General features: G+C 43.9%; 5 protein-coding genes and 1 long non-coding RNA gene across 10 annotated transcripts in view; 4 read left to right on the top strand and 2 right to left on the bottom strand.

The window, feature by feature from the left end:
- The window catches only part of mcrs1 (microspherule protein 1), a 25848-nt gene extending 6454 nt beyond the window's left edge, over window positions 1-19394 (bottom strand). The window contains exons 1-10 of one of the 3 annotated variants that reach the window (XM_033015602.1): window positions 19259-19394; window positions 15583-15664; window positions 14429-14568; window positions 11577-11727; window positions 8984-9122; window positions 7105-7248; window positions 3795-3904; window positions 1990-2098; window positions 899-1037; window positions 418-493 (exon numbers count right to left, since the gene is read on the bottom strand). In XM_033015602.1, coding sequence (XP_032871493.1) covers window positions 418-493; window positions 899-1037; window positions 1990-2098; window positions 3795-3904; window positions 7105-7248; window positions 8984-9122; window positions 11577-11727; window positions 14429-14492 — 932 coding nt within the window. In that variant the 5' untranslated portion in view covers window positions 14493-14568; window positions 15583-15664; window positions 19259-19394. Of the gene's footprint in view, window positions 1-417; window positions 494-898; window positions 1038-1989; window positions 2099-3794; window positions 3905-7104; window positions 7249-8983; window positions 9123-11576; window positions 11728-14428; window positions 14569-15582; window positions 15665-16119; window positions 16139-19258 lie in introns of those variants that run through there. The other 2 variants (XM_033015603.1, XM_033015604.1) reach the window with 2 other exon arrangements.
- A 116-nt stretch (window positions 19395-19510) lies between these two features.
- LOC116968777 lies at window positions 19511-31954 on the top strand. Its single transcript, XR_004410526.1, has 2 exons — window positions 19511-19573; window positions 31712-31954. It is a non-coding gene; the product is annotated as an uncharacterized LOC116968777 (long non-coding RNA).
- On the bottom strand, window positions 28707-54542 carry pmel (premelanosome protein). The gene is made up of 12 exons (XM_033015601.1): window positions 54401-54542; window positions 46085-46219; window positions 43689-43835; window positions 41684-41824; window positions 40695-40856; window positions 39238-39654; window positions 36140-36733; window positions 35059-35214; window positions 33371-33476; window positions 31718-31923; window positions 29611-29704; window positions 28707-29030 (listed from the first exon to the last, which is right to left on the bottom strand). The coding sequence occupies exons 1-12, from the start codon at window positions 54462-54464 to the stop codon at window positions 28868-28870; spliced, it is 2385 nt and encodes a 794-aa protein (XP_032871492.1). The 5' UTR covers window positions 54465-54542; the 3' UTR covers window positions 28707-28867.
- Window positions 54543-62471: 7929 nt separating this feature from the next.
- On the top strand, window positions 62472-89126 carry cdk2 (cyclin dependent kinase 2). 2 transcript variants are annotated; one of them, XM_033015606.1, is made up of 7 exons: window positions 62472-62747; window positions 64945-65022; window positions 66633-66753; window positions 76777-76947; window positions 77567-77668; window positions 85436-85639; window positions 86239-89126. In XM_033015606.1, the coding sequence occupies exons 1-7, from the start codon at window positions 62632-62634 to the stop codon at window positions 86341-86343; spliced, it is 897 nt and encodes a 298-aa protein (XP_032871497.1). In that variant the 5' UTR covers window positions 62472-62631; the 3' UTR covers window positions 86344-89126. The 2 variants fall into 2 exon arrangements, with proteins under 2 accessions (XP_032871497.1, XP_032871496.1); XM_033015605.1 differs by having other exon boundaries at window positions 77567-77683.
- A 6675-nt stretch (window positions 89127-95801) lies between these two features.
- Window positions 95802-120645, top strand: rab5b (RAB5B, member RAS oncogene family). 2 transcript variants are annotated; one of them, XM_033015706.1, is made up of 6 exons: window positions 95802-95928; window positions 100185-100443; window positions 103895-104046; window positions 105621-105743; window positions 106073-106166; window positions 120491-120645. In XM_033015706.1, exons 2-6 carry the CDS (start codon window positions 100281-100283, stop codon window positions 120523-120525), a joined length of 567 nt encoding a protein of 188 aa, XP_032871597.1. In that variant the 5' UTR covers window positions 95802-95928; window positions 100185-100280; the 3' UTR covers window positions 120526-120645. The 2 variants fall into 2 exon arrangements, with proteins under 2 accessions (XP_032871597.1, XP_032871596.1); XM_033015705.1 differs by lacking the exon at window positions 120491-120645 and adding an exon at window positions 108427-111749.
- A 159-nt stretch (window positions 120646-120804) lies between these two features.
- Window positions 120805-142414, top strand: LOC116968809 (leucine-rich repeat flightless-interacting protein 1-like). Its single transcript, XM_033015704.1, has 5 exons — window positions 120805-121130; window positions 132596-132682; window positions 135969-136139; window positions 137537-137626; window positions 139468-142414. The coding sequence occupies exons 1-5, from the start codon at window positions 121047-121049 to the stop codon at window positions 141304-141306; spliced, it is 2271 nt and encodes a 756-aa protein (XP_032871595.1). The 5' UTR covers window positions 120805-121046; the 3' UTR covers window positions 141307-142414.
- The last annotated feature ends 1388 nt before the right edge of the window (window positions 142415-143802 follow it).

Genomic DNA, 143802 nt, shown 5'->3' with positions numbered 1-143802 from the left:
GCTTACATTTGTCTTGACACCATGTTACTAAGCTCTCTATCTCCTTTCTGTGTTCTGTCTCATCACTGTTTGCGATCAAGGGTTATGGGGAGAAGGCAGGAGAATGGGGTTGAGAGGGAGAGATAGATCAGCCATGATTGTATGGCGGAGTGGACTTGACTTGATGGGCCGAATGGCCTCATTCTGCTCCTATCACTTATGAACTTATTCCTCATTTAAACCAGTGTCCAAATGCAAACCATTTTTTCCAACTGGGTTCAAAATTAAGTACTAGAAGTGCAAAGGTTACATCCTGCCTCAATAATATTTAATTTCTTCAAACGTTAAGGGGGAATATTGAGCAAAGAATTAAATAAAAGGACAATAAATATCACATTCATACATTGTTCAGTGCTATATAAAAACTCAAACCCTTACTTGAGCTTGCTGTCATCTATCATGTCTTCAGCATCAGAAAAGTTCAGAACTTGATCTCCTTTAGGTAATGGTTGGACTAAAAAATAAAATCAGTCAGGAAAGTAGCAGTCACCCAAATGTAAAATAAACAGTAACGGCAGATAATTATATTTAATGAACTGTAATATCCAAAAGTACTTGGGAAAGGCAAGTCCAGATATTATACAAAATAGCTGAGCTACCAAAGGAGTGACCACAGAGAAGTTTTAAGCAGGAGAGAGGTAACAAGGTCCATGCAACCATTCGAGAGCACAAGGTCGAAGCAGCCAATGACCCCGTGGCTGCAGATGGAAAGGGGGGCACTGTCTATACTTTCTTTAGCCCAGGGCAGTGAAGGACCTGTCTTATCAACAGATGGGTTCATCTAATATTGAGGGTATGCAAAAAGCAGCAGATTAATGGCTATTCCCACTTAACAACCAGATCGCCAATATGCTTTTACCTGTTTGATCTTCTAAGAGGTAGTACTGTTTCATTAGCTGCCAGTGAACTTGAAGGGATTTGGCAGTGCGTGACTGATAGAAAACATTTGGGTGTTTGTTTAGCAACTCCTGAAAAGTGTCCAGTGTGGGTTGACTGGTCTGTTGGCCAAACAGAAATAAAAGGAAAGGTAAACAATACAGCAGATAGATGTGCACATTTCAACAATGCAAATAGGTTCGGATTTTGTTGAAATGTATTATTACAACATTCATTGGTAGTTGAAAACTATTCCCCAAACTTCTTAAAGTGAAGAATTGCTGGAAACAGCCCCACCAACAATCCTTCAACAGCCGACCTAAAGCCAAGGTCTATTTGGAGCCAAGAGAATAGCAGACCACCCAGGTCTTAAGCATAAAAAGAGGGTATCATAAATTAAGCCCTGATCCAATGCCTGCCCACACACCCAGTACTTTACTGCGTAGAGCAGTGACAAACCATGATCGTGAATGTCTTTTCTTCACTGTTATGGTATAGAACAATAGTGCCCAACAGCTGTGATTGTTGTTCTTCACTAATTCAGCAGAACAGGTATGGAACCAGAACTGCTCCATGGGTTTGTGGCATGCTCTTTATCGTGTGCATTATTATGTATATAATATGCACTTTAACTCTCGAGTTGATAGTATTATTTTCCTCTACTGGCCCCACCCACCCCGGCCACTCCCTCTTCTCCCCTCTCCCATCGGGCAAAAGGTATAGAAGTGTGAAAACGCACACCTCCAGATTCAGGGACAGTTTCTTCCCAACTGTTGTCAGGCCAATGAATCATCCTACCACAACTAGAGAGCAGTACTGAACTACTATATTGGCGATCCCCAGACTATCTTTGATCGGACTTTACTGTCTTTACCCTGCACCAAACGTCATTCCCTTATCATGCATCTATACACTGTAAATGGCTCGATTGTAATCATGTATTGTCTTTCTGCTGACCGGCTAGCACGCAACAAAAGCCTTTTACTGTACTTCGGTACACGTGACAATTAAATAAACTAAACTCATTTAAAAAGATAGTTTAATCAGATTTCTGGAAATTTTTGCAAGGTTTACCGATCCAATCTTTGCCAACTGTTGCTCTTCTGCCTTGCTGTAGAGCGCCTTGGCCTGAATTGCTGCAATTGCTTCAGGGTGAAGCTGTCTCATTGCCTGACAAGCTAGTCTGAAAGAATAAACACCATTTAAGGCAAGTGGGTTAGAGTGAACTTTCAATTACAAGTCTCCTATTAGTCATTGTCAAGTACAGATACAAAGTGCTGGATTAACTCAGCAGGCAAGGCAGCATCTTTGGAGAACATAGACAGGCAACATTTTGGGTCAGGTCCCTTTTTCAGACTGTTCTTAGTCATGTGATAGAGAGAGTGGAAGGAGTTAAAGAGGCAGTTGTGAAATCCAGAAGCTATGCTGACATGGAGCAAAGCTCAAACAATTTGTACATATCTAAAGCGTACAATCACAATACAACCTTGAACTTTCTTATCCACATCATATTAGTTGCAGTCTAGTAATCTTTTGTTAGGTTCACATTAAATATAGGAGTTTCAATGCACAAAAAGTGATAATTTGCTTTTAGAAAATTGCACAAAATTGCCTGTATATGTAATTTTGATTGATGAAACCGTAATCTGTGGAATAGTAAATAGCTAGGATTACTGCTCGATTCACTATTTACTCCAAAAAAATCACTCCTTGTCTTTCATGAACGCAATGTCCAGATATTATAGAACGCTCATAAATTACAATTATACCAGAGGCAGATTTGATTTAAATGCAAGTTCAGAACTTTGTGGGGAAGGAGACTGAGTATCACAGAGGGGTGTCTGGACTTGGGCCCGTGCTCTGTTTCACCAATTGATCACAGCCCTGCCCACTCGCGAACACCTTCTGCCAGTACTGACTGAAAGCTAAATACAAGTCAGCAACTTACTTTATCATAAAAATTGTTTGGCACTAAGAGAAATAAGGAAGGAAAAAGAAAATGCCTCGACCACAAGGGGGGGGGGGGGGGGGGGGGGGGAATGAAAATGATCAAAGCCAAGTTTAAAAGGACCACAAGGCCAGAGCAATCATACATGTGCATCTAATGGTTGGAAGCTGGCTGCATTGAATACATCCAAGCCCATCTCACAAAGCTGCCACAACCTCAGAACAAATTGGCATTTCATTCAGGAAAGAATTCACACTAGTTTTCCACGTGATGGCCTTTTGACATCAAAGCAGAAAACGCGGAGCCTTGTTCCACATGCGTTGCTCCGGAGGTAGAAACTGGGTGCTAAAAAAATGAAACTGGGCCATTCTTCAACATCAACACCCCAAATATTAATGAGCAGAACAATCAGAATAATCAAGTAATAAAAGAAACAAAAATACATTCTTATACTTATGGCTTGAATTTTTCAGGTTTAACCAATTACAGTTGAAAAGGAAAGTACCCAAAGGCAAACTTGGGGGGGGGGGGGGGGGGGGAAATGTTATTGGTGACACAAACTAAACTATATGTTAACAGTGCAGAAATTACATTTTTGTCCATGTTGCTTTAAGAATGCACATAAACCACTGTGAACTCTGCTTGTTTGTTGGATGTGGCCATCAGTGGTGTTATAGCAGGGACTTGGTAGACAGTGGTAAATATTCAAAGCAAAATTTCTGAATGTGCATGTGATGACCATCAATTTCAATCCAGTTGTACTTTACAGAGACTGGAAGCTGATATTTCTCTTGACAAAAGGTTTCGATAAGAACTGTAAATTCCCTTTTTTTTAAAAAATATATAAATGAAAGCCCAAAAGAAATACTTTGAGCAAAAATGAAAATCAAAATGTGCAAGCCTCACTGCTCAACAGAATCATTTCACTTACTTGGATATAACAGGGTCATACAGGAGTGCATACCAACGTTCCTGGATCTCCCGTAACATGAAGTGGCAGCTGAACTTCACGCCGAGGTGCACTGCAGTCAAGTCATTTGTCTACAATTCAAAAATACAACATCAGACCCTTAAAGATTTGAAGTATTGAAATCTTTTATTGATAAGGACAATGAAAATTATAATATGGAGGATGTAGCTAATAGCTTTAATAATTTTTTTGTAAATGTTGGACCAGACCTGGCTAAACAAATTCCTGATCCAGGGACATCTGGAGAAACTCCTGAGAATTTATTGGAGAGAAATCCCTGCTCTATGTTTCTTATGGCAGTAGATGAAAAAGAACTGTTGGACATTGTTAAAACATATAAAAACAAAATGTCTACTGATTTCAACGACATTGACATGTCGTTAGTTAAGATGATCATTGAGGGGATTTCCAAACCTCTAACATTCATCTGTAATTTATCTTTCCAAACCGGTACTTTTCCAATCAAAATGAAAATAGCAAAAGTCATATCAATATACAAAACTGGGAACAAGCATCATTTCACAAACTACAGACCTGTTTCTTTACTCCCTCAATTCTCCAAAATACTAGAAAAAATGTTCAACAATAGACTAGACATATTTGTAGAAAAGCATAAACTAATCACTGAAAGTCAATATGGATTCAGATCAAACAGATCAACATCACTTGCAATAATAGAATCAATTGAAGATATCACAAACGCTATTGACAATAAACTATATGCAGCTGGGATATTTATTGATATAAAGAAAGCATTTGATACGATCAATCATGATATTTTATTAAAAAAATTAGAAAGGTATGGCATCAGAGGTCTAGTACTGAATTGGATTAAAAGCTATTTAAGTAACAGGCAACAGTTTGTGAAGCTGGGCAGCTACAGTTCTACATGTTTGGACATTGCTTGTGGTGTCCCCCAGGGGTCAGTGTTGGGTCCAAAACTATTCATCATGTATATAAACGATATTTGTAATGTGTCCAATGCCTTGAGGCTGGTCTTGTTTGCAGACGACACAAATATTTTTTGTTCTGGGGAGAATTTAAAACAACTACTGGATAAAATAACAAAAGAAATGGGCAAACTGAAAACATGGTTTGACAGGAACAAAATATCATTAAACTTGAGCAAAACCAAAATAATGTTATTTGGTAATTGCAGAACAAATACACAAGCAAATATAAAGATAAATGGGGTTGAAATTGAACGAGTTCATGAAAATAAATTTCTTGGGGTTATAATGGATGATAGAATCAGCTGGAAATCACACATTAAACATGTACAATCCAAACTGTCAAAAAGCATTTCTGTATTACACAAAGTTAAGCAGGTTCTGGATCACAAATCACTCCGCATTCTCTACTGTTCACTAATCTTACCCTATTTAAATTACTGTGCAGAAGTCTGGGGCAATAACTATAAAAGTTCGCTACATTCATTAACTATTCTGCAAAAAAGAGCAATACGTATTATTCACAATGTCAGGTATCTGGATCACACTAATCCATTATTCTTACAGTCAAAATTATTAAAATTAGCAGATTTGGTTGCATTTAAAACAGCACAGATAATGTTTAGGGCCAAAAATAAAAACCTACCTGGAAATATACAAAAATTATTCAATGAGCGAGTGGGGGGTTATAATTTAAAAAGAATATTTAATTTTAAGGTACAAAGAGTCCGCATGACCAGAAAAACTTTTTGTATTTCGGTCTGTGGAGTAGGATTGTGGAACAGTTTGAATGTGGAGTTAAAGCAATGTCCAAACATGAACCAGTTCAAAATGACATACAAAAAACTTTTTTACACAAGGTACAGGGATGAAGGGGCTGGTTGACAAACAGGGGTTGATGTTTATTTATTATTTTATTTATTATTTATTTATGATTTTTGGTTACTTCATACATATTACTTGTAAGTGTATATCAGCTGTATGTATATATATGTTTGTATGCATCTCTAAAAATTGTCTGGGGTATTATTATTATTAATTAATTAATTATTAAATATGGAAGAAGGGTTTAGGGAGAAGGGGTGAGATTAAATAAGTTATTCTTCTTCTCACTCCTTTTCGAGCTTGTAAAGAAAAAGTGTTGGACATTTAAATTTTGCTTTATGCTTTTCATTGCTTTACAAATATTGCCTGGAATGTCCAATGGTTTGACTATTTCGATTTTGTTGTTGTTATTTATTCCTATTTATGTCTTTACTTGTTCGGAACAAATAAACAAACAAATAAATAAATAAAGACAACAGCAATATTAACTGAAAATGTACTGTGTTAATACCACTGGACAGATGGTCAACATTACTTGCATATCTATCGCGGGAATTGTGGGAGGAATAATTAAGATGGGATCTTGAAATTTGAATTCAATTAGTTAAATACTCTATACCATGAAAATTCAGATTGTCATTAAAATCCATCTGCTTCACCACTGTACTGGAAGGAAGAGACTCTGCTGTCTAGCTAAACATGCACTTGTTTTTTTTTTAAACAAATAGCTGAGGGCATGGCAGTGAGACACCTCCTTGAAGTCTTGCAGTGCTGAGGGCAATGGTGCTTTCATCGTGCTCCTTGGTATAGAGTTCACAAAACTACTCTTCTGCTCACCAAAGAAAAATCACATACTTAGACCATAAATAATGTGGCTCACATTCATTCCTCCGTTCTGACATTCAAACTATACAAAAAGATCACTTTTGGTCTAAAAATACTCTAATTCCTCTGATCTGCCATTTGCACACCTCACCCCTCCATATCTCAAGACTCCCTCTCCTGACTCTCAGTGTGAAGATGGGTCTCGACCTGAAACGTCACCCATTCCTTCTCTCCAGAGATGCTGCCTGTCCCACTGAGTTTCTCCAGCATTTTGTGACCATCTTCGGTGCAAACCAGCATCTGCAGTTCCTTCCTACAGACATTAAATCCAATAGGTTAATTTCTTCCTTTATCCCTTCCCTTCTATTTTTGTTCGTCAATATCTTTAATTCCACACGTTGTCCCATTATTTCAATTCACCAAGACTTTTCAAAACTGAAAGCATTACTGCGGCACCACCTAGTGACAAGAACAGAGACCCACAAGCTGCAATTCTGTCTTTGTCCGGATTAAAGTTGACACTGTTGTAATAAAATAAATACCAAAGGTTGGAGCTGATTAAAGTAATTGTCTTATTGCATCATTTTTAAAAAAAAATTTAAATGTACAGCGTAGCTACTTTGATACCGTATTTGTGACACTTGAATCCCCCCCCATCTCTGAAACTTTACCTGCAAAACAGCATTTATTAGCAGCAAGTCGTCTGTTGGTTTCCATCGTCCAAGATCCTTTGTGACTTGTAGCGGCTGCTTGCTTTTCTTTAGTCGTTTGATGATGCTGCTGGGAGCTAATGGAACGGTGGTGGATTTTGATATCTGATTTTTTAAATAAAAAGAGCCATGCTAAATATGGGTCAGAAACTTCTACAACTAGCCCAGTGCTCAAATAATCAGTTCCCATGCAGAAAATCCTATCCAGAGGATTAAACTTTTCATCCAATTGGCAAGAAACAGATACACCGTAGTTGAAGAGTCTCAATTGGAATCAATAAGCACAGAAGATGTTGGATGTACTCAGCAGGTCAAGTACCATCTGTGAAGCGAGTAAGAGCTAATGTTTAAGGGCAACTAACTTCATGATGGAAGGCCATTGACCTCAAACATTAACAAAACATGATGCTGCAGGTACCCCGCAGGTCTTCTGTTTTGATTTAAAATTTCAAGTATTTTGTTTGTGTGTCAACAGGATATGAGAACTGTTATATGGAATAAAACAGTTTAAAAAAAAAAATCAGCACCTGGAAATACAACCGAACCATGGGACTTTTATTAGACCTGACAGCCAATGAGTTTAACGGCCTAAACAAAGTGTGGTGCTGCAAGGCTCAGTGCTGGGACCCCAGTTATTTACAATATATATTAATGGTTTAGACAAGGGAATTAAATGTAACATCTCCAAGTTTGCAGATGACACAAAGCTGGGTGGCAGGGTGAGTTGCGAGGAGAATGCTATGAGTCTGCAGGGTGACTTGGATAAGTTGGGTGAGTGGGCAGATGCAGTATAATGTGGATAAATGTGAGGTTATCCACTTTGTTGGCAAGAACAGGAAGGCAGATTATTATTTGATTGATGGCAGATTAGGAAAGGGGGAGGTGCAACGAGTTCCCCTTGTGACCCAATGGATTTTCTCCGGGTGCTCTGGCTTCCTCCCATCCAAAAGGCGTTCTGGTTGGTAGGTTAATTGGTCACTGTAAATTACCCCTACAATGTAGGCGAGTGGGAAAAACCAGTGGAGCTGATGAGAATGCAGGAGGAATAAAAATCGGATTTGCAGAGGATTAGTGTAAATGGGTGCTTGATGCTTCGAGTGGACATAGGCCTGCTTCCATGCTGCATGGAATGGCAATTCAAACATATCTCAAATCTGCAAACAACTCATTTGCATCACAAGGAGGAAGCTCCTGCATTATTTCACTGCTCGAGGATCCAGCATTGATTTCAGCATCAGCTTCCTTTAATTCATCAGTTAATATTTGATCGTTCACATGAGCAGTGAGCTCCAGGAAACATGATCAGCATTGTCAATTCATGGCTTGAAGAACAAGGTAGGGTTATAGCACGACTGAAGACTTTAACACAATGTCAAGTTCAGGGCATTGGTCACAGTTCCAAGTCCTTTTGACTTTTGTCATTTATCACTCTTCAACCACTGGCAGAAAGCAAATATAGAGCCAGCACGATTCAGCATATTGTCAATGCATTAGGAATAAAGTAGCTAAACAGAAATACCTAACAGAGAGCAAAACTTTCTATGTTTCTCTTACCCAAATGGATATAAGCATTCACTAACTAGAAAATAATTCCCTATCAACTACTTCTCTTCAACATAGATAAAAAAAATTAGATGATGGAAGTCTGAGATAAGAACCAAAAGTTAGTGGAAACAGAAAAGCATGCCAGGGCTATCGAAGGAAAAAAAAAAAAGAAAAAAAAGCAGGCCAATAAATATTTTATGACCAAACTTTAAACTTTCATTTTTTTGCACTTCCACATCTAAACAAACGTGCAGTATTTTCCCATCATTTTCGTGTGTTTATATTTAATACCTACTTTTTTCTTCTCATTGGATGATGGTTCACTGCCAGAGTACCGCGCAGGTTCCATCCCTGTTGGGCCCTTTGCCCGAGTGGAAGATTTAGCCAGGCTGCTTTCAACTAGCTCATCATCAAATTTCTTGCGTTTTATGGATCTGAAAAAGGGAACAATGCAAGAATCTTCTGTCGGTGGTGCGAAAGAAAGTGACAGAACAAAGAGGCAGTGTTGGAATTGGACGGCTGGCCTACTTGCTCCAGTTCGCAGAACTTCTGCTGATTCGGAGATTGAACTCAGAGCAAATATCAAAAGGAAGAAATTGCTCCCAGGTCTCTGTATGGGGACCCCAATGCTGCATTGGCAAAGCCCACTGTGCTTCAAGCCAGAAACAGGTGAAGGCAGCCAAAACTAAAGGTGCAAAAGCCTTCTCTTTGAGAGCTGCAAATGTGAAGTGGATTTGAGATTACCTCACGCCACTTCCTGAAGTGCGAGTTCACAGCACTAAACTGCTCAATCCATCGTTGACAAGGAGTAATAAGAAAAAGAACATTCACAGCGGTGAAGGTGCTCTTTCAAATTCGGGATTTAGAGTGGAAAGGCAGTGACGCCACATTCACTGAGGGCAGCAAGGGAACAATTTCCTGATTAAGCTACAACTTCTTTAACATTCTTGGTGCCAACACTGGAAAAATTAACAAACACATACTTCAATCCCTAGCAGTAACATCCCTTACCTTGAAGTGGAGATCTGGTCAAAATGTTATTTCTTATATAAACTATAAAGTTAAAGCATTAGCCCCCGCTCCCAATAGTTCATTTCACAAACCCACTTCACACAAAAATACCACCGGCGGATGACTTTACACTTCAGCAATCATCAGCATTCAACATCTACACACACACACACACACCCAGGGTAAGAGTTGTCTTTGTTCACTCCTGTGGATTTATCATTGGAAAAAAAAAATTGGATTGTGAACGCATTTGTATCGAGGTCATGAGCCTTGTGTCGAGTCCTTGCAGGAGCCCTACTCATCCGGATGTTGTTGTGTGTGACAGTGAAAAGCCCAGGTTCAATGTGGTTTCTACTGGCAGAATTGGCCTCCGACAGAGCACAGAGGATTCTACGCTTGGCCTATGTTACAGGAATAGGTGCGAAAGAGAAAAGTGCACCCATTCCAGATTGCTACTCTGCAACGCATACGAACAATGACTGAGAACAGGGCCAGGCTTTATGGTCACGCAGTCCAACAACACTCACTATCAAGTCTCACCCTTGAAGAACAGTTACTCGCGTGACAGAGGGCTGCTAACCGCCACTGAACCATTAGAAATAGCACGCTTGAGGCAGGGAAAAGTGTGGAAGAAATAAGAGAACAAAATAAGTGAGCAACCTTTAATTAGTTTTTTTTTTTACAAAAGTATGAAATGGCTTCCATTGATTACTAAAATAAGCCATAAAACTTGGACATTCATTAGTATTCCTTCCCTCAATGTGTACGACAATTCTGTGAAAGCCAAGACTTGGGTTTTAATGCACAACATCTATACTTGCTCAGTTTTTCTGTGCGGATGACTGAATGAGTGCTGAGCATCACTTAATATTACAAAACAGTGTGCGTTAAAACACCACCTTCAAAGTAGGTTAAATCACAAGTGGTGCAGCCAAGATGGTCTGGCGTGAGGTGCTCGAAGGCTTGAGCTACTGATGACAGAATGAGTTAGCACCAGCAAAAGGAAATACTGCAGAGGAAGGAATCCTTCCCACTCTTACTCGCCACAACCACCCCAGTCCCACAAGCAGCCTGGAAAGCTCATCGCCACCAATAAAGAGAGACCCACAGAGGAGGTTACTCAATAAGACAAGTCCAGCGAGGGGAGAAATTAAATAAAAACTCAGATAATCTCATCAAGTTGTCAAAACTCCATTCATGCATTAAAATACTGGGCAGGGAGAGGGAAGAACATCTAGCAACAAGCTATCAAACAGAGTGCTGAACAAATCTTCTGGAAGCTCTTCAAAAAAAATTCTCACTTATTAAATTCACCAATAACACTCAGTAGACATAGTTCAGGTGAACCTGGTAAATCTTGTATCATCCTGTAACTGTAGAGGCTCACTGGTTCATTAAGGATCCTAGTTTTATGGCAAATGGTCTGTCGCAGGCACCTCTGTAGTGTAAGCGAGGTACTGTCTACACTTCATTAGGTGCACACACCATCTCCCAAGGTGGCTTCACTTCCCTCCCATTGAGAGCCGATGTCCAACTTTAATTGGCAAAAATTAAATGGTCATCGCTGCCAGTACGAGCAAGCTTTTCTTGCCAAATTTCTCTGACAACCTGGAGGCGAGAGCACGTGCACAATCCTTTCATTTCCTTGGTGGCGCCAGTACTCAGTACTCCACCCCACAGAGTAAACAGAATGCAGAGCATCGGGTGAGAGTTGGAGAGGGGGGGTGGGGGTGGGGGGGGGGGGGGGGGGGGGGGGCAGGGGTAGCAACACATATTGTAGAACCGTTTCAAGTAGAAGTGGCACTGCAATATAAATCAAAGTGTAAAAGAGCTCGTGGGTTAGCTGAAGAGGCAGAGCATTTCCACCCCTGCGTTACCTGGATGAGCTCCTGCGTTTGGGAAGTAGGCTGAAGGCTTGAGTAGCGGTACGTTTCTGTGCCGAGGGGGACTGGTCCCCATCAGATCTCCCCACAGGCCCTGTCGACATAAGCCTTGTCCCAATAGTACCCAGTGTACACTGTTGCTCAGCTTCAAAAAGGAAAGAGAAAGCGTTGCTTATTATTTCATTTTTTAAAAAGGACGAGCTTTACCATCCACATGATCCAATATACAGCCAGGCAACATGTTTCCAGAAAAAAATTAATTACTCAGTATAAAGTGATGAGGCTACACAATGTCCATATTGTTCTAGAGTACACACCGTTATTTACACTTAGTGTATTCACGCTGTTAACTGTAGTGACTTTAGAGACGTTTGCTTTGCCAAACCTCGAGCCCACTACCCACCACCACCCCATCATCTCTCTAAAGCTGACCACTACTGGCGTACAGCTCAATGGGCACCACATGCCCATTGTTACCTTGCCCTTAGTGGCCTTTCTGTTGAGACTCATACACAAGCAAAGAATTAACTGTTTACTTGACTATGGGAAGAATGAGCTCAAAGAATTGTAATCAAACCAGATGGCTTCCCTCCAGCAGCAGGGATTACCGGAGAGCGATCAGGATGAAAATCCCAACCAGGTTTCCTTTCTCTAGCTAAGGGTGACAACGGTCGCACTTCCTCTGGCACCCAGTCCGACATCAGCAACCATAACTCAGAGCAGCAAGCAAATCTAGAGCCCACTCGTGGACTGGGCTTCATGAGAGGAGAGAGGCCAGAATGGATGACAGTAATGGCTCACTAGAAATTCCAAGAAACAGATATTGCATCAAATCTAGAAGTATGCATGAAGACAACCTTTGATTTTAATTAAACGTGGATCCAAAATGGAAGAAAATCTTCCCTAAATTTCACTTTTCAAATCATATTATGTGAAAAGGATACAATAGGAAGGTAATTAATATCATCCCATTATTCATTGCAAATCTCAAAAAGCCTAGTTAATTTTACAAAAGACTGTTGCTCCTCTTGTTGGTCATACCATTCCTACCAACTCCTCCACTTAAAAATTGCCACAATCCTTGAATAAATTAATTACTCACACAATTAAATACAATTTTCGATTGGAGTGCTGGCCAATGGATCCACATATGATCCTATGGTTAAAACTAGTTGCCCAGGTCAACCTCCATGCATTTCTAAGGTAAGTTTCTTCCCCTCTCCTACCCAGACTTCTCATAGTTCCTGATAGCACCAGAAACTATCATCACATTACGTTACAGGCAGAGAGTGGGTGATACGTCATTCCACACAAAACAGGAGCAGGCCCATTCAGACCCACAAATCTGCTCCATTGTTCACTAAGATATAGCTGATCCTGCACTTCCAGTCTACTCTCATACTCAATTCCCCATGCCCTTGGACTCCGTAGCATAACAAAAATGTTGAACTCGCCTTGGAATACATCCAATGATTTGAAAACTCACAATCCTCTCGAGCAGAAAATTCCACAGATTCACAACCCACAGAATGAAGACGTTTTCTCTCCAGCTCAAGGAAACAGCATTTACTCTGTCAAAACACTCTCAAGTTTTTATGATTAGATAAGACGGCCTCTTATTCTCAAATTTCAAAGAAGAGGTCCACTCTATACACGAGATAACCCACTCATCCCAGACTGCCTGTGAACGCGGGTCCTCTCAGGGAGCCGTGGATTGCAATCAACCCTCGCTTTTCATTTTTCTCCCAAATTCAAGAAATGCTGAGGACAGGTTTCTCACCTACCAATGCCCCCAGCTAACTCAGTTACAGAGGAGGGACCCATTATGCATAAAGGAACCTATTTGTTGTGCAAAAACAGCACACAACCAAGCGCTTAACCCTCAGGTTAGATTGTCATTTGATCAATTCATTTATCACACCTTGCAACTCTCATGTGCATGCAGTCACTGTGGAGATGGGAATGGGAGAAGAAATATAAATGTCAAGGCACTGGAGAAAATGCGGAAAAGACTTCTTGGAAATGGTACTAGACATAAGGGACTCGTATTGTTCTCCTTTGAACAAAAAAAGATTAAGAAGAGATTGGACAGGAATGAATAGCTGTGATCAAGTAAAACACAGAAACTGTTTCCAGTGGCAGAGGACACAGATTTGAGGCAATTAGTCAAAGAACCAGAAGTGAGGTGTGGAAATTATCTGTTACACAGCAAGTTGTGATCTGGAATATACTGTTTGAAAGGGTGGTGGAAACGGATTCAAAAGTGACTTAATAAAGAAAACTGAAAACTTGGTGTAAAAACTTAGGGACCGTGGCAAAGAGCAGGGGAGTGGGACTAATAAGTTGCTCATTCGAGGAACCGCCACAGGTACAAAGGCCTCTTTCAATTATGCTGGAAAAATATCCCTGCAGCATTAAAAGGATCACAGACCACTGAACTGAAGGAGCAAATGGCCAAAATAGTAACTAGTATAAGCTGCATCCAGAGTGTCCAAACTTACGAGTGTCCATGAACCACTTCAGTGCTCATGGAGTCTTGGGGGTTATGAACAAGGTTTAAATCCATGCTCCCAAAGAAATTGCAAATATCTCATGTTGCTAATAGCAATAGATATCAGTGTTCTGTTTCAGGATTTACCACCATATGACACGCATGTCAAAACTCTCTCTATCCAACTCTTAATAAGGCAATAAATTCTAACATGTCAAATCAGCAATGCAAGGAATGGATGAGATTACTAAGGTTTAGGGTTGAATATAGGTCATAGCTCAGACATCCTGAGCTTCATTAGTCTTTCTACAGGCTAATGAAGCATCCATCCCTGAAGCACTAGCGTGTACAATACCTTTATCTAAACTTCTTCCCTCCAGAAGACAACTAGTCTGACTAGCAGAGGAAGAATTACTCATTATCCGTGGCAGCCCGATACACTTGAATCACAGTTGGAAGCTTTCTCTGTGTCTCATTGACCAAGAGATTATGGATCTGCAAAATAAAATTCAAAAACAGAACTTAAAAATCAGTGATTCCGTTAAGTTCACATTCCCTTACTTTCTCTTCCATGTGGAGACTCGCCAAACTCCACTCCTTGTCCTGGACATGGTTTTTAAACAGAATCATAAAATGGTAACAGCACAGAAGGAGGCCATTTGGCAGATCAAGTCCATGCAGGGTCGAGTGCAATAATCCAGCCAGTCCCACTCCCCTACTTTATCCCCAGAGCCCTGCAGACATTTTCCTGCCAGGTACATGTTCAGTTTCCTTATGAACATTATGGTTGAACGCACCTCCACTACACACCTCCAACCCCTGGCATGGCATTCCTGTTTCACGATTGCTTCGCCATTCAGGTTTTGCTCAATTCGCTTCAGGTACTTCTCCTGAGACATACAGGTTTGTAGGTTAATTGGCTTGGTGTAAATGTAAAAATTATCCCTCGTGTGTGTAGGGTAGTGTTAATGTGCGGCGATCGCTGGTCGATGCTGACTCGGTGGGTGGAGGGCCTGTTTCCACGTTGTATCTCTAAACTAAACTTCTGTCAATAATTCTTATTGCTCAGCTCTCTGATTCTGGTTCCTTTAACCAATGGGAACAAGCTCTCTCTATTTACAGTAAATAGTTTAAAACTGCTTCATCTACGCTCAATTATATAGGCTTTGCTGGGGAACAGTTAGGTTGTGCCACATGCTAGACATCACCTTGCATCCCACAGTCAGTTCTTTTGCACCTTTTCAATCTACTACAGGCTATCAAATCCATTAATTACACTTTGGTAAAAATTAGTTTGCACAACTGAAGTCTTAACCTCAATTTAAACGCACATTTATGTACTTGTCAACCCCATCTCACCAGATTCATAGTCGATAAGTGGCCCCCAAAGAGAAACTGTACATTTTCTCTCTCCCCAATCACTTGCTGATTCACTAGTAGCATATTATTACAGAAAATTTGCTCACGTTGTTTAACATAATTGTTCTTTCAGAAACAGAAAGGCTTTACCTTATGAAGACAAGAAAATTCAGGGGAAGTCTTTTTGCTTTTTGTTTTTCTTGACTTGGCAGCTAGTTACTTGTTCTCCAATCTGCTCATTGTTCCCACACATATGCCAATAGCCAAGTTTGATGCAAACATAGAACAAAGGGAATAGTTCATATGAGCAAAAGTACTGGCACATGCTTATTAATTTTGCAACCAGATCTTTCATCCACTGTAATTTTGTGAAAAGACAAATTTGATTACAACACTAGATAACCACGTTAAACAAAAATTAAAATCCACATCTTGGGTGTTATTTTACCAGAATTATTTTTTTCGGGTAAGCATTTGCTTAGACGCAATGCTTCAACTAATGCTTGAATGTCTTGTGAAACCTTGTGCAAGGAGAATGAGACACTCATTTGCAATTTCTGCAATAGTGCAGGTTATCAAACTATGGAAAAAATTGTTTTAAAATGCAGCAAAGCTATTCTGATGCAAGACAAATAAGTTACGCTGCCTTTCATACTCATCAAAACAAACCCCATCCTGCCCACTCACCTGTAATCACCCCAACTCTGCCCAGTATCCACCAAAATGTGGTGCGATATAGATTCCTGGCCACCTGCCTTGACCAACAAGGTGAAACGGTGATAGGTTCAAAGGCCACTCCTGAACATCAGCACCTTGACCAAAATATGTGGCTTCAGTTTTCTCAATGCTTAGCTCGAAGAAATTGCAGTTCATTCAAGTTTAAGAGGCAGCCCGACATCCCAGAGTTAGCGGTAGTCAAGAGGGATGATGAAGAGATACACATGATCATTATACATGCAAAACCAGTTATGGAAGAAAAGGCAAGAATAATCCTTAGGCTGTAAGAGAAGCTATTGCACCGGACGTATGGGGCCTGATCAGATACGAGTGAGCAAAACCAAGCGAGGGCAGTTAGTGAGCTGTTGAAGAGCATGTGTGTTGGATAAAGAATGTTTTGTTGACTGTCTCAAAAGCTCCAGAAGACAAAATATCATGTCCTGCGATGGTCACAGAGAAATTCTGGTAACTTTGATCAACGCAATTTGAGTGACGTGGAACATGCAGAAACCCTATTAGAAGCAAACTGGTCTGTTGAAGTAAGATCTTGATTTAATGCAGCATCATTAAAAGTTCAGATTCCAGGAAAACAGCAGCATAATCGCAGATTGTTTGACAAACATTGAGACTACATGTTGCATGTAGTAGTGCATTTCCATGGACATGGAAAGCCCAGTGAATTATGTGGCATGGCCTTGTTATTTAGGAGAAAGTGCCATCGACATGAGCTAACAGCCAATCTTACTGAAAAATTCTTTCAGATGACAAAGCGGAAAACAATCAGCATCATTTTTAAACTTGTTAAAAAGTTGCACTCACTAAATTGACACCAGAGTCCAGAAACAGGCACTCTATGCTGAGCTCAGTTAGGAAGACTTATAGGGGGGTTGCACGTAAGGTCACTGGGTCATAGGGCTCGACGCACGGAGCCGCTAAATCCAACTGGAAGACATCCGTCACTTCCGGTATATGTTATTAATGCTAGAAACGTGTACTTTCCTACCTGTTAAAAAACGCCAAAATTTTGAATATTTGCGCTGAAACAAATTGTGGGAGTCGGGGTAAGTATGAGAGACATGTACCCAAATTTAGAATTCCAAACGTGAAGCGAAATGAAGGTATAGACAAGCAAGAACTGAAGGGACTACAGCAGCTAAAGTGCTTGGTAAACATTGAAAATATTGGGAATTATCGCGTTTGCTCACTGCATTTCATCAAGTAAGGCATTATTTGTGTTTTTTCTTGATTCCTTTGGTATCTAAAAAGTCTCAGAAGTGATAAATCTGGCTGTAAATTTTTCTTCAGATGCGTTTTCATTTTGTATGTAAAAACCCACGAGAACCATGGGCGATTTACAGCCAGATTTATCACTTCTGAAACTTTTTTAGATGCCAAAGGAATCAAGAAAAAACAAATAATGCCTTACTTGATGAAATGCAGTGAGCAAACGGCCAATGTTCGCTAAGCACTCTGGCTGTTGTTGTCCCCTTCAGCTCTCGTTTCTATCTACCGTCATTTCTCCTCACTTTTGGAATTCTGAAGTAGGCTAAATGTCTCACGCTTATCCCGATTTCCATAATTATTTACAGCGCAAAAATTGACAATTTCAGCGGGTTTTAACGGGCCCGCTACGCTGGAAACAATGGTAAGTGCCTACCTACAGTACATCGCGCGTAATCCATTTGGAGTAGCGTAGCAACAGTACGGGTCATGGGTCGTGACCCGACTGCCGTGAAACCTCCCTATAAGTGGAGAGGAAAAGGTTCAAGCCTCCTTGAAAAAGTATATAACATCCCCAACGACTCTCAGGAATCCCTGGCCCAGAACCACTAGATTGTGGAGGACCTCATAGGATAGTTTGGAGAACTGAATCCACAGATTGGGATCACATGGAAGCCCTGAAAACGCAGTGGGAGGCACACAATACCTAATCCCCAATCTACTTTGTTGCAGCCTTTGCACTTTTTATCTGCACTATGTGGTGTATGACTTGCCTGAACAACGTACATTAATATTGTCGCCTGTAACAAGAATAGTTTTTCATTGTATCTCTGTACACTTGATAATAATGCACCAACCACCCCATTAGGCACCCTCTGCCCACAGATGGGCCGAATGGCATAATTCTGCTCATATCACTTATGAAGAACACGGGTGGAAGCAAGGCATCCTGAATCCAGAGGGCTGCATGAGAAGCAGTAAACAAGTGAAAGAGGATAAAGAGGGTCAGTGATCCGCTCTGTCACAAAATGACATCAGACAGCATAAACGGCTTTAAGCTGACTTACTCCAGCATTTTGTTAAAGAAGGAACTGCAGATGTTGGAAAATCGAAGGTAGACAAAAAATGCTGGAGAAACTCAGCGGGTGCAGCAGCATCTATGGAGCGAAGATTTCCTTCGCTCCATAGATGCTGCTACTCCAGCGTTTTGTTCACTTTCAACGAGTTTAAGATAGCGATTTTGATCGGTTGTTCCCATAGCAGAGACAGAAACGTAATTTGGAGGGGAGCGAGGGAGGGATATTAACAAAAAGCTTCAGAAACACGGACACCAAGTCTGTATATTGACACATAACCACCATCACTGGTTGTCGCATACGTTAGGAGGGTCATGTGCAAGTCAGCCTGCACAACATGGGGTGGAACCCTCTCCAAGACAGACGTGAAGCTCACCGTTTGACCTGTTTTTACAAAATGTTAAATGGTCAGCTCGACATAGACTACAAGACCTACACCAAACCCAAACCCATTAGGAGCAGACGAGGGCATTCGATCCAATTTGAGATTCCAGCTACCAAGGCAATTCGTTCTTCCCCCGCCCGCACAATTAAAGCATGGAATAATCTTCACCCTACCATAGTTACCCAACCAGATGCAACTAAATTTAAAGTAGCCCTTTCTTCCCAAAAGCCCTTTCTGGCTTAAGTCCTCCCTCCACCACCTCCAGTTTAAATTCCATTTGGAATATTTTGGAGGAGCAAGAAACCTGGAAGCACCGAAGGCACAGACCGGACGCCCAACGCCAACCTCCATAAATCTCCCGAGGCAGCAGTTATATCCGCAAGGTATAACCTCGGCATAAAATAAACCCCCTCAGGGAAAAACGTACCTGCTATCGATAAAAACTCCAAATGTCTGACTATAATTCAGCACGAGCCTCCGCTGCTCCACACAGGCCCCGCCGAGCCACAACCACCGCCCGCCAACGCTTCCGGGTCACAGTGGCAAAGTTTTAAAAAAACTTAAAATAAAAACACACATCTTGCCCGTCTTAAATTCACGCAATCAGAAGGGAGTTTCGGTTTTTCTAATCATTTCAAAATGAACTAAAATATTCGTCTTCAAACAAAGTAATCATTTCCGGGTCATCAACCGAGGCGGACAACAAAGATCTTCAGGCGGGAAAGCTGCCCCTGGAGGGAATGTATGTTAAGTGCTTCGAAATGATTTTAGATCGATTTCACTAAGCGTTCAGATGCTTGATTCAGCATTCAAAGTATAGTTTGGCAGCATTTTTTTGTTATTCTAAAGTATCAGATTAGAAATGACTTGGTGGATCCATGGATAGGTGATGTTTCAGGTCGGGACCCTTCTAGTTTAAATGTGTTGGAAGGAACTGCAGATGCTGGTTTAAACTGAAGATAGACACAGAAAGCCGGAGTAACTCAGCGGGACAGGCAGCATCTCTGGAGAGAAGGAATGGGTGTCTATCTTCAATGGTTTAATTTGTGGGTTTGCTTCTGTTAGTAATACTGTTGCCAAAGATCCTCCGCTATAAGATCTTTGACTGTTGCTGTTGAGGTTTTAGGTCAAGTCTCGCTTCAGAAAATGGCTGACACTGACCGAGACTTACCGAAGGTGTCATTTTTTTCAATGCCCACTCGCTGGCTTGGTGGGTGTCAAAGGTAGTTGCATTTGTGGTTTATTGGACTTTTGCCATCACTCAATCTGCCTGGTTCTCTTGATTCCAACCCTGCCTCAGTTCAGGTTATCTGAAACCATCCATATGTTTATTAGCTCTGGAAAACCATCTGAACATACTCCTGGCTGGGATCCCTAAACCATAATCATAATCGTAATTTATTAGCCAAGTATGTTTTGCAACAGACGAGGAATTTGGTTTGCCACACAGTTATACCAAAAAAGCAACAAGACACACAACTACATAAAAATTTGACATAAACATCCACCACAGCGGCTCCTCCATATTCCCCACTGTGATGGAAGGCAATAAAGTCTTATCTTCTTTCCTCCTGCGGTCGAGGGAGTTGAACCATCCGCAATCGGGGCGGTTGGAGCTCCCGAAGCCGGTCCCTAACCAGGGACAGCGAGCTCCACGTTGTTAAAGCCCGCAGGCTCCCGCGGTTGGAGCTCCTGAAGTCGATCCCTGGCAAAGGGATTGCGAGCTCCACGATGGTAAGTCCGCAGGCTTCAAAGTCAAAGTCAATTTTAATCGTCACGTACACCCGAAGGTGCAGTGAAATGAATTTTCCAGCAGCGATACACTTAAAAAGAACACACAATACACAATAAAATTTAACACAAACATCCACCACAGCATTCTTCACTGGTGGAAGGCAGCAAAGTTCGACAAAGTCCGCGGTTGGAGCTACCGAGGTCCCAGCAAGAGGCCGCCAGCTCCACGATGTTAGGCTGCAGTGCAGACGGAGATACGACACAGAAAAAGTCGTATCTCCGTCGAGGAAAGAGATAAAAAAAGTTTCCCCCATCATCCCCCACATAACACAAAACTAAAGATAAACTAAAACATACGTTTTACAACAAAGTAAAAACACAAAGAAGGAAAAAAGACGAGACAGACCAGTGGCGAGGCAGCCTTCGTTCGGCGCCCCCTGGTGGTAAATCTATCCTCAATAAAACTTCAGTTGTCTAAACCTTTGTTATGTTCTAATTGATACCAAGTCCCATTCAAGAGCCAAGTGTGTTTAATTGTCATATTACCAACAACAGAACAATTCAATTCTTACTTGCAGCAGCCGATCGGGCCTTTAAACATAGTAAGAGAAAGTTAGATTTAGCTCGTAGAGCTAAGGGAATCAAGGGATATGGGGGAAAAAGCCGGAACGGGGTACTGATTTTGGATGATCAGCCATGATCCTATCGAATGTCGGTGCTGGCTCGAAGGGCCGAATGGCCTACTCCTGCACCTATTTTCTATGTTTCTATGTTACTCATAGATAACAATAATAAACAAAACAAAAAATCAATAAATGATAAACCCCAATATTAGTGCAAAAACCTTAGTCCTTAGTGCACAGGCAGTTCATAATTCATAGTGTTTGAAAGACTGGTGGTTTTAGGGAAGAAGCTGTTCCTAAACCTGGCGTCACTGTTTTCAGACGACTGAATCTTCTCCCCGATGGCATGTGAAATGAGAGCTTGGCCAAGTTGATGATTTTTGAGGTAGTGCCTCCTGTAAATCCCTTCAATGGTGGGGAGGTCAGTAGCTATGATGCGCCAGGCAGTGTTCAATCTCCTGTGTTCCTGGGCGTTTGAGTTGCCGAGTCCCCACTGTACACGCTGACAAACCTTGAGTCAATTTTAAGATTCTTCAATTCAATTCAATTCAATTCAATTCAATTCAACTTTATTGTCATTGCACAGATACAAGTATGGGTACAACGAAATGCAGTTTAGCGTCTGTTCGTAGTAATAGTGCAATATAGAAATAAAAATACAGAATAAGCAAACAATGTGGACGGAGAGACTGGAGAAATCTATCGGCGGGACTCCGAGTTCAGCAATGTGATAGTGTTGTTGTAGAAGCTGTTCCTCATCCTACTAGTACGAGACCTGAGGCTCCTGTACCGCCTCCCTGATGGGAGGAGGGCAAACAGTCCATGATTAGGGTGGGAGGGGTCCTTGATGATCTTCCCGGCCCATCTCAGACACCGTTTAAGGTGGAGGGCATCCATGGCAGGGAGCGGGGCACCGATGATGTACTGAGCGGTTTTCACCACCCGTTGCAGTGCCTTCCTGTCAGCTACGGTGCAACTGCTGTACCATACCGTGAAGCAGGTGGTCAGGATGCTTTCGATGGTACAGCGGTAAAAGTTGGTCAGGATCTGGGGGGACAGGTGAGCTTTCTTGAGCCTCCTCAGGAAGTAAAGGCGCTGCTGCGCCTTTTTGATCAGTTTGATCAGTATCCATAGTTTCTTCATGATATCATCCCTGCCTCTCTCGGTAATCTCCTCTATCCCTTTAACCTCTGATATCCACACCTTGCTTGCTCATTCCTAAATTTAAACCACATCACCATTAGCAGCCGTGCCTTGAGACGACTCTTTGCCAAGACACTAAGAGTTTGCAGCCTTTTGAAGGTGCCAGGTGATGTATCCATTAGAACAGGCGGGGTTTGGTTTAATGCTTCATCTTGTAGATGGCAATTGATAATGAAGCATTTTCTTTAGAGTGGCACAAAGCTGCCAGCATGGACAAAGTGCTCAAATCCAAGAGGGAGATGAGGATACAACATTTATGACTTAGGGAGCAGAGCAATGGCCTTCCTACTGATCTAAACTAACGGAATGGGTTGATGTAATAGACGTTTTAAATGAAACAGTACCTAAGCTGTCAATTGAGCTGTTTATCCGCAAGTCTGTTGGACACATTCTTAATATTTCAAGATAACTAAAAATACGGCTTGACTATCCCTGCAGAATCCTTGCTGGCTTCCTTTGTCCTTCTCTTTGTTCAAGTTCAAGTTCAAGTGAGTTTATTGTCGTGTGTCCCTGTATAGGACAATGAAATTCTTGCTTTGCTTAAGCACACAGAAAATAGTAGGCATTTACTACAAAACAGATAAATGTGTCCATATACCATGATATAAATATATACACACATGAATAAATAAACTGGTAAAGTGCAAATAACAGAAAGTGGTTATTAATAATCAGAGGTACACAAAATTGCTGGGGAAACTCAGCGGGTGCAGCAGCATCTATGGAGCTAAGGAAATAGGCGACGTTTCGGGCCGAAACCCTTCTTCAGACTGATGGGGGGTGGGGGGGGGAGAAAGAAGGAAAAGGTGAGGAGGAGGAGGAGCCCGAGGGCGGGCGGATGGGAGGGTGGGAGGAGACAGCTAGAGGGTTAAGGAAGGGGAGGAGACAGCAAGGGCTAGCAAAATTGGGAGAATTCAATGTTAATGCCATACGGACGCAAGGTCCCCAGACGGAATATGAGGTGCTGTTCCTCCAATTTCCGCTGTTGCTCACTCTGGCAATGGAGGAGACCCAGGACAGAGAGGTCGGATTGGGAATGGGAGGGGGAGTTGAAGTGCTGAGCCACCGGGAGTTCAGGTAGGTTATTGCGGACTGAGCGGAGGTGTTCGGCGAAACGATCGCCCAACCTACGCTTGGTCTCCCCGATGTAAATCAGCTGACATCTAGAGCAGCGGATGCAGTAGATGAGGTTGGAGGAGATACAGGTGAACCTTTGTCGCACCTGGAACGACTGCTTGGGTCCTTGAATGGAGTCGAGGGGGGAGGTGAAGGGACAGGTGTTGCATTTCTTGCGGTTGCAACGGAAAGTGCCCGGGGAGGGGGTGGTGCGGGAGGGAAGGGAAGAATTGACGAGGGAGTTGCGGAGGGAGCGGTCTTTGCGGAAGGCAGACATGGGGGGAGATGGGAAGATGTGGCGAGTGGTGGGGTCACGTTGGAGGTGGCGGAAATGGCGGAGGATTATGTGTTGTATTTGCCGGCTGGTGGGGTGAAAGGTGAGGACCAGAGGGACTCTGCCCTTGTTGCGAGTGCGGGGATGGGGAGAGAGAGCAGTGTTACGGGGTATGGATGAGACCCTGGTGTGAGCCTCATCTATGGTGGCGGAGGGGAATCCCCGTTCCCTGAAGAACGAGGACATTTCCGATGCCCTGGTATGGGGTTAAACTCTGATTATTAATCAGAGTTTTGTCCGAGCCAGGTTTAATAGCCTGATGGCTGTGGGGAAGTAGCTATTCCTGAACCTGGTTGTTGCAGTCTTCAGGCTCCTGTACCTTCTACCTGAAGGTAGCAGGGAGATGAGTGTGTGGCCAGGATGGTGTGGGTCTTTGTAAATTTGAGGTGATCTAATACTCTACTGCCCAACTCCGAACTCACACCAATCACCCGTGCTCCTGTGCTGATGACATGCCCTGCATCTCACCCACGTTTTCAAATCCCTCCATCATCCCTTTCCTCCTTATCCCTGTAATCTCATTAAGACCAACAACCCTAAACAATATCTGTAAACCTCTACAGATGCAGATGCTGGTTTACACTGATGATGGACACAAAATGCTGGAGTAACTCAGCGGGACAGGCAGTATCTCTGGAGAGAAGGAATGGGTGATGTTTCAGGTCGACACCCTAGTCTGAAGATGAGTCTTGACCCGAAATGTCACCCATTTCTTCTCTCCAGAAACGCTGCCTGTTCCACTGAGTTACTCCAGCATCTATCTGTAAACCTCTAATTCAGGCCTCCTGATTATTCCCAATTTCCTTTACTCCCTATTGATGAATTCAACTTGGGATGCCAGACTCCTAGGCTCTGGAAATTCCTCAACATTTCTACCTCTCTTTCCCTGCTTTAAAATGTTTTTTCACCTGCTCAATGCTGTCATTTTTTTCTTTGAAATTGCTCCTGTGAAGTGCCTTGGGGTATTTTGCCACCTTTAAAGGTGCCTACGAAATGAAAGAAAGAAAGTCCTAGTGTGTACGAAGGAACTGCAGATGCTGGTTTACACCGAAGATAGACATAAAATGCTGGAGTAACTCAGCGGGACAGGCAGTATCTCCGGAGAGAAGGAATGGGTGACGTTTCGGTACGAGACCCTTCTTCAGACTGAAATGTCACCCATTCCTTCTCTCCAGAGATGCTGCTGACCTGCTGAGTTACTCCAGCATTTTGTATCTGTCTTCGGAGAAAAGTCCTATTTTAGTTCTGAATAAAACATCTTTGCAAAACACTTTACCTCCCCCCTGGACTCCATCCAAGGACCTAGGCAGTCTTTCCAGGTGAGGCAGAGGTTCACCTGCACCTCCTCCAACCTCATCTATTGTATCCGCTGCTCTAGGTGTCAACTGCTCTACATCAGTGAGACCAGGCTCAGGCTTGGCGATCGCTTTGCCCAACACCTCCGCGCAGTCCGCATTAACCAACCTGATCTCCCGGTGGCTCAGCACTTCAACTCCCCATTCCAAATCCGACCTTTCTGTCCTGAGCCTCCTCCATGGCCAAAGTGAATCCCACCGCAAATTGGAGGAGCCGCACCTCATATTTTGCTTGGGTAGTTTACACCCCAGCGGTATGAACATTGACTTCTCCAATTTCAGGTAGTCCTTGCTTTCTCCCTCCTTCCCCTCCCCTTCCCAGCTCTCCCACAGCCCACTGTCTCCGCCTCTTCCTTCTTCCCCCTCCCCCCCACCCCCACATCAGTCTGAAGAAGGGTCTCGACCCGAAAAGTCACCTATTCCTTCGCCTCACCCGCTGAGATTCTCCAAAATTTTGCAAAAGAAAGGTAATTTTTTTAACAAAGAACTGAAAAAACGATAATGAATTCCCCTTTTTTCTCTCTTATCTGTTTAAAAAAAAATCTTTACTTCCTCATATTATACCATTCCCAATGGGTCTCAACCCGAAACGTCACCTATTCCTTTTTTCCAGAGATGCTGTCTGACCTGCAGAGTTACTCTGATTTTTGGTGCCTATCCCCGGAAATAATTCACTGGACTGCCTGCACTTGTTTGTCTTTGTTTTGACCACTAAGAGGTTTCCCAGTGAAAAAGCAACGGGCCTCCATTTGGAGACACGAGGAACTGCAGGATTTATGAAGGGAAAATCATGTGTGAAAATCATCTGTTGGAATTCTTTGAGCAAAGTAGTCTGAAATCTTGATCAAAACAAAAAGCGCTGGAGGAACTCAACCGGGTCAGGCAGCATCTGTGGAGGGAATGGACAGACGACATGTTGGGTTGGGAGCCTTTTTCAGTGTTCAAGTGAGTTTATTGTCATGTGTCCCTGTATAGGACAATGAAATTCTTGCTTTGCTTAAGCACACAGAAAATAGTAGGCATTTACTACAAAATAGATAAATGTGTCCATATACCATGATATAAATATATACACACATGAATAAATAAACTGGTAAAGTGCAAATAACAGAAAGTGGTTATTAATAATCAGAGTTTTGTCCGAGCCAGGTTTAATAGCCTGATGGCTGTGGGGAAGTAGCTATTCCTGAACCTGGTTGTTGCAGTCTTCAGGCTCCTGTACCTTCTACCTGAAGGTAGCAGGGAGATGAGTGTGTGGCCAGGATGGTGTGGGTCTTTGATGATACTGCCAGCCTTTTTGAGGCAGCGACTGCGATAAATCCCCTCGATGGAAGGAAGGTCAGAGCCGATGATGGACTGGGCAGTGTTTACTACTTTTTGTAGTCTTTTCCTCTCCAGGGCGCTCAAATTGCCGAACCAAGCCACGATGCAACCGGTCAGCATGCTCTCTACTGTGCACCTGTAGAAGTTAGAGAGAGTCTTCCTTGACAATCCGACTCTCCGTAATCTTCTCAGGAAGTAGAGGCGCTGATGAGCTTGTTGGAACAGAGAGATGGGGCCGGGTCTGAAGAAGGGTCTCGACCCAAAACGTTACCCATTCCTTCTCTCCAGAGATGCTGCCTGTCCCGCTGAATTAAGGGCCTGTCCCACTTGGGCGTCATTTGCGCGTCGCACAGATGGCGCGCAAAGAATTTGTACATCCCAAAATCCTGGGGCGCCGCGCGCGACCGCGTGCGTCGTGACACATAAATTATGTCGCGTAAATGACGCGCAAATGATGCCCAAGTGGGACAGGCCCTTTACTCCAACTTTTTGTGTCTGTCTTCTGGGGCCAGGCCAAAGTCTGCCAAGTGATAGGTGGATACAGGTGAGTGGGGGTTATATAGGCATTAATTTGGTATATTTTTAAACGCAGAACAGAAACTTGAGAGTAGACAAAAATGCTGGAGAAACTCTGAAGAAGGGTCTCGACCCGAAACGTCACCTAAGCCTTCGCTCCATAGATGCTGCCTCACCCGCTGAGTTTCTCCAGCATTTTTGTCTACCTTCGATTTTTCCAGCATCTGCAGTTCCTTCTCAAACAGAAACTTGAGAATCACTTTTCCATTTTGGGTTGATGTGCATTAAAGGATGTTATTTTTGCAACTGAAAATTCATTTCTTTAATCGCTATCCATTGCCTGTCCACTGCCACACAAATCAAACGTATTTTCGCAGTCGACCACAGTCAACGTAACTCTCTTCTCATACCTTCATAGCTTCCATTCTTTAAATTTAAGACCCCAGTTTTACGTCGAACTAAAAGAAAAGACAAAGTGCTGAAGTAACTTTGCAGGTCAGGCAGCATCCCTGGAGAACATGGATAGTTGACATTTTGGGTCGGGACCCATTTTCACATGACTTGCAAATAGACACTATGTTTCTTCACGGTAACTTGAACATGTAAGTAGATATCCCATCTCAAACATAGCGCGTCTGTCGATACAGGAATGTTTTCTCAGTCTAGATTTTTTTTATGCTTGTGGAGGGTTTGAATTCACAGCCTTCTGAATCGGAGTTGGGAATGCTACCAAGAAAGACAAATGGACATTTATTTTGCCAAATATCCTGAGCTTTCTCATGCTTATTGTGCGCCAGAATATTAATATATTTCTGAAAATATTGTTGCACAATAGAATAGAATTATTGCGGCAGTGAGAGAATTTGCTGCCTCCTAGTTGCCTTTGCAATGATTTAATTCTTGGCAGCCATGATGAGGAACCAAATGGAGGTCAATCAGTTGTGTTTACTCGCTGATAATGTCTGGATAGTCCATACAATGTTTGATGAAGTTGCAAAACTACAGCAAGGTGATTGTTTTGACTGACTTTGGTTTTCCTTATTGCAATGGAAAAAATATGTGTAGCACCAGTAGCAAAACAATTAGTTGATAATGTTAGAGCTCTTTCTGGGACAAGACATTATTTGATGTAACAGAAACACTCTGAACCCCTTCTTACCATGTAATAGTGTATGTCCTTTTGCCTTGTAGAATGAATACAAGTCTAGAGCAAAATAAAGGTATTCAAACGATATAAAGAGGTACTGGAAAAATAATTCCAATGTTGATAACATTTGTGTCAATTTTGCTGATCGATTTGTGTCATTTTTTGCTGAAAGGCCTTTTGTGACCTCAAAATATCCTAAAGGACGTTACCTTTTAAGTGTAGACACTGTTGTAACATAGCAAATCGGAGAGATAATTTGCGCAGAGCAAGCACCCAGAGCAACAACGTGAAAATTATGAAGTGATGTGAAATGAGTGATAAAAATTGGCCAAAATCACAGAAGCAACATCCCTACTCTTCTTCAAAATAGCGCCGCGGAAACCTCCAAACGCAATGCAAGCTTCCAATAAAGCAGCGCTGGATGGCCAACATAGGTGTTGCATGGTTCGTATTCTGACTTAGGCAAGAGTATTGTCCATTCAGCCGCAAGTGACATTCGCAAGATCAGGCAAGAGGAGGCAATGTGAAGGTCGCAAATAGCCGTGGCAGCTTTATTTTATTTTATTGTCACGGTGTTTATATCTTTTTCTCTCATGCATGGAAAGAAAAACACACAGGTGGAATGATGCTTGGATTACATTTTATTGGTTACATGTGTGGGCTTTATTAACCCGTGTGCATTGTCTTAGACGACACACCTGTGCAGCAGAGGGCTGTTCTCACCCACCCCACTCCGTTGTCGGCTGAACATATTTCTCAGGAAAATGTTCACCAAAGCTCTGTCTGGAATCAACTCGGAATTGACCCTGGAGCGATTCTGGTTCAGCGGAGCATATTCCTTGTACTTCCTGTTGAATGGGAGACAATTCAGTGAAGAGGATTTAAAATAGAAAGCGCCCACATCCAGCAACAGCGCGGGAGCAGAATAATCCGAACAGCCACTGGATGCAAACGCTATCCCATCCACAATTTAAAGGGGGGTACAGTTGCCAAATAATGATGAAGAATGTTTAACAAGTTTTCCGAAATGATTTAGCGAAATGATAAATAAGAAATTATTTTCTGAAATGATAACTAAGTATTTACACAATAAGCTGAGTAACTCAGCGAGTCAGGCAGCATCTCTGGAGAAAAGGAACAGGTGACGTTTCGGGTCGAGACCCTTTTTCTGACTGCTCCAGTCTGAAGAAGGGTCTCGACCCGAAATGCCACCTGTTCCTTTTCTCCAGAGATGCTGTCTGACTCGCTGAGTTACTCCGGCTTTTTTGTGTGTATCTTCTGGACAATCTCTTGCTCCCTCGTCTTTAATCTACAACGGAGCTTTCAGGTGGTTCTGCTTCGGGGTTCAGATGTCAGTAGGAAAAGCCAAATGCCCAATTATCCCTGAAGCAGCATGTGTCTTTCATGGTGCAGCATGTGAACACTCACCTGTAGATAATGGCCACAACTCCAATGATGCTAACACTGAGCAACATCCCAACCAGTACTAGTACCTCAGTGGTATTTGTCGTCCCACCTGCAGCTGAGAAAAGAGTTGTGTTAGTCACTCAAAATCACAGCAATTCACTTAATTTACTTGCAGAATATTGACGGCAATCTCCGAGCAAAAGTCAGAGTAGTAAATGTGTTGAAACAATCTAACATTGCATGCAGATAGACACAAAAAGCTGGCGTAACTCAGCGGGACAGGCAGCATCTCTGGAGAGAAGGAATGGGTGACGTTTCGGGTCTTCAGACTTCAACATTGTATGCAGTTCTGGCCACCACACAAAAGGAAGGATGTAAGAGCGCTGGAGAGGCTGCAGAGGAGATTCACCAGAATGTTGTCTGGGATGGCGTGCTTCAGTTATGAGGAGAGACTGGAGAGACTAGGCTGTTTGCCCTGGAGAAAAGGAGGTTAAGAAGGGATATCATTGCGGTCTAAAAATTATATAGATAGGGTAGACTGCAGAAAACGTTCCACAATATCAGGAGTTAATAAAACAAGAGGATATGGACACTCGGGTCGAGGGTCTGAAGAAGGGTCACGACCTGAAACATCAACCATTCCTTCCATCCAGAGATGCTGCCGGTCCCGCTGAGTTACTCGGCATTTTGTGTCTCTTCAGTGTAAACGAGCATCTGCAGCTCCATCATACAAGAGGATACAGATTTAAGGTAAGGGGTAAGAGATTTAGAGTGGATCTGAGGAGGACGTTTTTACACCCAGAGAGTGGTGAGCGCTTTGAATGCACCGGCTGAGAGACTGGTTGAAACAAAGTCACTGACAACATTTAAGATGTGTCTTTATTTGCAGTATTCTGTGCAGTTCTGGTTGCCCCATTACGAGAAGGCTGTGAAGATTTGGAAAGGGTGCTTAGGAGGTGTACCAGAATGATGTCTGCATTGGCGATATTAGCTGCAGGAAGAGGTTGGATTGTTTTGTCTGGGACATATGTATGCAGGCAGAGGGGTAAGGGGTAAGAATAAGAGGTAAGCCATTTAGAACGGAGACGAGGAAACACTTTTTCTCACAGAGAGTTGTGAGTCTGTGGAATTCTCTGCCTCAGAGGGCAGTGGAGGGCAGTTCTCTGGATGCTTTCAAGAGAGAGCTAGATAGGGCTCTTAAAGATAGCGGAGTCAGGGGATATGGGGAAAAGGCAGGAACGGGGGGGTACTGATTGGGGACGATCAGCTATGATCACATTGAATGGCGGTGCTGGCTCGAAGGGCCGAATGGCCTACTCCTTCACCTATTGTCTATTGACCTGATAAAAGTACATAAAGTACATAAAGAGATATTGACAGGTTAGACAGTCAGAACCTTTTTCGCAGGATGGAAAAATCAAATACTAGAGGGCATAGCATGAAGGTGAGATGGGCTAAGCTTAAAGACGATGTGCGGGGCAAGTTTTTTTACACAAGTGTTGCTGAGCACCTGGAGTGTGCTGCCCGGGCTGGTGGCGGAGGTAGATACGATCGTGGTGTTTAAGAGACTTATGGAAAGGGACATAGACATGCAAGGAATGGAGGGATATTGATTCTGTGCAGGCAGGTAAGAGTTGGACTTGGCATCATTTTCAGCACAGACATTGTGGACCGAAGGGTCTGTTCTTGTTCTAGAGCACTTGGTCTTGAGTGTGTGTGTGGAGCTTCACTGATAAGCTAACAATGAGATTAAGAAATATTAATAATAAAATTCCAGCGAGTTCTTATTCAGCTATTTTGGCCATTCGTCACTGGAACAAGTAAAGATTTTCTCTTGACTATATTGTTTAAGAAGGAACTGCAGATGCTGGAAAATCGAAGGTAGACAAAAATGCTGGAGAAACTCAGCGTGTGAGGCAGCATCTATGGAGCGAAGGAAATAGGCGACGTTTCGGGTCGAGACCCGAAACGTCGCCTATTTCCTTCGCTCCATAGATGCTGCCTCATCCACTGTGTTTATCCAGCATTTTTGTCTACCCTCTTGACTATATTAGTTCCATTCGCAGTGGAATGACAGCACAAACCAAGAATGCCGTTATATTCACTCATTTTGTTTGGACAGACTTACTTGGGTTCACGTTAACATGGGCGCTGGCAACAGCCAAGCTGACGGCATTGGTCATGGAAACATTTACACAATACGTTCCAGAGGAGTTGAAGAACTGGCGAAGGATAAGCTGGCATTCATCAGCAGGCACCACTTCACTGCAGTCAGTTTGCTGAGGATTTATACAGTCTGCATCCAAGACGACAGTACAAATCTCACTTGGAAAGCTGAAAAATAAATCACAATACTTAAAACTTGCATCTCACCATTGTGCAACAGTTCTTTCATCGTAATACAATGGAAGAGCCTGGACAGTTTTTAAGGCACCTGTTCATAAGTGATAGGAGCAGAATTAGGCTATTCGGCCCATCTAGTCTTCTCCGCCATTCAATCATGGCTGATCTATCTCTCCCTCCTAACCCCATTCTCCTTCCCTCTCCCCATAACCCTGGACACCCGTACTAATCAAGAATCTATCTCTGCCTATAAAATATCCATTGACTTGGCTTCCACAGCTATCCGTGGCAATTAATTCCACAGATTCATCACCCACTGACTGAAGAAATTCCTCCTCATCTCCTTCCTAAAGGAACATCCTTTAATTCTGAGGTTATGATCTCACTGGTCCTAGACTCTCCCACGAGTGGAAACATACTCTCCACATCCACTCTATCCAGGCCTTTCACTACCTGCTGCTCGGAGTTCTTGGCACGAAAGAGAAGTAAAAATAGTTTTGTTGAGAAAGACAAGATTTTCTCATCAAAACGCACATGTCCTTGGCCAGACCACAAGTGTTGAAATGTTACATTCCTTCAATATGTCCAAATGGAAATTCTGGCAAGTCGGGTACCAGACCAGTGGCATTTCAAACTGAATCAAGATTATTGTAATTATGGCCAATTATCTTACCAACTATGCTATTTAAATACCAAATTCAACAAATACTTATCCCTGATGTATAGACTAATTATTGTGCTTGATAGCTCCATTTCCCAGCCAGTCACAAGGTTGGCCTGCAACATTTTCTGGTAACAGAAAATGTTTCAGGCCAAGTCAGGTCAGGTGCGCAGTCGAGAGCATTCTGACTGACTGCATCGTGGCTTGGTTCGGCAACTTGAACGTCCAGGAGCGGAAAAGAATGCAGAAAGTTGTGACCACTGCCCAGTCCATCATCGGCTCTGACCTCCCCACCATCGAAGGGATCTATTGCAGTCGCTGCCTCAAAAAGGCAGCCAGCATCATCAACGACCCACACCATCCTGGCCACACACTCATCTCTCCATTGCCATCGGGAAGAAGGTACAGGAGCCTGAAATCTGGAACATCCAGGTTCAAGAACAGCTTCTTCCCCACAGCCATCAGGCTATTAAACACGACATCAAACAAGTGCTGAACAATAACAGCCTATTGCACTTTATCTGTTTATTTATTTGGTACATATATGGTCTATGGTATATAGACACACTGAACTTTTATCTCCTGTATTATGTTTACATTTTCTGTTGTGCTGCAGCAAGCAAGAATGTCATTGTCCTATCTGGGACACATGACAATAAAACTCTCTAGACTCTTGACTAATTATCTGTGCTGCTCATGCAAGCGGAACCGCGTCTCAAAACTGTTAATTTACATTAAATACGAAACGTGATGAGAATGCACCCGCACCATACATACCTTCCCTGACAGGTCACCGTGAAATCCACAGCATTTTGCTGCACCTCCGACACAGAACCTGGCACCACATTTGATATTTGCACAATTTCCACACTTTCGATGCTCTCTGAAAGAAACGAATAGGCAAGACGGACCCATCAATCCGGGAACAGCCCCATCTCAGCATCCTCTTCAATAACATCCCACAAATCCATTAGCAGAAAAGTAAAATAATTAAATTTATCTTGGTTGTAGCTTTGAGTAGTTCACATGTTGCACCACAAAATCACCAATAGGTGATAGGAAACTGGCTCCAACCTTAGTTTTAGCACCCTCTTCTGTGCACAAGTCTGGTGTACAGAATGCAAGCATGAGTGTGATTAAGCCATTCTCATTGCACCACTTTGGGCTGATCTGAAGTCTGACTTTTTTAATACATTGGGATTGGGGAATGGAAATCTAAAGTGCGCAAACTCCATTGATTTATTGGTATTTGCTTTATTGCATCGGTTCTACAGTCTACTACATAGTCTACTAATTTTCTGTTATATAGTCTATTACATTGTGGGTGACACAGTGGCGCAGCGGATGAGTTGTTGCCTTACAGCGCCAGAGACCCGGGTGCAAGCCTGACCACGGGTGCTGTCTGTACATAGTTTGTCATTCTCCCCGTGACCTGCGTGGGTTTTTTCCTGGGATCTCTGGTTTCCTCCCACACTCCAAAGACGTTCTGTAGGTTAATTGGCTTGGTAAAATTGTAAATTGTCCCTAGTGTGTGTGTGTGTAGAATAGTGTTAATGTGCGGGGATCGCTGGTCAGCACGGACCCGGTGGTTCGAAGGGCCTGTGTGCGCGTTGTATCTCTAAAGTAAACTAAATTACATAGGGGTTGGACAGGCTAGATGCAGGAAGATTGCTCCCGATGTTGGGGAAGTCCAGGACAAGGGGTCACAGCTTAAGGATAAGGGGGAAATCCTTTAAAACCGAGATGAGAATTTTCACACAGAGTGGTGAATCTCTGGAACTCCCTGCCACAGAGGGTAGTCGAGGCCAGTTCATTGGCTATATTTAAGAGGGAGTTAGATGTGGCCCTTGTGGCTAAGGGGATCAGAGGGTATGGAGAGAAGGCAGGTACGGGATACTGAGTTGGATGATCAGCCATGATCATATTGAATGGCGGTGCAGGCTCGATGGGCCAAATGGCCTACTCCTGCACCTAATTTCTATGTTTCTATAGTGTACTACACTGGTTCCTTCAATAAAAAAAAGCTCTAGGACTAGGCTTGTGGCAAGGAACTTTAATATCAAATTTTTTTTTTTTAAATAGTGTGCTGGTGCTGCATGGTATACAGAGTTAAGAGTTTTATCGGCCATTTTGTTGCTGACAAAAAAACTAGCAGTGCTTTGTTTGGAAAGACAACGTTTTCTGGACTTACAGAGACTCCGACAAAGGTCATTACCAGCCATTACAGCAAAAACATACTTTAAATTTTTTTTGGATCCTTCAAAGTAACACTTTGGTTTTGTTTTGAATTTAATAGCCTTGCAGTTTTGAAAGTTTGTAGATTTGTTTATCTGACTGCCGGTGGGGATATCACAAGTCCGCGAGCATTGCCACTTTCATTTCACTGCACATCTCGTATGTGTATGTGACGAATAAACTTGACTTGACTTGACTTGACTTGATATCTATTTCAAAGCCATACTCACGGATGGTGTTGATGGTGGTGATGAAGGTGCCGTAGCGGAAAAATAAGCAATTATCTGCCGGTTCCTGGAGAGCCTGTCGTTTCACCAGCACCAAGCCCTCGTCAGTGCCTGCGGCAGTTGGCTCACTCTCTTGAATCACCATCGTGGCAAGTTCAACTATAGATTCAAGAAAGTTCAGTTAGTGAGAAGGGTCTCCACCCCAAACGTCACCCATTCCTTCTCCTCAGAGATGCTGCCTGGCCTGCTGAGTTATGGGCCTGTCCCACTTACGCGACTTTTACGGCGACTGTCGGCACCCGTTATAGGTTGTTGCAGGTCGCCGAAAACTTTCAGCGTGTTGAAAATCCAGCGGCGACCAGAAAGACGCTACTACTCTTTGGGCGACTGAGGAGACGACTCACGGCCGTACAGGCGACATGTCGTGGGGTGAAGCCTGTATGGTCGTGAGTAGTCGCCCAAAGAGTCGTACCTTGTTCTGGTCGCCGCTGGATTTTTAACATGTTGTTCTGGTCGCCGCTGGATTTTCAACATAAGTGGGATAGGCCCATTACTCCAGCATTTTGTGTTTATCTTCGTAGTAAACCAAATGACATGGCCATTAAGTTCATGCATGTTTTGTTCATGCCATGATGTTGTGACCAAAGATTATCTTTGGTTGTGACCTTGTTGCTGAAGGAACTCAACAATATTGTTACAATGTATTTTAAGAATGGAACCCACGTAATTTCAGATCATGACATTTCTGTTTTCCCATTGAACAGCAATTAGACTAAATTAAAGGAAACAGTTTCACCAAAGTAGGTTTCAGCCAACATACTAGGAGTTGCAGATTTCTATAAAACATCTCTATATCGCCGTCTATCTCTCCCATTTCCCTTTCCCGTGACACTCAGTCTGAAGAAGGGTCTCAACCCCTCACCCATTCCTTCTCTCCAGAGATGCTGCCTGTCCCGTTGAGTTACTCCAGTATTTTGTGTCTACCCTTGCATCTGCAGCTCCTTTCTGCACATCTACAAAACAGCATTTCAGTGTTTTCAAATTTTTTTTTAAAGTCTCTAATAAATGCAAATAGAAAACCTACCGGTTGGTTGTTCCGAGGCAGTGTTTTCCACATTTATAGCTTCGCCGGTGGTGGAGGTTGCTGCAATGATAGCTTCATCCGAGATTGCTGCGTTTATGACTGCGTCAGTCGTTGCCGCGTTTATAGCTTGCTCTGACACTGTGCCTGCCTCATTTAAGACTTCATCAGTGACCAGGGTTGCTGCACTTGCAGCTTGTGCTGGGGCTGCAGTTGCCGCATTTATAGCTTCATCAGCGGAGGGGGTTGCTGCATTTAGAGCCGGTTCTGGGGCCGCAGTTGCCGCATTCATAGCTTCGTCAGTGGTGGGGTTTGCCGCATTTAGAGCCGGTTCTGAGGCCGCAGTTGCTGCATTTATAGCGTCACCAGTAGCAGAGCTTGCTGCAATTATAGCTGGTTCTGAAACAGCAAGGGCTGCATTTAAAGTTTCATCGGGGGCAAGAGGATTGATGGTGGAAGGAGGATTTGGAACAGGGCCCCCAGTGACAGAGGGAAATATGGTTGGATCCTGCTGAGATGCTGGTGCAGGGGAATCAGACACTGGAGAAGATACAGTTATAGGTTCAATGCTTGGTGGTTGAGAAGGAGCTGCATTTCCTATGGAAAAAAAAATTAAGATGCAGTTCTGAAGTCTTTGTCAGATGTACCAGACAAAAACCAAATGAATATCAAATTCATTTCTATCTTTTTACTTGAACAAGTGTACACTCATGCGCTAACATTCCATAACTTTATAAATGACCAGTCATTTGTTGCGATATTAAGAGCAAGAGATAAAGCTGCTGCCACCTATATTGAGCGCAGAACAGAATTTTCCACATTGCAGCGGTTTTAAACCAGTGAAATAATTGTACAGGTATTTCGACACATGAATGTCATTGATAAAGTTTAATTTGCTTTTATAGTATGCTACAGTACACATTTTGGTCTCCGCCTAGCAAATCTGTCCCAAAACTGGATCATGATAATCTTCAGACTGCGATGGTTTTATACAGAACCATCCATTTTAGCAAGCTCAGTCCTCAACTAAAAACAGAAAATGCTGGAAATAATCAGTAGGCCAGGCAGCGTCTGGGGAGGGAGAAACAGAGGTAATGTTTCACATTAATAACTTTTCTCTAGGACATTCCTGACTAAACGTCAGTATTCTGAAACCTTAAATCGGTTTCACCGTTCGCAGATGCTACCTGACCAGCTGGTTATTTTCTGTGTCTATTACTGATTTCCAGCCTCTGCAGTATTCTGCTTTTTGAACACTCTGTAATTAAGGTGCCACATGGACACTGAAGCAAGTGATTCATTTACGCTTTTTAAAAAAAGATGACAATGAAACAAAGGCAGATAAAATTTGATGAACCACATTCAAGTTTTCCTCCCACAATAATTTATTTATGATTATTGAAGACTCAAAGATATTAAGGTCTTTCTTCACCATCAAAAAAGCTGACTTGGATTTAAACAGTATAGGAGATTTAAAAAAAATGTTTCCATGTAACCTCCCTGAAGTACTTAGACACCATTGTCTTTTTGGAACACAGTTGCTACTTTAACCGCTGGTGGGCATTGAAATTTGACAAGCAATCGCTTCTGTTGACACTAATGCAACAGTACTCTATCAAACAATGTAACATATAACCTTTATTATTTTTAGCAGTAACAAGAATAAACTTGCTATTTGAAAAGACCTTTATTTTTGAAAAAAACCTGCGGGAAAAATAACTTTGTTATTGTGAATCTGGAACTCCCTGGTCCCTAACCCTCTTTCCCGCATTGACACAATTGTCTTTATGGTGCAATTTTCTATAACACGAGGTTTCTTAGAAACGCAACTATTGCTTTATTACAGAACTACCTGTATCCAGTTTCGGTTACCCAACATCACGAGATATAGCCAACCAGAAAGATGGCGAGTTAGATTTAAAACCCAGAAATGGGTTGCTTCTGCCAATATTGAATCTACTCCCTTCAGAAAGCATGTTTGAACAACACTCCTAGTTTTTGAAGAAAAGTATAACCAATAGAATGCTCCTAAATACTTCTTCATTCTATCCATCACCAAGACCGCCTACTTCCAACTCAGTCTCTGCCACTACTTCTGCTCAGCTACTCTAACTTATTTTATTTCATATACCGGTTTTTAGACTCAACTATGCCGCTGCACTCCAGGTCAACTTGCCATCTTTTATCTTCTGTAACCTTGAGCTTGTGCAAACTACTGCAGTCTTTTGGAAAACTCCTGCCAGAAAGTCCCTTTAACACATCAGTCGTGTACTCACTAGCTTATTTGACTCCCCTTTAAGCAACACCTCTGACGCATCTTTTCAAATCCATCCAAGGCTTTGCCCTTCAATAGACAATAGACAATAGGTGCAGGAGTAGGGCATTCGGCCCTTCGAGCCAGCACCGCCATTCAATGTGATCATGGCTGATCATCCCCAATCAGTACCCCGTTCCTGCCTTCTCCCCATATCTCCTGACTCCGCTATCTTTAAGAGCCCTATCTAGCTCTCTCTTGAAAGCATCCAGAGAACCGGCCTCCACCGCCCTCTGAGGCAGAGAATTCCACAGACTCACCACTCTCTGTGAGAAAAAGTGTTTCCTCGTCTCCGTTCTAACCGACCTTCCTGTCTCTGCATCTTGTTCCAGCCGAACAATCCACTCAGATCTGGCTCTGTGTTGCTCCAACTCTTCATCCCCAGTTTTAATATTTGAATCGGTCCATCCTCAGTAGGTGTGCCTTGAGATGCCAAGCCTCCAAGCCCACCAACCCTCCCCACCATTCTTTCTTTAAGGCACTTTTTAAAAACCTATCTCTTCGAGTCTAGACTATGACTTTTATCATCTGTTCCAATACCTACATACATGCTTTGCTTTCAAATTTTGATAATGCTTCTGTAACATTTTACTACCTTAAAGTTCCTTCTTAAATGAAAGCAGTTGTTAATGCTTTCTTCTTTTAAAAAATAAATCTGCACACTTTAGCACCATATGTTCGTTGCCCTTACGCTTTCCTCAGCTGCAACTTGCAAATATGTAAAGTAAAAATGTCGTGAATAATTTCTGCTTCAATCCCAGTGTTTATCATCCTGGGGTTTTCCTACCTGTAGAAACCTCCCCTTCAGTTGGCTGGCTAGATACAGGAGATACAGTCAGTTCAGAGGTGACAACAGGGAGAGCTGACGTAGAATCAAAGATCATAGTTGAGATCATCGGATTTGAACTCTCGGCTGTGGGATTGGCTGTGCTGCACACAGTCGATGGTATGGCGGCCTGTATGTCTACTTGCGGTTTGAAAACTCCTGTTGCGAGGTAGATGTGTGTCACTGTGTGGACCCGGGAGATGAGAATGCCACTGCCATCTCCAAAATCCCAAGTGAAGCTGACGTCAGCATTGTTTAAATATTGGCTTGGATCATGGAGTTTAATTCCAAATAGGATAGCCCGGTTCTGTATGAAGCTGGTGTCTGCATCATTGAGATCACTGATCTGGGAAATCTCAACGGAGAATGGAATCTGATCTGCACAGAAAAACACAAATTAAATTAGTGCAGGATTTCACTTGATTAAACACTGTTGAATTGTGCCGTTAAATTTCAATCCAGAAACACTTTTGTGCAACAACTTATCCAATTGTAGAGACCACTTTGACACGTAACTAGTGTGGAAGGAAAATCAATCCAGGGTGGCGCTACTGCCTCACAGCACCAGAGACCCGGGTTCGATCCCGACCATGGGTGCTGTCTGTACGGAGTTTGTACGTTCTCCCTGTGACCATGTGTGGGGTTTTAATAGCTTTTAATACCTATCTGAACCTTTTATAAAGCAAACATTTTGGGGGTACGGCCATAATTCCATGTCCATTCCTGTAATCTCTTGAATAGGTGCAGATGGGAGACCTTTGTCCATTCCTCGAATCCCTGTGGAGAAGGACTTCCAGAGTGCTGCTATCTACACAGTTGCAGGGTTTAGATCCAGCAACATCGATGAATTCTCCTACACATCGGCGAGACCAAGCGCAGGCTCGGCAATCGTTTTGCTGAACACCTCCGCTCAGTCCGCCTAAACCTACCTGATCTCCCGGTTGCTGAACACCTTAACTCCCCCTCCCATTCCCACACTGACCTTTCTGTCCTGGGCCTCCTCCACTGTCAGAGTGAGGCCCAGCACAGATTGGAGGAACAACACCTCATATTTCACTTGGGCAGCTTGCGCCCCAGCGGTACGAACATTGACGTCTCTAACTTCAACTAAATGGATACATGCAAAGCGAACATTCAACAATGAAGTATTGAAAAAAGACACAAAGTGCTGGAGTAACTCAGCGGATCAGGCAGCATCTCTGCAGAACATGGATAGGTGACATTTTGGATCGGAAATGTCACTTATCCACGTTTTCCAGGGAAGCTGTCTGACCTGCTGAGTTACTCTTACACTTTGTGTGGGTTTTTTTTAATAAACCAGCGTCTGCAGTTCCTTGTTTCTGCAATTGTTTTAAATATATCCGACAATAAACCACGCACATTGTCAAATAGCTTCACCGTCCGACGCTCTCACTTACCTGTGATTGTAAACCTCGAAGTGGCTTTTCCAATGGGAATAAATTTATCACGTCCGCGACAATGGTACACCGCTACCTCCATGGTAAAGGAACCCAATGGGATATCTGCTGTGTCGATAGTCAGCCGAGAGGTGGGACCATCCATCACCTGCCAATACTTGCCTGGAAGATAGGTCAAAACATGCCAATGCGTCAATTCCTTACGACGGGCCATGAATCATTTTCCCAACCATCAATTACAAAGATCTAGACCGGTTAATTCACCTCAGAACACCAGAACAAATTGCAATCTAAACATAGTTAGACACAAAAAGGCTGGAGTAACTCAGCGGGTCAGGCAGCATCTCTGGAGAAAAGGAATGGGTGACGTTTCGGGTCGAGACCCTTCTTCAGACTGAGAGTCTGGGCAAAGGGAAACGAGAGATATAGACAGTGATATAGAGAGATATAGAAGAAATTAATGAAAGAATGAAAGAAAGAAAGAAAGAAAGATGACAAAGGAAACTGGCCATTGTTCACTGTGGGCCGGGTGAAAACGAGTTACAGGCAATGAAACTCACCAGGATGACATTGAAACTAGTCCAATCTAAGCAGCCTGCTCTCAAAGTGCTGCAGTCTTTTCCCTGAAACTGAACATTTCCTTCAGAAACTACAGTGCTCTGAATTGCATATTGCATTTTATAAAGACTCCATCCATTTTATATCTGTGGATGTATCCAACAATTGATAGAACTTTTTTCCCCAGGATGGAAATACCATTTGCAAATTTCCTTTGTACAATTCTTTGTTTCATTTTATTAAATAGAAATTATGAAGCCACACAGTGACTAGCCTAGTAATTAAATAAAATGTCAGCAATAAATCATATAAGATCAGACCGCATGTACTGTACCATGCTGTGTTCAATGCCCATCCTTATGCTATGCAGTCACATTATGACATAGATGGGATCAGCTCTGAAGAAGCTAAATAAGTTGTGACGTGCATACCCAGTGCTTGCCACACAAAGATAAATTTGGATCCTTTCTTCCTCGAGATCCTGGGAAAGGGTTTCCCATCTGGAAACACCTCGTCTTCATACTGCATAGTATCATTTGGATATACTTGTTCTCCAGCATGTACGTGGGTGCCTATTGGATACGAACAGGCAAGTTTATCAACTTTACACCAAATACATCAGATGAACATTTATTTGATATATTCATAACTCTTTGTACTTTCGTGCTTCTGGCACTGTGAGGAATAGATAATAGACAAGACGTGCAGGAGTAGGCCATTCGGCCCTTCGAGCCATTCAATGTGATCATGACTGATCATCCACAATCAGTACCCTGTTCCTGCCTTCTCCCCATATCCCTTCTAAGAAATCATAGAAACAGAAAACAGGTGCAGGAGGAGGCCATTCGGCCCTTCGAGCCAGCACCGCCATTCATTGTGATCATGGCTGATCGTTCCCTATTAATAACCCGTGCCTGCCTTCTCCCGATATCCCTTGACTCCACTAGCCCCTAGAGCCCTATCTAACTCACTCTTAAATCTATGAAGTTAAGAGTTTTAAACACCTATAAAAATAATTTTGATGCCTATAATACAAAAATACCATATTGCTTTGGACTAAAATAAACGTGGTGCTGGACTACAAATTTGAATACACGAGGGGCTAAATGTTATGACTGTCCGGTGGGACAAGTATAGATGGGACATGTTGGTCGGTGTGGGCAGGTTGGGCCGAAGGGCCTATTTCCATGCTATATGACTCTATCCATGTGCCTATCCAAATGTCTTTTAAATGCCGCTGTCATATCTGCCTCCACCACCAATGCCAAGCACCCACCACTCTCAGTGTAAAAATAAAACCTACCCCGCACATCTCCTTTAAATGTTGCCCCTCTCACCTTCAAGCTCTGCCCTGTAGTCATTGACATTTCCACTCTGGGATAGACGTGCAACAAAGAGCTATAACAGTTATCCTGACTTTATTCTATATTCCTTCATACAATTACCTCACGAAAATATATCAGTTTGAATTTTAATTATCTCAGGAACTATTCCCAATTTCCACTGTGAATTACCTGAAAGTCCTTCCTGACTTTGCCTCTCGATTAATGTTATTGTTATGGTCCCAGTGTACGTGACAATCAAACATTCTTGAATCTTAAAATTCCTGACTGTTGACAATGGCTGAGTTCTAATTTGAAGGTTTGCCCCCTTGAGCTCCTCTCGATCTACTCTATCAAATCCTTTCATCGTCAATAACACCTCAGTTAGTTCACCCTTTAATCATTTCTGTTTGAGGGAATACAAATTGACCTCGTGATTTAGCTTTTTTTTTCCCCGCCTTGGTACCTCTGTCGTGAATTTGTGCTTTAATCTTACTTCCTACCAGCCCGCCCCCTTCTCCTTCCCAGCCACGCCAAGATAGTTTGCAATTAATCGCCATTGTGATCTGTGATTATTTTTGAAGGTTTGACTTTCCTGCATTTGCAGTCTTAGCCCTCAATCATTTGTACTTAAAGGAAAACAATTCTAGTCCTGGAACTATACAGCATAGAAACAGACCCTTCAGCCCATCTTGTCCATGCCGACCAAGTTGGCATTCTGGGCTAGTCCCATTCGCTTGCATTTGGTCCTTATCTCTCTAAACCCTTCTTATCCACATATCTGTCCGAATATTTTTTGAAAATAGTAATTTGTCCACTTCCACATCTTGCTCTGATTGAGGGAGTTGCTCCTGAGATTCCTCTTTAAATCTCTCCCATCTCACATTAAGCCGAGTTTTATAGTCCTCTACCTTGGAAAAAAGACTGAGAGTGTTCACTTTATCCATACCTCCCATGATTTTGTATACTTCCGTAAAGTCCTTGTAATTTAACCCTTTAAGTCCTGGTATTCTGAGCAGCCAAGTCATTCCGTATGCTGCCCAGGTTTGCATCGCTGCTGGCCACCCCAGTGTTATATTCTTTTGAGACAAAAGATGCCTACTTTTCAGCTTACCGTTCAGAGTACAGTTTTCAGCCCAGACAATTTTTCCGTCAAATCGAATAGTTTGATTCCTGGGGAATTTCAAGTTAATGTAGAAGGTTGATTTAGCGCCAGTTAAGGTGGGAGCGTCGTTGTTAACTTCAACTGAAATTGGTCCTCCTGTAAACAAGAACAACGTCTGATTGTGCATCGCTTAATCACACAAGTTAATTGTAGATGAACCAACAAATTGTCCACAGTTCCTGGCTCCCTAATCCAAAATGTATCACTGGTTCATAAACAGAATGGACATTGTCCCACTAGAGTCTTAATCTGCATGGAAGTATTAACCATACAGATGCGCCATAGAAAGCATTTTATCAGGATGCATCACAACTTGGTTTGGGAACAGCTCCATCCAGGACCGCAAGAAATTACAGCGAATTGTGGACGCAGCCCAGACCATCACACAACCCAACCTCCCTTCCATTTACTCTATTTACACCTCACGCTGCCTCGGCAAGGCCAGCAGCATAATGAAACAATGACGAGTTGCACCCTGGCAACTCCCTCTTCTCCCCTCTCCCATCGGGCAAAGGGTATAGAAGTGCGAAAGCACACACCACCAGATTCAGTGACAGTTTCTTCCCAGCTATAATCAGGCAACTGAATCATCCTACCACAACCAGAGAGCAGTGCTGAACTACTATCTACCTCATTGGTGACCCTCCGACTATCTTTGATCGGACTTTGCTGGCTTTACCTTGCACTAAATGTTATTCCCACATCTGTACACTGTCAATGGCTCGAATGTAATCATGTATTGTTTTTCCGCTGACTGGATAGCACGCAACAAAAGATTTTCACTGTCCTTTGGTACACGTGACAATAAACTCAACTGAACTGATCATTCATGGGTTATGTTCAACAATCAATTCCTAGAATACTTCAAAATAAACTTTATATTCTTTACATATTTGTAAATTAATTTAATCCTCTATCACTTCTTCAATATAAATAAATTGTGTCCACCATTTGCATAGATCCCCAAATTTACAAGAATTTGAAAGAATCATACACTCTCCAAACCCTGGCAACCCAGGGACATATTTATTTTTATGTTTGTGCTTCTTATTCATTGATTTTTCTTTTTTTTTTAAATTCTATACACCTGTAAGTTTGGAAGGGGCTTTCACTTAAGCTCATTAACGTTTAAATTCTACAGCAGAATACCAAGACATATCAGTGCAAGCAACCCAAAACACTGACAATAACTTGCCTTTATGCAACAAATTTAATTTTCTTAAATGTCCCAAATACTTTACAGGAGCTTTATCAAACAACATTTAACCTAGAACCTTTGGAATGAATGGCTAAGAAGCCTGCAGGCGGTCAGATGTCTAGAGAGGCAGGGAGGTTTAGTAGGGAAAAGATTCCAGAAGTTAGAGCTCAATAGCTGAAGCTATGGGGCGGGGTGAAGGTGCACGAGATGTCAACGTTGCAGGAATGCAGAGCTCTTGGAAGGTTTTTAGAGTTTAGAGATACAGCGCGGAAACAGGCCCTTCAGCCCACCGAGTCCGCGCCGACCAGCGATCCCCGCACATTAACACTATCCTACACACAATATGGACAGTTTACATTTTATACCAGGCCAATTAACCTACAAATCTGTACGTCTTTGGAGTGTGAGAGGAAACCGAAGATCTCTTGAGAGAAGGTACAAACCCCATACAGACAAGCACCCGTAGTCGGGATCGAACCGCGTCTCTGGCGCTGAAAGCGCTATATAGCAGCAACTCTACTGCTGCGCCACCGTGTCGCCCACGGTTCTAAGGCTGAAGGAGATGAGGGAGCTGGGAAGGAAGGCTGCCGAGAGGAAGATAGAGAAGGGAACAGGAGGGAGCAAAAAGGGATGGGAGAGTTCCATTAGCAAAGTTTGAGGGAATGAGGAATGGAAGAGCAGGCCACAACAGGAGATATACAATGGGAGAGGAGAATCCTGCTTTATATATTGGCTTTGGTACTATACCAGTGGGCTTGATTTAGGAAGAAATAATTTGTGAACATTTCTGTTTGCTGGCTAATTTCACCCAAACATCCTAAAACCACTGATTTCACTTCAGTTCATCTTTTGTTGTGTGCTCACCAGTCAGTGGAAAGACAACATACATGATTACAATCCAGCCATTCACAGTGTACAGATACAGGATAATGGGAATATTGTTTAATGCAAGGTAAAGTCCGATCAAAGATAGTCCGGTTTATATAATCAGCAGAACTCGAGTGAACCTGAAGTTTGAACATACTCAAACTCTAGGTCTGAAGAAGGGTCTCGACCCGAAACGTCGCCTATTTCCTTCGCTTCATAGATGCTGCCTCACCCGCTGAGTTTCTCCGGCATGTTTGTCTACCTAGGCTCATACTCTTACCTTTCCAACAGTCTTGCCACCTGGAGTCTCCAACCTTCCAAATGGGGTAAAGATCCGAATTCCAGGCCTTGGAGCCAGACGACCATCCCGGAGTCGAGTTCTCTTTGGTCCTTCTTTGTCCACCATTGGGAGACCCTGTCAACAGACCAAACCACGATGGTTTGTTATATTCAATGTATCTCTGCTTCAACAAGTTAACCAGGAAGAAAAAGGCTGAAGACAGACACAAAATGCTGGAGTAAAGCCCCTGTACCACTTAGGAGACAGCAATTTGTTCTTCCCCCGCACAATTAAAGCATGGAATAATCTCCACCCAACTATAGTTACCCAACCAGATGCAACTAAATTTAAAGTAGCTCTTTCTTCCCAATAACCCTTTCTGGCTTAAGCCCTCCCTTCACCACCTCCATTTTAAATTCCATTTGGAATATTTTGGAGGACCAAGAAACCAAGAACAAGAAGAACAAGACCTAAACAGCAACCTCTGGTGACCTTGCCCACCACCCAAAAAAAAAATCAAGGTCGAGGTGACCTGCAACTTCCTACCACCTCCCACGTATATGTTGAAAACCTTCCTCGACTATGAAGATAACCGGCTTCGACTAGACCTGCGACTAAAAAATGATCGATTTTTAAAACAGCAACCTATTTTTAGTCGAGGCCGGTTTTAAACATGATGAAAAAATAGCAGCAACCTAGATGAAGCCTCGACCACCGCGGAAACCACTTTCGACCATTAGGGAGAGTGACCAAAACCTCCGGTGACCTCATGGAAACCTTGGGTGGCGGGCAAGGTCACCAGAGGTTGCTGTTTAGGTCTCCTAAGTGGGACAGGGGCTTAACTCAGCAGGTCAGGCAGCATCTCTGGAGAAAAGGAGTAGGTGACGTTTCGGGTCGAGACCTTTCTTCAGGAAAAGGATGCTTTTTTTTTCTGGTAGTTGAAAAATAACAATGGTTGCTGACGATTGGGCATTTTGTGTACTACAAATCAATGTAAGAAGCTAAGAAAAACCTTTCTGGAATCTGACTACCTCCATTGCACAATCCAAACGTTACCAGCTTTTGATTAATTGACCTGACATATTTTGAGTAGAATTTGTTCTGTATTGGCAAAGGATTTTATTACTATATAAAGTCACTTCTGATCTTTCTCTGCTCTAAAAATCGTTTGTTCTCACGGATTTTGTGTTGAGGTTTTCTTTCTTTCTTTTGCCTGAAGAAACATCAGGCTATTTGAAGCATGTGATAAATTCCATCTCCATACATTGTGATGCAGTGAGATCCCTGGTGAGAACATCCACATCACATGCCTTCCAAATCTTCCAGTGATCTCGTTCATGTGACTGTCAGCTGAGGAGCCTAATTCCTGCCCGTTATAGAGGGGTTAACAAAGTCATCAGAGCAAATACTAATTGAATTTGTGTCCAATTTCCATGCAATTATGCCTTGTATTTACCTATACTTCACATTTTCAGGACACAACTTTCAGGAATAACATAATCAGACTATTATTCTCAAAAGTTGCAAACTCAAATTGTTTTCTGATTTTTCTTTGTTAAAAAAAACCACATAAATTGTTTGTCCTCTGCATTGCAAAACGGTTAGAACTCGTTATGGAGGGAATCTGGTATTAAACACCCACAGGTTACCAGGATAAGCTTATAAGAGGCATAGACATGCTGGGAAAATGATGCAAATACCATTGTTCCATGATTACCGTGAGCTTTCTCTCTCCCGCCCTCACCCCACATTGATGGGAGACATGCTGGAGAACCCTCAGGGTTATTCATGTTTTAGGCCAGCAGAAGTAGCTCATCACACTTCACCAACCTTCCTTCCTAGCTCCCCGTTCTTCTTCATACTTACAACCCTCCAAGAACTTTCTATTCCTGCACCCTTGACTTGTAATCACTGTGATAGTCACAATCAATCGAAGTTTCTCCTCAAAAGCTCTGTGTCAGTTTGACAGTGTGTGTGCCTTTAAAAACATTACACATATGAGGAAAAGCCAGTAACCATAGCGACAAGTTTGACATGGTTAGGCTTGTGCCAAGATCATCAACAGCCTCTAATGAAGCACTTATAAATGAAAAGTATTTTACGTGTGTTAAATTCTTGTTCTAGGTCACTTGATGAGAATTCATGCAGAATTCTGCACTCCAATCACAATCAATCACAATAACACTTTATTAGCCAGGTATGTTTCGCAACATACGAGGAATTTTTCATTTGCCAAGTCAGTCATACAAATAAAAAGCAACGGAACACACAAAACACATTTTAACATAAACAGTGGCGCAGTGGAAAAGTTGCTGCCTTAACCCCCTGTCCCACTTAGGAAACCTGAACGGAAACCTCTGGAGACTTTGTGCCCCACCCAAGGTTTCCGTGCGGTTCCCGGAGGTTTTTGTCAGTCTCCCTACCTGCTTCCACTACCTGCAACCCCCTGGGAACCGCACGGAAACCTTGGGTGGGGCGCAAAGTCTCCAGAGGTTTCCGTTCAGGTTTCCTAAGTGGGACAGGGGCATTACAGCGCCGGAGACCCAGGTTCAATCCTGACTACGGATTCTCCCTGTGATCGCGTGGGTTTTCTCCAGGCGCTCCGGTTTCCTCTCACACACCAAAGACGTGCAGGTTTGTATGTTAATTGGCTTTGATAAAAATTGTAAATTGTTCCTTGTGTGGAGGATAGTGTTAGTGCACGGGGATCGCTGATCGGCACGGAATCGGTGGGCCGAAGAGCCTGTTTCCGCGCTGTATCTCTAAACTAAACTAAAAAAAACTTAACTAAACTACAGAGTTGCCTCAATGCACAGATAACACTGAAAGCCAATGGTCTCAACAAAGGTCACGGTTTTTTACTTAATCGTATAAGCAAAGGATTATTCACACCCATTCCATCGGTACAGGTGAGAAGAAACTAAACTGAATTATACTGCATACATTGATTTTTCAGCTTTGGCTTCAGATCACAGGAGTATGTATCAATATCCATGAGTTTTGAGACATTGGTTTGAACTTGAGCAGATAGGATGTGTCTATAAACTTCAGAATTCATTATGCTACAACCATCAGCAGTTGTATCATCATTGTGAGCCAGTACCTTCAGCAGCCATACATGCCCAGGCCATAACACCCCCACCACTGTGTTTCACAGATTAGGTGGTATGCTTTGGATCTTGGGCAGTTCCTTCTCTCCTCCATACTTTGCTCTTACCATCACTATGATACAAGTTAATCTTCGTCTCATCTGTCCACGAGACCTTTTTCCAGAACTGTGGTTGCTCTTTTAAGTACTTCTTGGCAAACTGTAACAAGGCCATCCTATTTTTGCGGCTAACCAGTGGTTTGCATCTTGCAGTGTAGCCTCTGTATTTCTGTTCATGAAGTCTTCTGTGGACAGTGGTCATTGACAAATCCACACCTGACTCCTGAAGAGTCTTTCTGATCTGTCTGACAAGTGTTTGAGGATTTTTATTTCTGAAAGAGAGAATTCTTCTGCCATCAGCTGTGGAGGTCTTCCTTGGCCTGCCAGTCCCTTTGTGATTAGTAAGCTCACCAGTGTTCTCTTTCTTCTTAATGATGTTCCAAACAGTTGATTTTGGAAGCCTAATGTTTGGCTGATGTCTCTAACAGTTTTATTCTTGTTTCTCATAATGGCTTCATTGACTTTCATTGGCACAACTTTGGTCCTCATTTTGATAAACAGCAATAAATGTTTCTAAAGGTGATGGAAAGACTGGAGGAAAGACTAGGTGCTGAGAGCTCTCTTATACCTGCATTAAGGAGGCATTTAAACACACCTGAGCAATTACAAACGCCTGTGAAGCCATGTGTCCCAAACATTATGGTGCTCTGAAATAGGGGGGACTATGTATAAACACAGCTGTAATTTCTACATGGTGAAACCAAAATGTATAAAAATGGCCTTTAATAAAATCTGACAATGTGCACTTTAACCACATGTGATTACCGCTGAGTTACTCCAGTTTTTTGCACCTATACATATACACACGCACACACACACACACGTACACATAAAGAACAAACAAACAATAATAGTGCAATGATAACAATAATAGTCTGCATAGTTTAGAGCTTATTTGGAGGTTGTAGTGTTTAATAGCCTAATGGCTGTCGGGAAGAAGCTGTTCCTGAACCTGGACGTCACCGTTTTCAGGCTCCTGTACCTTCACACACACACACACACACACAGAGTGGTGAATCTGTGGAATTCTCTGCCACAGAAGGTAGTTGAGGCCAGTTCATTGGCTATATTTAAGAGGGAGTTAGATGTGGCCCTTGTGGCTAAAGGGATCAGGGGGTATGGAGAGAAGGCAGGTACAGGATACTGAGTTGGATGATCAGCCATGATCATATTGAATGGCGGTGTAGGCTCGAAGGGCCGAATGGCCTACTCCTGCACCTATTTTCTATGTTTCTATGTTTTCTTCCCGATGGCTGGGGTGAAATGAGTGTGTGGCCTCCACTCCAGCACAGGATGTAACAACAAAGTGGGCATGCCACCTGGTGTCCTTTGGGGCTAGAAGGTACAAAGAATAAAAGAGGCTGTTATCTAACCTCTCCTCTGCCCACAGGACATCGCAAATCGTTTCATCGCAAAGGAAACGGCTTCAAGCTGCTCTCACTGCTGTAACAGTGGTAAGCCCAACAGCCAATTTGCATACAGCAAGCTCCCACAAACAAATTGATGAATACATTTTGTCAAGATGCATTTGGTATGTTGCTATTCCTAAAATGGATTTAACTTCTACCTAGTTATGGCCTCAAGTCATTTTCATAAGTAGTCTTCAAGTACTTCTGCAGCCTCTTAATTCTACATTCGGAACATAAATCAATCTCTGATCAGATTGCTTGAAAGATAACAGTCACTCACCTCCATGCAAAATTTTGAATTCAAGAAGCTTTAAGAATGAGGAAGATAGTGGTGTTCAACTGGTTTCATACCAACTCAACACAAGTTTGATAGACACACAATGCTGGAGTAACTCAGCGGGACTGGCAAATCTCTGGAGAGAAGGAATGGGTGACGTTTCGGGTCGAGACTGAGGAGGGTCTCGACCCGAAACGTCACCCATTCCTTCTCTCCAGAGATGCTGCCTGTCCCGCTGAGTTACTCCAGCATTTTGTGTTTAACACAACATTAGTTAGTGGTGACAGTTATTGGTGGGCAGCCCAGCAGGTTAAAAGCTCAACAGCAGCAAGAGAGATCACAAAGCTCTCAGGTTGGTTCCTGGATCCACCTTTTTTTGCTGCAATATTGCTGTAACTTTAGAGGGAGCACACAAACAGGGACACATAAACGCAAAACGCATAAGCAGCCTTCAACACTTCATCTAACATGAGTTAGACAGACATAAAATGCTGGAATAACTCAGCAGGACACGCAGCATCTCTGGAGAGAAGGAATGGGTGACGTTTCAGGTCGAGACCCTTCTTCAGACCCGTGTCTATCTTTGGTGCACAGCAGCATCTGCAGTTCCTTCCTAAACGCAAGGCTGATATTGGTTTACTCTCAGGATTTCAAGTGTCTCCAAAGATAGGGAGATTACAAGCAATTTACTAAATCTGGAATTTCCTTCTCACTATATTCTTCGAGAATGTTCAGCACACTTCTGCACCTTATTAATATGCGCTGATGTTTGCTTGAGTCTGCACACACCTTTTTAATGTGATAATGGTATTTTCTGACTGTATCCAATTATCACCGCTCCTCGTTGGAACAATTTCCCACTTTGTTAAGATAAGACACAAAAAGCTGGAGTAACACAGCGGGACAGGCAGCATCTCTGGAGAGAAGGGACGGGTGACGTTTCCGCCCACTTTGTTCACTCTTAAAGTCTGCAGAAGTATTCTAAATTTGTAAGATAATTAATGGATAAACTTATGTATTTCAGGCCGGTGGCTTGTTCACTTGAGGCTTTAAAAATGTTGACTGCCTAAAGTTATATGGGACAAAGCCAGTCTCCTTGATGGCGATGGAAAGCAGGAGAGGACAAATGGTACGTAACTCAGCAAAAGGCCGAGAACAATGAGTGCAAAGATAATTGAGAATAGTCTGGGGGAAATAACATGTATGAGGAGAAAAAGGTGAAACTGGTCTGCCCTGTTTCGACTAATGCAATCAACTCGACGTGCACAAACGGAAGATCAAATAGAACAAGTTGTCCAACAACTTTAGGCTGTGCACGCCACACGGAAGAAGAAGGAGAGGAGGTGAAACAGCAGGAGAAAGCGAGAGAGAGAGGAAGAAAGAGATGGGCAAGGAGCATGAAGGAGGGAGGGCAAAAGGTGTGGGACTGAAAAGGGGCAGGAGCAGAGAACGGGAATGGAGGTAGAATAGCGAGGGATACAGAAGAAAGAGAATATTGGGGCAAGGCATGGCAGGAGTTAAAGGGGAGAGTGAAGAGGTGAGAAAAGGGGGGAAAAGTGGGCAGGCAGAACAAGGGGAGGGGGTCAATGGGGAACTGCGAGGAATCAGGAAAGGTGGGAGAGTTAATGAATAGAGCAAAAGTACGGGGAATTTAAGCGGGACCAATATAAAAGAGGGGAAGACAATAAAGAGAAAAAAAGAGCAGAGAGAGAGGGACCCAAATATGCAGATGCAGAGATATCTTTATTAATGTTGCTGTTGAAGTGGCAGCTGAGAACTGCATGAAATGCATTCAATGGCATTCACCTGAAACCCTGTAAACATGGACCGTAAACAACCTGGAGTTAACATTACCCACAGCAGGCTACCAGCACAGTGACATGAGGGAAGATTCATGCCTGTTCAATATTTAGGATGGAATATCAAATGTGTTTTTGATGTGTGTTTAACATTTCACTGTAGTTAGTAAACAGAAAGAATCATCTTTTATCTCCATTCCCCCGTGTCCTCCCCTTCTCCCCACAATCCCCAGAAGAAAAAGAAACAGTAATCTGCATCCTCTCACCCCGCAACACATTGAGTTGGTGTTGCAGTATTCTGAATTGCAGATTTTCCAGATCATCCTACAGTTTTGCCAAGGCGGGGGAGGAGTGCGATGATTAAGCCCAAGACAGCAAATACAACCTGTTAGATTTTAATATCAAGCTTTTTATTCAAAGTGAATTCTGTTTCTTGTCTCGTTACTTTCAAAATTCAGCCATTTTACACCTCAGGATTGTGTGACTCTATCTTGATAACTTACACCCTTCAGCAAAATCTACTTTCCGTGATGGTTGCACTTTTGGTCCAGGCATTGAGGGATTTGTTTTAACCAGTAATTTTGCTGATACACACAGACCCTGCTTTCTATTCTGGTTGAATAGCAACTAAGAATGTTTATCCAATTTAACCGAGAAACCGGCAGAAAGAGTGCGTACTCCTAAGGTTCAAAGGATCAAATTGACTTTATGTTTCCTAAGACATAGACTTCCCTTTCAAAGTAATTTATTCGCTGTAAAACACTTTGGGGGCACCCTGAAGTTGTGAAAGATGCCAGATAAAGAGTACTTTTTCTTTGTCACCAACTGATATTTTCAGTTTGAACTCAAATATAATTAGTTTTCTCATTGCTCTGCTGGATTCATTCTTTAGATCTTTAAGATTACCACTGTAATGCAGCCAGCAAATATATTCCTGTTAAATTGCAACAAAACCGAATGTTGGCTTGGACAGTTGGATGGTGAAAATCACTTTGTTAATGACTGTGGAAGAATCGTATACTTTGAGGCAGCATCTAGGCTTCCTGAAAGCTATATTTAGTTCCTAATATAAAGTCAAAATATCTGTGATCTGATCTGTAGTTAATTTTCACCAAAATAACTCAAGTGACTGCGACAGTGGCAGCTTTGAAACTAAATTTAAATACGGCACAGACCCGACACCTAAACGCTGTGAACATTTTCTCCTCGCCTCACACCTGCCAAAAGTCGAATGGAGATTATATAACAGGAAGGAGGAGAAAACCTTTAACAGAGAGAAAAAAAACATCATCAACCCATTCAACACTAAAAACATCCTTAAAACACCCAACATGTAGAGAATTAAATGTGTATTCCCACTCTGTAGAATATTAAATGTATATTCACCTTTTGGTAAAAAAAATGTTTTAATGAACCTTTCCAAGACTTTAAAAAAAAACAGATTGGAATTAGAGATGAAACCTAAAAAACAGATTTAATTCCAGCAAAGTGTAATTTCTATTTGCCAGAGGTGGTTTAAACAGCTAGCAATCTAAAGAGGAAAACAGCTTCTTATGGAAACTATAACACAGTTATATTAAATATCAATAAACGATAGTTGGATGTAAAACATGTTGAACTTACAGCCGGTAACTAAAGGAGCAGCACAAATGATAAACATCAAGACCAACTGCTGATTGATCCTCATCTTTTTCTTTATTTCTTCTTCCTTCCAACGATTCAGAGATGAAGAGAGCGCATCTTACAGACAAGCCACTTATAAATAAGTTGGAGTCGTCAAATGAATGCAAACCCAGCCTACTTGTGACATCAGTGAAGCAAACGGCAACAAACTTAACCTTTTGAGAGCTGCTGGATAAAGAGAAAAGCACTGAGCACTTAAATCCACACTCAGGTATGTTTGAGATGCCTATAAATAATCAAATTTCACCAAAATTCAACAGTGAACCTTCACAAAAAATATACAGCCTCTGTCATTCTAGTGACCAGCATATGTCTGTACATCTCTAAGTTCATAATATTATTTCCCACTTTGTCTTCTTGTGCATATGATTATTTCACTTTCCTGTTTCTCTCACTTTCTGTTCTTTTTTCTTCTTTCTTTTTGCTTCTGTTATCTTTTCAACCTGTTTCTTTCTCTCCCTCCCCCTAACTTTCTCTATCTCTGAGTTGGTATATCCATAGAATCATGATATGTTTGCATCACAGTAAGTTTACTTAGCTTTTTGTGTTAGTCCTGGCTGTTTGCTGCAAAATTAGTTCAGCTGTCCTCTTCTGGATAACGAGGGAAAAGATTGATCCAGTGGCAGCAATCAGGAGAGTGGTGATTGTGAGGAGATTGATCAGGAGAGGGGGAGTAATGGGTAGTATCAGAGAAGGACAGGCAGCATCTCTGGAGAGAAGGAATGGGTGACGTTTCGGGTCGAGACCCTTCATCAGACTAGGAACAGCATCTCATATTTCACTTCGGCTGCTTACAAACCAGTGGTATGAGAATTGATTTCTCTAACTGCAAGTAACTCCCTCTCTCTCCATCCCTCTCCCACCCAAGTCCCACCAGGTTCCCGTTCTCACCAGGCCTGTTTCCTTTATCATCGTTACTTTTTTTTTCATATCTTTCATTCATTTGTTCTAAACATCTCTCCATCACTGTCCTTATCTCTGGTTTCCCTCCCCCCTGCCTAGTCTGAAGAACGGTGTCTAACCGAAACGTCACCCTTCTCTCCAGAGATGCTGCTTGTCCCGCTGAGTTACTCCAGCATTTTGTGTCTATCTTTGGTTTAAACTAGCATCTGCAGTTCCTTCCTACGGTATCAGAGAAGATACAATTACATGTGGTGGTTATGGAATCGCTCGTAGACCAGACCAAGGCAGCCTTAATCCCTGAGGAAATTAGCGTATCTGATGGAACCACAATCTTGTAGTTTTTCATGGTCAGCATTACCAAGACTAATTCCAAATTATTAACTGAATTTAAATTCCACAGCTGTCATGGTGGGATTGTTGATCCAGGTCTCTGGATTACTACTTTAGTTCAGTTTAATTTATTGTCACGTGTACCGAGGTAAAGTGAAAAGCTTCTTGTTGCGTGCTATCCAGTCAGCAGAAAGACAATACATGATTACAATCGAGCCGTTTGCAGTGTACAGATGATAAGGGAATAACAAAATCACGTTTAGTGCAAGGTTAAACCAGCAAAGTCCGATCAAGGATAGTCTGAGGGTCACCAATGAGGTAGATAGTAGTTCAGCACTGCTCTCTGGTTGTGGTAGGATGATTCAGTTGCCTGATAACAGCTGGGAAGAAACTGTCCCTGAATCTTGAGGTGTGTGTTTTCACACTTCTATACCTTTTGCCTGATGGGAGAGGGGAGAAGAGGGAATGGCCGGGGTGTGACTCGTCCTTGATTATGCTGTTCGCCTTGCCGAGGCAACTTGAGGTATAAATGTAGTCAATAGAAGGGAGGTTGGTTTGTGTGATGGTCAGGGCTGCGACCACAATTGGCTGCAATTCCTTGCGGTCTTGCATGGAGCTGTTCCCAAACCAAGCTGTGATGCATCCCGATAAAATGCTTTCCATGGTGCATCTGTGGGTGTCGGTGAGAGTTGTAGGGGACATACCTAATCCTTCCAAGGAAGTAGAGGTGTTGGTGTGTCTTCTAGGTCGTTATATGGGTGCTCCAGGAGAAATTGTTGGTGATATTGACCCCTAGGAATTTGACGTTTTCAATCATCACCACCATGGTGATACACAATACACAATACAATTTATTTGTCACTTGAACCTCATAGAGGCTCAAATGAAATGTTGTTTCTGCAGTCATACACACATGAAAAAAAAGACCCAAGACACAACACAATTTACACAGACATCCATCACAGCGCATCTCCTCCTCGCTGTGATGGAAGGCAAAAAAACTTATCTCTCCCCTGCACTCCCCATTCCCCTCCCGATGTCAGAGTCAAAGCCCCCGGCGGGCGATGGCAATTGTCCCGCGGCCATTAAAGCCACGCCGGGTGATGCAAGGCCCTGCTCCGGGTCTTGTTGGAGCCCCCGGCGGGCGCTAGCAAAGTCCCGCAGCCGTTGAAGCCACGCCGGGCGATGATGTAAGGCCCCGCTCCAGGTCATCCTCGTCCCCGCTACTCGGGCGGGAGAAGTCGCCGTTGCAGAAGCCTCGAAAAGCGGTCTCCCACCAGGGACCCGCGGGCTCCCGATATTACTGTCTGCCAGACCTGCGGTAAGCCTCCGAATCTCCGGGGTCAGGTCGCAGCCGAGCGCCACCACAGCTCCACCCGCTCCGGACTCGGCCAGCTCCATGATGGTGAGTAGCTCCGCAGCTCCGTGACTGGAGCCCCAGGACGTTCCTGCTGGAGGCCGCTCCACGTTGCAGCCCCAACGACAACGGAGACCCGACAGGGAAAAGGTCGGGTTCTCCGTGCAGGGGAAAGATTTTAAAAGTTTCCCCCCCGCGCCCCCCCCCCACACACACACATACCCCATCAAAAAAATAATAAAAACTACATTAAAACGGGACAAAAAATAACAAAAAGACAAACGGACTGCAGAGGCCGCTGCGACGTGAGTCGCGCCGCCCACCGGAACTTGATCCCTGTGACAAAGAACTCCAAGGGTTCCTTGGGCTTGTTATTAGATGTGAAGATGGAAGGGACAGAGGAGGAGGTTTAAGAAAACGATTTTCAGCGGAAAAACGAAGCCAGAGGGTACAAGTACAGTCCATCCACACTGAGATCTGTTTCACAGCCACCGTGTGAGAGGAGTGTTTATTTTGAACATTGCAAAGAACATCTAGTCCTTGCACATTCAAGTACTTGCGATGTGTAAAATGCTGATTGCAGGCACTAACGCTTAGTGCCAGATTGTGAGACAGATTCACACCTGCTTGTGTTATTCAATTGTGTAAGAAGGAACTGCAGATGCCTTTGCCTAGGGTGTGGGGGGTGGGGGGGGGAACAGAGATAAAACCAAACATTTCCTTACAGCTAGTGAAGTAAAACTGCTGGGAAAGGCATCAGTGGTCTGCGGGCATGCATATTGTTATGGTGGGTGAATAATGAGAGTGGCCAGGAAGATGGCTGTAAACCAAACCTCGCAAATGCAGTTTCTGCACAAACCAGGATTGTGGATGGGGAGGAGAGAGAGAGATTCATACACGGCAGAATAGAAAGGAGGCACATGGGGAAGCCATTCAGCCCATCTGGCCTACTCCAGCATTCATTGCCATCGTGGCTAATCATTCACACTAATTCACAGGGCGGCACAGAGGCGTCGCTGGTAGAGTAGCTACCTTGCAGCGGCAGAGTCCCGGGTTCAATCCCGACCTACGGTGTTTCTGTTTGCACGTTCTCCCTGTGATTGTGACACGGGTGCTCCAGTTTTCTCCCACATCCCAAAGACGTGCGGGTTTGTAGGTTAATTGGCCTCTCCAAAATCCCCCCGATTGTGTAGAGAGTGGATGAGAACGTGGGATAACATAGAACTAGATTGAGCAGTTGAACGATGGTCGGCGTGGACTCGGTGGGCCGAAGGGCCTCTTTCCATGCTTTATTTCTAAACAAAACTTCACTATCCCGTTTCGACCTTCTCCTTGTATCCCACGATCTTTTTGACATGAATAAATAGATCTAGCCCCTTCTTGAACATATTTAATGACTTGGGCCCCACTGACTTCTCCAGCCTCAGACGGAAGACATTTCTCCTCATCTCAGTATCTTGAGGTTGTGACCCCTGGTTCTCGGCTTTCTTGGCCATTGGGAACATTCTCCCTGCATCTCGTCCGTAGAAATGAAAGCTTCAATATCAAGCTTTGAATCCTCTCAGAGGGGAGAAACTGAGCAGTGTGCACTCTGTGAAGCAAAAGCAGACAAAGGCCTGGCCAGATATTGGATTGGAGAGGAGTCCATGTGCAGTCTGGCTGCCTGGGGAAATGAATGGTACAAACAGCAGGCTGAATTCAATAAGGATCTCAGGTACATCACACGCACTTAACAAATGTAATGAACCTCAGATTGATGCTTCAGATCTCTTACTGCGGTTCTCCACCGATCGAATGATTCCTAGAGTTTTGTCTCTTCTGCTTAGGTGTTGGTCACTTATGCGTAAAGAAGGATTTGAATCTGTTTATAATTTGTCTACAATTGGGGCACATGGGTGGCACGGTTTCGCAGCAGTAGAGTTGCTGCCTTACAGCGTCAGAGACCCGGGTTCAATCCCAACTACGGGTGCTGTCTGTACAGAGTTTGTACGGTCTCCCCGTGACTTGCATGGGTTTTCTCCGGGGTCTTCGGTTTCCTCCCACACTCCAAAGACATACAGGTTTGTACGTTAATTGACTTGGTGTAAATGTAAATTGTCCCTAGTGTGTGTAGGATAGTGTTAGTGTGCGGGGATCGCTGGTCTGTGCGGACTCGGTGGGCCGAAAGGCCTGTTTCCACTATGTATCTGTAAACTAAACTAAATTAATTTCATAAGTTCATGTGATAGGAGCAGAATTAGGCCATTCGGCCCATCAAGTCTACTCCACCATTCAATCATGGCTGATCTATCTCTCCCTCTCCACCCCATTCTCCTGCCTGTATCTGGAATACACCCGCACTAATCAAGAATCTATTTATCTCTGCCTTAAAAATATCCATTAAATTGGCTTCCACAGCCTTCTGTGGCAATGAATTCCACAGATTCACCACCCTGTGTCACTTTGTTTTGCCCTCACACTAAATAATTTCCCAGGTTGGCTGTTTGCATGTGATCTGCTTCTATAAGATTGTACGTTAGATGTCTCGTCCCAAGGATGAAAAACCCAGGGGCTGTCTCATGACTTTTATCTGCACTGCCTTCAATGTCATCCCAGTGTCTCATGACTACAAGTGAACGCAGGATTCAACTCTTTCAGAGAATGGATGATTAAATTATGAAAGGAGTCATTGAAATCATAACTGGCCTCTTTTAAGAGAAGCACCAATGTGTTCCAAATTTTTTACAGAACTAATTCAAATAAAAACATCGCAAATTCCTCATGTTCTTCAGTCACAGAAAATTCTCAGCAGACCCCCTCATACTGAATAGAACACAGGATGGAATCTGGCTGAAGCAACCACAGAGATAGCATTATAGTAACCATCTTCTAGAAAGGCGACAAATCTGAATGCAGTACCACAGAGGGGTCTCCTTGCTGCCTCCCGTAAGGGGATATCATAGCTAAGGTCCTTCACGATGGACTACCTGGAGCATAATAATGAAATCAACGCAAGTGCCCTCACCCAGGACAACATCCCTGATATTGGGGTCCTGGTTGCATTCAGATGACCCAGCCATTCACTCCCCCAACACCAGACGCCCACAGCATACACATTGTTCCAAACTGTGTCACAGGAAAAGGTCACCAGGTAAAAAGAGGAAAAGATTCAAGGATCTGCCCAAAACTTATTTGAAATGTAACATTCCCACTGACTCATAAGTGATAGGGGTAGAATTATGCCACTCGGCCCATCAAGTCGACTCCGCCATTCAATTATGGCTGATCTATCTCTCCCTCTCAACCCCATCCTCCAGCCCTCTCCCCGTAACCTCTGACACCCGTACTAATCAAGAATCTATCTATCTCTGCCTTAAATATATCCACAGCTTTCTGTGGCAAATAATTCCACAGATTCACCACTCCTGGGAATCTCTGACCCATGACCACACAAAGGGGAGAAGGAGCATTCAGGATAGTATAGAGCACAATGGAAACTCTAACAGATTATCCCCACACCCCCTCAGCCACCTGCTGCCCCATCTCTTGAAAAGTGCTAGTCATACATTGGCCACAAGTCACCTCAGAACCCACAAAACCTGAGTGGAAGTAAGCCATCCTCCATCCCCAGGGGTGGCTGAAGGACAGATAAAATGAGATTACAGTACTGACCCATATGCATAAGTTATAGGATCAGAATTAGGCCATTCGGCCCATCAAGTCTACTCCGCCATTGCTGATCATGGCTGATCTATCACTCTTTAACCCCATTCTCCTGCCTTCTAACCATAACCCCTGAAACCTGTATTAATCAAATGATTATGATTTTTCCTGTTTGATTTACAATCCATAAGCATTGTTGATTAATGTTTTTCATTATAGAGTTACATGGCATGGAACTAAGCCCTTCGGCCTACCAAGTCTATGGTGACCATCAAGCACTCATTGATATTAAACCCATTTTATTCTCTTCACATTCCCATCAACTGTCCCCCACCCCCACATATTCAATGCCACTCATCCACATACTCGGGGCAATTTGCAGTGTCCAATTAACCTACCAACTGCACGTCTTTGGCAAGTGGGAGGAAACCGGAGCACCCGAGGGAAACCCACAGGGAGAACGTGCTGTTCCCGATGTTGGGGGAGTCCAGAACCAGGGGCCACAGTTTAAGAATAAGGAGTAAGCCATTTAGAACGGAGACGAGGAAACACTTTTTCTCACAGAGAGTGGTGAGTCTGTGGCTTTCTCTGCCTCAGACGGTGGAGGCCGGTTCTCTGGATGCTTTCAAGAGAGAGCTAGATAGGGCTCTTAAAAACAGCGGAGTCAGGGGATATGGCAGGAACGGGGTACTGATTTGGGATGATCAGCCATGATCACATTGAATGACAGTGCTGGCTCGAAGGGCCAAATGGCCCACTCCTGCACCTATTGTCTAACTCCATACAGACAGCACCCGTGTTCGGGAGTCACCGGAGCTGCAAGGAAACAGCTCCACTGGCCACACCCTTTTGTTTCGACTGGTTTAACACTGATTCCAGCAGATACCAAAACTAATGGGACGCCCATTATGCACGGTGCCTACAAAGCAATTCTATGCAATGTGGACACAAGGAATTACAGAAGCTGGTTTACAAAAATAATACACAAAGTGCTGGAGTAACTCAGCGGGTCAGGCAGCATCTGTGGAGAACATGGATAGGTGACGTTTCACAGAGTGCTGGAGTAACTCAGCGGGTCAGGCAGCATCTGTGGAGAACATGGATAGGTGACGTTTCACAGAGTGCTGGAGTAACTCAGCGGGTCAGGCAGCATCTGTGGAGAACATGGATAGGTGACGTTTCACAGAGTGCTGGAGTAACTCAGCGGGTCAGGCAGCATCTGTGGAGAACATGGATAGGTGACGTTTCACAGAGTGCTGGAGTAACTCAGCGGGTCAGGCAGCATCTGTGGAGAACAACGATAGGTGACGTTTCAGGTTGTGGCCCGAAGACGGTCACCTATCCATGAGTCTGAAGAAGGGTTTCGTCCCGAAACGTTGCCTATTTCCTTCGCTCCATAGATGCTGCTCCACCCGCTGAGTTTCTCCAGCATTTTTGTCTACCTTCGATTTTCCAGCATCTGCAGTTCCTTCTTAAACACCCATCCATGTTCTCTGGAGATGCTGCTTGGCCTGCTGAGTTACTCCAGCACTTTGTGTCTTTTTTCCCCCCCACATAATGTGGACTCATTTTGACTGCGTATTGCTTAGGTTTTCCAAATGTTTATTTCAATTGTTGGGTGCCAATACAGACTGACAGGCTTGTCGAGCTGACCTGGGGAGCATATTGCCCACCAGTCTCCCCCATTCGGGTGTAAAGCAGGTAAGTAAGGCTCCTTTAATAAGTTCTACGGTGACGCTTCCATCTAACATTGCCTGGTCCAATTGTGTAGAACGGGGGTGGAACTGAAAGAGCGCGGGAAAGGCAGTGTAATGGCGCGCCGCTAACGGTTGCGATACTGTCCGTTTTCAAGCCCGGCTGAAAGTTACCATCCGCCGCGCCGGAGACCCCTCCCCAAGATCAACTCGAGTGCAGGGGAGGGGGGGGAAACACCGAGAGGATGGACAACTTCCAGAAAGTGGAGAAAATAGGGGAAGGGACGTACGGGGTGGTTTACAAAGCGAAAAACAAAGACACGGGAGAAGTGGTGGCCCTGAAGAAAATCCGACTTGACACGTGAGTGATGCCGCCGGCTTGAAGTTGCGAGAAGAGCGATCGTTGCGGCCGGGATGTCCTAGTCCCGACACACACACACACACACACACACACCAAAGACTCAAACCGGCTTTTTTTTTGTATTTTGCTTGGAGCCGCCGCTATGTCTCCATGCAAACTTTATCCATGTCGAGGTCTGAAGAAGGGTCTCGACCCATTCCTTCTCTCCAGAGATGCTGCCTGTCCCGCTGAGTCACTCCAGCATTTTGTGTCTATCTTTGGTGTAAGTTGCCCAAGGATTGGATTCTACAAGTTTATTTGCCCTAACTTTCCTGAATAGCGAGTGTGTCGCTCGCTATTCAGGAAAGTTAGGGCAAATAAACTTGTAGAATTGTTTTAATTCCCCATTAGATTATATTAACGTGTCCTTACTATCATCTAATGGAGAAAATTAAAAAAAGGCCTGGGAGATACAGCAAATAATGGTCTTTTTTTCTCGAAACGAGACAGAGCCGTCTTATACAGTTTCCGCATGGCGTCATGACATTCTGTGTACTTCAAGTTGTTCTTGAGATTCAGTTTTGTGGGTCATGTGCCCAGTATTGGTCATGACTTGGTTTTTAATTTATGGCCCGTGTTCATCTCGCCTCGGGGTGATTCTAAGGGACGTCAGGATTAGCCAGAGGGACCCAGGCAAAAGATAGCCAGGGTCCCTGTTCAAGGCAAGACGACTTCCTTCAGTAGTTGGCTCTGATAGATAGTGATGTCTGTGGAGATCATCTCCTGCTGTCATGTTGACTCGTAGTTGGATCATCTCCTTTGGGCCTTGACAGTCCCTTGAGGTTGAGGATGACTTAGTCCCACTACATTTCTGAGGTCTGAAGAAGGGTCTCGGCCCATTCCTTCTCTCCAGAGATGCTGCCTGTCCCGCTGAGTCACTCTAGCATTTTGTGTCTATCTTTGGTGTAAACCAGCATCTGCAGTTCCTTCCTACAGGTTTTTGAGGTGACTGATGAGGCGAATGTGGGACCCGGACCTTCTGTTGGTCGTGTGATGGGAGGTGCCTGACAAACGGGCAGGTAGTTTGCCCTCTTCTGCAGGCCGTCCGTGTTCCCAATGCACCCCTCAATCTAAGCTGAACGCTGTTTCTCCATTGGGCTGTGAGGGGGGGGGGGGGGGGGGTTTTTTCACTCATAGAGTGGTGAGTGCCTGGAATACACTGCCTGAGAGAGCATAGGAGCAGAGTCACTGACAGCACTTCAGAAGTACTTAAATTGTCACGGCATTGCAGGCTATGAGACAAGTGCTGGAAGATGAGAGTAATACGGGTGGGTACCCACTGGTCAGTATGTACGTGGTAGGCCCAATGGCCTGTTTACCTGTTGTATTACTCTGAGCGATTGTGGGCCAGGGATTCTCAGAAGTCAGTGAGGATGTTGCACTTTAAAAAAAAAAAAAGAAAGCTTTAAGAATATCCTTGAACCTTTTCCTGATATTCTATTCCCATTAGAACGCTCAGAACAGAGTGTCTGTTCTGGGGGAAAAAGACACAAAGTGCCGGAGTAAGTCAACGGGTTAAGCATCATCTCTGGGCAGATGTGGATAGGTGACGATTTGGGTCTTGACTCTTTAGACTGATTGGGAATCTGTTCTGGGAATTTTTTTTGTTGAAGATTTAAATGACATTGACTGTGTACGAGAACAAACTGAGTCTGAAGAAGCGTCTCCACCGGAAACATCACCCATTCCTTCTCTCCAGAGATGCTGCCTGTTCCACTGAGTTGCTCCAGCATTTTGTATCTTTCTTCGGTTTAAACCAGCATCTGCAGTTCCTTCTTACACACTGAGTGTAATTAGGACCTGAACGCTGGGGGTGTTGGCCTAGGAAAGGATACTAATATTTGGAGAATAGACACAAAATGCTGGCGTAACTCAGCAGGATAAATTGTCCCCAGTGTGCAGGATAGTGCTGGTGTACAGATAGTGCTGGTCGGTGCAGACTAGGTGGGCCGAAGGGCCTGTTTCCGCACTCTATCTCTAAACTAAACTAAGCTTGCAAGTGATGTCCACGCTGTATTCTGTGAAGAAAGAACATTTAAGATGTAACAGTGCCTTATTGACATGTGGCGGGATTCCTTTATTTGAGTTGTTAAGAAAATTGATGCTTTGTTTCTCTTCTTTTCCTGACTAATAATCAGTAATCCACGCTGTCTTTCAGGGAAACAGAGGGTGTTCCAAGTACAGCAATACGAGAAATCTCCCTTCTCAAGGAACTGAACCATCCTAACATCGTCAAGTAAGGACATTTTATATTTAATGGAAGAATTCCTTTACATTTTCGGTTTACTCAAATGTTTGAGTCTTTCATGTTTAACACCTTTAAATATGCAGTGGTTGTTAGTTAGACTATTGATGGCAGCAATATTGCACACAGCAACATGGCTCGAGCAGAAGTGGTCCGTATTTGCGCAAACTGTCAATAAAGTTGTGTCCACTTGCGCAAACTGTCAATAAAGTTGTGTCCACTTGCGCAAACTGAGATTGCATTGGCAGCAGTGACGTGAATATTCGCGCAAAGCAAGGCTTGCACTGGCATCAGCGAGGCGTATGCACAAAGGGAGATCGCGATAGCAGCCGCACATTTGCGCAAACTAAGATTGGACTCTCCGCAATGTAGTTTAGTTTTGTTTTTAGTTTAGTAAAGAGATGCAGCATGGAAAGAGGCGTATCAGTCCACTGGGTCCACAGCGATCACCTGTTCACACTTGTTCTACGTTATATCACGTTCTCATCCGCTCCCTAAACACCGCCATTTTTATTGAGGCCCATTGGCTGACAAACTCGCATATCTTTCAGATGTGGGAGGAAACCGGAGCACCCGGAGGAAACCCACGCGGTCACAGGGAGAACGTGCAAACTCCACACGGGCAGCACCCGAGGTCGGGATCGAATCTGGTTCTCTGGCGCTGTGAGGCAGTGGCTCTACCAGCTGCGCCACTGTGCAGGCCATTTTGTGCAAACAAAGTTTGTACTGGCAGCGATGAGGTGTACCACACTTGTGCAATGATGGCTGTGTTGCCATGGAGAATTATGTTTGTAACTTTGAGATGAATATTGTTGGATCTGTTAGGATGGGATGGGTTTGGTGGGTGGTTCGTGGTGTTGCAGGACAGGTGTGGGCTTTGCCTTCTGTGAGTTCCCAATTCCCATTTTAAGTAGGTGAATAATGTGGGCAAAACCCTCAGTAGTTGAGTCCAGATGTGCACTGCGTAGTACACTGCTACATGCATTTACATGTCGAATGCATCAGGGATCTAGGAAAAGAAATCGGGTAAAGTGAAACCATGGGAAGATTTGCAACAAAGGGTGAAAATTGATTAAGAACTTCTGGCTATGCAGTGATGGTGAATAATCTATTGTGTAGGAAGGAACTGCAGATGCTGGTTTACAGATCTTGGTACAAATCGGGATCTGTGCAGTTTCTCGTTCCGACATTTAATCTATTGCGGTTGATTCAAGGTTCAGTACTTTTCACCACGTGGTTAAGAAACGTAAGTGCTCTGTGGTTGCAAAAGTTGAGCATTTGATCTTGGCCAACTTGCAACTTTCCAACTGGTATCATACTTTAGAGTAGACCATGCTGTTAAATCCCATCCACTTTCTATCGCTGTTGCAGCCCATGTCAGATTGCTTGCTAACCAAAAATCTTCCTGATCACATTTCAAAGGGTTAACTTCCGCCAGTGTGTGCTAACATGCGCAATTTTCAAGTACTTGAGTTGGCCCCGACACAATTAATGAGCAAGAGGTTTTTTCAGAAGAGAATTGGGAATGATGCTGGAAACCATGTCTAGATTACTAGTATTCCTCTTTTCCCCTCCATCCCTCCCCCACCCCGCTCCTTCAGGTTACTTGATGTCATTCACACGGAGAATAAGCTCTATTTGGTCTTTGAGTTTCTGCATCAGGATCTGAAGAAATTCATGGACGTCTCCTCGGTCACTGGGATCCCGTTGCCGCTCGTCAAGGTAAAATCACATTGGTTTCATGGAATGAAGTTTAAAAATTGACCAGAGCAAGAGCAAGCCGAATACTTGAAAGGTTTTCGTATCACAGCTCAGATTATTGTTTTGTCTGACAGCATTGTGGCTATATTTCTGATGCAAATTAAACTGCAGAAGTGTGGATGTCGTCGAGCGTGACCTTGGAGTGTCATCTTGGAGAGCTGCTTAAAGTGGATTCTCTGCCGTCTCAGAATGCCAAGCTTGTATTCTGCAGATGATCTTGGGCACGAGCTCCGTCGGGCTAATCCTGTGGTCAATGGTGAATTGCATCCATGGGGGGGCAGCCATGGCCAGTCGCGTGTGTGCTGCACTGGAGTGTCTCGGGGAGGAAGAGCCTGCATTTCCATCATGCATCCCACATTCTCAATGCATTACAAAGCTCTTTCTCGTTGTAGATCACCATTAGAAAACTATGCCGTGCAAGCAGGCATAGCGGCCCATGCGCGCAGAGCAAGGATGCACAAACAGCAATGAAATAATTGACCATTTACCCTCGTTTTGATGGCTTTTGTTGATGGCTAAGCAATAAGAAAACTAGAGACAACAGGAACTGCAGATGCTGGAATGTTGCAGAGAACACACACTGCTGGAGCTCAGCGGGTCAGGCAACATCTCTAGAGGGCATGGATAGGCGACGTTTCAGGTCTGAAGAAAGGTCCCGATCCTGAACATCACCTATCCATGTTCTCCAGAGATGCTGCCTGACCCGCTGAGTTACTCCAGCACTCTGTGTCCTTCAACTATAAAACTGTTTTGCTTAATATGGTGCCATGATATCTGTTGTATCTAGCTCAACCTTTCATCCAAAAGACATACTCCGGATTCTGATTTCCAAAATGATTTGTTAATATGGGTGGCGCAATATTTTGACACCAACAGTTTGCAGTACGGTTGAGAATATAAATCCTGATTTACAAATTGTGCGGCCTTTCCAGGTGCATGTATTGAGGTCCAGTGCTATTATGTACAGCTGGGTTGGTTTTCTTCAATGAGACATCTATGACTAATAGGGTCTCGATAAGACGGACACAGAGGATGGTTTCCACTTTTGGATGAATCTAGGTTCGGAAGGAATAGTTTCAGAATAAGGGGCTGCCCATTTCAGAGAGAGATGAGATGACGCAGAAACTGCAGGTGCTGGAACTGTGAGCAAAAACAAACTGCTGGAGAATCTCCTTGTCTCTGGAGGAACTCAGCAGGTCAGGCAGCATCTGTGGAGGGAAATGGACAGGCAATGTTTCGAGTTGGGACCCTTTAAGCTGTGGCCTTGGAATTCCGCTGTGCATATGGGATGAAAGACAATAGACAACAGACAATAGGTGCAGGAGTAGGCCATTTGGCCTTTTGAGCCATCACCGCCATTCAATGTGATCATGGCTGATCATCCCCAATCAGTATCCCGTTCCTACCTTCTCCCCATATCCCCTGACTCTGCTATTTTTAAGAGCCCTATCTAGCTCTCTCTTGAAAGCATCCAGAGAACCTTCCTCCACCGCCCTCTGAGGCAGAGGATTCCACAGACTCGCCACTCTCTGAGAAAAAGTGTTTCCTCGTCTCTGTTCTAAATGGCTTACCCCTTATTCTTAAAGGGTAGAGTTAAATAGGGTTTAAATCACAGCCTGTGCTGCTCGCATTGCAGTGATGGTAGAATATTTAACTTGGCAAATCCTCTAACCACACGTGTGTGAAGGAATGTGTGTAAAAGAATAGCAGAATTCAGGATTTTTTATTTTATTGTGTTAATGGCCCTTCATATTTTTGAGAAGATAGACACAAAAACTGGAGAAACTCAGCGGGACAGGCAGCATCTCTGGAGAGAAGGAATGGGTGATGTTTCAGGTCAAGACCCTTCTTTGAGATTTTCTAACAATTAGATTTTTATTCCAGGTTTCAAACAGCAGCCGGTTTTAGCCGTTCTGCTGGCACTTTTATTCAAACTTGTGATCTTGCAATCCACGCACAATCTGGAGTTTACCTCCCTGCCCATGTAACTCGAAACCAGCACCTTTGAAATATTGTGTGTTATTTTCTCTGATGGGGGTGTTTGGAACCAGGGAATATCATCTTACAATTAAGACCCAACCCATTTAGGAGTGAAACCAAGCAGCATTTCTTCACAAGAAAACATAATTGAAGCCCTCTCTGAAGGGCTGCTGGGAAGAATTGAAACTTTGAAGGTGAAAGTTAATCTTTTTTCTATGATTGAGGGTATCAGGGGATTACGGGGTTGCTGTGCAGATCACCTGTGGTCATATATTTATAACTTCCCAGTGAAAGGCCATTCAACCCATCGTACTGATGCCAGCGCCCAGGGAATTAACCCCGTTTCCCCTTATTTACCTCAACCGATGCAATCTATTCCACCCTGTTTAGTTTAGAGATACAGCGCGAAAACAGGCCCTTCGGCCCTCCACGTCCGCGCCGATCAGCGATCCCGCACACCGACACTAGTCCCACACACACTAGGGACAATTTGCAATCTTTACTGAAGCCAATTCACTGACAAACCTTTGGAGTGTGGGAGGAAACCGGAGCACCCGGAAAAACCCATGCAGGTCACGGGGAGAACGTACAAACTCCGTGCTGCCAAGCACCCATCGTCAGGATCGACCCTGGGTCCCTGGCGCTGCAAGGCAGCAACTCTACCGCTGCGCCATTGTGCTGCCCCTTGTTGCACCAAAATTTCCATATTTACCCACTTGTATCGACGAATTTCAGGCTTTTCGCTAATGTCACCCTTTTTGTAGCGATGTTACAGAACCTACCTTCAGCGGTGCTGCAGATCTGCCACTGGCTGTGTGTGCGACTAGTGCCTTTGAGGGGGGGGGGGGCGGGATTAAAATGCAGGTTTGTATCGCTTGTCGGAGAGGGATTTCCACAGGCTGCTAGTCAATGAAGAAAAATCGATCAGACCTCTGTTCCCATTTTAAATCACTGGACAATTTAATAGTTGGATTAAAGTAAAAGGCAACTTCGAACGCCGTCAACACCTTCAATGTCACAGATCGTAATATCAGGACAAAACAAAGGGTAAGTCGTGTATTTCACATATAATCTTGCTTCTTGGGGTGGCTTTAGTCTAATTTTACGATGCAAAAATGTTATTTAGTCCCCCAAACGATTCGGCCATGTCTTGCCTGCCGATATGGGGTTAAAATTCATGGCAACGTTCCAATCAATCGCATTCCAGAAACACCCACTCGCAAATTGATTAAGATTCTCATTTTTTCTGGACATGTCATAAGAGCATCTAAATCGTCTATATTTTGTGTAATTGTCTATCCATAATCAATATTTTTATACTAAATATCCACAACAGTTTTAGTCACATGTACTGCGCAAAAAATAATAATTTTGATTATATTGAGAGTGGATGTTTCTAGATTAATTTATGGGAATTAAACATTAAATTTCTTCCATTTGGCATATAAGTTCATGACAGTGAGATTTAAAAATCATGTTATATTGTGAATTCTTGTGTGAATGGGATTAGTTTGTTATTTGGATACTTAGGCTATTTAATTTTTTTTTTGACTTTTCTTAAGAAATGGATAGATGTTTTGATCTAGTAATTGAATTTAGATTAATTTAATTGATTAGATGAAACTGATGAATATTAATTTTTTGATGGATATTTACTATTTATTTTAGCGTTTAACTTTATCATTTCTATATTTTTTCTAAAACTGCAAATAATAACTTGTTTCTGTTAATGCTGTTCCGTGTTTTTTTCTTCTTTACATTTTAAACAGATGTCTCCAAAGAAGAAATGCAAAATTGTCAATTCAAATGCCCAGGAAAAGAGACTGATTTAGACAGCAATCGCAGAGATTATCTGAATTTGGATTACTCCAAATGTGATGATCTACAGGACATTCTTAATGGGAAAGTAGTGGGCAGAAAGGCATGTCATGCGTGGTTTGAAGAGCAACAACTTGTCGTTTACAATGCCAAAATTGAAAAGTTGTGGAAAAACAAGGTGTACAGAGTTGCTTATTGGTTACAATCTGAGGAGTATGACGATGCTACTGATTATGATATGCCAATGTACCAGCTAGCAACTGATCTTCTCCATAAAGACTTATTGCTAGAAATTGTAATTTATTTACCTATCTGTTAGGGACTTACAGGGGAGCGCAGGGGACTTCGGCCCCCTCTCCCAACTATCCTACTGGCTAATGTACAGTCCCTTGAAAACAAAGTGGAGGACTTAAGGGCAAGACTGCTTTATCAAAGGGAGCTGAGGGAATGCTCTGTTCTGTTTCACAGAGACATGGCTCACCCCCAGCTCCCCAGACTCAGCGGTCCAGCCTGAAGGGTTCTCCATCCACCGCATGGACCGTACCCTGGCATCTGGGAAAGGGAGAGGGGGGGGCGTCTGCCTCATGGTCAACTCTGCGTGGTGTTCCGACGTGGCAGTCCTGTCCAACTCCTGCTCTCCACACCTCGAACATCTGGCGGTGAAGTGCCGTCCCTTCTACCTCCCGAGAGAATTCACCTCCGTTATCCTGACCGCGGTCTACATCCCACCCCAGGCAGACGTCCGTCTGGCACTGGAGGAGCTGCACGCCGTGGTCAACAAACACCAGACGTCTTACCCCGAGGCATTTACCACCATTGCTGGGGACTTCAATAAGGCGAACCTCAAGAAATCACTCCCCAACTTCCACCAACATGTCTCCTGCTGCACCAGAGGACCTAACACCCTCGACCACTGCTACACCACCATCAAGAATGCCTATCGCTCTATCCCTCGCCCTCACTTCGGTAAGTCCGACCATACCGCGGTGCTGCTTCTTCCTGCCTACAAGCAGCAATTAAAGAGCGCACCCCCAGAAGTGAGGACAGCACAGAGCTGGTCGGGGGGGGCAGAAGAACAACTCCAGGACTGTTTGGAGTCTGTAGACTGGGCAATGTTCAAGGACTCGGCAACGGACTTGAACGAATATGCCACAGTCGTCACAGACTTCATAAAGAAATGTGTGGAGGACTGCATCCCTACAAAAACCTTCCGAGTGTTTCCCAATCAGAAACCTTGGATGAACTTTGAGATCCGCACTCTCCTGAAGTCCAGACACAGGGCATTCACATCCAATGATACTGTGGCCTACATGAAGACCAGATACGACCTTGGTAAGGCCATCAAAAAGGCCAAAAGGGACTTCTGCTCCAAACTGGAGGACGAGACAGATGTTCGGCAGCTGTGGCAGGGTCTGAATGCAATCACCTCCTACAAGGCAAAACCAGGAGGCAGCTCGAATGCCGGTGTAACATCACTCCCTGACGAGCTCAATGCGTTTTACGCACGCTTTGACAGGGAGAATACTGATGTGCCTTCCCGATCCCCCATTCGCTGTGATGGCATTTCAGTCTCAGTCACAGAGGCCGATGTCAGGAAATCCTTCAGAGGGGTGAACCCCCGAAAAGCACCTGGACCTGATGGTATACCCGGCCGTGTTCTAAAAACCTGTGCGGACCAACTGGCGGGAGTTTTTACGGACATTTTCAACCTCTCACTTCTGAGGTCTGAGGTCCCCACCTGCTTTAAAAGGGCATCAATTATACCGGTGCCCAAGAAGAGTAAGGTGACGTGCCTCAATGACTATCGACCAGTAGCACTAACGCCGGTGGTGATGAAGTGCTTTGAGAGGTTGATCATGGAGCAAATCAACTCCTACATCGACAAAAACCTGGACCCACTGCAGTTCGCATACCGCCACAACAGATCAACGGTGGATGCGATCTCGCTGGCACTCCACTCCGCACTGGACCACTTGGACAACAAAAACTCATATGTCAGGCTGTTATTCATTGATTACAGCTCGGCATTTAACACAATCATCCCCTCCAAACTGGTTACCAAACTCGCAGAACTGGGTCTCTGCGCATCCCTCTGCAACTGGATCCTCGACTTCCTCGTCCACAGACCACAGTCTGTTCGTATTGGTGGAAATGTGTCAGCCTCAATAACAATCAGCACGGGAGCACCTCAAGGCTGCGTGCTCAGCCCCCTGCTGTACTCACTCTATACCCATGACTGCATAGCGAACCACAGTGCGAACTCCATCATCAAGTTCGCTGACGACACCACTATTGTGGGGCGTATCACTGATGGGGATGAGTCAGAGTACAGAAGAGAGATCGAGCAACTGTCCATATGGTGCCAGCGCAATAACCTGGCCCTCAACACCAGCAAAACCAAGGAACTGGTTGTGGACTTTGGAAGGAGTAGGAGGGGGACCCACAGCCCCATTTATATCAACGGGTCGATGGTTGAAAGGGTCAAGAACTTCAAATTCCTGGGGGTGCACATCTCTGAAGATCTTTCCTGGTCCGAGAACACTAACGCAATTATCAAAAAAGCTCATCAGCGCCTCTACTTCCTGAGAAGATTACGGAGAGTCGGATTGTCAAGGAAGACTCTCTCTAACTTCTACAGGTGCACAGTCGAGAGCATGCTGACCGGTTGCATCGTGGCTTGGTTCGGAAATTTGAGCGCCCTGGAGAGGAAAAGACTACAAAAAGTAGTAAACACTGCCCAGTCCATCATCGGCTCTGACCTTCCTTCCATCGAGGGGATTTATCGCAGTCGCTGCCTCAAAAAGGCTGGCAGTATCATCAAAGACCCACACCATCCTGGCCACACACTCATCTCCCTGCTACCTTCAGGTAGAAGGTACAGGAGCCTGAAGACTGCAACAACCAGGTTCAGGAATAGCTACTTCCCCTCAGCCATCAGGCTATTAAACCTGGCTCGGACAAAACTCTGATTATTAGCAACCACTTTCTGTTATTTGCACTACCAGTTTATTTATTCATGTGTGTATATATTTATATCATGGTATATGGACACATTTATCTGTTTTGTAGTAAATGCCTACTATTTTCTGTGTGCTTAAGCAAAGCAAGAATTTCATTGTCCTATACAGGGACACATGACAATAAACTCACTTGAACTTGAACTAATACAATAATATTAAAGTTCTGATCTTGAGAATATCACATTTTTGAATTTTCAAGGCAGTCTGGGTGTTTATTACCATTTCCGTCACAACGGCCAATTTTGTAATTAGCTACAATTAGGTAACTAACTAATTATATGCTTTAATTTCAGGTCATCCAAGTAAGATGTTTTATATTTGTTTCAGAATGCTTCAATCTATAATAACTGAAAATGTCATTCAGTTCTCTTAATTTTTAAGGAGGTTATGGGCTTTTGACTGTCCTCGATCACAGCTTTTGTGTTAAGTCAATGGAAAAGCAATAGGGAACAAGATGCAAATTTCCGAGTATGAAAATGGCCATAACCTTTTTAATACTGAAGATATGAAAGTGAATTAGGTATCAAATTAAACTTTTTATGCTTTATCTGATGGAATAAATTGTAGACTTGATTTTTAAAATCTCAAAATGTTATAACATTGCTACTTTTTGTGTGTTTAACAATTGTTGTGGACTCGGAGGGCCAAATGGCCTGTTTTCATGCTGAACAATGCTGTGCTGTAGCATGGTTTCTTCCCAGAATTGCAGGGAATATTTAACCGATGGGAGAAGGACTACGTACTGGTCTCATACTGTGCTGATGTTACTGATTCACTGAGTGCCGTGTTTAAAGCTGCCTTCCATAGTCTCGCTAATTCTACACTTGTCATGGCTTACACCCTAAGCAAGATCTTCATCCCCTTTTGGAGGGATGGCCTTGCTCTTTGTCAAGATTCCAACCTGTTAACAGCTAAAGGAGAGGAATCTCAACATCCCTGTTGCTTCTCTGCGTCTGTTACGGGACTTCTGAGCCTGAAGAAGGGCCTCGACCTGAAACGTCACCAATTCCTTCTCTCCAGAGATGCTGCCTGACCCGCTGAGTTACTCCAGCTTTTTGTGTCTTATCTTCTGAGCTTTACAACTTTATTTAATTTTGAGCTCTGTGGGGAAACTTGAGTTTCTTGATCGCAGTGTTCTCTCTAAAGCTTCGAGTCTTGTTCCCAGCAGGGGCAGAATGTCAATGACACTGAGATGTCAGGAGACGTTGCTTTTAGAGCTTTTGCTTTTCCATTTTCAATTCTCATCGATCTTAACATGATGATGGGTGTGAGCTGTCTTGTTGCTGACCGGATAATCCAAACCCTCACTGTGTTGGCGGCGCGACTCACCCGTTGCAGCGGCCCCTACAGCCTGTCTGTCTTTTTTTATTTTTTGTCTAGTTAAATGTAGTGTTGGTGTTTTTTTTAATACTAGTTTTAAATGTGTATATGTGGGGGGCGGGGGGGGGGAGGGGGAAAGCGTTTAAAATCTCTTCCCTGTCCGGGAGACCCGACCTTTTCCCTGTCGGGTCTCCGTTGTCGTTGGGGCCTAGCACCGTGGAGCGGCCTCCAACCTGAACGACCCGGGGGCTCGGGAGACTGCGGAGCTGCGGACTACTCACCATCGTGGGGCTGGCCGGCCTCGGAGCGTGGGGAGCGGTGGTGACTCGCTGCTGCGACTCGACTCCTGGGGCTCGGAGGCTCCAGCAACGCAGCCGCAGGTCCGGTGGACTGGGACATCGGGAGCTCGCGGGTCCGGGGGGAGAGAGAGACCGCTTCCCGGAGCTCCCGCAACGCGACTTCTCCAGCCCGTGTCGCGGGGTTGGAACGACCCGGAGCGGGAACGTACATCGCCCGGCGCGGCTTCATGGCCGTGGGACATTCCAGCGCCCACCGGGGGCTCCAACTTTGTGACTTTTAGACCGGGAGCGGGGCCGTAAATCGCCCGGCACGGCCTAAATTGGCCGTGGGACTTATCATCGCCCGCCTGGGGCTTGGATATCGGGAGAGACATGGCGAACAGGGGAGAGAAAAGACTTTGCCTTCCATCACAGTGGGTCCTTTGTGATGGATGTTTGTGTGAATTAAATTGTGTGTATGTCTAGGAATTGTCTTTGCTAGTATGGCTGTGGAAACAGAATTTCGTTTGAGCCTCGCTGAGGCTCAAATGACAATAAATTGTATTGTATTGAAAGGCTGCCGGTGAAGTGTTGAAACTTTTAAGGTGATAATTAATCTTTTTTATTTCCCGATGAGTGAAGGTATCGGGATTATGGAGTTGCTGTGCAGACCACCTGTGGTCGTATACTTGCAACTTCACAGAGAAAGGGATTGACCTACATCCCCTTTGCCTCGACCGCTGCAATCTATTCCATTTCGTAGTTAGACAGAAAAAGCCGGAGTAACTCAGCGGGACGAGCAGCATCTAGAGAGAAGTAATGGGTGATATTTTGGATCGAGACCTTTCTTCAGACTGAGTTACTCCAGCTTTTTGTGTCTATCTTTGGTTTAAGCCAGCATCTGCAGTTCCTTCCTACATGTTCCATCCCGTACATGGTCTTTCATTCTGTTTTTGCCATTAACTTGCATTAAATAGTAATTTGCAGTGGCCAATGAACCGACTACCCCGTATGTCTTTGGGATATGGGAGGAAACCAGAGCACCCTGGAGGAAACCCACGCGGTCTTGGGGGGAGAGTTTTTATTCCACGCAAACAGCACCGGAAGTCGGGTTCAAACCCTGGAACTGAGGTGCAGCAGTTCCGAGACTGCTGTAGTCTAATAGAATAGTAAAGCGGAATCGGCTTGAGCGACTGAAAAGCCTCTCCCTGTGGAAGTTGTTGCGCCAAATCTTTCCATATTTTCCCACACGGACAGACAAATTTCAGTCTTTTCACTAACACAACGCTTTTTGTGTGTTTATGGATCGTCGTGGTCCTTGAGGGCCGATGGGCCTGTTTCCATGCTGAACAATGCTGTGCTTTAACATGGTTTCTTCCCAGAATAGCAGGGAATATTTAACTGCCAGGTGAAGTTGCGTAAACAGCCATGGGATATTGTTGCTTTTTCATGTTTTGTTCATCATCAACCTTAACATAGTGGTTGGTGTGAGATGTCTTGTTGCTGAGCTGATTAATGATTGGGCTTTTTTTTTCTCCCTCTCTCTTCCCCCCCCCCCTCCCGTTCAGAGTTACCTATTTCAGCTGCTACAGGGGCTTGCGTTCTGCCATTCGCATCGAGTGCTTCACCGTGACTTGAAGCCCCAGAACTTGCTCATCAATGCGGAAGGTGCAATCAAACTAGCTGACTTTGGGCTCGCGCGAGCCTTCGGAGTGCCTGTTCGCACGTACACCCATGAGGTACGTTTACTGAGTGGGCTGCCGCCTCTGGGCGTTGTCGGCAACTGAGCCATGGCAGCTCGCATCTCCCACGGCTCTCGTGATCCGCGGTTCCCTCCGCAACTCCAGGGAACGGTCATGTAACGCACGGCGTGATAAACACTCTGTTACTCATTTCCTCCACCCGCCGTCTCTGCAACCTCCCTCCACTCTCCTGACGAGCTCTCCAGATGTCTTTGGCGCGATCAATTCTGCCACGTATCGACATGGATTGGGAATCGATAAACTGGCAGAAAGCAAAGAGTTGGGAGGAAAGGGATCGTGGTCAGGATGACAGGATAATAGTTCTTCAAGGGTTGGAAGTTGCCTGACCTACTTGGGTACTTCCAGCATTTTCTGCCTTTGTCCCCAAGGGCTAAAGCTTGGAAAAGTAAGAGAATGTGAGATTGGGTAGAAATAGTTATGCAAGTATTTATTTTCTGAGAAAGCATGAAAAATCATTGATGAAAATATACCCAGTCTTCAAATACTTATTCTCTGTGGAGGTCAGAGACTGTACAACTATAAATATTATTCTACAGGCTCAAATCAAAGGGAATAGAATGAGTTTGAAATAGTATGTTTTTTTTTCCCCTTGCAGGTTGTCACACTGTGGTATCGAGCCCCAGAAATCCTCTTGGGATGTAAATATTACTCCACTGCAGTCGACATCTGGAGTCTTGGCTGCATCTTTGCAGAAATGGTAACAGATTCTAAAGTTAGTTAGCATAGTTTTATCATGAGATAATGATTGATGTGAAGAATATCTTAAAGATGCATTTCCTGAAATCCTTTATCCCCTCTGTTTCTCCTCTTCTGCTCTCGTCTCTCGGGTTGTGTGTTCCTGACAATGGGGAGGTGTTGCAATTGTGTCCCCAAGTGTGCTTGTTACTGGCTTCCACCACCAACATCAACTGCTCAATCAGCAACCCCCCCCCCCCCCCCCTGAATCCCACCTTGCTGCACATACCCCACCAAGCTACTACCCTTGGGATGCGTAATACAATGAATGATAGAAGTTAGACACAAAATGCTGGAGTAACTCAGCGGGTCAGACAGCATCTCTGGAGAAAAGGAATAGGTGACGTTTCGAGTCGACGCCCTTCTTCAGACCCGTTTCGGATCGAGACCCTTCTTCAGACCGACCCAAAACGTCACCCATTCCTTTTCTCCAGAGATGCTGTCGGACCCGCTGAGTTACTCCGACTTTTTGTGCCTATCTTCGGTTTAAACCTGCACCTGCAGTTCCTTCCTATACAATGAATGATCCCTGTACCTGCGTGTGTTTGTTTTTTTAGTGGGTTTAGAGTCTGCTGAAGGCAGTTTTTATACATAATTTTGTGGCATAAAGGACTGCTTTTAACCATATAATATAACCATATAACAATTACAGCACGGAAACAGGCCATCTCGACCCTTCTAGTCCGTGCCGAACACGTATTCTCCCCTAGTCCCATATACCTGTGTTCAGACCATAACCCTCCATTCCTTTCCTGTCCATATAACTATCCAATTTATTTTTAAATTATAAAAACGAACCTGCCTCCACCACCTTCACTGGAAGCTCATTCCACACAGCCACCACTCTCTGAGTAAAGAAGTTCCCCCTCATGTTACCCCTAAACGTCTGTCCCTTAATTCTCAAGTCATGTCCCCTTGTTTGAACCTTCCCTACTCTCAGTGGGAAAAGCTTATCCACGTCAACTCTGTCTATCCCTCTCATCATTTTAAAGACCTATATCAAGTCCCCCCCTTAACCTTCTGCGCTCCAAAGAATAAAGCCCTAACTTGTTCAACCTTTCTCTGTAACTTAGTTGCTGAAACCCAGGCAACATTCTAGTCAATCTCCTCTGTACTCTCTCTATTTTGTTGACATCCTTCCTATAATTAGGCGACCAAAATTGTACACCATACTCCAAAATTGGCCTCACCAATGCCTTGTACAATTTTAACATTACATCCCAACTTCTATACTCAATGCTCTGATTTATAAAGGCCAGCACACCAAAAGCTTTCTTTACCACCCTTTTGTCACAACATCCCCACAGCATGATACGAGCCCCGCTCTGTAATACCGGCAACACCATCGATCCAGACAGGTGTCATCAGGTCGGGAGATTTTCGAGTGGGGTTCTTCCAATACGTTGCCATGTAAAAGATGCCAGCACGTTTGTTGCCAGCAGCTACCTAGCTTGAGTGTAAATGCTGACAAGATGGCAATGGTACCCGTGGAAATGGAGAATGGCCTTGTATGCCATTTTATATATATATATATATATATAAAATGGCATACAAGGCCATTCTCCATTTCCACGGGTACCATTGCCATCTTGTCAGGATTTACACTCAATATATATACAAGTAGCCCTGAATGAATCTCTAACCTTTCATGGCCATGTTAATAGAAACATAGAAAATAGGTGCAGGAGTAGGCCATTCGGCCCTTCGAGCCTGCACTGCCATTCAATATGATCATGGCTGATCATCCAACTCAGTATCCTGTACCTGCCTTCTCTCCATACCCCCTGATCCCTTTAGCCACAAGGGCCACATCTAACTCCCTCTTAAATATAGCCAATGAACGGGCCTCAACTACCTTCTGTGGCAGAGAATTCCAGAGATTCACCACTCTCTGTGTGAAAAATGTTTTTCTCATCTCGGTCCTAAAAGATTTCCCCCTTATCCTTAAACTGTGACCCCTTGTTCTGGACTTCCCCAACATCGGGAACAATCTTCCTGCATCTAGCCTGTCCAACCCCTTAAGAATTTTGTACGTTTCTATAAGATCCCCCCCTCAATCTTCTAAATTCTAGCGAGTACAAGCTGTAAAGTATCAGAAGGTTGAAACGTGCATTACACCAGTCCAGGTGCTGTAAGTGCAATCTTACTGATTTGCGGCTTGTTAATAACAATTCCCGAACATGCTTCCCTACGCTCAGCAGTGTGGCTATTTTTCTGTGTTTCACACCAGGCAGAGCTGCTTCTGCCCATAATTATCCTAACCTAACCTCCTTCTTTCCAATTAGCAGTGCCAAGGATAGTAACAGGTAGCGAGCAGCCACTGTTAGTTGCTACAAGCCCATTGAAAATCCAATTAAATGCATATCCTTCACTTAAATATAGAAAGTGAGGCAGCCATGTGGTGATTAGCAGAGGTGCAACGTCGTTTCATCAATTGAATTTATGCCACATTGCCTGGAGTGCATTGAGCCACCGCACAAAGACATTGATTCAGAGTGTTGAGTTCCAAAAGAAATACTTCTGTGCCTTTGATTGCTAACATTAGCTCTCAGATGATCTCCCAGCCTCTCTGTAGCCTGATTCCCGTGTGATGCATCTCATCTGGTTCTCCACTGGGCCATGTCATGCCCTACACCATGTAGGGCATGACATGGTGCATGACTTTGGTGTGATAGGGGTGGGGAGGTGGTCAGTGGTATTCTTGCAGCCGCCCTAAAAGATAAAACGCATAGTTTAGAGATAGTGTGAAAACAGGCCCTTCGGCCCTCCGAGTCCGCGCCGACCAACGATCCCCGCGCATTAACGCTATCCTACACGCACTAGGGACAATTTTACATTTGTACCAAGCCAATTAACCTACAAACCTGTACGTCTTTGGAGTGTGGGAGGAAACCAAAGATCTCGAAGAAAACCCATACAAGTCACGGGTAGAACGTACAAACTCCGTACAGACAGCACCCGCAGTCGGGATCAAACCCGTGTCTCTGGCAACTCTACCGCTGCGCCGCCATGCTGCATTTGTCTCAAATGAGCAGAACCATTTCTCATTCAAAAGTTTTGAATTTTAAGCACTTCGGTGTAGTCCATTTTGATGTTTGTTGAATATGGTTACTGGAAGGCAATGGGCAACTTTTCCATTCCCACTGCTCCCATCATTTCCCTCCCTTCCTGCCTAGGCACTGTGTTCTGTAAAGAAGATAGCTCAGTGAGCAGCCTCCAGCACTCTGCCATTGTTTCCTCTTCCTCTTTGGAAGGGCCAGTCCTCTGCATGAGAACCTGCTGTTGCAGGGCTGAATGGCTCTTGTCATTTAGCATGACTAGAGATGGTGCAAAAGCTTCAAGTTCTTGGGGCACTGCAATCTGTTCAAGGTGGACCAGTTGTACCTCAGCAGGTCTGGGATTAATGTCTTTGCAAAGAGGTCCACTCCTGGTTGGGGAACATTTAAGCTAAAATGGCAGTGTTCTGTTGCCCTTAACCAAACGGCTCGTTCGGCCCAATGCCGTTATTGTGTCTGCCTCAACTACCTCCTCTGCCAGCTCGTTCCATCTACCCGCCACCCTCTGAGTGGAAAAAGTTGCCCCTCAGGTTCTTATTAAATCTTGCCCCTCTCACCTTAAAACCATGTCCTCTTTGATTTATCCTACCCCGAGTAGAAGACTGCATTCACCGTATCCATTTCCCATATAATTTTACACACATGCCTAGTTCTGCTCCTGTAACATATGAACCTCTATAAGATCAGCCCTCAGCATCCTACGCTCCAAGGATTAAAGTCCTAGCCTTCCCAACCTCTCCTTATAGCCCAGGCCCTCACATCCAAGATATTCTCTTTGTTCTATCCATCTCTGTCCAACTCAAAGCTCCTTTCCAATTCTGATGAAGAGTCTTTGATCTGAAACATCAACCCTGTTTCTCTATCCACCGGTGCTGCTTGACCAGTGTTTTCTGTTTTTATTTCACATTTCCAGCATCTGCATTTTTTAAATTGGCTGGTCAATAGAATGTCTTTAGTTGTGGATAAGGATGGTAAACTGCTGGCACGAGTAGCAATGTGGGAATATGATGCGACTCAAAGGACTTGTATTGGGCACTTGATATTCCAGGATATAATGTGTTCAGAATAGATTGGGAAGGAAAAAGAAGAGGTGGGTGATGATTCTAATTGAAGATGCTTGAGAGAGTGATGTTCTTGAGGGGGTTAGGAAGAGAATCCTTTTGCATGGACTTAACCCAGGAAGGAATGTACCACCACTGGAGCTATCGGGTGGTATATTAGAGTGGTGGCCAAGGAAAGGGTGGAATTTCTGAAACTTGCATTGTTTGCTGGTAAACAGACATTTCTGCAATTGGTTCTGGAGAATGAGTTGACCTAAGAATGAGTGGGGGAACAGTCAGAGAACAGTGATTGTTGAGAAAGGTATCTCTGCATGAAAATAATACTTTATTGCCCAAACTTACTCCATAACTAAAGGTTTTCTTGCTCCTTCCCCCCCCCCCCCCCCCCACCCCATCCCTAAGCAGAAGAAGGGGAAATTGAGTTGCTGTTCTTTGTTCCAGTAACGTTTTGCAAAGATGTTCACTGTGTAAGGAGCAGAATAAATAGAGCTCCTCTGAAATGTACTTTCAAATGGCTTCATTGTTCGAGTATGATGCATGATTCTTGTGCGGTGGGCTCGTGGTGTAATGGAACTTTCTGACCCATTCCCATTCGGATAGAAATTCTTGCCCTCCACTACACATACTTCTGCTTTTCTTGTCACATAGTATGTTCACTGTGTTTCACAGAATCATAAGGACTCCGGTGGAGATGTGATTGTGCGCGTCACACTGGGGTTATTGAGGGGAGAGAAAGAGTTCACTGTTAATGAAATATTCAAAGTAGTTGAGCCTGATCTGTAACCATTGCAAGGCCAAACTGCCATGTGAGCACTGGAATGAAATGATATTCCTTTTCATCTGTGGCTCTAAAATAGTGTCCTGACAGCAGAATGAGGAACACTAGAGGATTCTGGTGGAACTTGTATTGTGTGAGAACTTGTGAACCGTCACAGGTCAACACAGTGTAGGGAGGAACTGCAGATGTTGGTTTAAACCAAAGACAGACACGAAATGCTGGAGTGACTCAGTGGATCAGGCAACATCTCTGGAGAGAAGGAAGAGGGTAGAGACACTTCTTCAGACTCGTTGGGTTGCTCCAGATTTTTGTGTCTCTCAGGTAAATACAGTACGGTGCATCAAAAATAACTTGGGGACAAATATTATTTGCTTTTACTTATAGCTTAGAATTACAGCATGGAAACAGGATCTTCGTCCCGCAGAGTCCAAGTCAACCGTCGATCACCCATTCACACTTGTTCACTGTTATCTGACTTTCTCGTCCTCTCCCTACAGACTAGGGGCTAATTTACAGAGGTCAATTAATTAGAGTAAACCCATGCAGTTACAGGGAGAACATCTTGTTTAAAGAAGAAAACGTTGGAAGGGCCCTAATGATACAACTTTTAAAATAACATTTTATTTAAAATAATTTAAATATTTTAGTTTAAAATACAAATTTTGAAATGTCTGGTGATCCCAGTATACAAGTGGGAGATGCTACATCCAGTAAATCTATTGAGAATCCTCAATTGGATTCAGTATTTGGTTTCCTGGTCTTCTTTCTTGTGGGTGGTGTAACAGTTGAACGACAACAATTTTACATTTGAATGTTTAAGCCAAATAATTGTAATCTGGGTGGCAGAATGCATTATTGTGATAACTCCTTTATGATGTAGTCCTGATAGATTTGACAACCAGGATCCTCCAGCTTAACGTTGAAGGGCTTTCCTAGTTGAAGAGAGTATCTGGAGGAAATTCATGCGGTAATAGGGAGAGTTGAAGAGGATGGCACGGTGGCGATCCCGACTACGGGTGTTGCCTGTACGGAGTTTGCGCGTTCTCCCCGCGACAGCGTGGGTTTTCCCTCAGATCTTCGCTTTCCTCCCACGCTCCGAAGACGTACAGGATTGTAGGTTAATTGGCTTGGAATAAATGTAAAATTGTCCCTGGTGTGTGTAGGATAGTGTTAGTGTGCGGGGATCGCTGGTCAGTGCGGATTTGGTGGGTGAAAGGGCCTGTTTCTACACTGTATCTCTAAACTAAACAAAGTATCTTGCTGACAACATACAACAAATAATCCTACGTCATTTTTGCCACCTCCAACGTGACCCCACCACTCGCCACATCTTCCCATCTCCCCCAATGTCTGCCTTCCGCAAAGACCGCTCCCTCCGCAACTCCCTTGTCAATTCTTCCCTTCCCTCCCGTACCACCCCCTCCCCGGGCACTTTCCGTTGCAACCGCAAGAAATGCAACACCTGTCCCTTTACCTCCCCCCTCGACTCCATTCAAGGACCCAAGCAGTCGTTCCAGGTGTGACAGAGGTTCACCTGTATCTCCTCCAACCTCATCTACTGCATCCGCTGCTCTAGATGTCAGCTGATCTACATCGGTGAGACTAAGCGGAGGTTGGGCGATCTTTTCGCCGAACACCTCCGCTCGGTCCACAAGAACCTACCTGACCTCCCGGTGGCTCAGCACTTCAACTCCCCCTCCCATTCCCAATCCGACCTCTCTGTCCTGGGTCTCCTCCATTGCCAGAGTGAGCAACACCGGAAATTGGAGGAACAGCACCTCGTATTCCGCTTGGAGAGCCTGCATCCGGCGGGCATGAACACTGAATTCTCCCAATTTTGTTAGCCCTTGCTGTCTCCTCCCCTTCCTTAGCCCTCGAGCTGTCTCCTCCCAGCCCTCGGGCTCCTCCTCCTCCCTTTTTCCTTCCTTCTCCCCGCCACCCCCTATCAGTCTGAAGAAGGGTTTCGACCCGAAACGTTACCTATCTCCTTCGCTCCATAGATGCTGCTGCACCCGCTGAGTTTCTCCAGCATTTTTGTGTACCTTCGATTTTCAAGCATCTGCAGTTCCTTCTTGAACACAAAGTATCTTGCTACTATGAGGCTCGTGTCACTGATACCATTTATGTTTTGAAAAGACCCGTGTCTCCACCAACCAACAGACTTGCCAGAATCTTATCTTTACCTGCTTATACATGTTATATCAGGCTATGTTTCTGGTGTGGAAAATGCATTGCCATAATATTCAAGAAAACATTAAATAGAGTCCCTGGAGTGTGCTGACTGCACTTGCCTTCACCGAACAACACATTCCTGGGCCAAAAGGCAAAGTTTATTTTAGCCTTTTGGAAACTGCTTATACAGTGGGTACACAATTAGTTGTAAATTATTTCTTGTTGTTTTCCCTGCATCTTATCCTCCACTCCCTGCCATTGCATTTTAAATGGTTTGTTGAAATTTTGTGGTGTGGGTATGAACAGTGGCGGACTGGGTCTAAATATATTGGTTGCCAGGAGACAAAGGGGGCCCACTTCATCAGGGGCCCACTTGCCATCGGGCAAGCTGACACCCTGGCCAGTCCGCCACTGGGTATGAAACATTGTAGCCTGAATACCATATCTGAGTTGCTGCCACATGTAAACTGGACCAGGAATCGGCAACATCAGAACAGAGGAGGCAGCAAATTGGTGAGGGGTGGAATCTTGAGTTTCCAATTATCTAATTGCCGCATTACCTGCCTGTGAAAATTGAGGACACCGTTGCAGCCGACTACTCTTGAAGCCATGGTGTGGTTTGTGCAAACTTTACAGACAATTCTGCTTTTGTTTGGTCTCAGATCACAAGAAGAGCCTTGTTCCCTGGAGACTCTGAGATAGATCAGCTGTTTCGCATATTCCGAACCCTTGGAACGCCGGATGATTCCATCTGGCCAGGAGTGACATCCATGCCCGATTACAAGCCCACATTTCCACGGTGGATTCAACAGGATCTTAGTAAAGTGGTCCCCCCTTTGGACGAGATTGGCAGGGATTTGTTGGCGGTGAGTACGAGTATAATGTCCTGTAAAGATTTCTAAGCAATTTTAGTGAACTGCAGGGTGATCAAGTTGTAGAACTCGAGCTCTGGACTGATAGGACTTTATGATAGAAATTCCAGTACGTCCAACTGTAGTTTCAGGCTTGTGTGAAATAGAGAAGTTAGTGTAGTGGTAGTTTAAGAGTAAACCACTCACAACTTGTACCCTTCTGACTTTGCAAGCAAAAGTGCTTAAGATCGAATGCAAGCAGAAAATAGAAGTTTTCTACACTTCTACTGATATACCAATGTATAAATTGTAAAAATCTGGAAATAGTTTACACTTGCCTCTGGTATGGACCGTAGGGAAGAGTATATGTTTGAAATTAATTCATCATCCCTACAAAGGATTGGATAATTGTTTGTCCTTGGCTGTTCATGTAAAATTGAGGCTATTTAGCACACCGAGAGACACTACCCTTGATGCTCTTTCAGTTTTCCCTTCAGTCTTAATGAACTTAAGGTTTTTTAAACTTCCCGTGTATTCTTGAAATTCTTATGAATTTGAAAGCGGGGGACATGTATGACTGAGAACTGACCAAGTTTGATTCCTCTTTCTTGCAGCAAATGCTTCAATATGATCCAAGCAAGCGCATCTCGGCGAAGAACACCCTGACCCATCCTTTCTTCCAAGATGTGACCAAACCGGTCCCTCACCTTCGAGCGTAAAATTCAGCTGCTCTGAAAAGCCTGAAGTCTCTTGTAGGGAACCGACGAAGATGTCTATTCATACAGTCAGCCCAGTATTTATTCGCAGTGCCAAAGATTCATTTGTTGGCCACTAACATCTTGTGAGCTTTTATTTACAAATTCCATCTGATCTTTGTGGACATTCAAATTTAACACTTTTTATATTGAAGTATTTTTTATATTCTTCTGCTAAATGGGTGACATCCCGTTAGACTACCTCATGGGGCCATCTTGGCTATGACCAATACAGATTGAAAGGTTCTGGAAAGTGTTAGTGCTTCCATTGTAATACAGAGGGACAGAATAGTTGTGCTAAAATTCTCTGTTGCTTAAAGTATGCTCTAATTATATTGACCAATTAATCAAAACATTTTTTTTAATAACCCTCATCTTTTCATCTAAAAGAAAGCTAATCTCCATCTTTAAGCCAAGAAGATCACGGTTTGATTCTTCACATTTACGGATCTCAGTAAAGTGCCACAATTTTCTGGGTTTGAAAAGGTGAAAAGGCCATGATTTCACTTCCTGGTTACTATCCAGCAGACCTTGCCGACAGTTTATAGGTAGGAATAACAATGTCAATGCAATGCATCTCGAGGTGGGTGCGTTCAACCAACATTCATTCCCCGGTCTGGATTGTGAAGAGTGACCTTTTAGACAAGCTAGAAACTGCTTGCTGAGCTTGAAGAGTCAGTCTAGAGGAGCGCAAAAATTAAGTAATGGGGTGATAGTTAACCGAATAGCTGAAATAGACTGTGTTTTAGATCCGATTTAAAGCCAAACCAAACATAAATCCGGTGCTTAAATTAGTTAATCTCAGCCAGATTTGCAGTGGAGGACACACTACAGTTTTAATGAGCAGGGGAAGTTGGCCTGGCTTGGTCACCACTTGGGTGTTTCCAACAGGAAAAAAACGTGTTGGTACGAATGTCTGGTGAATATTTGCTAAAGCATGTCAATAAAGTAGAGGGATGGGTAGTAAATGCATCAAAAGGCAAAGATAGATTATATCGATAATACTTTATTATAATTGATTAGGCTACCAGCGGGTTCACCTAGCAGATTAATATTACAGGTGTAGTTTGTCAGGACGGTCACTTTAGTTCACTGCACCATGATTAAGTCAATCTGATAATCTACGTTTCGGTTGCCTTTGTCTCCCGGTAGGAGCGTGACTACTGTAGTTCAGTCTTGACTCCAGCAGGGACGGTGGCACAGTTTGACAGCGTATACTGGTCTAACGTTAGTGACAAATTCTTGATAGTAGAAAAAGCACAAGTAACAAGCGTGGTGAACAAAGAGGGTAGTGAGCTGTACAAAGAATCCATGAGCACATGGTCGTGAAGCTTCTGAATTGTCTGACCTTTAATTCGAGTTAATTTACAATTGAATCGAGTTGAATCAACAATCCCACGAAAGCTTAATTAAAACTCTATAGCTTAAAATGTCACTTCAAAATAATATAGAAATGTGATTTTAAAAACACAAACTTTTAATCTGCTGTCTAACTTCTAATCATGGATCTGCAAAGGGCAATATTCCAGTGTTTTGAGAATAGTTATAAATATCATTTGTTTTACACAAGCTCACCTGAATTCTTATTGGAGTTTAGCCAGCACATGTGTGTTTCAATACAATCTCGCTGCTCTTACTTTGGGTAGGTGTGCCTGAGTGACACTCCATTGATGGGAGATCAAATATTTGTGATTAATTGGCTTACAGCGGTGATTAAAATTGGGTACAATGTGTCTGCAGCCCAAACATAACAGGCAATTATACAAGTGTGTAGCCTCTGCTGTGCTGTGTTACTGATTTTCAATTTGTCTATGGGTTGAATCCTAATGGTCACTAAAATAAGCCTCGGGAATGCCATAAGCACATCAAACCCAGTAAAATGACGAATACACTGATGCAGAAACCAGCTAGGTCAAAATCACAATGTGATGTCCACAGATTGGTTAAAAATTATAATCGCATAATTATTCTCATGATTCATCAATGTCTTTTGGGGAAATCTGGGAGGCAGCAACTAGTCTCAGAATTATTTTCCTGCCTGCAGACCTCTGAGGGAAACCAGAATTAGATCATTAGCCAAGTGTGTAAATGGTTGAGAGACGAGAAGGCCCTGAGTGACTCGATGGTTAAAGCCACTGTTCAGTAAGGAACTGTGCAGCACAGTAGCGGAAAATTTCTGGTTTAATCCTGAGTTAGATGATAATGGTGCCTTGCTGCCTGAACTAGAAAGAAGGAATACTGCCATAGATTTTTGTCTCGTGTTCCATTGTAATGTCCCTCAGCCATCCATTTCAACTTTAGTTCAATTCACCAACTCGTCCCACACTGTAGTAACTAATCCTTTTCCGACCAAGTCTTTGGTCTATTTTAGACTTTGGTATTTTGACTATTTTATAAAGAAAACTCAAACAGCAGTTTATATTTTCAAACTTAACTATCCATTTTATGTCTGAAAAGATTTATTTAAATTTGTCGTACAGATTAAAATTAAAGAATGTTGTAAATTCTGGTTTCCTTGGTGACCCATTTCTGTACACTCCTGCATTTTGGCACACTGGCTGTTGTGATGGCTTGTCTGTGCAACTTGCCAAAAATAATGGTCTCATAATGGTGCAGTGTCCGCTATTAGCACCAATCTGACCCTTTGGGTGAGCTTTGATTGATTTCTTTTTTAAACTTGGGGATTCATGAGATTTACAATGGCCATGTTTTAAACTTGTGGAAAATTAAAAATATTTGTAAACAAAGTCATCCGTGTGGTAGAAAAATTAAAAGTTATATCCACTTGAATTGCACGTACACTTGGATTACAAAGGAACGTGTTTTCTGCGTTTCTGTGTCAGCCAGAAAGAGGCATTCTTGTTTTCTTTTCTCGTGTTTTGCGCTGTGACTTTAGTTTCTAATTCGGACTTCAACGGCCCATCGTCAGTTAGACACTCCTCTCCAATCTGGAGAGGGCACCAACACCCATATCACCCATCAGTGACATTGTGGGCAGCACAAATTGAACGCTGGAGGCCTGGTTCCAGTGGACATCCATTTAACCTTATTGTGATTCATTATTACAGCTCTGGGATAAAGTCGTGTGATTTCACTACAATTGTTCACCTTTAATTAAAGCCAAAAGTGCTGGTGAGTGAATCTCGCTCCTCTCATCCTCCACCAGTCAGCGGTTTATTATAAATAACAAATCTCTCGTCTCCCTCTCCCCTGACTTTCAGTCTGAAGAAGGGTCTCGACCCGAAATGTCAGCTGTTCCTTTTCTCCAGAGATGCTGGCTGACCCGCTGAGTTACTCCATCTTTTTGTGTCTATCTTCGGTTTAAACCATCATCTGCAGTTCCTTCATACTAAGGTGATTTATTTTATTTTGTGTTATTAAAATTATTTTATGGCTGATGTGCAGGTACAGCAAGTAATTAGTTCTGAATATATTCACTGACACTATTGACTGAGTTGGAAGTAGTGTAGATCAACCATGTCAAACCCCATAAGAATTCTGTATGTTTCAATGAGACTCTCATTATTAAAAACTCTAGAGTAGGCCTAGGCTGCTTGATCTCTCACATGAATCAATCTGCTGCATAAACATTACATTATCTCTATCATAAGTATATCCATCCCTGGGGTGGGAGACCATATCTGTACATAGCATTCCCAGGTGTAATCTCATCTAGGTTCCTCATAATTGTAGTATCTGTAGTAATTATAGGAGGAGGAACCATCTTGGTGAACGGCTGCTAGCCAGCAGCCGTCCGTTTTAAATTCATTTTTTTTAAATAGTTTTTAGTGAGTCCTGTTTTTTGTTTGTAGGGGATATGGTCTTTTTAATGTGGGGGGTAGGTGTAAACTTTATTTCTAGGTCCCTACCTGGTCGGTGTGGCAGCCTTTTCTCCGGGCTGCCCGTCGACCCGTCCTCGTGGCCTACCTGCGGGCTTGGAGCGCCGTTTCCTGGCGGGGACCGCCCAGCACCTCGGCCTCGGCACAGCGCTGGAGCAGAGTGGAGCGGGCGACGCCTTGCCTGGGTCGCCGCGCTGGACCGCCGAGAGCAACATCTCCGGGCTGCGGGTCTGCGGAGCGGAGAGGCGGCAGTGCGGCGAGGTGGCAGTGCGGAGAGGCGGCGCCGACTTTTTCATCGGGAGCCTGGGAGCTCCAAACCGGCGCGGCCTTGTCGGCTTCGGCAGCCGCGGGCTCCAACCAGGAAGCGGCCGTTCTAGGTGGCCCAGCCGCCGAAAGGACTCTCCCGACGCCAGGGCAAGACCACCCGGTGAGAACGGCCAGGGACATCGGGCCTCCGTAGAGGCAATTGCGGTGGCCTCAATAGGCCTGACTTTGGGGTGAACATGGGGTGGGGACTGGACATTGTGCCTTCCTCCACAGTGCTATCCACTGTGGGGGGATGATTTTTTTTGTCTAATTGTAGTCCTGTAGGTCTGTGTCCAAGATGGCTGCCGTGAAGAGAGAGTGGACGCTGGCGCGCTTTGGCTGCCGCTGCTCTTTCTTCACACTGTTTTTGATTTTCTGTTTTTGGATTGAATTCTGTTTTTAATTTGTGTCTCTGTGATGTCTTTATTACTTGTTATATTCCGATTATATGTTATTCCGATTACTATGTAAGGTGTCCTTGAGATGTCTGAAAGGCGCCCATTAAATAAAATTTATTATTATTATTATTATCTTGCAATAAAGGCCAACATACTATTCCCCTCTGCAATTAGTTTCTTATTGTTGTGGTTATGGTAGTGGACTAGAAATCTAAATGCCTGACCCGAGACATGGATTCGAATCCCAGTATGACAGCTGGTGAGTTTAAATTAAATTTTGAATTTAAAAAAATCATGTCGGTAATGGAGTTCATGAAAATGCTATAAAATTCTTCTTAGGCCCCCTTCGGTCGTGGCTGACCATGGGTGCCTCCAGCGTGCTATTACCTATATGGAGGACGCCTGTGTGTGACTTTATTTAACGTGGGGAGACTGGTGCACAGACAATCCTTGACAGATCTGGGTTAGGATCCAGTGGCATGGAGTCCAAGGCGACCGGAGATCCTTTTCTGCTGCAGCCTTCATCTGCCTTCCCAGCCGTCGTGACGCTCCACTAAGGTCAGCCATCGTCCTCCGCCTGTTCCACTGTTGAGGTCTTGGTTGGATTGCTCTTTGTCAGAGACCTCCCCCTCGACCTTACCGCCATGGGTGGCCCTACCAGGAGCATCACTCCAGACAGCATCGCTCTCAGGATCTCAAGTCCACACAAGTTTATTCCACCACGACAAGGTGACAATCCACGGGATAATAGAATCTGCTTTATTAGCCCCCGGTTCATGAAGTTACTTAGTTACTTTTGTGCTGAATTTAGGATTAAAGTTTTGACATCCAACCTTCCATTTGATTCCTCCTCAATAGAATATGCACATAGAACAGTGCAGCACAGAAACAGGCCCTTCAGCCCAGTGTGTGTGCCAAACATGATGCCAAGGGACCAGCACTCTGCCTGCCAAAGGGATCAGCACTCTAGATAATAAATACTTGTGTCTAATGCAAATTAGCCATCATGGGTTCATTGAATGTTGCTTATTAAATCGACATTATGCATTTGTTTAATTCCATGGGTTCAGAACATAGGAATTTATTCTCAGTTCTTGCCACCTAATGTGACTTCACAAAGCAGATAACGTTAATACCAACAAGATCTTGAAGCCCCCACCACTGGGAGTTATCAACCTTGAGGTTAGTGAATAAAGATAATGTCCTTGAAATTTCATGAGATAAATTATGCTGGAATTGCACCATTGAACCAGAACCTGCAGCTGTAAATGCAGAACTGAGTCTGCTGAAATTTGGCAAGGTAAGTCAGTTTAAAAATCTTTGTACAGAAGGGGAGTATTGTGCTCAGATTATCAAGAACCCTCACCACCCTGGCAACGCTCACCCTTCACTCCTGCCAGAGGATGGTGCTTTGGAATTCAATGACACAGACGGCGGTGGAGGCTAAGTTATTGGGTATTTTTAAAGCGGGGATTTATCGGTTCTTGATTAGGGTTGGTGTCAAAGGTTATGAGGAGAATGGGGTTGAGAGGGAATAATAGATCAGCCATGATCAAATGGTAGAGCAGACCTGATAGGCTGAATGGCCTAATTTTGATCCTATGTTGTATGATCTTTGGAGAATCAGAAATGGTTATCTGAATGTCAGCATCTCCTAACTCTATGTAACTTAGGACAAATTTTAATTGGCTTGCTGGGGTGTCTGCGGGGACCTATTAAATATAGAAACAGACTTTGTATTTTAATTTGTGGTTATTGAGGTATCAATTGTGTTAGGGGCTAGCAGAATCAAGGGATATGAGGAGAAAGCAGGCACGGGTTACTGATTGTGGACGATCAGCCATGATCACAATGAATGGCAATACTGGCTCGAAGGGCCAAATGGCCTCCTGCACCTATTTTCTATAATTGGGTGCCAGGCTGCTAACCTTGAATAATCTGATGCAATATCTATTTATTTTTCCCACTTCTACTCTCTGATACTGTATATCCTAGTGTTACAGTTCCATGGTAACCTCGATCATTTGCCTCTGAGAAATGTATCTGCCACTTTCACAAAAAAAAAGATTGTTTGATTCAAAAGAAAGTTGAAGTCACAAAGAGTTCTTCTGAAGCTACAGTCAGAATATGAACTTATTTTGGTAATTACCTTGTTAGCCAAAACTTTTTTTAATGAGGCATAGGAGGAAATTTGACCTTGCACGTCTGTGTCAGCTCTTTGAAAGAACTATCCAAATTAGTCCTTGATAGCGTTGAACACTGTTCCTCATGCAAGGCCAAACTATGAATTTATTATTTTTTTGTATAGCCTTGTATTTGACCGTATTTTTATTCCATCATTACCGTGTCACTGTTCTTCTCAGTTGATTGCTGCAGGATTCCTGTCCACATGTAGGTCTGTGCCGGGTCGATGTGCGACGTGACCATCCGAGGGAGACAGTTCATGGGGGGCCACTCAGCAGGGCCGGTTCAGAGCAGCTATATCTCTGGGGATTAAGCTGTTCCTAAGTCTGGAGGTGCGGGCATAGAAGGCCTTGTAACGTCTGCCGGATGGTAGAAGTTCGAACAGACTATTGCAAGGGTGTGAGGAGTCTTTATGAATGCTGATGGCCTTCCTGAAGCACTGTATTGTAGATGCCCTCCAAGGCTGGTAGCTGTGTCCCAGTTATCTTCTGCGCTCTGTGGACGACCCGCTGAAGAGCTCTCCTCCCCGCCTCCGTGCAGCTGAGATGCCATATGTTAGGATGCTCTCTGGTGCAGCGGTAGAAGGTTGTCAGCAGCTGTTGGGGCAGACCAGTCTTTTTCAGTGTTCTCAGGAAGAACAGTCGTTGCTGTGCCTTCTTGACCAGCGCAGTGGTGTTTGTGGACCATGTGAGGTCCTCCGAAATGTGTGTGCCCAGAAACCTGAAGCTGGACACTCTCTCCACACTGTCCCCGTTGATAAAGATTGGAGAATTATGTGACCTTCTGAAGTTGATGATCAGCTCCTTGGTCTTAGAGGTGTTTAGGGACAGGTTGTTATCTGAGCACCAGTCCGCCAAGTTCTGCACCTCCGCTCTGTAGTGTGTTTCATCAACAATCTATGTTTGCATTGTAACAGTTAACTCTGACCCGGATATTTCAGGACACCTCCAGATTCAGGGACAGTTTCTTGCAGGCTGTTATCAGGCAACTGAATCATCCTACCAACAACCAGAGAGCATCCTGAGCTGTTATCTTTCTTGGTTCTTGGTCCTCCAAAATATTCCAAATGGAATTTAAACTGGAGGTGGGTTACCTCTTTGGTAACCCTTGCACTATCCTTGATCGGAGATGGACACAAAGTGCTGGAGTAACTCAGTGGGACAGGCAGCATCTCTGGAAAGAAGGAATGGGTGATGTTTCAGATCAAGACCCTTCTTGCATCCTTTATTTAACAATGTTACAAATTTTGAGATTTTAAAAATCAAGTCTTTAATTTATCCCATCAGATAAAGCATAAAAAGAAGTTTAATTTGACACCTAATTCACTTTAATATCTTCAGTATTAAAAAGGTTATGGCCATTTTCATACTCGGAAATTGGCATCTTGTTCCCTATTGCTTTTTCATTGACTTAACACAAAAGCTGTGATCGAGAACAGTTAAAGGCTGATAACGTTCTTAAAATTTAAGAGAACTGAAATAAATTTTCAGTTATTATAGATTGAAGCATTCTGAAACATATGAAACAATCTTACTTAGATGACTTGAAATTAAAGCATATAGTTAGCTAGTTACCTAACTGTAGCTAATTACAAAATTCAATTACCAGATCTAAACATCTATCCATTTCTTAAGAATAGATTAACATTTTTAAATAGCCCAAGTGTCCAAATAACATTCACACAAGAATTCAGAATATAACATAATTTTAAAATCTCATTGTCATGGGTTTATAGGCCAAATGGAAGGAATTTAATGTTTAATACCTGTAAATTAATGGCCATTTAAATCAACTTGCGAGTGGGATTTTCTGGAACTGGACCATTTGGAACGTTGAGGTTGCAGTGATTTAGTCCCCATATCGGCAGCAAATACACAGCCGGTTCGTTCGGGGACTAAATCACCGTTTCGCAACTTAAAATGGGAATTTTAAGAAACATCTTAAGAAACACTTTTATACATAAAAATAAACTACTTTCTTTTCCCCTATCCCCTACATAAAATCCGGCCCCGTTGTCGGCATTGACGGCTTCAGAAGCTGATTTTAAAATCACTCCAGCGATTAACTTGTCGGGTGAATTTTTTTTAAAAACACACAGAACGGCCCATCGGAACGATTCTTTAGCAACATCTTGCACTCCAACAAAATATAATTCAGGACCAGGTCGGGAAAAAAACCCGTTTTAACCCCGCCCCCCTATCAAACGCCCCAAAATCGCGCACACGGCCAGTGGCAGAATTACAGCGCCGCTGAAGGTAAGTTTTGTAACATACCTACTTTAATTGGACTTTGCTGGCTTTACCTTGCACTAAACGTTATCCCCTTATGTATCTGTACACTGTAAATATCTCGATTGTAATCATGTATTGTCTTTCTGCGGATCGCAAATAACAAAAGCTTTTCACTGTACCTCAGTACACGTGACAATAAACTGAAGTGAACCGCCCACCACACTCGACATCGAAGAAGCAACGAGCCTCCACGACAACCACGCTAACACAGGAAGTCCCGCCCACTCTCCAGGACCCCGCTCCGATTGGCTAGTTGGTCAAGTCCCCCCGCAAACGGCGCTTGGCTAGTGGACGAACCGGCGGTCAATCACACGGGTTGCTCTCTTTAACTGGCTGTCTGTGCAGCGCCCGCCCCCACCGCGTTGTGATTGGTGCGTGCGGCTGTCAATAACGTATGGCAGCCTTTAATTCCGCCTGGAAGGTGCTGATCAGTTCCCGCCTCTTGCTGTGGTCCAGGCTCGGCCGCCGCCGCTCACTTCTTGCGACACAATTAATTAAAAAAAGATCTGCGAAGTTGAAGGCGTCGTTGAGGTATATATACGTTTAAAAACTGTTTTTGGTGATAAATATATGAGCGAACCATTCTCTTTCGAGTTTAGGTTTGGGGTTGTCCAGCTTTTCGTGAGGCGTAGGACTTTTTAAACAGACAGAGAACGTTGCGCTGCTTATGGGTGTGGGGATTGGGCGGGCAGCAGCAAAATAACATGGGTTTTTTTTCATTTCTATGGGCTTGGAGGACTGGTTATTTTTGAACGCGATGCTGACAGTTTGTTAGTGTCTAGAGATTTCCAGCAAGAATACATTGAAGTTATTTTGCAAAGGAACGACACTCGGGCCTTAACCGATTCCTTATGTTGGGGTTAGACATTTAGAGCTCTGATGAGCATTGATTGCAGGACTCTTATTCGAACCGATGGAAGTAAAGACTTCCACGTAAATCCCATGGAATTAAAATGTGGCGAAACAGCCATTATCTATTTGTTACTTTTGGGACAAAGCCTTGGGCGTGATACCACTTCATGACCCAGCCCGCAATCTTTTCACGGTGAACGATCAATTTGACAGTTGAAGAATACTCCTTTGACATTTTTCACTCCTGACCCCGAAGGTAAACTGCAGGACTTGCCAAGTCACTGCCTGTGACTTGCTCCTAGTTTTGTGGCAGTGGTCTTTACCGAGTTGTTGCAGATATTGTTCATCAATAAATACTCTAGCGATGGTTCGAAAGCTTTGTCAAAGAATGGGTCAGCGTTTCTGGCCTAGGGTTGAGTTTGGGCTGCATTTAGAATTTGTGGATATTTGCTTGTAAGCAACTATTGTCTTGCATGTAAATTGAAAGTACAAGATGAGAAGGGATACAATTCAGTCCCTTCTACCATCTCCTATTTAGTAATTTTATTAAAGTACTTGCTTCTTTCAGTGCAGTAAAGATGTATGTTTGGGAGCTTATCCAGTTTTTTAAAATTGGCAGTTTTTCATTAACCAACCCTTTAGTCTAGATATCAATCAGAAATATAACCCATTGATCATAACTCTTGTGTGTCACTAGTCCAGAAGATGCATTTGGGACTTTGTCATTGGAACTACAGTGGTGAGCCAAGTAATGACTCCAAGCAGTTTGTTATAGGGTGGAGGAGGAAGGTAGTCAATAAATAAAAAATGGATTTCATTGTTTCTGTGATGTTTGTAACAGGCTCTGAAAAGGAAGTGTCATATGTACTGTCCCATAAGCCTCAAAGGTTCGCATTGTCAGCACTATAGCATATGATACGATACGATAGAACTTTATTTATCCCAGGAGGGAAGTTGATCTGCCAACAGTGATTAAAAAAAAAACCCCAAGATACACAAAACATGAAATTAAAGTGACGAGTGGAAAGGATTGGAGGTGTGGGGAGGGAAGTCAGTCTACCCCATGACAGAAGGGGGAGGAGTTGTACAGTTTAATAGCCACAGGGAGAAGGATCTCCTGTGGTGTTGTTCTGTCCTGCATCTTGGTGGAGCCAGTCTGTTGCTGAAGATACTCCTCAGGTTGACCAGTGTGTCGTGGAGGGAGTGAGCTGTATTGTCCAAGATGCCCTGCCGTTTGAGGAGCATCCTCCCCTCCAAGACCACCTCCCATGAATCCATCCTTGCTCCGAGGATGCAGCCAGCCTTCCTGATGAGTTTATTAATCCTATCCTGGGCCTGATGCTGTAATGGGTGATGTTCTTGAAGACTATTGGGTACAATGCCAGAACAGGGAAAGGAAGCAAGGGAATTCTACCATAAGGAGTATGTTATTTTACACATTAAGTGTCCTTTCCTTCAAGATTTTGCTTTGGCCACGTAAGACTAAAGACTTGCTGGTAAGACAGAATTGCAGAACCTGCTGTGACCTCTGTCTAGATACTTCACAGCCAATTATTGTTTTTTTTAAAAATGGCAGTTCATGGACTTTGTGCCTTCCCCCACAGTGGGAATCACTGTGGGGGGATGTTTTTATGTTTTGGTGTTGAATTTCTTCATGAATACTGTGTTGTATTTTTATTAGTGTGCTGCAAGGACATCAGAATTTCCCCTGAATAAGGGGATTAATAAAGTCTATCTATCAATCAATCAATAGCCAAATTTCCTTTCAAAGTAAATTTTGCATTTGGTATACTGGTTTTCATTCATAATGAGCTATCCAAAATACTCTAATTCAGCAATATGCAATTCGATTTTGGACAACTCTGAACAAAGGTTTTTCTTCTACAAATTTTGAATGTGTTATTTTTTCCATGCACAAAATACTAAAAATCTGTCTATTTGGAGAAATGTTGACATCTATTCTGCTAGTTGGCTTTGGGCTTCTTAAATTTGCAAACACCTACTTGTTGCTCCCAAAATAATTTATTTTTGTTTTCATTGAAGTGGGAAAGTGAGCAATTGCATTATAGTTGTTAGCCCTGTTGGCCAAGTACATATCTTGTTTCGTTGGTACATATCGTGTTTCATTCCTTGTTTATGAAGGGAATCTAAAACTTGTCATGGTAATGTGACAACTGTTTACTCTTGAGTCATATGGTGTCCATTTTTCCTCGTATGTTGCAAAACACCCTTGGCTAATAAAGTATGATTATGATTTTTCCAGATGTTCAAGGTATACAAACCTGAGCTGAGATGGCTTTTTAAAAAAAACCTGCACTAACGGGAGAGCATAATTAAATGCCAGCAAAACCTCAGTGTCCATATTTTGATTGGGTGTATTGTCTCAGAAAGCTTGTCTTCCTTGATCAATATGTTGCACCATAGGGGAATCTATTCCATATGTTAGTTGACCAGGGATTTTTGATATGTTAAATTTCCCCCCAAAATGTTGTCTGAAATAAAATCCTCCTGCCCTAAGCTTTTGACAATGCAGTAGGTTCATGATTTGCATGCCTTAGTAAAGTGAAAAGTGAATTGGTACTCTAGTGTTCACAGCAATATTGATGTACTTAACAATGGTTTGTACTTTATTTGTCAAAGTATAACTGGTGTTGGACCACAGAAATTGCCCTTGATCCTCCCCCTCTCCCCCTCTCCCCCTCTCCCCCCCCCCCCCCCTCTCCCCCCCCCCCCCTCTCCCCCCCCCCCCCTCTCCCCCCCCCCCCTCTCCCCCCCCCCCCTCTCCCCCCCCCCCTCTCCCCCCCCCCCTCTCCCCCCCCCTCTCCCCCCCCCCTCTCCCCCCCCCCTCTCCCCCCCCCCTCTCCCCCCCCCCTCTCCCCCCCCCCCCTCTCCCCCCCCCCCTCTCCCCCCCCCCCCTCTCCCCCCCCCCCTCTCCCCCCCCCCCTCTCCCCCCCCCCCTCTCCCCCCCCCCCTCTCCCCCCCCCCTCTCCCCCCCCCCTCTCCCCCCCCCCTCTCCCCCCCCCCCCTCTCCCCCCCCCCCTCTCCCCCCCCCCTCTCCCCCCCCCCTCTCCCCCCCCCCCCTCTTCCCCCCCCCCCTCTCCCCCCCCCCTCTCCCCCCCCCCTCTCCCCCCCCCTCTCCCCCCCCCCTCTCCCCCCCCCCCTCCCCCCCCCCCTCCCCCCCCCCTCTCCCCCCCCCCCCTCTCCCCCCCCCCCTCTCCCCCCCCCCTCTCCCCCCCCCTCTCCCCCCCCCTCTCCCCCCCCTCCCCCCCCTCTCCCCCCCCCCTCTCCCCCCCCCCTCTCCCCCCCCGCCTCTCCCCCCCCTCCTCTCCCCCCCCCCCTCCTCTTCTCCCCCCCCCTCTTCTCTCCCCCCCTCCTCCCCTCCCCCCCCCTCCTCTTCTCCCCCCTCCTCTTCTCCCCCCCCTCCTCTTCTCCCCCCCCCTCCTCTTCACCCCCCCCCCTCCTCTTCTCCCCCCCCCCCCTCCACCCCCCCCCACCTCTACTCCTCCCCCCCTCCTCTTCTCCCCCCCCCCCTCCTCTTCTCCCCCCCCCCCCCTCCTCTTCTCCCCCCCCCCCTCCTCTTCTCCCCCCCCCCCCTCCTCTTCTCCCCCCCCCCTCCTCTCTCCCCCCCCCCCCCCCCCCCTTGCAAATGGACATTCCCCAGACAACAATGGTTCTTGGAACACACTGCACCACAGGTCTTAATTTTATCCTGGTTAGATCATCATTTGAATTGGTTAATTTGGCACAGATTTGCACGACAGATGCAGAACTGTCCCAGACTAGAGTTTCTGGACTAGAGCTTCTACATGGAGTATACTGAAATATTTGGTTTCATTTGAGTAGGAATTGATTGGCCATTTACTATTGTAATTGTTCATTGTAATTGTGATTATTGTAACTAAAGCTATTCTAGTCTAAATGTGTTTTTCTTGCAGATTGTATGCTTTCGGGCTGATCTTGGTTCTCGTGCTTGTTCTCTGGAATTGGCAGGATCTGTTTCTGCTACTTCTGTTGCAATTCCTGTGGTGGCCATGGCCAGCAGAGGAGTATCCAGGCCAAATGGTCAATCACAGGCCAGCAAAATCTGCCAGTTCAAACTTGTCTTGCTCGGCGAGTCAGCTGTGGGAAAGTCCAGTCTAGTGCTGCGATTTGTTAAAGGACAATTCCATGAATACCAGGAAAGCACAATTGGTGGTAAGTCCGTGTACCAATGGAAGATAATGTTGGAAATGGAGCGTGGGGCCCCTCTTGGCTATGCTTGTTCTATTAATTTTGCTGCTTGTATGTTGTGCTCCACACCATAACATCCATAACTATTGTCCCTTTCCCATAGTAGAGGGGTCTCGACCAAAAGGTCACGTATCCATGTTCTCCAGAGACGCTGCCTGATCTGCTGAGTTACTCCAGCACTTTTTTTGTCCCTTTCCTATTATTGCTTCCCTCCTGACCTTTCTTTCATAACTGGAATTGTGTACTTTAATCCAAACATTTGGTTTTCGAATGGTCAAGTAACCATTTTAGAAGCTTGTATTTCTTCAGTTTGTACTTGGCAGTGAGTGAGCGGTGCTCTGAACTGCTGAATTGGGAAAGCTAGTAGGTGACTTTGGGACAGGAGGCAACAATGGCTAAAGTGTTAGCTGATGTTTGCAGTTTATTGCTATTTAAACTTGTCAGTGTTGCAGTGCGCTGTGCTCTTGGTGAAGTTGTTTCCTGTTATTCTCGAGTCTACAGTGCCCTCCATAATGTTTTGGACAAAGACCCATCATTTATTTATTTGCCCCTGTACTCCACAATTTGAGATTTGTAATAAAAAAAATCATATGTGGTGAAAGTGCACATTGTCAGATTTTAGTAAAGGCCATTTTTATACATTTTGGTTTCACCATGTGGAAATTACAGCAGTGTTTGTACATAGTCCCCTCATTTCAGGGCACCAGAATGTTTGGGACACAGCAATGTCATGTGAATGAAAGTAGTCATGTTTAGTATTTTGTTGCATATCCTTTGCATGCAATGACTGCTTGAAGTCTGCGATTCATGGACATCACCAGTTGCTGGGTGTCTTCTTTGGTGATGCTCTGCCAGGCCTGTATTACAGCCATCTTTAGCCTGTGCTTGTTTTGGGGGCAAGTCCCCTTCAGTTTTCTCTTCAGCATATAAAAGGCATGCTCAATTGGGTTCAGATCGGGTGATTGACTTGGCCACTCAAGAATAGACCATTTTTAGCTTTGAAAAACTCCTTTGTTGCGTTAGCAGTATGTTTGGGATCATTAACATAGAAACATAGAAAATAGGCGCAGGAGGAGGCCATTCAGCCCTTCGAGCCAGCACCGCCATTCATTGTGATCATGGCTGATCGTCAGCTATCAATAACCCGTGCCTGCCTTCTCCCCATATCCCTTGACTCCACTAGCCCCTAGAGCTCTATCTAACCTGACTTGCTGTAGAATGAGTTTTGAGGCATTTGTTTGAACTTGAGCAGATGTGTCTATGCACTTCAGAATTCATTATGCTACAACCATCAGCAGTTGTTTCATCAATGAAGATAAGTGAGCCAGTACCTTCAGCAGCCATATATGCCTAGGCCATAACACCCCCACCACTGTGTTTCACAGATGAAGTGGTATCCTTTGGATCTTGGGCAGTTCCTTCTCTTCTTTGACATAACTTTGGACCTCGTGTTGATAAACAGCAATAAAGGTTTCCAAAGGTGATGCAAAGACTAGGTGCTGAGTGCTCTCTTCTACCTGCATTAAGGAGGCAAATAAACACACCTGAGCAATTACAAACACCTGTGAAGCCATGTGTCCCAAACATTATGGTGCCCTGAAATGGGGGCGACTATGTCCAAACACAGCTGTAATTTCTACATGGTGAAACCAAAATGTATAAAAATACCCTTTAATAAAATCTGACAATGTGCACTTTAACCACATGTGATTTTTTTTCTATTATAAATCTCAAATTGTGGAGTACAGGGGCAAATAAATAAATGATGGGTCTTTGTCCTAAACATTATGGAAGGCACTGTATTTGCCAGCAATACTTAATATTCAAAATGCTACTAGCTTCTGTTGGTTACTTTACAATTTGCTATTATATGGTATGTTCTTCATTTATCAAAGTTGTGACTCCCCATTAACAATGTCTCTGAAATAGTATTCACATATGAGGCTCCTTGCTCTTGTCCATTGTTGCCAACTAACTTGCATGTAAACAAAATATAATTGGTAGATCATTTGGATAAATGGCTTGCTCTTTGACTTTTAAACTAATGTAACTTGGTGCCAAGCTCCCCAGTTGCAACACTTGGTTCATTAATTTCACAGGTGCTTTCGGGCCAAGGCACTTTCAAGGTGCCAGAACTCTGGGAACTCTTTCATGATTTGAGTGTCATTGAGGTTGTCGGATCCAGGGCTTCATATTTGGAACACAAGCCCCTATTTGATAGAAGCAACAGTTGTTTTCCCTCGGTCTGAAGACCAAAGACTTGGCTCTTCCATTGTCAAGGTGTGGTCACAGTATCATCATAATCAGCAGTAATTCAAGCCAGAGCCATCACTGCATTATTAATGTACAACTTGAAACAGTTGCCAGTACACTCTCCATAAACTCATCCATCATCAAGTGGAAACCTTGGCTGGATATGCTTTTTTAAGTGGTAATTTTGTTACTTTGGACCATTCCCCCTCTCAATGCTTTCTTGAGGGGGGGGTTCTTTCAGGTAGAGCTGAATAATTAGTTTATGGGATGTTTCCTTTACTAATGTGTTGCAAGTTTATCATAATGAAATGGCAATTAAGGGAGGGTCCTAACCTGAAATGGCAATTAAGGGAGGGTCCTAACCTGAAATGTCACCTGTCCATGTCGTCCAGAGATGCTGCCTGACCTGCTGAGTTACTCCAGCACTTTGTGGCAATTAAATGATTTGTTCAAAAATCGTAACTAACTGACTCTTTTCAATCTGCCAAACGTTGCCCTTACCTGAAGATGTTGGTGTATAGATAATTCTATATGCATTAGCAACATTTGAAAGTGGTGAAGTTGAGGTTGAGGTGGAAGTTGGAATGTAAAATTGATCGACTGGTAACAAAGGAGATTTGAGCAAAGGCATGTACCTCTTTTTGATAGTGTTGGATGGAGATGATTTCTTTAGTTGGAATGATATGAGATTACTTTTTTAAACTACAGATGCTGGAAATTTGAAGTACCAGAAATACTCAGCAAGTCAGGCAGCATTTGTAGGAAGAATTGATGTTTAAGGTTGTAAATCCTTCCCTGGGACTGGGAAAATAGGGTTGGAGCTCAATAATTGCTTTGTTCCCCTACCATTTAATGGCCAGTGCACGTGTCTTGTATGCATTGAGCAACAAACCTTATTTGCAGCTGTTAATACAATATATTATTACAGCCACATTTGCTATTTAAAGCTCTATCTAAAGATCAAGCTGTGTAATTATACTACCATTGGAAATTACTGTTCAGGGTTTTACTATTTGACTGTGCAGCCTTTATGAACGTCGAGGGGAATATCTGCCAAGTTATTGCTTTAAATAACTTTTTTATTTCAGTTGGTCTTTTTGTCTACTCTGTCGAAACTGTCTTAAGGTAAAACTGACCAGTGGTTCTTTTAATATTTCTGCAGCTGCCTTTCTCACACAATCTGTCTGCTTGGATGACACAACAGTGAAGTTTGAGATCTGGGACACTGCTGGACAAGAACGATATCACAGTCTAGCTCCCATGTATTACAGAGGTGCTCAGGCTGCCATTGTAGTCTATGACATCACCAATCAGGTTAGAACAAGCTGCCGTGTCTTCAGTAGGGTCACAACAATTGTCTAATATGAAAAGGTGTGTTTTGTGATTGTTTATTCCTGCTTTTGGGTCAGGGAGCCGGAAATGTATGATGTAAGGTAATTCTGCACTTGCAAAATCTTAACGTCAAGACAAGAAGTTAATTGTCCCAGTCCTGGTGCATATGATAATGACATTCCTGCTGCAACTTTACAGGCACATTAATGCAACAATCCAACAAGTACACAAGCCATCAGTTACACAAGGTAACCAAAACATAATAGTACATAGTGCAACCTTGTACAACATTGATTGTAATTCGGTGCTGAGGTAGAGTTGTGGTTGGGATTGTGCGGCGTGGCTGAAAAGTTTGATTGTTAATGGGAAGAAGCTGTTCTTGACCCTGGAGGTAATGGTTCTCTGGCTCCTATACTACCTTCCTGGTGGTATCATTGAGATGCCAGAGTGGTGTCTTTGATATTGGCTGGTGACTTGAGGCAAAGTTTCCTGTTGAGCGCTTCAATGGTAGGAAGGTGATGCTTTTGATGGACCTGGCATTGTCCACCATCTTTTGCAACCTCCTTTCTTGGGCATTTGAGTTACAGAACCGGGCTATAATGCAACCACTCAGTACGCTCTCCAACATACACTTGTAAAAGTTTGAGGGTGCTGAATCTTTGAGCAAACTGGGGAAGTAAATGCATTGAGCTTTCTTTCATTGCACTAATTGCTGGGCCCAGAACAGATCATCAGATGTGCTCGGTCTGGAACTTGAAGCGGTTGACTGCCATCCCATTGATAGGATGGGTTCACAAACCCTTGGCTTCCCCTTCCTTGATCATTCAGACCAGTTAAGCTGATCAGTCTGGACACTTGATGGGAGAAGGGAAATCTTATGAATTTGCATTAAAGGCTTTTTTTAAACATCCCTGTGGCTAAAATGACTTAAAATTGTCCGTTGTTTGTTTGTAGCTTGATGAATTGGACGGTGAATTTAGTTTCCACCATATTGACTCCCATAGCCATTGGCCCACAAGCAATCTTCTCAAGCATCCTACCTAGTGTCTGCTGGTGAAAGTTGGGTGCCACAAATCTTTCAAGCGTTTGTTCAGTCCAATAATAGGACTTGTTTATTGGGTTACGCATAACTCTGGAATTTGAATTTTGAAACACTGGTGTTGTGGTACTATTTATTGAAATCATCTTGGTGTTTGCATCAAGAATTAGATGCACTGTTTTGGCACACTTCGCTAAATTGTACATGAATTGTTTTCTGGATAAGAGCAATTGACACATTTGAGCAGTGCAGGGGAATTGGCAGGGCTTTCATTGTGCACTGTGATAATGTATGGTAAGTTTTTATTGTTTCTGATAGATTTTGTCCCAGCAAGCCTTTTACAGTTGTTTTCAAAATGGTTTTCGCACCTTTTTATTCAGTTGAAGTTTGGTGTGACCTTGAGCCAGTCAGAATGCAAACTTGCCAGATCTGGTGATTTAGTCATCCAGTTGGAATTTTGGTGCACGAATCCAAGTATTCAACTTTAATTGAATATTGTTGCTTTTTTTAACTTTAGGAGACATTTGCAAGAGCAAAGACATGGGTGAAAGAGTTGCAGCGCCAAGCAAGCCCCAGTATTGTTATAGCACTATCGGGAAATAAAGCAGATCTGGCAAATAAAAGAATGGTGGAATATGAGGTATGTACATCTTTTGGAGGTGATATAAATGCCCCTTCTGATGGGAATGTTGCATAGTCTGTAGCTGTATCTTGATTGAGTACCAAGCATTGTTTGTGAGATGAGTAGCACTCACAGATGAGGAAAGTTGGCCATTGTCTTGTTAATGGGAATATGTGGCATTTTTGAATTGGTGGGGGGGAGGGGATGTATGGCGTTGACCCTCAATCTAAACTTATGTACTCTTATTTTCAATTGCCAGAGTATAGTGATGTGAAAATTGTATAAATGCAATTGATAGTAGATTTGTCTAATTCACCGTATATTTACAAATGTTTCTCCTTCAACAGGAAGCACAAGCATATGCAGATGACAACAGCTTATTGTTCATGGAGACATCAGCAAAGACAGCAATGAATGTTAATGACCTATTTTTGGCTATAGGTAAGTAATGGGGCATTTAACAACTTTTAAATTTGAACTGCATGTTCTGGCCACCAAGTTGAAAGATGGGAACCATTGAAGTCTAAAATCCTTGGATTGGTGTAAACCTGCAAGACATTCTGAAATGTATAAGAAGGAACTGCAGATGCTGGAAAATCGAAGGTAGACAAAGGTGCTGGAGAAACTCAGTGGGTGCAGCAGCACCTAAGGAGCGAAGGAAATAGGCAACGTTTCGGCCCGAAACGTTGCCTATTTCCTTTGTTCCTTAGATGCTGCTGCACCCGCTGAGTTTCTCCAGCACCTTTGTCTACATTCTTATAGTCCATAAAGATCAATTGCTTCTCTCAATATTCCCCCCAAATATTAGAAATTACTAGTTGTTTCATTTCGATGTTTAAAGAAATGTATTTTTTATTAGCATAGTTAAAATTCAACTTCCTGCAATGAATAAGCTTGGATAAACTAAATTGTATGCCAAGGAGCGAGCCTGAGAAGCCATTGACTTTAAATGGCATTTTATGGGGTTCTAGTGAAGGATGGCAGGCCGACTAAACACAAGTAATTTGGGCATCCAAAGCTCCATAAGGAACCAATATAAATTCTTGAATTTCCTTTTTGTCAACCACTGTTTTGTTCCAGTGGGCCTCAAAGCTATGTTAAAAGCTTGGCACAGTTGATAGCAATCTCCCAAGTTAAAGTTCTGGCTTGCTGTGCTGAAGTGGATCCAGAATATTTCGGCTAGATACCAATGATTAGATAATTTAAATGCTGGAAATACTCAGCAGGTCATTGTCCAAAGCTGATTATGTTCTTGATATTAAGGGATTGCCACATTATTTGCCGTTTAATAACAAAAATAAGAAAACTTGAGGCTTTGTCTCCTCGTTCTGGTGGATGCAAAAGATCCTGTGGTCTCATTCAGAGAAGACTTTGGTCGACATTTGACTAATGTTACAAAATATACAGTAACTGATCAGTCATCTCATCTGCTGCTCAGTACCTTGTGCGCAAATTGGCGGCCGCATTTGACTACAAACTGCACAACAAAGCTAGCTGCAAAAGTGCTTTGCAATAGCCTGAAGTTGATGAGGCGCTATGTAAACGCAAGCTCTTGCCCCTTGAGCTACAGCATCTGATTTTGTAGATTCCTTTGGACTGGAGGCTTTGTTCTAAATATACTTCTTCTGTCTTTAAATCTCTCTCCTTCAATGTGGTAATTCATTGCGCAAATCTGGTCTGAGCTGCAACTTAAGGTTCAGACTTTGCTGACAGGTTTTAGTTCAGTATTTGCTGCTCTTGATAAAGCTACATTTTTGGCAGCAGAATAGATTGTTGTCAAAATTCTTGACATTGGATGGTCAACTTGACTCCTTGGAACCTGGAGGGAATATGACAATTTGTCTGTATGCCAGTGACTAGAATTGTAGTGCCAATTAAAGTTTGATTGTTACTCATCCCTGCACATTAAACTTAGCATTGCCATTTGAGTACAAACTATATTAAATACAATACCGTTTATTGTCATTTGAACCTCAAATGAAGTTCAAACAAAATTTGGTTTCTGCAGTCATACAACAAGAAGGGGGAAAAAAAAACAAGACACACAATTTACACAAACATCCATCACAGTGAATCTCCTCCGCATTGTGTTGGAAGGCAAAGTCATTGTCTCTCCCCTGTTTTCCATTCTTCTCCCGATGTTAAAGCAGTGAATCTTAAGCAGTTTCCAAATGAGCAAAGCAAAAGGCTGCATGCTGAAATTGAAATGAAAAGGCAATGCTGGAAACACTCAACTGATTGGACAATATTTGAGAGGAACCAATAGCTACTTGGATGGAATACAGTCAGCACCGGTACTTTAAGTCTGCCTGACCTGAGTATTTCCTGCATTTTTAATTAAACACTCTCAGATGCTTGGTCTTAAGAACTGGCTGTACATTGGCAAGAATTGAAGGGAGGGGTAATGCAAGACAATTGGACAAAAGGCACCAAAGTGCAGGTGGGAATAGATGAATCATTGAGAACAACTGCTGCCAATAAAATGGAGGTGGTGATCTGAATGTTTGAGCTCTAACAAGGCACATTAAGCCTTCTGGATTAAGTTGATGTTCCTCAAGGTCATGTGTACCTAGATCTCAGTGTAGGATCTACACTGCCTTGCTCCAGTGCAGGGGAGATGACAAATGGTAAATACTTTTGAAAGCCTGATAAACCACCTGTTTCACTTGGGAGCACCATTACTCGTATCTTTATCTTCCAGCCAAGAAGCTGCCAAAGAGTGAACTTCAGAATGCCAGTGGAGCAGCAGGCCGCAATAGAGGTGTGGATCTCCACGAACCATCTCCGCAGAACAGGAGCCAGTGTTGTAGCAACTAAATGATGAAGGGAGCTTGCTCCATTTGACAACTGCACACTTGAGTGGAAATTCGATTTCTCCAGCCATGCCCTTTGCGATGCTTTAGTCAAGAAAGTACCTGCAGAATGGATGTGGAACTTAAACCAGTCATTACTTTGTATTATAGATGCAAATATCAACCTTTTCCCTCTTAAATGATGTTCGTGTGGATGCACTTATCTCTTGCACACCAGTTCTTCAAAAACCTGTTTTTAAACATTATACATTATGAAAATGCTCACATTCTAGTGGTGTAACTTAGCACGAAAGCTGCAGTATCCCATTGATCAGTTTCTGCCCTGTATTTTGAGACTGCACACAATATAAATCAGTATTTTGCATAAGCTTTGACTGACGGGCAATCTTTGCAGTTCAGCAAATTGTAGTAATTGGCCCTTTCTAAATGGTAATTCTAAAAGGGGTTCTGTATTGAAAAGTAGGTTAGTTATCATGGAGAAATTGGCTGCTAAAACCTGTAAACTCTGGCTACTAGTTCTTGGTGCAATAAGATTGTAGGTCACTGAACACTTTGTGAATACTTCTGAAGTAACACGTTTTTTTTAAAAACTACTGTAGGTGGCACCTTGGTTTTAAGTGGTTTGAAGGGAAACTAGGCTCTGTCAGCATGGGTGTTTTAACTCTGCACTGCTCTCACACTTGTGCTTGTCAAGAATGGGTTGTAAGAGGTGTGCACTTAACTGAACCACGAAAGGGCAGTATACCACAAAATGAATGCATGGTTGGAAATGAGTGCATACAGGTTCTAAAATTAAGCTGTAGTTTTGCTTATGATGACTTGTGCCATATATTGGCTAGCTAATGAACCTTCCACGTGGAGTAGGGGAAGACCTGAGAAAGCTTTACAATGACTGACCACTACATGTCCTGAATAGTTCAGTCCACTTTAACAATTTTGGTTCAGACTCCTATATTGGAACTATGATTAAAGTGACGCCTACAAAATTGCTGGTTCTCCACCTGACATTTTCAAGGCTGGCGTGTTTAAGAAAGAACTGCAGATGCCGGGAGGCTGGGTTCAGTATAGCAGTATCTGTTAAGACTAACAGGTAGTGTTGGATGCACAGAGGTTGAGATTCAACTTGATAAACTATAACATTGTATCTTGGTAACTTGGCTGTATGTTTGCATTGTGGTGGTGATCCAATGGCATTTTGTGGCTTTATTAATTCCTCTTGGATTTAGTTTCCACTATAGACATACGATGTGAAAGCACTGCTAATTCTGCCCATGCAGTAGGATACTGCAGCATTATTTAACTTGTGGTAATATCTTAATTTTGCCCTGATCAACTCCCCCGAGTATTTGATTTCAAAAGATCAATAATTTGTTGGATTTTTTTGACATTCTCATTGCACTCTCCAGCACGGGCACACATGAAACATTGTAGTTTGACATAGGAATAGTTTCCGCACCTTGGTTTGCATAAGAACACCACCATTGGAATGAATTGGTAAACAATTGAATGATCTCTGGATTTCAGATCATTTTGCAAATTGCCAATTACAATGCATGATCTATACACTTTACAGCCACTTTGCAATGTGTTTCTTTCCTGCAGAACACCTATAGGATGAAAAGCAGTCCGTTCCCACGGGACTCTTTTGATCCACTAAGCTTAACTTTTGAGCCAGTGTTTGTTCCGGTCTAACTCTAAAATTGGCTAGCATAAGCATTAACATCTGGTTTGGGCAGAGTTATTGATAAAGATGTTCAACTGTCTGCCATGTAGGTAGAAATGAGGACGTAGCCAAGCACTTTGCTATCAGCATTTTAGATCAAGTGTGAACGTGTGAGGAATCTGAATGCAGAAATTGAGACATTGGAGAATTTTTGATCAGATGAGTTTTTAAATTGAGCCTTTATCAGTGTTTTGGGCATAGGAATTTAATCTTTTTCTGATGCACTTTAATGGTTTTCTTCTCAATGCATTCATCTAAACTGGTGTCTAGTTACCCAACTCTGTGCACATGTATATAACAGCATTGGGAATATTCCGAAATGTAACTTTCTCTTATTGACTCAAGGGGTAGGGAAAAGTGGAGAAGCCTTTGGATCTCACTTCAACAGTGACTCCAAGTGTATGTATGATTTTAAAGTTCGCTTTTATTAGATCTTCTGAATTTGTGTAGTTGTAATGTTGCTGCATTAGATAGCTTGGTTCTTGCAACCTAAAGGGCGCACTTGTTGAATGTCTTCACCTAGCTAGGTATGGTTCCTTCATGGTAGCTGTCATGAATGGGCAATGCATTTTATACCAGATAATCATTTGCATTGGTGTCGCGAAGACTGTCTATTCACTTCTACGAGGCAATATTAATCCACTAATCCTGTTTTGGCTCCAAATGGAAGTGAACAAAGCAGTTGTGGGCATGTGATTTTTAAATAAAACACTATGCAAGTCCTGTAAAAGGTTGGATTTCATAGCAAGAAACTGGTCATGCCACCTGTGAATAAGATGCCACAATTCTGTAAACAATTTGCTGTTTTTGTAATTAAGTCAGCTTTAAACTTGTTGCAATTAAATCATGGTCATTCTAATAAATAGATGTAACCATGTATTATGGATGGCCTTGTTTATGGATTTCATTACTATGGACAATTTTGGTGTATTCTAATCGGGGTACTACCACTGAAATGTATTTGGGACTACCTGGATTTGTGCATTGAGGGTTTCATTTTTGTATATTATCCTGAAAGATTAAAAGTTATTACCTAGCAATTGCATTGGAGTCTGAAGTATATATCGCCACGCATCGTATCACAAATGTCTCTGGTCTATTTTTAAAATTCTGCGTATAGCAAAACAATATAGTGTATGCATTTTTGTACTTGAATTTTAATTTCATTTACTTAACACACTTTGAATTCGTTAGATAGTTACAAATGGTCAGTGCAAGTAACCAAGAAAGAATAGATTTTTTTCCTCTTTATGCACTGTCCCGCCATCATATAAACAAATGGATTACCAATCAATTGACCATGTGCTCCAATTCCTAGGTAGCTTCTGACTCAGACCATAGCTCACCAGTATTTCTCTTGCATTTTGCCAATGGATCCAGAATAACTTTGTGCCTTCGAATGCAGCTGTACAGAAGGCAACATTGTTGTTCATTGTGCATATTAATGTTTCAAAGCTGACTTTTTCTGTAATAAAATTAATAGTGCTACTTGCGTCTATGTTTTGTTCACTCCCTACGAGCCTTAGACCATCCTGTGGTCATCTATTCCAAAGGGTTGGCATTTAAGCTGATTTGCATAAATGGCTGACTTCAGTTGCAGGAGCTACCATTTTTTCTACAACTGTGTGCAACCCTGAGGTAACTAATGTGCGCTGGAGGTAATCTGGGTGGCTTGAGCAGGCAAATGCAGTAGCCAAATGGCACACAGCAAATGAGGTGACTTCAGCCAGTGAGGAATTCCACCCAGGACCTTGCAACTAAACGAGTGACCTATGTCATGCCAATTGTACAAATTTTAATGTCCTCATTTTTAAATAGCCTCCTTGCTAACTTTAGATTTTCGTCTCCCTACCCTCTATACATCTGCCATGGGTGCAATCTACTTGCCTCAGTTGCCTATATTATGACAAGTCTGAAGAAGGATCTCGAGCCCAAAACTTCACCTATTCATTTTCTCCAGAGATGGCTGACCCGAGTTGCTCAGGCATTTTGTCTATCTGCCGACATTGATACTTTGTCCACATTTGGATTTGCATTTAATGGGAAGGCATTCCCCATTTAGTCTTGGGCACTCTACTTGGGATTGGTGAGCTTCTGCTCTGGTTCTGAGGATGATGATGGTAGCGGCTGCCAAGTGGTAACTGCAGCTGGGGCAGGGGGCAGCTCCTGGTCGAATTGGTGAGCAGCTGGCGGTGATCTGCTTCCATTTTGGGCTTCTCTGCTCATTCATGCAGCATTACCATTTTCAATACTATCTGCGATATTCTCTTTTTTCCCTCTTTCTCCCCCCCCCCCCCCCCCCCCCCCCCCCCCCCAAAAAAAACCCCTCGTCAGAGATTCTTGTAAATTAGTAGGGATATTGCACTTTACGGAAGCTTAATTGCATCCTTTATATCTTGGCCTGCTCCTATCCCTACCAGGGTGGAGCTAGGAATAGACTTGTTTTGAGTGTCTTGGTTTCAGACAATCTGTTTGCCTCAGTCTGAGGTGCTAGGCCTTGCGCTGGATTTGGCCTTCAACTGACCTGCCTCTCTCTGTAGTAGCGTTTAGCAGTCTATAAACACACTCTGCTTTCATTTCCGAGCCAGCACCTATATTTCACTTGCAATGCATCTGTCTTCCAGCACAATGTGTTCTGACAGTGAACAAACTTTGCAGTATGTGTTGGCATATGGATTATTTAAGCCCCTTCATCTAAACTGCCTTTTTAATCATGCTGTCCTGGGATTGTTTTTATCCTGCAAAGTTACTTTTTTGTGTTGAAGTAACCTCTGAATTCTCTACCAATTATCTGTCTTTGATGGCCTGACCGTTATTTTTGCTATTATTGTAAAGGGAAAATTTGCAAGTGGGTTTTATTTTGTCTCTGATGCTTTTGCATTTTTTTGCAACCACTCATCTGAAATTGAAGCCTAATTTTGTATCAAACGTATTGAATTGAATACTTTATTGTCAAGTGACAAGTCACAGTGAAATTCTTTGCTTGCACAGCCACTGTATGCAAATAGTCGCCACCAAAGAACCCTGCCAAAGTTACAAAATATACACAGTATCTGCAGCAGATCCCCCCCCCCCCCCCCCCCCCCCCCCTGTGTGCCACCCCTACCTTAATGGCAGACCCCCCCCAAGCCAGATTGTCCATTGTTCTTCCCCCTCAGGGCGGTGCCCCCCACGCCAGATCCTCCTTTGTTCCTTCCCGCGGTAGCGGCGTCCTCGCTCCACGTGGTCCATCCTCGTCCGTCAGTCGGCGCCCCCATCGCCAGCTGCACCAACCTTTCCACTTTTGTCAATAATGTCAAAGTGCTGGAGTAACTCAGCAGGTCAGGCAGCAGCTCTGGAGAACATGGTGACGTTTTGGGTCGAAACCCTTGTTCTCCAGAAATGCTGCCTGACCTACTGAGTTACTCCAGCACTTGTCTTGTATAAACCAGCATCTGTACTTCCTTGCACCCACAAGCTGATGAATTATGACGGCCTAAAAGGCCATGCCACTAAATACTTCATCTGACATTTATTCCTCCTAGAATGGAGAATCTTACTTTCTGCAAAAAAAGGTGAATTCTGTGGCTGGCCATAAATCAAGGAAGATTCCCCAAAAACTATTTTCCTCAAACAGACCCAGGATGTTAGCAGTAAGTGACCTCCAGTGGGGTCATTGTGTAATTACAGTGAAGTGCAGCACAAATAAGTAGCTGCCAAGTATAGACAAAAAAAGCTGGAGGAACTCAGCGGGTGAGGCAGCATCTATGGAGCGAAGGAAATAGGCAACGTTTCGGGACGAGACCCTTCTTCAGACTGATGTGGGGGTGGGAAGAAGAAAGGAAGAGGCGGAGACAGTGGGCTGTGGGAGAGCTGGGAAGGGGATGGGAAAGAAGGAGACAGCAAGGACTATCTGAAATTGGAGAAGTCAATGTTCATACTGTAATTTGCAGAAATTCAAAAAATTTATTTTCTGGTATTCTCAATAAAATTGGACTTTAATCTGACTTTTCTTTCCTGTGGATTGCACTTTTTTCCAGAGAACATTTGGTGCATGTGTCTATCTGAAAAATCTGCATTAAAACGAAAACGCAACTTTCATTATGAAATAAGTCGGACAAAAGTGTCACACTGATTCATCAAATTTCATGAAACGGCTGACAATCTGAGTATGGGATACTGGCCAATTCTGACTTCCTACCAATGAAAAATAAATTGGGAAGCGTTTTGAAAAATTTCCAGGGAAATCAAGCTCGGCAATCTGTCTATTGCTTTGGAGATTGTTGCAAAATACTTGTTTTGGGGAAACTGCTAATTCTTAAGGGGTTGGACAGGCTAGATGCAGGAAGATTGCTCCCGATGTTGGGGAAGTCCAGGACAAGGGGTCACAGCTTAAGGATAAGGGGGAAACCCTTTAAAACCGAGATGAGAAGAACTTTTTTCACACAGAGTGGTGAATCTCTGGAACTCTCTGCCACAGAGGGTAGTCGAGGCCAGTTCATTGGCTATATTTAAGAGGGAGTTAGATGTGGCCCTTGTGGCTAAGGGGATCAGAGGGTATGGAGAGAAGGCAGGTACGGGATACTGAGTTGGATGATCAGCCATGATCATATTGAATGGCGGTGCAGACTCGAAGGGCCGAATGGCCTACTCCTGCACCTATGTTTCTATGTCTAATCTGAAGAACTGTGACTGGGCACTTGACCTTTTCTACATTAGTAGTTTCAATTTGGCTTTAAGAGCTGGGAGGTGTATTTGGTTTACAACATAGGCCTACAGAAAGCATTTACAATTGCATCAGATGTCAACAAACATTGAGCAGAAGGTACTTTTGACCGGTTGGGATTTTGAGAAATGGGAACACTGTAATGGACAATAGGTGATGAGCTGTGTTCTCCAAGCCTCACCTTTTCACCACTTTTAATGGTAAATGAAGTTGAGTTTGCTGCTGACACCAATTTAGATGGGTATATAGTGCTGTAATTAAGTTATTGAGATGTACAGTGCCCTCCATAATGTTTGGGACAAAGACCCATCATTTATTTATTTGCCTCTGTACTCCACAATTTGAGATGTATAATAGAAAAAAAAATCACATGTGGTTAAAGTGCACATTGTCAGATTCTATTAAAGGCCATTTTTATACATTTTGGTTTCACTTATGTAGAAATTACAGCTGTGTTTACACAGTTCCCCCTCATTTCAGGGCACCATAATGTTTGGGACACAGGGCTTCACACGTATTTTAATTGCTCAGGTGTGTTTAAATGCCTCCTTAATGCAGGTCTTTCCTCCAGTCTTTCCATCACCCTTGGAAACTTTTATTGCTGTTTATCAACATGAGGACCAAAGTTGTGCCAATGAAAGTCAAATAAGCCATTATGAGACGGAGAAACAAGAATAAATCTGTTAGAGACATCAGCCAAACCTTAGGCTTACCAAAATCAACTGTTTGGAATGTCATTAAGAAGAAAGAGAGCACTGGTGCGATTACTAATTGCAAAAGGACTGGCAGGCCAAGGAAGACCTCCACAGCTAAAGACAGAAACATTCTCTCTATAAGAAATAAACATTTCCAAACACCTGTCCAACAGATCAGAAACACTCTTCAGGTGTGGATTTGTCAATGACCACTGCCTGCAGAAGACTTCATGAACAGAAATACAGAGGCTACACTGCAAGATGCAAACCACTGGTTAACTGCAAAAATAGGATGGCCAGGTTACAGTTTGCCAAGAAGTACTTAAAAGAGCAACCACAGTTTTGGAAAAAGGTCTTGTGGACAGATGAGACGAAGATTAACTTGTATCATAGTGATGGCAAGAGCAAAGTATGGAGGAGAGAAGGAACTGCCCAAGATCCAAAGCATACCACCTAATCTGTGAAACATGGTGGTGGGGTGTTCTGGCCTGGGCATGTATGGCTGCTGAAGATACTGGCTCACTTATCTTCATTGATGATGCAACTGCTGATGGTTGTAGCATAATGAATTCTGAGGTTCAAAGGTTGATTTATTGTCACATACACCTAGATGTAGTGAAATTCCTTTTGCCAATGCAGCACATAAAAAAGAATACAGACATAACAATAATAAATAGCTTTAACATAAAAACATCCCCCCACAATGGTTCCCATTATGGGGGAAGGCACAAAGTCCAGTCCCATCCCCAATGTCCACCCATAGTCGGGCCTATTGAGGCCTCCACAGTTGCCTCTACGGAGGCCCGATGTTCCAGGCCGTCCTCGCCGGGTGATGATGTTCCGGCGTCGGGAGAGTCCTCTCAGCGGCATAGGAACCCTGGAACGGCCGCCTCCCTACTTGAGACCGTGGCTTCTGGAGCCGACAAGGCCGCGCCGAATGGAGCTCAACTGGCTATCTCGTCGCGAGATCCCAGGCTCCCGATGGAAAGTTTCAGCGCCGCTGCCCGCAGCTCCGCGATGTTTTAAACGCCGGTCCCAGCTCACCGGAGTTCCAGCGCGGCGACCCAGGCAAGGCACCGCCCGCCCCGCAATGGCGCTCCAGCGCTGCACCGCCGTCCTCACACCTGCAGCCTCGCCGCCGCCGATGCCGATGCCGAGGCTCCGGGCGGTCCCCTCGCTCCTCGGATCCGCAGCTCCGCAGCCGCCGCCGCCGATGCTCCGGGCGGTCCCCTCAGGAAATACCGCTCCAGGCCCGCTGGTAGGCCGCGAGGACGGGTCGAAAGTGCAGCCCGGAGAAAAGCTGCATCTCCGACCAGGTAGGGACCCTGAAAATTAGTTTCCCCCTTCCCTCCCCCCCTCCCCACACATAAAAAAGCTTAAACTCCTTAAAAACAAAACACTAAACTAACTAAAAATAAGAAAAAAGAAATGAAAAACAGACAGCTGCAGGCTAGGCAGCCATACCCCCTACACCAAAGATCTTTGCCCTACACATCCTATCTGCTCAAGTTCAAATAAATACTTCAAACCTCATTGGCCGGCGGTTTATTCTACAGCAAGACAATGATCCCAAACATACTGCTAAAACAATAAAGGAGTTTTTCAAAGCTTAAAAATTGTCAATTCTTGAGTGGCTATGTCAATCACCTGATCTGAACCCAATTGAGCATGCCTTTGATATGCTGAAGAGAAAACTGAAGGGGACTAGCCCCCAAAACAAGCATAAGCTAAAGTTGGCTGCAATACAGGCCTGGCAGAGCATCACCAGAGAAACCCCGGCAACTGGTGAAGTCCATGAATCGCAGACTTCAAGCAGTCATTGCGTGCAAAGGATATGCAACAAAATACTAAACATGACTACTTTCATTTACATGACATTGCTGTGTCCCAAACATTATGGTGCCCTGAAATGGGGGGACTATGTATAAACACTGCTATAATTTCTACATGGTGAAACCAAAATGTATAAAAATGACCTTTATTAAAGTTCCTATTACAAATCTCAAATTGTGGAGTACAGGGGCAAATCGCAGACGAGCATCAGGCCAGTATCTCTAGCACCATCACCGACATCATCAACTCCGAGGCCCTCATCGTTCCCCAGCCCCGCACGGCCCGATTTTACCTTCTCCCCAAAATCCACAAACCTGGTAGGCCCATTGTCTCTGCCTGTTCGTGCCCTACCTAACTCATTTCAACATACCTTGACTCCATCCCATCCCCCTTGGTTAAATCCCTCTCTACCATGTTCAAGACACCTCAGACACTCTCCGTCGTCTCCGCGCATTCAATTCTCTAGGCCTCCATCCACTCATCTTCACCATGGACGTCCAGTCACTCTACAGCTCCATCCCCCACCACGATGGTCTCAAAGCCCTCCGGTTCTTCCTCGACCAGAGGAGCCACCTATACCCGTCCACTGATACCCTCCTCCGCCTAGTTGGCAAGCGCATGGGCCCCAGCTACGCCTGCCTCTTTGTCGGGCACGTCGAACAATCCTTATTCGGGGCGTACCACGGCCCCATCCCCGACGTCTACCTCCGTTACATCAACGACTGCTTTGGTGCCACCTGCACCCACACACAACTGACTGACTTCATCCGCTTCACTACCAACTTCCATCTGGCACTCAAATACACCTGGACCATTTCCGACACTTCCCTACCATTCCTTGACCTCACTATCTCCATCGCAGGTGATAGACTTCTGACCGACATCCACTATAAACCCACTGACTCCCAAGACTATCTTGACTACTCGTCCTCCAACCCTGCTTCCTGTAAGGACTCCATCCCCTATTCCCAATTCCTCCGTCTACGCCGCATCTGCTCCCAGGATGAGGTGTTCCACACCAGGGCATCACAAATGTCCTAATTCTTCAGGGAACGGGGGTTCTCCTCCCCCACTATAGATGAGGCTCGCATCAGGGTCTCCTCCATACCCCGCAACACTGCTCTCTCTCCCTATCCCCCCCACTCGCAACAAGGGCAGAGTCCCCCTGGTCCTCACCTTTCACCCCACTAGCCGGCACATACAACAGGTAATCCTCCATCAGTTTCGCCACCTCCAACGTGTCCCCACCACTCGCCACATCTTCCCATCTCCCCCCCCTGTCTGCCTTCTGCAAAGACCGCTCCCTCCGTAACTCCCTTGTCAATTCTTCCCTTCCCTCCTGCTCCACCCCTTCCCCGGGCACTTTCCCTTGCAACCGCAAGAGATGCTACATTTGTCGCTTTACCTCCCCCCTCGACTCCATTCAAGGACCCAAGCAGTCTTTCCAGGTGCGACAGAGGTTCACCTGCACCTCCTCCAACCTCATCTATTGCATCCGCTGCTCTAGATGTCAGCTGATCTATATCGGTGAGACCAAGCATAGGCTTGGCGATCGTTTCGCCGAACACCTCCGCTCGGTCCGCACTAACCAACCTGACCTCCCAGTGGCTCAGCACTTCAACTCCCCCTCCCATTCCGTATCCGACCTCTCTGTCCTGGGCCTCCTCCACGGCCAGAGTGAGCAACACCGGAAATTGGAGGAACAGCTCCTAATATTCCGCTTGGGGAGTCTGCATCCTGGTGGCATGAACATTGGATTCTCACAATTCCGTTAACCCTTGCTGTCTCCTACCTCTCCCTCAGCCCTTGGGCTCCTCCTCGTCCTTTTTCCTTTCTTCTCCCCGCCTCCCCCCACCCCCTATCAGTCTGAAGAAGGGTTTTGGCCCAAAACTTTGCCTATCTCCTTCGCTCCATAGATGCTACTGCACCCGCTGAGTTTCTCCAGCATTATTGTGTACTGCAAATAAATAAATGATGGGTCTTTGTCCCAAACATTATGGAGGGCACTGTAGATCAAGTGGGGGGAAATCATTAGCAATGTGGACTAGAATTAAGTTATCTTCAAATAAGAGTAAATATTGGCAAAATCTGGAACTATAAAGGGCAAAGGAATTCATGTATGTTTAGCCAAATTGTCAAAGCTGTTGACATTACAAAAGTAATCACAGTGACTAATGGACTATTGACCTTTTTGTCAAGAAGACAGTGAGAGATAGAATATTTGCTTTATTAGGCCTTGGCTCTGAAATGAGCCAACGTGGAATTTAGATCCAGAGTGGGAACATTGAAGAAGGGTTTCGGCCCGAAACGTTGCCTATTTCCTTCGCTCCATAGATGCTGCTGCACCCGCTGAGTTTCTCCAGCACTTTTGTCTACCGTGGGAACATTGACCTCAGGAAAGTTGTGTAAAAGAATCTACTTATTGTTAGACCATGAAAGTTGAATGTTATAAATTAAACCCTCAGAAATTGAAAGATTGGCTACAGATGCTGTAGTCATTGACAACGGTGAAATTCAAAAATTGAGAGAATACAATCTTGCAACTTCAGCCAGACCATTCAAGGAGTGTTTTGTTGTCAGGTCCTGAAACGGAACAATTAAATTACTCACACTCACACCTCCCCACATCTATATGGTTCAGAGCTTTGGACCATCTATATGGTTGAGATATTTGGAGCATATCCTGTTTAACAGCCTGATGGTTGTACAGGAAAGACATTTAATGTTTTCTGACAAGGGGTTGTAGAAAACTGGAAATATATTTCTCTGGCCCTTCCCAAAATGTAATTTAAACTTTATAGGCCAATGGCTTGTTCTGTGTTGTAAGGGTGGCAGAGATGCAGATCATCCCTGAACAAAGGGCTGAATGGCCTTCTGCTTCCATGCTCACATTTAACCACGCTTTGTTTATGACCACGGCGTGCACTCATGAGATGTGAATGTTATTCAAAGATGCGATGCTCATTCATTTTACTTAATTGTGATTGTTTCTCAAGACAGCAACCGGAGTGCCTGCCGTCGGCCTGAATAGGCTTGTCAAGACTCGTGTGTCATGGAAAACTAACCTGTTCTGCTCTGGTGGAGGGCGGGGCAGGCTGCAAGTTTGCAGTCAGTTTCTCTCCTCTCCCATTTCCTCTCTTGAAATGTTGAGACATTCCCTGAACTGATCTGGACGCCGGTTTCGTGGAAGACTTTACAAAAACAACATATTTGGACCGACTGATTCTCTTCCCTCGCCAGTGTGTGAACAAGCCGGCGCTAGGACCCAAAAGTCTTTCTGGCTCCAGGCGGGATTGGTGGAAATGCCACAACCCAGAAATGCCTTGAGACGAGTAACTGACTGCGCGGAGGAGCCTTTTAAAGTCTATTGTTTTTGTTGAGCGGGCGGGAGACCGCAGCACATCGGGAAGGTGTATGAAGCCAAGAGGATCTCCGACTTGTTAATTTGTTTCACCAGCTGGAAGTTTTGCTCCCAAATCCCTGGCGACCAGAGGACCTACAGTTACGTTTGTTTCTGAAGCCAATAAGAGATATTAATTGAGTAGTGGAGCGATGGGGACCCCGGGGAATTCTCGGAGAAGGATTATGTCGAGAGAAATGTCGGAGGATGAAAACGTGATGTTAATGATAAAAGAGGTAAGAAACTCAGTTTCCCAAGTACTCTATTTTTTAAATGTTACATTTTAGGTTTAAATCGATTGTGAGGTTTCAGGTAAATCATTAAGCTTATTCTGTATTCACCAATGACACAAAACAGGAAACGAGTTTCTTATGACTACAGAATGATTTAATCTACTTTACATACCACAGTGTGAATCAGGCCCTGGATATGTGGAAATAAATGATCATTATAGGCGGGATGCTGCATCGAACTTTGAAGTGCAAAGCTGCTTTTGTCCTCGTTTATTTAAAGGCAGGCACGCCTCTTCTCCAAATCTAGGTTGGACCCTATGTAATCCACTTCATTCCCTGAACAAAAGTTCAATTTAATCAATCCTGTTCTCTAAATGAAGCTACATCTTGTAACACCTCTGGCTGTGTAAAACACGAATCTCCACAACAATGGCAAATGATATGTTGACTTTCAGAGTGTAAAATAAAAAGCCAGGACCTGAGGAAGGGTCTCGACCTGAAACGTCACCGATCCACGTTCTCCAGAGATGCTGCCTGACCCCGCTGAGTTGCTCCAACACTTTGTGTCCTTTAAGGATATTTTTAATACAGGGTAGACACAAAATGCTGGAGTAACTCAGCGGGACAGGCAGCATCTAAGGAGAGAAGGAATGGGTGACGTTTCAGGTCGAGACTCTGATACAGGGCCTTGGTGAGACCACACCTGAAATGTTTTGTGTAGTTCTGTGCTTTTTAACCAAAGAAAGGATGTACTTGTCATTGATGGAGAACAAAGGTTTATCAGGCTGGTTCCAGAGATGGTGGGATCAGTGATGAGGACGTGCAAATGGCATGGTCTGAGACTTAAATAGTCTTACATAGCATGCTCTTACATAGTCTGAAACTTAGCTCACTGTCAAATATCACACCAAGGTTGCAAGCAGTTTTTTGGCATTGGTTTTGATTTATTACTGTCACATGTACCGCGATACAGTGAATAGCTTTTGTTTGAGTGTAATCACATCAGTACAATCAAGCCATGCACAAGTTCAACAAGGTAATGTAAATAGAAAAATACTAGAGGGCAAATTATAGTGTTACAACATGGCAATGTTACATAGAATCATTGTCATAACAGCACGGAAACAGGCCCAACTTGCCCATGCCGACCAAGATGCCACATCTATACTAGTCCCACCTGTCTGTGTTTGGTCCATGTCCCTTTAAACCTTTCTTATTCATGTACCTGTCCAAAAGTCTTTTCGCATTCCAGAGAAAAAGTCCGATGTCTACAATGAGGTCGATTGTGGTGGGGACTGCACCCTTGTTTATGGGTGGACCATTCAGTGGTCTGATAACAGCAGGGGAAGAATCTGTTCCTGAATTTGGTGGTACCTGCTATTGAATATTCTGCCCGAGAGGGGAGAGGAGGAAATAGCTGGGGTGAAAAGGGTCCTTGATTACTTGCCTGCATTCCCGAAACCGTGTGAAGTACAGATGGAGTCAATGGTGGGACGACTGGTTTGTGTGATGGACTGCGTTACATCCACAATCTGCAATTTCTTGCGGTCTTGAGCAGAGCTGTTCCCAAACCAAGCTGTGATGCTTGTCGCTAGTATGCTTTCTATCTATGGTGTATCTGTGGATGTAGGCAAGAGTTGTTGGAGACATGCCAAACCTCCATACTCTCCTGTGGAGGTAGAGGCACTGGTGTGCATTTTTTGGCCGTAGCTTCAATCCATGACGGATTGTTGGTGATATTTACACCTGGAACTTGAGGCTCTCTATCATTTCCACGTCAGCACCATTGATGCTGATTGGGGCACATACTCCACCTTGCTTCCTGAAGTCCATAACCTGCTGACCTCACAAGAGTGGTTGTTATCCTGGCACCGTGTTATTCAATTCTCTATCTCCTTCCTGTACTCCATTTCGTCATTGTTTGCAATCCGTCCCACTACCGTGGTGTAATTCTGGTTTTGAGATTTGCTGGGGAGAGGGTTGGTGATAAGGAAGCTACATTTGTGATGTGAGGCGGTTGGATGTTGAACGAGCAGTCTGACAACTGTGTGGCAGTGACGGCTTTGGGAGAGGTGATGGTGAGCAAAAGCTGTGAAAGGCAATCACGCGACATGTAAACTGCGCTTATCCCAAGTACCGTCTTCTCATTCATTCTAATCCCTTTAATGTACTGATCCCCGACAAGGCTACGTGTAGAATCTTCACCTTTCTGGAGAAATTGCAACAAAGTCCTAATGTGCATATTTGGAGGGAATTTAGGAGCTAGAGCTAGGCTGCCTTGGTTTACCCTTGATAGACACAAAAAGCTGCAGTACCTCAGCGGGTCAGATTGCATCTCAGGAGAAAATGAATAGGTGACGTTTTGGGTCTAGACCCTTCTTCAAACTGAGAGTCGGGGGAAAGGGAAACAAGAGATATTGACGGAGATGTAGAGTGAGATATAGAACAAATGAATAGAAAGATGTGCAAAAAGGTAACGATGATAAAGGACACAGGCCATTGTTAGCTGTGTGCTAGGTGAAAACGAGTTACAGACAACGAGACTCAACACGACAACTTTGAAGCTTGTATAACTTGGGTGGGGGAGGGATGGAGAGAGGGGGGGATGCAAGGATTACTTGAAGTTAGAGATATCGATATAATAACGCTGGGTTTTAAGCTTCCCACGCGAAATATGAGATACTGTTCCTTCAATTTGTGTTTGGCCTCACTCTGACAATGGAGGAGGCCGAGGACAGAAAGGTCAGTGTGGGAATGGGAAGCGGAATTAAAGTGTTTGACAACCAGGAGATCAGGTAGATATCCATTCCCAGCTTGAAAGCCTGGAAATTAATTGTAACATCCTTATCATGGGTCTTTAATGTAAATTAACAGCTCAAAACCTTTTAACCTATTATGTCTGTCCATTCTTTTCAAGCAATCCTAAATTAATCTTATTTTGCCCATTGTCTTTGTTTCAAATATGTATCCAAATTTTTTTTTTTTTGTTAATGAGAGCGTCTCAACTACTTCCTGTGATTAGTTGTTCAATGTTGAATTGAGACTTTTTGTTCCCGCTCCTCCCTACGTTCAGTGGGGAACTTAAACTGATGACCCTTGCCACCGCCCCTGCAACGAGAGAAAATAGCCTTTCTAGTGTGTCAAATCCGCTAGTAACTAAAACAAAGACTTTGTATTAAATCTCTTGGTCTCTATTGCCCCGCTGGAAACAGACGGTTGTAAATATCAAGGCAAAATACACGGCAAGTCAGGAGAAATCGAGATGAAATTGTGCAATGTTCTCGTCAGAGTGTGTTCATTCTGTGAGCAAAACAAAACAAGAGAGGCGATCAAACCTATTTATGGTCAAGACGTCACGTTGTAAGGAATGTCGAGAGACTTGGGTTTCAGTCTGGGCAAGGAGATGTGCATTTTAAGTATTAGACGGTTAACATTAGGACTGATGTTTTGAACTCCCCCTTCAAATGGCCTCAAAGATGAATATTATCAACTAGCTGATGCCGAGGCCACAAAAGGCTGCACTTTTACACGACTAGCCTCATTATTTTTTAGACTCGGTTTGTTGAATGTTCTGCATTCAAGCTCGATTATCCAATTATCAATGGAGGCGAAGCCCTGGAATAATTAAAAATGATTGGTTGTTTCTAAGGAGGCGGTAAGGTTGTCTGGCTGTATGACCTGACATGGGGGTGAACTGGCGTTAATGATTACTGAATTCTCCGCATTTCGCTGTGGTTAAAGTGCACCATGGAATGAGAAGAATTCATCCTTGTTCCCTGGTTATTCATCAAGAACTGTTAACCTTTAAACCAAGTACACGCCAGCCACCATTTGCTGAAATCAGTTTCCCTGTTCGTCCAAAATCAAAGCCACTGAATATTACAGGGCACTGTGCAGAGAAGGGTAGCATAGATACAGCCCCACCCCCAATAATCGTCAAGAACCTGTGTGTTTACGTATTCACCGACTGCTTAAGATCCCTCTTCAAAAGCAGTCAAATTTCAATACCAATGCAAACCCTCTGGACACCGAAGTTTACCCTAGTCTTTCCGTGCACCATGGCTATAGAGATACTTATTATAAACGGGCTGGTGGTTAAAATTTAGAAGGATTTGAGAAAATAAAATACAAATCTGACAAGGCAACAGGCTACAGATGTGACAGGGAAGTAGTGAAATAAATCTGGATGGCTTACTGGCACTTGTGTAAACACAGATGGTGCTTGTAGCTACTTGATTTTCTCCACTTAAGGTACCTGGTACGCCTCTGCTCCCAGTGTACTTCACTGTGTTCAATGCTGAAGCTCTCTAGATATTCCCCAGGGGCTGTCATCTGCACTAATTTATTTCCCCCTCTTTGCTCCCCACCCCCTGAGAAATCTACATCAAATAAGAATTATGGGGAGAATCTGCACTATTTATACGGGATGGGATGATTAAAATAGTGATTTTTAAAAATTATTTAAAGTGGCACAGTTGGTAGAGCTGCTGCCTCACAGCGCCAGAGGCCCGGGTTTGATACTGACCTCAAGTGCTGTTGATGTGGAGTTTGCACGTTATCCCTGTGACCGCGTGGGTTTCCTCCAGTTGCTCCGGTTTCCTCCCACATCCCAAAGACGTGCGGTTCCGTAGGTTAATTGGCCCTCTGCAAATTGCCCCGGGTGTGCAGGGAGTGGATGAGAAAGTGGGATACGGTAGAACTAATGTGAACGGGTGATCGCTGGTCAGTGTGGACTCGATGGGCCGAAGGGCTGTTTCTGTGCTCTGTCTTTCAATCAATTAAAAGCTGCTCAGAGGGAGTAGCAGCTCCATGGAATTTTACACAACCCTCGAGATTGCATGACAGTCCTTCACTAAAGTGCTAAAAATCACTTTTTTTGGCTTCATTTCAGAGCAGCTCACATGATTTCCAAAGTACTTGATCATTACTTTAAAAAAAATGTTATTACTCCAATGTACCAGAACATTGGCGACTCACGGATATTTCATTGTTTATTCATGTGTAATGAATTGCAATACTCCTGGAAATAGTGACATGAGAGTGTTTCTTCCTCTTTTGATTGGCACTCTTAATGGCATTCTTCATCTTGCAAGTGGGAAAGTCCTTACAAAAATTGGTAGGAAAACTTTGGCATTGAATTTTGCCAAATCTGAAAATGGAACCTGTTCTTATCAGGGCCAGAACTGCTGCTTCAAAAGTGGAACGACCACTCTGTTTAAATTATCCGCAGACTAAGAGTCACCTACCTTGATGCACAAGTTCATAGGTTGTAGGCGCAGAATTGGGCCATTCGGCCCATCGTCTGCTCTGCCATTCAATCATGGCTGATCTATCTTTCCCTCTCAACCCCATTCTCCTGCCTTCTCCCCATAACACTTGATGCAGCAGTCCTAAAGTAAGCAAATCAACAACAATGATCTCGAGGCGAGCAGTTTGTGAAGGGTTTTCCAGCCAGTTTCCAATGCGCTGGAGAATTAGAAGTCAACGTATAGATCAGGCAAGACAGGGATTGAAGGCGTATAACACGAAACACAAGAATGTCTCATGCTCCTGACGACAAAAGTGAAACAAATCATAGTTCTACGCCAAATATTTGCAACACATGGACCAGTATCTTTGCCAAGGGCTGTCTTGCACACCTTTTGGCCAATATTTCTTACAGCTCTTCAATTTCTCCTTATGTGGATATGCTTTGCCTTCTCTGGTAGCAGGCCCAAATGGTGTAAGTGAGATCATAACTTTGTACTGTTGGGGATTACATGTATAAATCCACACCCGACTCTTCTAATACATAAATAAATAGGGATTAAAAAAAACTGGCAAGTCAGTGAGCACTTGAAGGAAATGGACAGGTGATATTGCAGAATGGAAAATTCTATGAGAAGGAGTGTATTCATGAGTCGAGAGGGGTCAAACGTTGAAAGGGAAGTTTTGATGAAAGGATTGCTGAATGTAGCAAGCGATTATTGCTCCAGAATGATGTAGCAAGGTGGAGCATGCTCCGCCTCTCAAATCCTAGCTGTTGCATTCCAGAGTGGTGAAGATGCCACAACACACACAGTACAAAAAATTCTCCAGAACAAGCCTTGATTATTCAGTGTGACTAAACAGGGTATGGCTTTCCTTACACAAATGCAAGAAAGCAAAGTGAAAGGTGAGAGAATCTACATGAGATTTACTTGCGCCTGAAGAGGCCAAGACAGTTCACAAATGCTCGGACCTCCGATTAAGTCTGTGATTTCAGACAATGAGTAAATGCATTGTATTGTGGTGGCATTGAGTGACAATAATCAGGATTGCCGGCATCTGCAATTCCTTGTTTCTACAGGAAAGAGCCTGTCCTTGTTTTGTGTTGAGTTAGGTAGGTAAGTTATGATGGTGTGTCATCTAAGTAAAGGGATGGTGTCCTCTCGCAGCAGGTTGGGGACTAGTGTTGAAATTGGGGAGAGCTATCCCACAGACGAGGAAAGCAACAGTCTGATATGATTGTCCTCACAACATTGTAGCATTGAGGACAATGAGGTGAACACCTCCTTCACAATCCTTTGGCATCTCCTGCTCCACTGGAGGAGGGGGCGCTTGGCATGCAGGCTGGATGGAGTTGCCATGGGGGTCTAATGTGGTTGATGGTACTGGGTCAAGCAAACCTCCTCCTGATTGCCTCCGCCCTTGGCTGATAAATCAATGCTCCTCTACTTTGAACAACACTTGGAAGTGGATGCTCTCCCTCCAAGCACTGAAAGTAGCTGAGGCACGGAGTACACTTATGATGGGGGACTTCACTGTCTGTCACCAATAGCGGCTTGGAGATGTGGATCACAGACACTACATTTAGAAAAAATAAGGCTTGTTTTGTCTGACAAACCAGATCCATTTTCCAAAATATGGTCTCCTTTCATTGAATTTCTTCAACAACATAATGGTTGAACACAAATTCAAAACCGACGCTAGGGTTGGGTGAGCGGGCGTAGGGAAGGGCAGTGGGATATATCTCCGCATTTTCCACTTCTTCGTTAGTTCAGGGGTTTTTCTTTTATCTCTTTCGTATCTTTTTCAAAATTCTTTTTTTGCTTTTTCTTTTCTTCTTCCTTTCCTTTCCTTTTTTTTCTTTTTTCCAATTTAGTTTTTAGTTTATAAAATGTTAAAACTGAAGCTGTAGGAAAATTGTATAATTGTTATGTCGATTACTTTCTCCTTGTACAATTGCTTCTAATAAAATAAATATTTTAAAAAACAATAGTGGCTCGGTAAAACTATCACAAACTAAGCTCACCGTGTCCTGAACAACCTCGGGTGCTGTCTGTGCGGAGTTTGCATGTTCACCCAGATTCTGAAGAAAAAAAAAATGTTTTTAAACTATGCCGAAAGCGAGTTTAATTGGGCACCCGTTCAGCACGCTGTGGTCAAAAACCAGGTTGTTGATTAATACTTTATTATCACATGTGACATATCACAGTAAAATTCTTTGTTTTGCATACCATACACAAAGCATAGAAAGAGTCGCCATGTTTAGGGCACCACTTTTGAAGTGGACAGGACGTGTTTAAAAGTGGATTTTGTTTTAAGCATGAATCATAAATTGTCTTTGGCTTTATTTATAGGCATAGGGAACAAAAACAAGGAAGTTCAGCTTAACCTTTTGTAAACCGTTCAATCAATCTCAGTATTGTGCACAGCTCTGGGCTTGATGCTTTAGGAAAGACGTCATGGCCCTGGAGAGGATGTAGAGGAGATTTATTTGACTGATTTCAAGGATGTAGAGCTTGTGTTATGTAGCTGCACTGGAGGAGTGGAGCTGTTCTGCTTGGAGCAGTGAAGGCTCGGGCAATGTTGGTGGTGGGCTCAGACACCTGGGGGCTGGTGCCAGAATAGACAGACCAGTAGTTGTTAGAGGACATGAATTTAAGGCAAATGGCAAAAAGGACCAGAGGTGAAATAAAGTTTAGAAACGAGGAACTGCAGATGCTGGTTTACAATAAAAAGACACAAAGTGCTGGAGTAACTTGGTGGACTCGGTGGATCAGGCAGCATCTTTGGAAAACATAGGTGACGTTTCTTCGAGGCGGGACCCTTCTTCAGACTGATTGTTGGGGGGGGGGGGGGGGGGGGGGGAAAAGTGGAGAGGCAGGACAAAGCCTGGCAGGTCATCGGTGAACATGGCGAAAGGAATCAAGGGATATGGGGGAAAAGCAGGAACGGGATACTGATTTTGGATGATCAGCCATGATCACATTGAATGGCGGTGCTGGCTCGAAGGGCCGAATGGCCTCCTGCACCTATTGTCTATGTCTATGACCTGTGGGTTCGAGCACAGCTTCTTCCCAACAACCATCAGGCTCTTGAACACTACAAAACACCAACCATACTATGGACTGTCTTGGTTGCACTGAGGACTTTACGCTCTTTTGCACTAATATTGGAGTTATTCATTTTTTTTAATGTTTTGTTTAAGATGCTGCAAGTGAGAATTTATTGTTCCGTCGACAGTATACATGGCAATTAAACACTCTTGACGTCCGCCTCGGCCCACATCATTACGATTTTCCAAGGACGATTCAAAAGAAAGCAGGAGACCCACCTTAACCCAGGTCATCTACCAACCTGGGCAATGGCAGCGATCTTAGAATCTGAAGGGACAAACTCTCTTTTTTAATTCTCTTCTTCAGTCTGAAGAAGGGTTTCGGCCCAAAACGTTTGCCTATTTCCTTCGCTCCATAGATGCTGCCGCACTCGCTGAGTTTCTCCAGCAATTTTGTCTACCTTCTTTTTTAACTGCTGTAAATGGTGCAAAAACAGAAAACATCGGGAAGTGTTGAAGGCTATTTATGCATTTTTCTTTTTGTGTCGTTGTATGCTCCCTCCAAAGTTACGGCAATGGTACAGAATTGCAGCAAAAAAAGTGTATTGCAACCTGAAATCTGTGTGATCTCTCTTGCTGCCCACCAATAACTGTCACCACAAACTAATGTGTTAAATGATGTTGTTAATTCTGTCCAAATACATGTTCTTTATGAGGGATGATTTTTACCTATAAACTGGATCATCATGTTTGGAAGCTTTGCTGCACTATCGTTGACATCCAGTGATGACCGTGTGGCTATTTGCAGTGCTGACGACCTCAGAGTTTACTCTAAGCTGGAAGCAGTTACAGCTCCTTTAAAATACCATGGATGCTGGAAGAAAAATCTGATGTTTACTCTTATCTTGTTCCATCCGAGCAGTAAATAAAGCTTTGACAACTGCTTCCAGATGGTTGCAGGGCTCATTAAATGCTGCACAAGCTCTTGAGATTTCTGATGTTTAGAAGCCTCATTAATTCTTTATTCTTGACTGAAAAAACACAAATGTGGATCAAACCGCTCCTCCCGACACTTCTCGGCCATTAGCTTGATGTGTTTATTTTCTCGCTTTGACCATACCCTTTCCTAAACACAATAGTTTGTGACGGACTCTCCTCCTTGGGCAGTCTTGACTTGCTTCCAATTCTGTGGTGACCACATTGGCCTCATCAGACACCCCTGAATCCTCAGAACAAATTGAAGCCCAGCGTTCATGAGGCAATGTGAGTCGTTAGCAGCAGAAATGTACACGGCGACCTGTAACCTGGTGGCCTGGAATATCACTCTACCATTGCGAAGAAACCACGAGACCAGCTATCAAGAGTAGTTCTCTCCGTCCCTCCCCCACCATAGTTTCACTGTCCTCTTGATTAATTTGTTTGAGAAAGAACTGCAGATGCTGGAAAAATCGGTAGACAAAAAATGCTGGAGAAACTCAGCGGGTGAGCAGCATCTATGGAGAGAAGGAATTAGCGAGATCTTTCCTCCTGATTAATTTTACTGTTTGTATGTCTCGTTATCACCTTCCCCATAGCCAACAAAAGTCAAAGTAGCCTTTATTGTCATTCAGACCTTGCGGTCTGAACGAAATTTTGTTGCCTTGCAGTCCTACATATAGTAAAAATGACAAGAACACACAATAAACACAAATTAACATCCACCACAGTGATTTCACCAGGCGCCTCCTCACTGTGATGGAAGGCAAAAGTCTTAAGTCTTTGTCTCATCCCTTCTTATTCTCCCTCTGCGCCGAGGCGATACAGGCTTCAGATGTTGTGACCCCGCCGGGCGATGGTAAGTAATGTCAGTCCCGCGGCTGAATCCGAGCTCCGCGAATGGGCCGGTTCAACTCCGCGGCCCGGGGTGGTCGGAGTTGTCGAAGCTGCAGCCCTCCAGTCCAGCGGACGCAGCTGTTGTTGCGGGAGCTCCGGAGAACAGGTTCCGCAACCTGTTACCTGTGAGCTCCCGACACTGGGCCCGCGGTCGGGTCGGGTGGCCGCTGCTGCTGGAACACTGCCCCAGCTCCGAGGCCAGGTCGCCGCTGCCCCAGCTCCGAGGCTGGGTGGCCGCTGCCGCTGCCCCAGATCCGAGACTGGGTGGCCGCTGCCTCTGCCGCTGCCCCAGCTCCGAGGCCAGGTCGCCGCTGCCGCTGCCCCAGCTCCAAGGCCGGATCTCTGCTGCTGTCGGAACACAACAGCTCTGGAGTCGGACCGCTGCCACTGGAACGCTGCCCCAGCTCCTCGGCGGAGACGGAGACGGGGGATACGACAAGAAAAGTCGCATCACCCCCGAAGGAAGAGACCAAAAACATGTTTCTCCCCCCACCCACACACATACACAACCTAATAAACCAAAGATTAACTAAAACAGGACAAAAGAACAACAACAAAAAAAGAAAAAAACAGACGGACTGCAGGCGAGCCGCAGCTGCTAAGGCAGCGCCGCCATCTCCAACAATGAAGCATTCTACATTTCCTTGATCATCGTCTGCTTTGAACTGTCATTTTCACACCTTACCCTTCCATATCAGTTTCCCTCTCCCCAGACTCTCAGTCTGAAGAAGGGTCTCGACAACACCATGGTGGAAGAAATGCAGCAGCTCACCGCCAAGAGCAATGAATGAAATTCAATAGATACTGGCCTTGCCAATGGCACCCAGACCCTGAAAATGAATGATGTAGCATTGCCCTTTTGTGAGTTCTCCCTATAGCAGCATAGCCGCTGCGACAGTCCGACGCAATACTGACGTTGTGCTGACACAAGGTGACCTCTGTGGATCAGGGGGCAGGATAATTGTCATCTGAAGTGAAGCACTCCAGAGAAGTGAGAAAGGAGTTAAACTGTCAAATGTGGGGGTGGAGAGGAATAATGTGAATCTAGATGTAGCATCAACCCGTAACATCAACACGTAACATGATTGAACGGCGGAGTGGACTTGATGGCTGAATGGCCTGATTCTGCTATAATTTCTGACCTTATGGGATTACTGAGAAGCAGCACAGACTTGACGGGCTGACTGACTGCTTTCTGCTTGGTCAGGAAATATGAAAACGTGAATAATGCCTCTGCTCTTGACTTTGTCGGCTGACGTCATTGTGTGCATCACTCCCCTTCTGTTTCTCTTTGTAGGCCGATGCCAAGTTCAACTCCAAGAGAACTTCACTTGCTGAGGTCAAAGAGGCTTGTATGAAGATATTGGTGCAACAGCAGCAAGAGGTAAAGCACAGTATCTAACACGCATCCCTCACGACTATTGTCACCCGCACAGTGTTTCTGTACAAATAAGTGATGAGAGGAATCCCTGTGGAGAACAATGGCACGCGATGACACAAAACAACCTTACGAGAAAGAAATCTTTCCACTGAAGCACATTGTGTTGAAGCTGTCTCTTGCGAGGTCTTCCAATAATACCACTGGTATGGACACAAAAAGCTGGAGCAACTCAGCAGGACAGGCAGTATCTGTGGAGAGAAGGAATGGGTGATGTTCAGCCTGAAGAAGGGTCTTGACCCGAAACGTCACCTATTCCTTCTCTCCAGAGATGCTGCCTGTCCCGCTGAGTTACTCCAGCACATTGTGTCTATCTCCGGTGTGAACCTGCATCTGCAGTTCCTTCCTATGTATACCACTGGGATTATGTACCTACAGCATTACCATTATATGCAAACATTGCCAGTCAGTGTATTCTTTAGCCAGATCAGCACAATAATGAACTAGAAATGTGATAATTGAGAACACTTTGCCATTTGGTTATTCCAAGAAAGATGTCGTGCAATGTTTGAATTTGTTTTGTCTTGCACAGACTGATTAATATTTAAAAACAAGAATAAACAATATAATAACTCCTCCCTGTCCATTTTTAAATAATCGGGAAATGTAAGAAGGAAAAGAACTAGATTTGTTGTTGAAATGAACTTCTTCTTCCGTATGGCGTGCACAACCTAAAGTTGTAGGGCAACTTGTTCTATTTGATCTTATTTGTTTGTGCACGCCGGGTTGATTGCATTAGTCGAAACAGGGCGGACCACGTGAAGGTTGCAACCTCCCACCCCGTTGAAATGAACCATGGGATTGTGAATCAAGCATAATCTTAAATCTGGAAAACATTTAAACATTGTTCCCTTGCATAAATTGGTCGAGGGGAACTCTGATTCCTGTCTATTTCGACTGAAAAGCGTTTTTCTAAAAATGACTGAAATTTCAATATTCAAATTTGAATTTTGATGAAGTTTGGGTGTGTTCGAGACTTGCTTTTGTACAGCACATTCACAATTTGCATCTTGCGTGGTGTTCTTGTTCCGTCCTCAAAATAAATACAGATAATACTGGAAGCACTTAACAGATCGGGCAGCAGCTGTGGAAAGAGAAACCGTGTTTGTTTTGGGTCTGCGATCCTTCATCAGAAATTGGAGAGACAAGTTAGTTGAGGTAGTAGGGAAGGTAGGGGGATGGGTAAAGAGTATACTTTAGCCAGCGATTGAGAATAATGGATCAACAGAGCATCAAAGGAGAATATCCTGCCTGTGAGTACTGGCTCTTGTCTGGAACTGTCCAGTTGATTTTAATCCCCTGCTCTTTCTCTATAGCCCTGTCAGATTTCCTCTCTGTATTCAACTCTGGTTTTATTCATCATGAAGTAGTTATTGTTTAGGCTAACTGCTAGTGAGCCGAATGCATTTAAAGCATGGAGGTTTGAGGATACAGAATAGTCGCTGTTAAAATACATTTCTATCCTTGTCCTCATCTCTTCGCACCCCAAAGCCTCCCCAGGAACCTGTGCAATGCCCTACTCCAGCAGAGACTCTTAAGGTTTGAAGTGTGCAGACAAGCTTTTGTGTTCCATATCCTCGGGACGGTCATTATTTGTCAGATGTAGTGCAGCAAGTATATTGGGGTAGAGATCCCATAAAGATACTCTTGTTCTTCTGCTGTAACGTGGGTGGAAACCACAGGAGAGCAGCAGAAGTTTGCAGATAAATGACAGAGTAATCTTTAGATGTCGTGTCTGTCTTTTATGATTGTCTGTGGATTGAGACAAGATGCAAATTAAAGGGAAAAGCTGGATGGCAGGAGAGAGCCAGACTTCAATTTAAAAACCTTTGAGCACTGAAGATCTTCTCCTAAACCAATATATAATAATGTTTCTTTATCATATATATCTATTTACAACTTATAGGAGCTAATGGAAAAACAAGATGCTGACCAGGTAGACGGTTTCCTGCTAGGATTCTGTTCCAAACAGAATATTATGTGTTCCCTGGGATTTTCTGACGACAACTGACCTATGAATTGCAGCTCCTGTTGTTCAGAAACTCTCTTGTGTGAAAGAGTAAGAAGTGATCTCATGGAAACAGAGAACTCTTATGGGTTTGACAGGGTAGGTATGTTGTGTCTAGAACGGGCGCAAAATAAGGGACTGGCCATTTACAACAGCGATGAGAATCAAAGGGCATTGTTAGCCAACAGGGTAGAAGAATACATATCACATAGGACATTCCTTAATAGTACCTCGAACAGCAACAAAGTTATACAGGACAATATTTGATCGCTTGAACTAACTTTCAGTTCTGTTATCCCAACTTTCTTCAAGGAAATGATTAACAAAATGACAGTTTTGTTGGGGATCTGTTGCAAAAATCTATCACTTTGGGAGGAAAATAGAATTTGGGCTAATGAGATTTCTAACTCCATTTGTATAAGCAAGTGTTTATTTTTTATATGTTCTTATAGACATGTGTAAAATCATGAGAGGAATAGATGGGGTAGACACACAGTCTCTTGCCCAGAGTATGGGAATCAAGAACCAGAGGGCATAGCTTTTAGGTGAGGGGGGAAAAGATTTAAAAGGAACTTGAGGGTGGTGGGTGTATGGAACAAGCTGCTGGAGGAGTTAGTTGAGACAGAGACTATCGCAATGTTTAAGAAGCAATTCGACAGGTACATGGATTGGACAAGTTTAGAGGGATATGGGCCAAATGCAGGCAAGTAGGACTAGTGTAGATGGGACATGTGGGCAAGTTGGGCCTGTTCCCGGGACTTGTTCCCGATGTTGGGGGAGTCCAGAACCAGGGGCCACAGTTTAAGAAGAAGGATTAAGCCATTTAGAACGGAGACGAGGAAACACTTTTTTCTCACAGAGAGTGGTGAGTCTGTGGAATTCTCTGCCTCAGAGGGCGGTGGAGGCATGTTCTCTGGATACTTTCAAGAGAGAGCTAGATAGGGCTCTTAAAAATAGTGGAGTCAGGGGATATGGGGAGAAGGCAGGAACGTGGTACTGATTGGGGATGATCAGCCATGATCACATTGAATGGCGGTGCTGGCTCGAAGGGCCAAATGGCCTACTCCTGCACCTATTGTCTATTGTCTATTGTTTTCACACTGTATGACTCTTGTTGTGTGCATGCACCTATAGTTACATTACGTTTGTATGTTGAGAAATGATTAATGAAATCATGCTTCCTCTGTGGGCATAACCTGTTGTGTTCATGTTGTCCTTGAGTAGAACACCCAGGAAGACTTCAAAGAGAAATACATGGATGCAGTCGAGTCGATTGGCCATTTGGAAACTGAGAAGGTGTTGCTCATGTACGAGGTGGAGCGGCTGAGGGATGTCCTGGAGGGCACAGAGGAGGAGCTGGCCGAGCTTCACTGGAAACATCAGCAAATAACCAGGGTACCGTGTCCTGGCTCCTACGAATTTGAAGGAACTCTGTGTCAAATTGTCTTAAAAACAATAACCGACACTCGAGGGTACCAGAGCATGAATTTGGCTCACTATCCCCAAATACCCTCCATCAATAATGTCCCTGTATTCCTTTCCCCCTCCACAGACCCAGATCCCTTGTACTAACCATTACTACTCCAGCATGTTCATGTTCATGTTCCTTATTGATCTGCCAGATTGGACTTTGTTTTATTATGAAACATGGATTAGCCCAATCCTATTAATTGGCAGACTATTTGCACAGTAAAATGCCATGGCCACAGTCTGAAGAAGGGTCCCAACTCAAAATGTTGCCTGTCCATGTCCCTCCACAGATATTGCAGCACTTAGTATTTTGCTCAAGATTGCAGCATGTGCAGTCACCCGTGTCTCCAAGGCCACAGTGTGTTTGGCAGGCCTAACTCTGAGCTTTGTGCCATTATTTCATGTACAACTGCGTGCTGTTCAGATCAAAGGGCATCAGACTAACTGATGTTTCTATTTATATAATTAATTTATTATTTATTTCGAACAGAATAAAAAGCAAATGTGAAACAGCATACAAAAAACAAAACAAAAATATTTATAAAGTGTCATAAGCAATATTTATAAATAAATGAAATCATATGTGTCCGAAAAGGAGCAGGAAGAAGACAAAGCTTATTAATTCCCACCCCTTATTCAACTGCTTGTAATTATCTTATACAAATTTAGCAGCTATATGTACACCAGCCATTATATGTACACCAAATTATTTACATTTGAACACTAATCAAATATTTACAAAGCCATACAAAAAAGAAAAAAAGAAAAAGAAAAGAAAAAATCCGCATATACTATACAGTATCTTAGTCATATTTACAACCCATCACTCTATAATCACCCTTCCCAATACAATCAGTATAACAAATATCACAATCACCTATCCTCATCCCAATATCCTTTAAAAAAAAAAGTGTTTTTGTACAACTTTTTAAACTGAATTATGCTTGTGCTAAGTTTTATCTCCTGTTCCAGACCATTCCACAAATTCACACCACAGATTGCCATGCACATACTTTTAAGATGTACGTAACGTCAAGAGAAAAATAAGCTTGCTCTGCATATGTTGGAGTGGTGGTGGGTTTCAGCACTAAATTGCAACAGGATGAAGTGACCAGAAAGTGTTGGTTGCAAGAGGAAACACACACAGTGGTCATATCATTCAACTTTGGAAAGGGGCAGTAAATTTAAGAGTTTACATACAAATGTCTGTTGGGTGATTCTCTAGGGATGCATGTTCTCCAGGGATGCCACCTGACCCGCTGAGTTACTCCAGCATTTTGTGTCTTGTTGAGTGATTACGGTTTTCTATTTCAATTAAACAGGAGCTGGAAAAGGAGAAAGTTGCCAAACATTTATTGTTACAGAAAATGAATTGCATGCAGGAGCAACTGGAAGAGAGAAAGATAAACGAGGTAAGAATTATGAAGGCAAAGTCTGACTTGTGTTATGTTGCAGCTGGGGCCTTGGGGAAATTGCATCTGATCAATGGAAATGTTCTTGGAAACTTTGGGGGGGGCTGTGCTCGATCTGCAGAGTGCCCCCCTCTACTGGGTAAGCTGCCCCATAGATATTTATCAGCTTTATATTTATTAATTTTCTGGGATGGCGCGGATGGCATTTATTGCCCATCTCTAAGAGAAGGCGGTAGTGAGTTGCTGCTTTGAACTGCTACAGAAGGTACTCCCACTGTGTGGTTAGGTAGGGAGTTCCAACATTTTAACCCAGTGACAATGAAGGACCAGCGAACGTCCTGAATCCCAGAGAGACTGTCGGACACCTAAAACCCACTGGACCTGAGGAGGTGATGGGCTCGTCTTTCTCAACTATGCTGAGCTCAATGACCTTCTGTATGCTTCTATACATTCCCTGGAGGAGTGGGGGCAGAGAGTGGACCGGAGGAGTGGGGTGGGGGGGGGGGGGGGGGGAAGAGGGCGGGCTGGAACAGTGTGCGGGAGAGAGGACCGGAGCAGTCACGGGAGAGAGAGAGGGCCAGAACAGTGGGGGAAGGGAGGACGGAGCAGTTGGGGGAGAGATGACTACAGTAGTAGTTAGGGGTAACATGAGGGGGAACTTCTTTACTCAGAGAGTGGTAGCTGTGTGGAATGAGCTTCCAGTGGAAGTGGTGGAGGCAGGTTCGTTTTTATCATTTAAAAATAAATTGGATAGTTATATGGATGGGAAAGGAATGGAGGGTTATGGTCTGAGCGCAGGTATATGGGACTAGGGGAGATTATGTGTTCAGCACGGACTAGAAGGGTCGAGATGGCCTGTTTCCGTGCTGTAATTGTTATATGGTTAGTAGTGAGGTGGGGCCGGCCGGAGTGGGGGAGTGAGTGGGCCAGAGACACAATGTGAACAGTGGGGCATCCGTTATCCCAACCTGACACACAATGTAAAAAGCAGTTTCATGTCCCGATTTATAAACCAAGGAATTTATTTATTTTAATATAATTTCAATAAGCCATTTTACTCGTTATTATCTGTGTCCGTAACAGAACTTTACAATTATAATTTGGATTTGTTCAGCCCCATTTAAAAAAATAAAAAAATAAAAAATTCCCTTTTAAAAGTTGCTCTTGCATCTGCTTCCTCTGCCTTTTCAGGCTGTGTGTTTCTGATAATAATGTTTATTTTTTAAAAGGAAAGGTCTCCTCCCCTTCCTCATTGTTTTTCTGCCCCCTGATCATCAATCTTCCTGACACTGGAAACTATCGACGTCAAAACTCGACATCATTTTGCGCACAGCTATCATGTTCCCCCTTGACCCCTGAGGACGACAATCTCAGCATCTCTGCATTTCTTGATCTTGGTATCGTCTTGGCAAGCCTTCTCCGTGCCTCTGTGTGGGCCTTGACATCCTTCCTGCAGTGAGGTGCCAAGATTGGACACACAGCTCCAACTAAGGCCTTGCCAGTGATTTATCATAAATTCCCCAAAATATATTTTAAATATCTTTTAGATCTCTCCATTTTACACTCGATTGTGGCCGTTTGGGAGGACACAAATCTTAAATAGAAACTGAATTCTAATAATGGGAGGATAAAACAAAAAACTAAATGTTGCATGCAATTTCAATAGATATCTAAAATAGTCAATGCTCAATTTAACCTTATTGTGAGATTAGCTCGTAGGACTACTAAACTTTCCCCTCTATGCAAGCTTGTTTCTTGCACATTTTGAAAGCAATGACCAAATATATTACTGCACTTCTAACTTCCATTACTCATTAACTAATTGTGGTGCTTTTCCACAGGCTGTTGAAATGACTAATACCAATGATATGGATCAAGGTATCCAGAGCAACCTTAAACAGGAGGAATATTCAGGTGCAAGGAAAATGGAGTTGAAATCGGCTGATGATGGCATGCAGCAACTTTGGAGCTCAACAGCAAACTTGGCAGATGGAGAGCAGAAACACTTGACAAACACCAGCTTTGAAGCTAAACACAATATACAAGGTCAAGCAAAAATACTTGCACAACGAGGTGCAGATGACGTGCTTTTGGAAGAATCTACTCGTCTGATAAAGGCTGGTGAAAATATGATGATTGCAGAAAAAGTGAACCATGTTCACCATTGTGAGGCTGAAAGATCCACATTGAATAACGTCATGGAAGGCAGTGGAAGTGAAACTTTTGAACCTGTAAAGGTGGACAGTGAAAGAAGCGACTCGGAAAGTAAGGGTCAAAAAGAGGAAGAGCTAATCTTTGGGGCAAGTCGAGTTTCTTTGGAGGAGAGTGCACACAATGAGACACAAAGTGATGTAGAGGCAAGAGAGCAAGTGGCTTGTGACCATTCTTTGAGTAATGCGGTGAAAGAGGAAGAAAGAAAGCAAATTGAACAAAAGAAAACCATTACGATGGAAATGCACGATGGAACAAACCTGGAATCAACAGATGTTTGTGGAAGTATAGCAAGGGTTCCGGGGCAAGACCATGGAGTAACCCCTAGAGAAACCAGATGGGAGGGAACTAAAGAGTGGAACAGGGAAGCAATATCTTCAGGTAAAAGTGACAAAGAATTGGGAATGGATTGCAAGGCTGAGGATATCGAAAGTGGCGGAAAGGATATTCTTGATGCAGTTGGGAGAGCTGATGATGAACGGATAGAGTGTGGCAGAAATAGGGAAGAGGTCACCAACCCCTTACAGAGTGTGAAAGCAACCATTCCAAGTCTTGCAAAGGATGGAGTTTCTGCGAATCTGAAGCAGGATTTGGGGTCAGACGAGGAGCAACAGCATGGAAAAGTAATGTCTGAAGAGAACAAGAATCCAGTGAAGAGTCAGGAGACGGATGGATGGTTACAAAGTTCTATTGATGAAATAAATCAAGAAGCCTGCAGTAGAAGGAAAGAAGGCAAGGATATCAATGAAAAGGCAAGAGTAGGTGTATTACAAGAGGACAATGCAGACAAGGGGAATGAAATGAATGTAGATTTAGATGCACAAGAGCATAACATTGGAATGGGTGGATCAGTTCAGGGGGAAGGGAAACAAACACACAATGGTAGCAACACTGAGGAAAACAATGGTGAGAGGGAGAAGAGCCCACTTGAAATGTTTGTGCAATACATTAGAACGATAATAGCACAGAAGAACCTTACGAAAAATGAGGGCCAGGCGAGCAGGAAGGACGATGCGGATGACTGCAGGAGTGAGGTGCGTGGGGAAAGGGACGAGGAAATAAAAGAGCAGAATGAAGAACATCAAGAACTGTATGTGGGAGAAGAGAAAGAAAAGTTAGGATCACCAGGTGATGGGTATGGGGAGAAAAGGGGGAATGATATGAGTGGGGAGGGACCGCTCGAAGATACAATCAAGCTGACAGGACCGGAAGGAAGGAAGGCTGCAAGGGAATTTGTTGGAGAAGCAGAGGGAGTCTCGGATGATCTATCTGATGAGGAAATGCACGATGCAGCAGAAAGTATGGCATCTGAACCAAAAGCTGCCTTGTGCGATGGAGAAAGGAAACCAGACACTGAAGGTGATCCTGAAAACACACCAGAGGACGAGATGGGTTTTGGGCAGAGTTTGAATAGAAACGAGAGTATCATGCGACACATGAAAAATAAAGAAGCGTGTCGGGTTTCGTAGAGTTCCTGTCATGTTCCAACTACGTAAATCTTGAGGCTGAAAAGGCCTCAAAGGCTTCTTAGAAACATAGAAAATAGATGCAGGAGTAGGCCATTTGGCCAGGAGCCAGCACCGCCATTCAAATCAGAACCCCGTTCCTGCTTTTTCCCCATATCCCTTAGCCCTAAGAGTTAAATCTAACTCTCTTGAAAACTGAAAACGTTGCAAAACCTTGCGCAAATTAGATTTTTTAAATCATCATAACACTGATAATTTCTTTTGCAAAGACTTTCACTTTTTAACTGAAAAGTAAACCATACTTGGAATGTAAATAAGTTGATCTTAAGTGGAAATAATTTTATGATTGCGCTCCTCAATGCATTGTGCCTCAGAGTTTTTAGATTTAATTGACTAAGGCATAAATAGCCTATCTTTATGCGCCTATTATATGTTATAAGGCTCCTTTTGCCTTTGTTTGGGCTGTTATCGTTTCACCATGCCAATTAAGAAATCTGTACAGCCCTCGACAAACCTCTCAGAATCTGAAGAAATTAGCAATGAACCTACAGAAACCTTTATGAACATTAATGTATCTGTTGCCTGTTTTAGGCAGCATGGGCTTTTAGGAAAACAAGGTCAACATTTTGAGATTGACATTGAAACACGTGATCTATATTGAAGGATAGAGTAGTATTTCCGAAGCATATGAAGCACAGTGCTATTTTAAAGATGTGGGTGATATTATAGCCCTTTGTAATTATGCCTGTATACCTGCTGTTGTTAATTTAATGATCAGTTACCTGTATCACTCACTGCACCTCTGTTCACTTACTTTCCACTCGAGTCCAGCTGAACCTGCATTTGATGTTCCTTCTTTAGCTAGGCCCAGCAGAGATTAAAGATGCCTTAGCAATACTGCTCTGCTGTGGCAGTCTGAGGGCCCTGAAATGATTTTAGGATTGACAAATGTGCTGTAGCCCTGAAGATTGTGAATGCTGCAATCCACTGTAATACATGCTTTCTTCCACCAGATGGTGTGATCAACCAACTGGGTGTTGTCTGTTCTCAGAGTCAACTGTTTTCATGTTCTTGTACTTGAGTTGGGACAATAAAATCTAAATAAACGAGATGTATTATTTTCGTACTGCGCAATGCTGTTTCAAAGTTATGCGGCTATAGAAAACGCATCTGTCTATTTGCATGCAAATGCTTTTCATGAAGAATGTGTTGCACCTATCCTGCTGAAAGTTGTACATCTTTCTCCTTCCCCACTCCATTCAACCTACTTCTGTAATTTGCTGCTTGTGGCATACGCCCCTTTACAGTTTATGGACTTACTGCGGATTGGGTCAAACAGATCTGTTTCTGCAAACTGGACCCTGTTCTTGCATCCCCCTCTTCCTCCCACCCCTTGTCCCCATTCCCATGCTGACCCACCAATAGTGCCTCCACACTGTTCCAACCGAAACAGTGGTGACTTCAGACCTTGGTTGTGGCTTTTATTTTCCCATCAATTTCTGCTCCCGCCCCTTTGTTTTAAAACCGCTTCCACATCTCTCATCTTCAGCCTGGATCGAAGTTGGGAGGAGTCTCATTGGAACAGCATCCCATGTGGTGATAGGTATAACTCTGCATCTCACTCTGCCTGCGACTGAGCGCACTTGTATATACACACACACACACCCACACACACACACACACACACACACACACACACACACACACACACACACACACTCACACACACTCACACACACAGTGAAGCAATGGGCCTAACGTGTTTGGATCCTTGTATTGGTTGAAATTGTTGGATGCAAGTTCCTTTCTTGAAATGGGTAACGTCCATACAGGAATATAAAAGTCACGTGCCACCTGTTACAAGGGAACAGGTTCAAGGATCTGACTAGTAGAACAGAAAAAGGCTCACTCGTCTGTTACAGATCAGATTTATTGGCAAGGGAGAGAAAACAATACTTGTCTCGGTATGGGCTTTACAGCTGCCTATCTCTCTCTGGCTCCGTCCGCGGCGCTGATCGTGGCTCAGCCCGTCGGTGAACCCTTCTCGTACACGAACTAAAGGGCCTGTCCCACTTACGTGTCCTTGGCACGCAAATTAAGCGACCTCGTGGTCGCGTTGAGGCGTACGGGCATCGTATGGCCGCGCGGGGCCGGTCCCACTGAGAAGCGCGGAGGGGTATGTAGTTGTGCGCGACATTACGCGGGGCTCCGAAATTTTTGTAGCGAACAAAATCTTCGCGCGCCAACGGCCTGTCGCGTAACTGACGGCCAAAGTGGGACAGGCACAAGAACCTGGTGTGACGCGACGTCTCACCTTCAACTGCAACAGAAGCAGGCAAATGATCGCCAAGCTCTGCCTGGGACTCACGGTCATTGCGGTCCGGATCCGCCCCCACTTCTACTCCCAGAGCGGGGCCAAGAAAATTGAAGATAGACACAAAATGCAGGAGTAACTCAGCGGGACCGGCAGCATCTCTGGAGAGAAACAATGGGTGATGT

This window comes from Amblyraja radiata, chromosome 46 (genome assembly GCF_010909765.2).
Source record: "Amblyraja radiata isolate CabotCenter1 chromosome 46, sAmbRad1.1.pri, whole genome shotgun sequence".
NCBI classification, from domain to species: Eukaryota; Metazoa; Chordata; class Chondrichthyes; order Rajiformes; family Rajidae; genus Amblyraja; species Amblyraja radiata.
The sequence above is the reverse complement of the archived record's forward strand: the minus strand, read 5'-3'. Positions and strand labels throughout refer to the sequence as shown.

Excerpts from the sequence above, each read along its gene's own strand:
- rab5b (XM_033015705.1), top strand. The coding sequence starts at position 100,281 with ATGGCCAGCAGAGGAGTATCCAGGCCAAATGGTCAATCACAGGCCAGC. Across the intron at positions 104,047-105,620 it reads TCTATGACATCACCAATCAG|GAGACATTTGCAAGAGCAAA; the intron begins GTTAGAACAAGC and ends TTTTAACTTTAG. Across the intron at positions 106,167-108,426 it reads TGACCTATTTTTGGCTATAG|CCAAGAAGCTGCCAAAGAGT; the intron begins GTAAGTAATGGG and ends TTTATCTTCCAG.
- LOC116968809 (XM_033015704.1), top strand. The coding sequence starts at position 121,047 with ATGGGGACCCCGGGGAATTCTCGGAGAAGGATTATGTCGAGAGAAATG. Across the intron at positions 132,683-135,968 it reads TGGTGCAACAGCAGCAAGAG|AACACCCAGGAAGACTTCAA; the intron begins GTAAAGCACAGT and ends GTCCTTGAGTAG. Across the intron at positions 136,140-137,536 it reads AACATCAGCAAATAACCAGG|GAGCTGGAAAAGGAGAAAGT; the intron begins GTACCGTGTCCT and ends TCAATTAAACAG.
- cdk2 (XM_033015605.1), top strand. The coding sequence starts at position 62,632 with ATGGACAACTTCCAGAAAGTGGAGAAAATAGGGGAAGGGACGTACGGG. Across the intron at positions 65,023-66,632 it reads AACCATCCTAACATCGTCAA|GTTACTTGATGTCATTCACA; the intron begins GTAAGGACATTT and ends CCGCTCCTTCAG. Across the intron at positions 66,754-76,776 it reads TCCCGTTGCCGCTCGTCAAG|AGTTACCTATTTCAGCTGCT; the intron begins GTAAAATCACAT and ends CCTCCCGTTCAG.
- pmel (XM_033015601.1), bottom strand. The coding sequence starts at position 54,464 with ATGAGGATCAATCAGCAGTTGGTCTTGATGTTTATCATTTGTGCTGCT. Across the intron at positions 39,655-40,694 it reads TTCGAGGTTTACAATCACAG|ATCAGATTCCATTCTCCGTT; the intron begins GTAAGTGAGAGC and ends TTTTCTGTGCAG. Across the intron at positions 29,031-29,610 it reads GTTGTGGCCATTATCTACAG|GAAGTACAAGGAATATGCTC; the intron begins GTGAGTGTTCAC and ends CCCATTCAACAG.